The sequence below is a fragment of the Bufo gargarizans genome, unplaced genomic scaffold (genome assembly GCF_014858855.1).
Source record: "Bufo gargarizans isolate SCDJY-AF-19 unplaced genomic scaffold, ASM1485885v1 original_scaffold_1081_pilon, whole genome shotgun sequence".
Lineage (NCBI taxonomy): Eukaryota > Metazoa > Chordata > Amphibia > Anura > Bufonidae > Bufo > Bufo gargarizans.
Window position 1 is genome coordinate 158836 of NW_025334227.1, and position 144179 is coordinate 303014.

A 144179-nucleotide genomic window follows, 5' to 3' on the forward strand; every position below is an offset into this window, starting at 1 on the left:
TATCTGAAACACTAATTAAGTAGCCTCTGTGCTCTAAGACATAAAGAAGATTTCACCTATAAGAATTATACCCACCAATCACGTCCCAACATATACTTACCAAAGGTTTGAGGTCCTACAGAGGAAAGATGTCTTCCGGATCTATCTGATATACTATCAGCCCATATAGCCCTGATGAGATCATGAAGACCATTCTCCGAAAGAGAAGTAAAGAGGACACCTAATGAGTAACACAGCAGCCTGATCATTCAAATTTGGCCCTCACTATCAATTTCTTTTCTAGTTTCCCCTAGTTAATTGTAATAGGTTTGCTTTACAGCCACTTATCTATTTTCTACTCTTTATTATTAATATCTATTATTTTAATATTTAGTTTCATTTCCCCCTGTTTATAATAATCGTATCATACAGTCTTTATTGTATCAATTCTTTTTCTCGTCTCCATACTTCAGAGAAAACTTTGCCTCCCTGAGGGCTTTTTTGGCAGCGCAGCTTGTGAATTCTACAATAAGCATAGCAGAAACTTTGCTCACAAGAGTGTAAATACACATAGTACAGCTCATGTATCGTACTGCGACCATTACAATATTACAATGCGTTTTCTGTCTGGTTCTGATCTCGGCTTGTCTTCTTACCACTCTCTATCTCTAGTTTGGCACTGCATTTTCTGTCTGGTTCTGATCTTGGCTTGTCTTCTGACCACTCTCTATCTCTCGTTTGGCACTGCGTTTTCTGTCTGGTTCTGATCTCGGCTTGTCTTCTTACCACTCTCTATCTCTAGTTTGGCACTGCATTTTCTGTCTGGTTCTGATCTTGGCTTGTCTTCTGACCACTCTCTATCTCTCGTTTGGCACTGCGTTTTCTGTCTGGTTCTGATCTCGGCTTGTCTTCTTACCACTCTCTATCTCTAGTTTGGTACTGCATTTTCTGTCTGGTTTTCATCTCGGCTTGTCTTCTGACCACTCTCTCTCTCTATTTTTATGCAGTTAACAAAATGTTGTTCTTAAAGGTAAGGTTGAGTGAATCAAAGTCAAACAAATTGACTTTGATCTGAATTTCAGTGAAAATTTGATTTGCTGCAGTCTTCCCTAAGCCTAAAGGCCCTCCATACATATTAGTGCATTGTCAGTTGAAGATACTGAGAATGGTGGGTTCAGGTGACACTGTAATGTGTATGGGGAGGTCCAACATCATCTGTCGGGGGAGAGAAGGATCTGGAGAAATTAATATTTTCGGACAATTCTTTGTTCTTCGGGGAGATGAGCTGCCACTAGAAGTGTTCTGCACCAGTTTTCCCATAAAACACTCATAAACATTTGGCCAAGCCAAACACGTATATATATGGATGGGGATGTTGTAAGGGCCAAGCGGAACGTGTATGTGTATGGAGGAGTTATCAGTAGAATATATAGCGAATATTCAAAAAAAAACGAATATAGAGCAATTTAGCTAATATAGTGCTATAATCTTCTTTGTCTAATAGTTGTAATTATTTACTCATCTGAAGTTCAGATTGGAAAAAAATTACAACTATTAAAAAAAAGATTATAGCACTATATTAGCTAAATTGTTCTACATTCATTTTTTTTTTAAATATTCGCTATATTACTATATATTATTGTTTTAGAATAGTACGAATATTCTAAAAAACAAATATATTTGTTTTTTAGAATAGTCTTTTTTTTTTTAAATCTGTACAGTTGTTCCACTTTGGCATACTCCTCCCCGACAAGTGTCCCCATGGGCACGCCTGGGGGTTAGAATATACCATTGGATCTGAGTTTTCACAATCTCATTGATTCTCATTATGAAAATTCGCCTTACGAAAATTTGCAATCAACACTACTCCTAAAGTCAAAGATATTGCAGCCTTCTCATTGGCCCACAAGCTAGAAGCAGGGAGGGATCATGTGTACTGATTAAAAAAAAATCTTGAATATTCGAAATTATGAATATATATCACTATATTCTAAATATTCACGAATTCTCAAAGTGGCAATATTCACGATAAAAAATTTCCGTTTGAATATTCATGATCAACACTACTTGTGAATAAGTGGAGTTAAAAAAGCGGAGTTTTAGACTAGGGCTTGATGTTCCTTGTGTGTTTGCTTGATTCTAGCATGTTCTCCAATTACAGCAGACATGGGTCTAAATTAAAATTCTTATTTACTGTTTTCTTTCTTTACTTTTCATCCCCATTTAAACATGTGCTCCATGGACAACGCTACTAAGTGTGTGTCTTGTGCAATGTATGCAGAGTCATTCGAGGGTGAATACACTAGATGCAAGCATGTTGCATATTTGTAAGCCCAGATCTTGACTGCTGGAGGAGCTTTTAAACTAGGACCTGGGGGGAGGGAGGGGGGTCATATACTAATAAGGGGGTAGATAGTGTAGTAGTTAGTAAGGTTAGTGAGGAAAGTAGGGAGGTGCCTGGGCAGAATTGTACACCGATGAAAAATAGAACTGCTGGTAACATGGACCTGTTACATACCAACAATATCAACCAAGGGAGGTCATTATCACCTACTGACTCCAATTAGGATAAAGGAATCAACACCTCTGACCCCATGCTGGGTATAATTACCAGATGTTGATTCAGTTACATATTTATTTCCAGAGAATTCTTGTACAGTCACTCAGAATTGAGAAAGCTCGTTGGAAGAATGAGTGAAACGTTTTCAAGATAACTACAATAAGTCCAGTTGCCATAATTAATGTGAGGCACCCAGCTCATTGGGATTGAGTTCATAGAGTAAAAATTACACTGTTGATTCAAACTAAAAATCTCTGCCAAACTCTGCAGTCAAATCCACTTGGGGTATATGCAGGTTTCATTGTGGATTCGGTGAAGAAAATCTGCAGCTTGCCTTGAATCCACAGTATTGTTGCATATTTTGTTTCAACATTTCAGATCTTGCAGATGAAATTCTGAGACAAATGCGTACTAGACGGGTGCTGAATGAAACTGGAGGTGACTGCTTCGGATGGAGGTGCAACAGAAGGCCTCCGTCTTATGTAGGGGTGTTTAAAGTGGCCAACTGTCCTACTGCTCAGTCTGCCCTAGGCCTAAAGGTGGCCATACACACTCGGCTGAACATGTAAGTGTATTTAATGGGGAGAGCGGAGAAAGCCACTGCCAGACACTTCTGGCGGCAACGCATCTCCCGGAAAAACAAAAGGACCAGGTGATCAGATCCATATTTGCAGGTTCCGCCAAAATACACAATTGAATATGGAGGCCTTAAGCCCCTGTTTGATACGTCGTGCAAATAAATAAGATGTATGATCAGTAGATGACTTTGTCATAGGTGGGTAGCAGTGTGGTCACGTGGTTCTTAACCTCCCTGGCGGTCTGATTATGTCAGTAATTTTGTACCCAATTTTCAATGGGGCAGGAATGGATGCGGACAGCACACAGTGTGCTATCCGCATCTGTATTTCCGGAGCGCGGCCCTGAACGTCCGCAAGAAAATAGAACATGTCCTATTCTTGTCCACAGCTGCGGACAAGAATAGGACTTTTCTATGTAAGTGCCGGCCATGTGCGGCGTCGGTGTTTTGCGGTCCGAGTGTGATTTGGGGTTACCGCTTCTGGCAGTGAAAGTTAACCCCGATCCACACTCGGGATTACCGCCAGGGAGGTTAAGGCACAAAAAGGCTAAAAAGTTCAGCTAAATACAATACAATGTTGATCCACAGGAAGGTAAAACGGCCGATTGTCTCTTTGAGGAAAATACATTTCTGTGCTGACTACTGATATAGTTGTACATAATAAGTAGATTTAACCTGTCATCATTCTGGTGGTGTAGTAATGTATATAAAGGCAAAAACTATGTTCTCCACTACGTGCATCAATTTTGCTGATTTATACAATTGTGTTTTTTTTTGTTTTTTTTTCTTCTTGATGGTCACATTTGGAGATGATTTTATCTATTGGAGCCGATGTTCTGATAGACGTCGGTTGAAGTGTCAGACATTCTTTGGGAAGCCTTGGCTTGTAGTTTAGCCTTGGAGTTTACTACAGCATAGACAACATCCTAAAAAAGAAAGAAAAGAAAGTAATTACTCAGACGAGCCTGGCGGAGATCTCTGGGAATAAATCTACAAGCGGAAAGGGACAAATTTCTCATTCCCTATGCCATGTTTTTCGCCTTAAAAAGTCACAGAAATCTGGTTTTGTGACTTTTCGTGGTGTTTTTTATGCTGCCCCCGACAGTTTCTGTATAGGGGGCATAGCAAAGTTACAATGTTAGCAAGGCCATCGGCCCGACACGTCATTATTTACGCCAGAAACGACGAATGATGAAATGATAACTGAAATCTGAACTAGCTACAGACTGGCATAGATTTCAGTTTGGAGCCTGGACTGCTGGAGGAGGTATTTAATTTTTGATAAGGCCTACTCCGGCAGCACCGAACCAAAGTGTCTCACTAATTGTGGAGAACTGTGTTCTTTAGTGGAAATGTATGTGCCTCACTGCTTTTTGCACCACAGCTTCCACCATAGTAGGGAATAGTACCTTTTTCTGGGCAATGAGCTCAACTTCCGTTCAGCAGTGAATGTAGCTCTCCATAATTAACATCTCTTGATGCTGCTTTTTCTTTAAAAATCCATAGATTTTATCGGAATCATGTATTCATAACATGTCTTTCCAAGTCCTAGGGATTTTAAATGTACGTGACCGATCACCACCACATCATGTTGTCATCCAAATGTGCCGGAATTCTGGAGCACATGCCTTGCCCTACATTTATTAAAGGTGTTGCTCGGGGTTTTTATATTGATGGCCTATTTTCAGATTATACCATCAATATCAGATTGGCAGGGACACAGCACCTATCACACCAACTGTTTTGTTCTAGCTCTGGCACCAGAAGTAGGTGCACATCGCTGTCCTAGGCCATCAATATCAAAATGCTGGACAACACCTTCAGGTGTTTTACAAACTTTTTTCACCTCGCTCGACAAAGGGATGGGACTTAGCAGCAAAACATGTGACTTAGTGGAAATAAAGATGTGACGATGTATACCACCATTTTGTGGCACATTAAGCTAAGCATTCGTTAGTGTAAAGTCAGATAAAAGTGTCTAATAGCCCACTAAATGTATCGTAAGCCTCAGAGACTGTGATGAATTTGGCGCATCTTTAGACTGTTATATTGGATAGGATTTGGAAAATGTACTTGCTGTCACAAGAGGAAGCTCCAGATCTTACTCTATACTACTTTTATTATAGTTTTTTTGTGACCCTTCAATCAAAAGTGAAAATTTAACTTTACATGATCCATGGAGGGCAATAAAAGGGAGAGCATGACTCGGACTTCCTAAGGAATGTTATGAGACTTTGGCGACTATTTTGCAAAGTGTTTTTGGGGGTGGACGTTTATTGTAAAATCTGTTGAATCCGAAATATACATCAGGTTCATTCACTTGTACTTACAGATCCATTGTTTTCTGGAACATCATCTAAAAATGAACAATAAAAGAAACTTTATAAGAGCTATTTCTGTTAATAAAAACTTGGAAATATTCATCCAACATAGGAGTACATACATGTTCCTTCACATGTCTACTCTAAGGCTTCATGGCCATGGCTGTATTTCTGCCCTCAAACAACTTATCCACAAAATACCTATACCTTCATGTGCATTTCGTATTTTTCTCACTCCCGTCAATGGAAAGGGTTATTCTTGTCGATGATGTGGACAAGACTAGGATATATTCTATCATTTGTGGAATGACCACACAGATCTTCAAAAAATACAGATATGTGCATGACCCCATAGAAATGAATACCAAAAATGTGGATAGCACACGGATGAAAAATTAAATCAAGAGCATGAAACCTTAACTTTTCTTGAATTTTGTTAAGGAATCTATTATCTAACGATATAAAATTAGCACAATCTTGCAAAAATTTTACACCTAAGGGGACATTTCGCATAACTGTAAGTGTTGTGCTCCCACATCCGTGTGGCCGCTCCATAAAATATAGGTCATGCCCTATACGTTGCCGCAGCATGCGGACCACGTACCAGATTAAAGTCATCCACTGTACAATGAGCAGATTAGGAGCATGTTAACCTAGACAACAACAATAATAGGATACATACAAAATGAGAATGGGGACTGTTGGAGAAATGTTTTAATGGCTGGTGATTAGTGTAGGCTTTTCCTGCTGTGACTCTACATAAGAAGCAGCCAAATGACGGGGATCAGACATTTATGGAAATTATCGATAAATATCCAAAATACTTTTCATGGGAAAACCTTTTAACAAAGTCTAGAAAGTCTCTGAATTATTGTACACGATACAGTTAAATCCTCAGTTACTTACTCTGTGGCCCCCTAGTCATGGCAAGGTTTGTATAAGTAATTTTATCTGCATCAGAGTATTCATTATCTGCATCAGAGTATTCGTCAGCGTCTGAAAAAGAAACGGCTCAATGAGTAGGAACATGGATCTGAAGTAATAATTGATGAATGGGTCATCCAGCCCATGTCCAACCTAAGCTGAAATTTATCCATAAAGAACTTTTCTGGATGAGTTTTTTAGGTGGAAATGTTTGCATCAACAAGTCTTCCCAAGTTGGATGCACCTTGGTCTGTTTCTCCATGTTGAACATTATCAAGATATTGAAAAAAGAGATGGGCCAAAAGCATGGAATTAGAGGTGAGCGAATCGAGTAGACCCAAAATGCAACCCGACTGTTATTCGGTTGGGTAGAACTTTTTGAGAAAGAAAGAGAGAATTTCTAGGCATTTAAAGTTCTTTTTCGATTCTCGTATTTCCTGGCAGATTTGGACAAATCGGATCGTAACAAATTTTATAACGTGCTCATCTCTGGATAAAATATATTGAAATAGTAAAAGATTCTATAGTCACTGTAGCGGATTGTATTTAGCCTGGCCTGTTTGGATCATGTAGGACGACATTCGGTTGATTGTATGGCTATGTATTGTAAACTGTAATGTTTACTGTGTTGGATGCATTGCTTTTCTGTGCCTCCTCCCCTCCCCCTTTATTTTTCCTGTCCCATTCTTTTCCCAGCAGGGTGTGGTCTCAGGGACACTGGGAGACCAGTAATCTAGCTGTTCTGTCCCTCCTCCATCTCCCATCAGCCCTTGCTATTGTCTGTCCCCACCCTTCCTTGTACCATGGTCATCTATGTGCCCCATTGTATGTAAATAAGGCTGTTGGGGGGTTTAAAGTGTGTGCCATGTCCAAATAAAGTTAGTTCTGCTCCTGATGCTGTGTGTCGTCCAGTCATTGGGATTGCTGTTGGGATATTATTGGACTATTTTGCCTGCTGGAATTACTACTCTATGGATTTATGATACTTGTTCCTGAGCCTCACTGGGATCTTAGGTGGAGATTGGCTGTGGAATATCAGCTCTCCGCTACATTGGTTGGCAGCGCTGGGATCCAGACTCACAGAGGAACAAGGATTAATGGAGATTGATTACTCCACTTTAAAACGATCCACACTTAAAGATCTTCTGGAAGCAAGAGGTATTTCAGCCAGCAACAAAACAAAGGCAACACTTATCTCTGAAATAATGGCAGAAATCCGAACAGAGGATGATTCGGTCACTGCACAGAGGGACGAGACAGACGGAACAGAGCAAGCAGAGTTCCAAAGGCAGCTCTTATTCAGATTGTCATTTTATGGGGAGAACCCACCAGTGGAAATTATCTCCAAGACAATGACAGAGGTTCAAGCATTTATAACGCGGCAAAGGAGACCACAAACACCAAGCCCAGCAGTGTCTATGGTGCAAGAGGGTAAGCCAAAAATTCCATACCAGGCATTTAAAATGTATGTAGAAGCGGAGGAAGATATAGATGCATTCCTCCAAGACTTTGAAAGACTATGCACGTTACATAAAATACATATGGAAGATTGGGTACCCATCTTAGCAGGACGGTTAACTGGGAGGGCAGCTGAAGCCTACCGTACGATACCAGATACGGAAATTAGGAATTACAGCCGTGTCAAAGAGGTTATCCTGGCCCGATATGCTATGACACCAGAGGCATACCGGAGACGGTTCAGGGAATTGGAAAAAGCTGAAAAAGACTCGCATGCAGAATGGGCTTGCCGTTTACAAAGGGCAGCCCTCGGATGGGTACAGGCGAACCAGGCACGGTCCATGGAGGACCTATTACAAATGCTGCTACTAGAACAGTTCTATGATGGGATACCCGCAGACCTGCAGGAATGGGTGAGAGACCGTAACCCCACGTCTATCACAGAAGCAGCTAAAAAGGCTGATGACTATTTGGATACCCGCAGGCAGCACAAGCTTGTGGGTGTTAAACCAGCTGTGCGACCTCTAGGGGGAAACCAATTTTCAGCTAGCACCAACACACCACTGAGACCGCTACCCCAACCAGCTCCTACAGCGGCTCAACCGAGGTTTCGCCCACCCTCCTCTGTGCAATGCCACCAGTGCCAGAGGTGGGGACACTACAAGCGGGAATGCCCGGAGCTTAGAGACCGATCCACCTGGATTCGACCAGGACCACCACCACCACCGAGAGCAGCAGCACACCACTATCAGGAGGAGACACCCCCCGCTTATGGCTCTGCAGTTCCAGTCACCACTATAGAACAGTGGGAAGTACTCCACGAAGCCAACCCACTACAAGCACAGGCGGATAATCGGCAGCACCACAGGCAAACAGTATACCTGGAGGGGAAACCTTTGCAGGGACTCAGAGATTCGGGAGCAACCATAACCTTGGTCCAAAGCCACTTGGTCGCGGACAAAGCTAAAACCAATAAGACTGTGGCTGTCAGGGTTGCTGGGGGAGCCGTATATCGGCTGAATACAGCAAGGGTTCATTTGCATTGGGGTGCGGGGTCAGGGACTGTGGAGGTGGGGTTGATGCCCCAATTACCCGCAGAGGTGATACTGGGAAATGACCTGGGAAAGCTCACATCTGCATTTGAGGCACAAACCACAACCACTGAGGAAGCACATCCAGTGGTCACCAGGCAACAGGCCCGCACCCAGGACTACAACACACTGCCGGAGGTCCAGGTAAGACAACCTTCCCCTTCCCTAGACTGTGTCCCTTGGGCCCCTCCTGATGAATTTTTGCGGCAGAGGTGATCACTGACCCTACTCTACAGGTATATAGAGACAAAGTCACCTCTGACCAACCGTTATGAGACAGCTAGTTGTACCACAGAGGTACCGAGCCGAACTGCTCCGGATAGCGCACGATATTCCGTTATCCGGACATTTGGGGGTCAGTCGTACTAGATATCGGCTGACCCAAAGTTTCTTTTGGCCAGGAATTAGCCAGGGAGTACGCAAATATTGCAGCACCTGTGATACGTACCAGAGGGTAGGGAAGAGGGGGGACCGGCGGAAAGCAAAGTTACACCCGCTACCTATAATTGAGGAACCGTTCCATAGAATAGCCGTAGATATAGTAGGTCCCCTCCGGAAACCTACCCCCTCTGGCAAGAGGTATATTTTGACGGTGGTGGATTACGCCACTCGCTACCCAGAGGCCGTAGCCTTGACAAACATCAACGCAGAAACCGTGGCAGAGGCCCTGATGCAGATTTTCTCCCGGATGGGATTACCCAGGGAGATCATCTCGGATCAGGGTACTCAATTCACTGCAGAGGTCACCCAGCACCTCTGGAAATTTTGCAAAATCAGACCTATAATCAGTGCCCCCTACCATCCTCAGACCAACGGGCTCTGCGAGCGGTTCAATGGCACCTTAAAACAAATGCTCCGAACCTTTGCTGAGACCCACCGAGACTGGGAACGATTCCTGCCTCACCTCCTCTTTGCTTACCGGGAGGTGCCGCAGGAATCCACAGGATTCTCCCCATTCGAATTGTTGTTCGGGAGGAGAGTAAGGGGACCGCTGGACTTAATTAGGGAGCATTGGGAGGGAGACAGGAGCGCAGACGGCACCCCCATTGTACCATATGTGTTGGCGCTCCGAGATCGCTTGGAAGCTCTAACCAAGACGGTAAAGGAAAACCTCCAGGCGGCTCAGACGCGCCAGCGCACATGGTACGATTGGGGCGCCAGGGACCGTAGCTTCCAGGTTGGGCAGAAAGTTTTAATTTTGAAACCTGTTCGACATGATAAGTTACAGGCCGCCTGGCAAGGCCCTTATAAAGTAGTGGAACAGAGATGTGACACCACTTATATAATTGGCCCCTGCGCAGGGACCGGAGGGCGACGAATGCTCCATGTGAACATGATGAAGCCCTACCAGGAACGCTCAGAAGAGGTGACCGCTATTTGTGCACCCAGCTCTGAAGAGTTTGACAGTCTTCCCCTGCCGGATCTACTGGGGGACGGTCAGCTGTCTGGGGATTTAGGAGAAGTTGTACTGGGGGACCGGCTGAGCCCACAGGAACGTACCGAGGTACAACAGCTGCTAAGAGAGAAGCAGGAGACCTTCTCCAATGTGCCTGGGTACACTCCTCTGGCCACTCACAGAGTAGAAACCCCAGGGCAACTACCCATGCGCCAGACCCCGTACCGCATCCCTGAAGCGGTGCGAGAGAATATGCATAAGGAGATCGACGAGATGCTCCAGCTGGGGGTGATTGAGCCCTCAGACAGCCCATGGGCATCTCCGGTAGTCCTCGTACCAAAGCGGGACGGTACAACCCGCTTCTGCGTAGACTATCGGAGGTTGAATGAAAAGACTGTATCAGACGCTTATCCGATGCCCAGGATAGATGAACTGCTAGACCGGATGGCCAGAGGCCAATACCTCACTACTATTGATCTGTGTAAGGGGTACTGGCAGATACCCCTGGCTCCGGACGCCATCCCTAAGTCAGCCTTTGTCACCCCATTCGGCCTATACCACTTTAAGGTTATGCCATTTGGGATTAAAAACGCTCCGGCTACGTTCCAGCGGATGGTGGACCGACTTCTAGATGGGTTCCAGGACTACACCTGTGCCTACCTCGACGATATTGCAATTTTTAGCAATACCTGGCAGGAGCACTTAACCCATATAGGAGCGGTTCTAGACAGGATTAGGGAGGCCGGTTTGACGTTGAAACCGGCCAAATGCAGTATAGGAATGGCCGAGGTGCAGTACCTGGGCCATCGAGTGGGTTGTGGGAAACAGAAGCCAGAACCAGCCAAAGTAGAGGCTGTAGCCCAATGGCCTACCCCTAGGACTAAGACTCAGGTGTTGGCATTTCTAGGGACCGCAGGATATTACAGAAAGTTTGTCCCCAATTATAGCGCCCTGGCCAAACCCCTTACTGACCTGACCCGTAAGAACCTTCCCCGCCAAGTAACCTGGACCCCGGAGTGTGAGCAGGCCTTCCAACATCTGAAAAATGCACTTATTAATGCCCCTGTCTTGGCAGCTCCCAATCCAACTAAACGTTTTCTTGTTCACACAGACGCTTCTATGTTTGGATTGGGGGCAGTGCTGAGCCAAGTTGGGGCCGATGGTGGAGAACACCCCGTGGCTTACATCAGTCGCAAACTGTTACCCAGAGAAGTAAGCTACGCCGCCATCGAGAAGGAATGCCTGGCTGTGGTGTGGGCCCTAAAGAAGTTACAGCCGTATTTATATAGACAGGCTTTTTCCCTGCTCACGGATCACAATCCGTTAGTATGGCTGAACCGGGTGGCTGGGGACAATGCCAGGCTGCTGCGCTGGAGTTTGGCGCTGCAGCCTTTTGACTTTAATATTCAGTACCGCCCGGGCAAACAAAATGGAAACGCTGACGGGTTGTCGAGACAAACTGATTTGGAGAAATGATCCGTGAGCACCCCGGACATCCCCAAGCCGATCCGTGCTGGATCAGACTGTGTATGCCGGCTTGTGGGCAAGGGGGAGCAGTGTAGCGGATTGTATTTAGCCTGGCCTGTTTGGATCATGTAGGACGACATTCGGTTGATTGTATGGCTATGTATTGTAAACTGTAATGTTTACTGTGTTGGATGCATTGCTTTTCTGTGCCTCCTCCCCTCCCCCTTTATTTTTCCTGTCCCATTCTTTTCCCAGCAGGGTGTGGTCTCAGGGACACTGGGAGACCAGTAATCTAGCTGTTCTGTCCCTCCTCCATCTCCCATCAGCCCTTGCTATTGTCTGTCCCCACCCTTCCTTGTACCATGGTCATCTATGTGCCCCATTGTATGTAAATAAGGCTGTTGGAGGGTTTAAAGTGTGTGCCATGTCCAAATAAAGTTAGTTCTGCTCCTGATGCTGTGTGTCGTCCAGTCATTGGGATTGCTGTTGGGATATTATTGGACTATTTTGCCTGCTGGAATTACTACTCTATGGATTTATGATACTTGTTCCTGAGCCTCACTGGGATCTTAGGTGGAGATTGGCTGTGGAATATCAGCTCTCCGCTACAGTCACCGGTTCACCCCTCCTCCTTTCAAGCACTGCTGCTCTGGTCCTCCCTAGCCAGGTTTTGTATACATCAAGGTAGTGTTGATGTGCCTGTATACCCCACAGGCCTCAGTGGTGTACAGCATGGGACCACTCAGGCCAGTGATTGGCTGCAGTAGACAAATGGGGTATACTGGGATGTCATTGTTGCAACCATGTAAATAAAGCCTGACAGGACTGGAGCGGCAGCGCTGGAGGATTAAACTGGTAAGTATACAATCTTTATTTTTAACACATTCTCTGCCCTTCACCCATTCTTTTATTATATCGTATCGTACAGCCTATTTGATACCCATATATTTTTTGGGCTGCAATATAAAAATATCAAGTAGTGTTAGGTATTTTTGGATGCAGTGCAGCTAATGACAAGTCATTATGTCACTAAAGGATGTGTGTTCAAGGACTCTACGTCTGAGAGGTAGTCAACTAAGCTACAAAGTCTATGGACTTAGCTTTAGTATATTGAATAGCTTCTAATAATAATTACCTGTTGGTGGCTGAGGGTTATTGTTGGATGATCGGCGTTTATTGTATACAAACACAAAGATAGAGATGATGACGATGAGTAGGAGCAGCCCCAAACTTACAGATAGTATGATCATTAGAGAAGAGTGATATGACACTATGGAGAGACACAATCCATCATTAGATAATACTTAATTGACCAGAACAGGATGATGGACGCTGCTCACCTTCTATCTGAACTTCCTTGCTCCTCTTCTTTACACTGCCGTTTGATGCTTGTATCTCACATGTATATGTCCCAGAATTTTCCACCTTCATGAAATTAGCCTCATACCTATTAGAAGAGTTGAACCCTTGAATGTTTTCCCCGTCTCTGTAGAAGGCATACTGCAGTTCTGTAGTCTGCCTATGTTCAGTAAGTTTTGTGTCACAAGTTAGAATCATGTTCTCCCCCTGGTTGACCAACTCTGGAGATACTTTCAGTACTGGAGGAGAGAAGAGCTCTAGAGAAGAATAAAATATTACAAAAACAGATGTGAACAAATCACAATGGAGAGGGGAAGTTGAGGATACTGAAGGCATGTGGTGTATTTTACTCTACTTCTATGTTGTGGAGAGCTGCTGTAATGGGGAGGGGGCTGGTTGGATAATATATACTGTTTCCATATTGTTAGAAGATGGATTTAAGGGCTATGGAGGCGAAGCTAGTATTGGTGGAGTTGGCTTGAAAAGAATATATATTATAATTTATTAATTTTCATATAAATGTAGAAAATTTAGAAATATTAATCATACCTATATTTTATGTTCTATAAATCTAAGGTCCTTATTTATCAAAATCAGTGACAAGCAGGGTGCTCTAGGGGTGATAATCAGTTCTCATGTCTCCTGTGACTTACTCTAGGTGTCTTCATGCTGCTCCAAGCCTTGTTACAATGCTTGAAACTGTGCTGCACATGCTCAGTGATGAAGACTAAAGGAGAAAGGTCAAAACCGCTCATGCCTGCAGTAATCTCAGAACTGCTAGACAGTACAGGAAGATGGCAATAATGGGGTTATCTGGGAATAAAGAGCTTTTCACAGGTGCCCGCACTCTGCCTCTGCTATGGGAAAAAAACATAACTACTTTCTGAAGCTTTGGTCTTGCTTGCCGGCTCAAGTGTCCATCTTCCAGTTCGTTGCTCATTTAATTCATCCCCAGGATGGGCATTATCAACTGCTTAGGTCCAACCAATAACTGGTTTCAGCTGTGATGTGTCTCTTGTAGACACGTCACCACTGAATCCAGTTATTAGCTGCAGCGGAGCAGATGATAATGCCCGTCTTGGGGTTGAATTAAACAAGCAACGGACTGGAAGATAGACATGTGAGCCGGCATGCAAGACCAGAGCTTCGGGAAGTAGGTATGAATCTTTCCATAGTGGAGGCAGACTGCGGGCACCTGTGAAAAGTTATTTAGTCCCAGACAACTCTTTTATGGCAGCACTTAATATAGCAGCTCCACATTTTACATGTTTAACAATAATATAATTCATATAGCGCCAACATATTCTACAGCGCTTTACAACCAGGTGGTTCGTATAAAAAACAGTCATAAATAACAGACCAACAAACAAGTCTGCAATTAAAACAAGAGGAGTGACGGTCCTGGTAGCAAGAGCTCACAATCTAGGAGGAGATAGGGGTGACACACCAGTTAAATACTTACGTTAGTCCAGCCATCCTTACAAAATAGGGGAGTAAATATAGGGCTGCATGAGCCAGTCACCAGCAGATATTTGTACTGCTTTGGAGTGAATGTTGTATGGTGGATAGTTTTTCATGATGGATCAAGTTGTGAAGAATGATGATGGGGGTTGAATGGAGAAGAGCTATATTAGGGGATGTGATAGGCCACCCTAAAAAGATGTGTTTTATGAGGCGACTAAAACTATGGATGTTATGGATTAACCTAATTTCTTGGGGCAGGGCATTCCGGAGAACTGGTGCAGCTCTCGAGAAGTCTTGGAGACAGGAGTGAGAGGTTCCGATTATGGTGGATGTTGAGCTGAACGGAGAGCATGGGTAGGATGATAGATATAAATGAAGGATGAGATATAGGGGGTGTAGCACTGTAGAGATATTGTGGGTGAGAATAAGCTGTTCTATTCTGAATGGTCAACCAGAGGAATGTCTGAAACATGGCGGAGGCATCGGAGTAGCGGTTAGATACAGTTAAGGAGTTGATTTTTACTAATGTACAATTGTTGGTCTTAAAATATTAATTACCTACCTTCTACCCATACGTTGTACCTATCACTTGTCTTCATGGTAGTGTTGATTGTGTTTTTTACTTCGCAGGTATAATTCCCAGAATCCTCCTGCTGAGCAAACTGAACTTCATATTTGTTAGATGAATTAAATCCTCGAACCTCCCGTCCATCTCTGTAGAAAGCGAACTTCACTTCTGTAGGCTTTATATGTATAGTCGTGTCACATGTCAGGGTCATGGCATCTCCTTCAGCTGTTAGATTTTTGGTCACCGTTATATTTGGATATGAGAATTGCTCTAAAATGAATGATTATAGATAGGAATAGATTTTATTTCGAGCGATATTGCATTTTCCCCAAAACTATTTTCATACATGGTGTCTATACTCACCTTCTATCTGGATTGGTTCCTCTGCACTTCTCTTCCTCACTCTTCCATCTGTGGTTTGCACTTCACATAAATATTTCCCAGAATGCTCCAGTTGTACCATGGAGACTTCATAGATGTCCTTGTCACCAGATCCCCGAATAACTCGTCCTTCTCTATAGAAAGTAAATAGTAGCCGAGTGTTCTGTCTAGAAGGATGGAGACTTGTCTCACATTTTAGGGTCATGTTTTCCTTCTTAAAAACTGGGCGTGGGGTCACTTTTATGGTCGGAGTCTTGAACAACTCTAAAAGAAGAATAAAATGACAATATATTACTGGGACGATTTGCATTGGTTGTTTTGATGGAAGGCAGAACATTTTGGTTACCGTAGTTTTCATTTGCACCATTTTAGGGTACATAGGACGTTTTGTTCACGTTTTATATAGTTTTTGGATGGAGGGAGGAACAAAAGCCACCAAATCTGGGATTGTTATTACAATATTCTTAAAGCCATATCCCGGGACACATTGTCCATGAGGTAAGATGAACCTCTTTCCTTAGGAGATGCATGAGTTTTTACGTGCCAGTTCAGGTACTGACTATGGTTGGGACTGGTAAGTACTGTACTGAATTGAAAAATGAGCCCAGGCATAGTGCAGTCTGTGAAATCCTGATTTGATGGCAAAGAGACGTGGAAGTGGGAGAGACAAGCAGGAGATGTGGGCAGCACAGAAAGTGTGTGACAGTACTAAGGGGCTTTACATGCTCTGTCCACAATCCATAATTCCTGCTTGGCTCCTCTCTCTTTCTCCTTATGCTCCAGACTGCATATTAAGTTGTCCATACATTCGAGATAGTGATCAGCAGCACCAACTAAACTGGCCAACCAGGGAGTCCGTTTTTTCTAAAAACGGACTCCCTGGTACTTGAGTGCAATGGCAAGTGATAGGCTGAATCCAGCCAAATGATGCCATCTACATGCAGTTTTGGCCAATGAGCGGCTGAAGTTTTCCAGCATTGCAGATTTCATCGTCTCAGACAAGAGTCTGCCGTCAGCCATCACAAACAATCGTTAGCGCTAATTGAACACCCGTCTTCAAGACTTTTCTCGAGCTGCACCTACTCTCTGGAATGCTCTGCCCCGGAATATCAGGTCAATTCCCAACTCCCCTACCTTCAAACGTGTCTTAAAAACAGATCTTTTCAGCCAGGCTTATCAAGCTTTCTGAAATGACTCTTTCCCGAGTAAACCCCTCCCCCACCAACTCCTCAGGCCTGGTTGTGATCTACATCTGCTTTCAGTACAAAAATGGCTTGACTACTACATATCGCAATCAACTACCTTATGTGTCACTCCCACTTTATCATAGATTGTAAGCTCTTGCGAGCAAGGCCCTGACTCCTAGTGTTGTGTATTAACCAGTTATGTTGTGATGTATTTTGTTTCCTACATGAACCCTCCGAATTTGGAAAGCGCTGCAGAATATGGTGGTGCTATATAAATGAAGAATATTATTATTGGATAGAAAAGTCATCACAAATGTGGCTAATCTGATCTCAACCTCACACAGCAGTGAATCGTCAGGATACATGTTACTCCAATTGTATTGTGCACATCCTGCCTGGATTTACCTTCTACAGATACAGAAGCTTCAGCTGCATGTAGAGACGATGAACGATAAAAGACTTCTTTTGTACATTTGTATTTCCCGGCACTTGTCCTGTCTACATTACTAATATGAAATTCCTCATCATCGCTCCCGTCTGTAATGACTTTGTTCTCTTTGTAAAATCTTGTCTGTTTTCCTCCATATCCAGGATAGTGGTGACATCGTAACTTCATCTTATCTCCTTCATAAACATATAGAGGGGTCTGCAGGATGAGCCATTCTGTAATACATAATGAGATAAGACAAGGGAACGTGTATGATCTCTTATCAGTCCTGTTACCTGCTGTGTATAAGACGAGGGGACGTGTATGATCTCTTCTCAGTCCTGTTACCTGCTGTGTATAAGACGAGGGGATGTGTATGATCTCTTATCAGTCCTGTTACCTGTTGTGTATAAGACGAGGAGACGTGTATGATCTCTTCTCAGTCCTGTTACCTGCTGTGTATAAGACGAGGGGACGTGTGTGACCGCTTATCAGTCCTGTTACCTGCTGTGTATAAGACGAGGGGACGTGTATGATCTCTTATCAGTCCTGTTACCTGCTGTGTATAAGACGAGGGGACGTGTATGACCTCTTATCAGTCCTGTTACCTGCTGTGTATAAGACGAGGGGACATGTATGACCTCTTATCAGTCCTGTTACCTGCTGTGTATAATACGAGGGGACGTGTATGATCTCTTATCAGTCCTGTTACCTGCTGTGTATAAGACGAGGGGACGTGTATGATCTCTTATCAGTCCTGTTACCTGCTGTGTATAAGACGAGGGGACATGTATGATCTCTTATCAGCCTTTTACCTGCTGTGTATAAGACAAGGAGACGTGTATGACCTCTTCTCAGTCCTGTTACCTGCTGTGTATAAGACGAGGGGACGTGTATGATCTCTTATCAGTCCTGTTACCTGATGTGTATAAGACGAGGGGACGTGTATGATCTCTTATCAGTCCTGTTACCTGCTGTGTATAAGACAAGGAGACGTGTATGATCTCTTATCAGTCCTGTTACCTGTTGTGTATAAGACGAGGAGACGTGTATGATCTCTTATCAGTCCTGTTACCTGCTGTGTATAAGACAAGGAGACGTGTATGACCTCTTCTCAGTCCTGTTACCTGATGTGTATAAGACGAGGGGACGTGTATGACCTCTTATCAGTCCTGTTACCTGCTGTGTATAAGACGAGGGGACGTGTATGATCTCTTATCAGTCCTGTTACCTGCTGTGTATAAGACGAGGGGACGTGTATGATCTCTTATCAGTCCTGTTACCTGCTGTGTATAAGACGAGGAGACGTGTATGATCTCTTATCAGTCCTGTTACCTGCTGTGTATAAGACGAGGGGACGTGTATGACCTCTTATCAGTCCTGTTACCTGCTGTGTATAAGACGAGGGGACGTGTATGAGCTCTTATCAGTCCTGTTACCTGCTGTGTATAAGACGAGGGGACGTGTATGAGCTCTTATCAGTCCTGTTACCTGCTGTGTATAAGACGAGGGGTCGTGTATGATCTCTTATCAGTCCTGTTACCTGCTGTGTATAAGACGAGGAGACGTGTATGATCTCATATCAGTCCTGTTACCTGCTGTGTATAAGACGAGGGGACGTGTATGACCTCTTATCAGTCCTGTTACCTGCTGTGTATAAGACGAGGGGACGTGTATGATCTCTTCTCAGTCCTGTTACCTGCTGTGTATAAGACGAGGGGACGTGTATGATCTCTTATCAGTCCTGTTACCTGCTGTGTATAAGACGAGGGGACGTGTATGATCTCTTATCAGTCCTGTTACCTGCTGTGTATAAGACGAGGGGACGTGTATGATCTCTTATCAGTCCTGTTACCTGCTGTGTATAAGACGAGGGGACGTGTATGACCTCTTATCAGTCCTGTTACCTGCTGTGTATAAGACGAGGGGACATGTATGATCTCTTATCAGTCCTGTTACCTGCTGTGTATAAGACGAGGGGACGTGTATGATCTCTTATCAGTCCTGTTACCTGCTGTGTATAAGACGAGGAGACGTGTATGATCTCTTATCAGTCCTGTTATCTGCTGTGTACAAGACAAGGGGACGTGTATGACCTCTTATCAGTCCTGTTACCTGCTGTGTATAAGACGAGGGGACGTGTATGATCTTTTTTCAGTCCTGTTACCTGCTGTGTATAAGACGAGGGGACGTGTGTGATCTCTTATCAGTCCTGTTACCTGCTGTGTATAAGATGAGGGGACGTGTATGATCTCTTATCAGTCCTGTTACCTGCTGTGTATAAGACGAGGGACGTGTATGACCTCTTATCAGTCCTGTTACCTGCTGTGTATAAGACGAGGGGACGTGTATGATCTCTTATCAGTCCTGTTACCTGCTGTGTATAAGACGAGGGGACGTGTATGATCTCTTATCAGTCCTGTTACCTGCTGTGTATAAGACGAGGGGACGTGTATGATCTCTTATCAGTCCTGTTACCTGCTGTGTATAAGACGAGGGGACGTGTATGACCTCTTATCAGTCCTGTTACCTGCTGTGTATGTTAGTGAACTGGTAGAATTACTCACTATTACTAACATCCAGTCTAGCGGGGTCGCTTATTTCTCCAGTACTGGTCTGACATCCGTAATTTCCACTGTGTGATGTTCCAGCATTTTGTATTGTATAGGATTTTCCACTGTGCACTTGCACATGGTCTTTGTACCATTTATACTTCAGATCTTCTCCTCTAGTAGCCTCCACATCACAGGTCATTGTTATAGACTCCGTTTTGAATATCTTCTTGTAGTTTGGAGTGAAGGTCACCACAGGTCTGATGGAGGCTCCTATAAGACATCATGTATTACACTGAGGAATTGTAGACAGTCTATGAGAGAACGCCACCCAAAACTTACAAATTAAGGGGGAGATTTATCATTTATCATTTAGTTTGTGCCAGAAACTGTGTGTTTGCAACTTTGTGTAGCATGACTTTTGAAAAAACAGACGCAAGTAGTGGTTTTTATGCCACCCTCACCACTTTTCAGAATGGGTGTGGCCAGCAGTCATGTCAAATTTATCTTAAAGGGGTTGTCCGAGTTATGAAAAAAATTATATAACACTGTAAATCTGATGGGCAGCAATATATAACTGATCTAAGCAAGTTTTAGGCAAAAAAATAATAAATTATATTTCCTCATTTCCCTGGTTGTCTTCTGCCCTTTGTTTACCTGCAATAACAACAGTGTCTGCCCCCTCCCCGCTCTGCAAAGGGAATGAATACAAGTGATGCCCTAAGTGACATGTTTGCCTGCTTTGATACTCAGCAGCATGTTGTATGTGTAGGACTACAAGTCCCAGCTGTACAATGACACTGCTGATACACACATGATTTTCTCCCTACCTGTTCTTGTGCAATGCTCTGCAGAACTCCTCTAGTCTGTCAGCTCCTATGCCCAGCATTTGTTTCCTTACTGCCTGCAGCTACTTTAGCCCTGATTCTGTGCTCCTGAAGGGGTTAAAGTTTTTTCTGAAGAATCCAGGTAGAGAGCAGACAGCAGCCGGCAGTGCTGGGGGGCGTGGCCAGCACAGTGACCTCTCCTGTACAGACACATATCTGCTCTCTCAGGCTTGTGCACAAAACATCATCAGAGCAGGGAGAGAAGCTGACATCACAGGTCAAAGTGGAGGAGAATCTGCAGCATGTCAATTTACACAGCGGATGTCTCTTGCAGATTTTACCCTTCTCAATGGAGAGGGTGACATCTGCTAGCTTTTCCACAGAAAAAAACACATGTAGTATGTGTGCTTTTGTTAAGTTTTTCATTTTTCACTTTTTGCTGCAAAATCACAGCAGATTTTTCTGCTGGATTTACTGTCCCATGTGACCCTCGCTAAAATCGGATTTGGCTTAGGGCCTCTCCTAAGGACTCATTCACATGACCGTTGTTTTAATCCCAGCCGCATTTTTTGTGGCTCAGATGCGTAGCCATTCACTTAAATGGATGTGCTGACTGCATCCGTTGATTCGTTCCGTGGCCCCACCAAAAAAATAGAACATGCCTTATTCTTGTCCATTTTGTGGATAAGAATAGTCATTTCTATCATGTGCCGGCCATTCCATTCCGCAAATTGTGGAACGCACACGGCCGGCATCCGTGTTTTGCGGATCCACAATTTGTGGACTGCAAAACACAGTTTGGTTGTGTGCATAAGCACTGAGGGCGTTGACCTAGCACTGCCTTGGTTTTCACCCTTTAAATCCTATACAGTGATTTGGATTTCGCTGTAGGGCGGCTGCCAGGCTCCTACATCCTGAAATTGTCTAAGGCTGGTTTCACACGGGCGTTGCGGGAAAAAGTGCGGGTGCGTTGCGGGAACATGCGGGTTTTTTCCGCGCGAGTGCAAAACATTGTAATGCGTTTTGCACACGCGTGAGAAAAATCGGCATGTTTGGGATCGGTGTTCTGTAGATCGTATTATTTTCCCTTATAACATGGTTATAAGGGAAAATAATAGCATTTTTAATACAGAATGCATAGTACAATAGCGCTGGAGGGGTTAAAAAAATACAAAATAATTTAACCGGCTTCTCTTCTGTCTTCTTCTTTGCTGTGTACAGGAAAAGGACCTGTGGTGACGTCACTCCGGTCATCACATGATCTTTTACCATGGTGATGGATCATGTGATGGACCATGTGATGAGCGCAGTGACGTCACCACAGGTCCTTTTCCTGTGCACAGTAAAGAAGAAGACAGAAGAGAAGCCGGCTGCGCGATCAAGTGGATTAAGGTGAGTTAAATTTTTTATTTATTTTTTTAACCCCTCCAGCGCTATTGTACTATGCGTTCTGTATTCAGAATGCTATTATTTTCCCTTATAATCGTGTTATAAGGGAAAATAATAATGATCGGGTCCCCACCCCGATCGTCTCCTAGCAACTGTGCGTAAAAATCGCACCGCATCCGCACTTGCTTGCGGATGCTTGCGATTTTCACGCAGCCCCATTCACTTCTGTGATAAACGCACAATATAGAGCATGCTGCGATTTTAACGCAACGCACAAGTGATGCGTGAAAATCACCGCTCATGTGCACAGCCCCATAGAAATGAATGGGTCCGGATTCAGTGCGGGTGCAATGCGTTCACCTCACACATTGCAGCCGCACGTAAAACTCGCCTGTGTGAAAGGGGCCTAAGTGTAGTGAAAAGATGACCCACGGGGATCAGAGACGAGGGGTCAGTGACAGGCTTGGTGGAGTGAATGCAATACAGTAAATGATCCGAGGTCAGGCAGTCCGTGAAGAGTTTATACAGATGTCAGGCACAGGTCAGGTCAGGCAGCAGAGGGTCAAAGTACAGTATACAGGCATAGGTCGGTATACTGGTGGACAACAGGTTACAGCCCACCTAACAGGAACTTAGCAAGCTAAAGAACCTAATTACTCTGGCACCTTCTCACAAGGGAATCCCAGGACTGCAAGCCATTTCTCTTGAAGATTAGGGTTCGTGCTTACTGGCCCTTTAAAAGCCATAGGGAGTGTGCACGTCCTACAGCCACAGGAGGAGATGCCATGCCGGCAAGTTGGCTGCAGCTTGCAAGGAGCAACAGAGTGGATCTGGCAGCTGGGGTGAGTGGGACAGTGGTGGTTCGCTGCTGCTGTAACACTAGGCTTTTCAGTGGAGGTTTCCTCTACTTTACTGGAACAAGGATCCTGTATACATCTGCATTGGAATACATACACCAGGCTGGTCCACGTCATGGTAGATTACCTGTATGATAATGTGCATGTGGAATACACCTCCAGGTGTGAATTTACACAGTGCGTTGTGTGATACGTTGACATCACTGTTCTCCATATATAAGGATGGAAGATAAAAGCTGGTGACTTACCTTCTTGTATGAGAACCAACCCTATAAAACAGAAGAGAAATAGAGGTAACAGATATAATGTAGTCCTGGAACATATTTCTTTATTGGGGGTTATTACAGCTTAGGATCCACATTAGTAGAAATACAGAAAAATAAATCATAAACGGGTCGTTAGACACAACGACATAATCGTACATCAGAGGAAGAGTGTGTCGGCCAAGAAAAAACACTAAGGGCTGTTTCACACGAGCTGATGCCGTGGGTGACATCCTCTCCGTGAATGACAGCCAAGACCCGATGTGGACAGCAGAGACACGGAGCAGTAACATGACTGATAATGCTTCGTGCCTCTCTGTGATCTCTTTACTACCAAATCACAGTAAGATAAAGTTGTCACCGTGATTTCGTAGTAAAGAGGTCACAGAGAGGCACGGAGCATTATCAGTCATGTTACTGCTCCGTGCTTCTGCTGTCCGCATCGGGTCTTGGCTGTCATTCACGGAGCGGATGTCACGCACGGCATCCGTTCGTGTGAAACAGCCCTAAGGGGTCTTTCACATGAGCGGATGCCGTGCTGGTAATCCGCTGCGTGAAAGAGAGCCAAGCCCTGCTCCGGACAGCAGAGACACGGAGCAGTAACATGACTGATAATGCTCCGTGCCTCTCTGTTACCTTTTTACTACAAAATCACGGTGACAACTTTATCTCACTGTGATTTTGTAAGAAAAAGGTCACAGAGAGGCACGGAGCATTATCAAACATGTTACTGCTCCGTGTCTCTGCTGTCCGGAGCGGGGCTTGGCTCTCTTTCACGCAGCGGATTACCCGCACGGCATCCGCTCATGTGAAAGAGCCCTAACTGCTGAAAAGGCTTCTGTTCCAGTGTTGCGGCTCCCATCAGTGCCATTTTAGTTCATTGCTGAAAAGGCTTCTGTTCCAGTGTTGCGGCTCCCATCAGTGCCATTTTAGTTCATTCCAAACTAGAAGTGATAAGGTCATGTGACCACTGCAGCCAATCACTGGCCTCAGCAGCCATATGTGCAATACCCGCATGTCACTGCTAGTGACCTATAGGTGATGTTACACAGAGATACTGTGGAGGAACAAAAGAACTCACGGGCCTGGTGTTTTGGGATTTGCACCTCTATCCTGTTATTCCCATTATCAGAATCACTGGGGACATCCCTATGACAGTTCTGGTAAAACTGCCCCATGTTGTCTCCTTCAGGTCACCATAACTAAATAATGTTATCATTCATTCATATAGTCATTATTTACAGCAGTTCTTGAAAGTTTCTGAACCCTTCAGAATTGTCCATATTTCTTCATAAATTTGACCTAAAACTACATCAGATTTTTACATAAGTCCTAAAAGTAAATAAAGATAACCAAATAAAAAATTTGTAAAAAATATTAGACCTGCACATTTATTTATTGAGGAAAACTATCCAATATCGCATATCTGTGAGTGACAAATGTATGTGAACCTTTAGGCCTCTTTCACACAAACGATACGGATACCAACCATCAGTGAAAAACACATTACATCCGGATGCAATGCGTTTTTCACTGAAGCCCCATTCACTTCTATGGGGCCAGGAAAAAAATACAGAATATAGAACCTGCTGCTTTTTTCACGCAAAGCAGAACTGATGCACGAAAAAGAAAACGCTCATGTACACAGACCCATTGAAATGAATGGGTCAGGTTTCAGTGCGGGTGCGATGCGTTCAAGTCACGCATCGCACTCTTGTGGAAAACTCGCTCGTGTGAAAGGGGCTGTCACGGGGTTCCGAAGGTGCACTCGGTCTCCCCTTAGCCGCAGACCTGCTGCTTAGCTTCAGGAGCGAGGATGTGTGTTTGACCTCGTTCCCGGGGCGGCTTTGCTAGCTGGGAGGTCCCCTGCTCCTAAGTCTGCCTTGAGCGCCGAGCTGATCACTCGGTGCTCGACTGGTTGGTCTGTCGGTCATGTGACGCTGGCCACGTCACATGACCCCCCACTCCCCACTATAAATACAGGCAGCCTGGTTGCCACAGCTTGCCTGTTAATTTAGGTTCCACCTGTGATTTTGTCTTTCCTGGCGTACTTACCTCCTGCTGAATTCCTGACGATCCTCTGCCTGCTCCTTGTGTACTTTGCTGCTCTCCCGGTATTCTGACCCCGGCCTCCTCCTGACGATCCTCTGCTGACTCCTTTGGTACTTCACGACTCTCCTGGTATTTATGACCCTGGGTTCTCCTGACTATTCTCTGCTTGCTCCATTTGTACTTTGTAGCTTTCCTGGTATTGACTCGTCCGTTCACGTTCTGTTGTTTGTCTGTCTGTCATCCCTGCACCTAGTTCAAGCTAGGGATTGCCGTCCAGTTGTCCCCTGTCATAAAACTTGTGAGGCAAGTAGGCAGGGCCAGGGGTAAGGGTGGAGCGCAGTGGTCACTTCCCTCCCCCCTGTGTGTGTGTGTATGCGACCGTTACAGATTAACAGGCCTAATAACCACTGTATAATGAATCCTCTGGTGACCCTGACTGACCATGTCTCTAATCTGACGCAGATGGTGCAGGAGTTAGGGGAAAGACTCAGTTCTTTTGAGTTAGGGCAAGGTTCTTCCACTTCTCAGGCCTCCACTCAGCATTTTGAGCTCCAGATTAAGCTCCCAGTACCCTTTTCTGGAGACCCGAAGAAGTTTCTCTCTTTTAAGGAGAGTTGCAAACTTTACTTCCGTTTGCGCCGCCGTGTCCTCTGGCCCCGAGAGTCAACGCATGGGCATTATCATTTCCCGACTACAGGGAGATCCCCAGGACTGGGGGTTCTCTTTTCCTGCTGGCGCCAGTTGTTTATCTTCTGTGGAGGGTTCTTTCAGGCCCTGGGTACCCTCTATGATGAACCAGACAGGGCTCTGTTTTTTACTCGTTTTGATTTTTCCATTACGTTCAGGCCGGGAAGTAAAAATGTGAAGGCGGATGCATTATCTCGGAGCTTCCATGCTTTTTAACCTACTGAGGTACCACCGGAATCCATCCTACCAGCAAAAATCTTCATAGCAGCTCTAACCCAGAATATCTTGGCTCGCATTAGGTCTGAACAACATCTGGCACTGGTATCCACCCCAACAGATAAGTTGTTTGTTCCCGTACAATTTCGTCTCCAGCTGTTGGGTGAGTGTCACGATTCTGCCTTTTGTGGACATCCGGGTGTTGAGGGCACTAAGGATCTGGTTTCTAGATCTTATTGGTGGCCCACTCTAACTAGGGATGTCAAGTCCTACGTGTCAGCCTGTGAGGTTTGTGCCAGGTCCAAGACACCTAGGACTCGCCCTGCTGGTAACCTACGACTCCTACCCATTCCCGGTAGACCCTGGTCCCATATCTCGATGGACTTTATAACGGACCTACCGCCGGCGGAGGGTAAGACTGTAGTTTGGGTAGTGGTCGATAGGTTTAGCAAGATGGTCCATTTCATTCCCCTGGCTAAACTCCCGAATGCCAAAACCCTGGCATCTATTTTTGTGAAAGAAATTGTTCGATTGCATGGTATCCCGGAAAATATTGTTTCTGACAGGGGTGTGCAGTTTGTGTCCAAATTCTGGAGGGCCTTCTGTCAAAGATGTCAAATTTCATTGTCTTTTTCTTCTGCCTACCATCCTGAGAGTAATGGGCAGACTGAACGCCTTAATCAGTCTGTGGAACAATTCTTGAGGTTGTATGTTGCTGATGACCAGCAATTATGGGTGAAATTTCTTCCATTGGCTGAAATTGCTTTGAATAACCTTGTCAATTCTTCTGCTGGGGTTTCACCTTTCTTTTGTAACCATGGTTTCCATCCCCGTTTTCATTCTGGGTCACCAGTCTCCTCCTCTAACCCTGAGGCGGATAGGCTATCCTCTAAACTGTGCACAGTTTGGGCCCGGGTTCAATCGAACTTAGAAAAGGCTCAAGGTTCTCAGAAACTCAAGGCTGATAGGAGACGTTCAAGGGGGGTGAATTTTCAGATTGGGGATAAGGTATGGTTGTCCTCCAAGAATCTCTCTCTTAAGGTAGATTCTAAAAAGTTTGCTCCTCGTTTTATTGGACCATATAAGATCACGGAGGTGATTAACCCGGTATCATTTAGGTTGGAGCTGCCCGAGTCATTCCACATTCATATTGTGTTCCATAAATCCCTACTTAAAAAATATTTTGAACCGGTAGTACCATCGAAAGCCTCGCCTCTGCCGGTTCTTGTTAATGCTGTCGAGTATGTGGTGTCTAAAATAGTGGATGTCAGGAAGGTGCGTAATTCCTTGCAGTACCTGATTCACTGGAAGGGGTATGGACCTGAAGAGAGATCTTGGGTACCTGCCAGGGAGGTTCATGCTCCTAGACTTGTTCGAAAATTTCATTTAGAACACCCTGAAAGGCCATCGCCTGAAGTCTTGGGTCTGGTGGCCCCTCGTAAAAGGGGGGGTACTGTCATGGGGTTCCGAAGGGCTCCTGGGGCTGGTATGGCCCCCCATGCGGCAATTTGGGGAGTCAGTCATTCCCTACAGCAGCCTCTGTCCCTTTGATTGATCGGTAGCTGCCACAGCTATGATTATATAGAGACCCTGCCTGAAGTCTATGAGAGAAGCAATCTGATATATAATCTTACCTGTACAAAAGATGTGAAAAATAAGAAAAAAAAATTAAAGTTAAAAATTCTAATCAACCACTTTCCCCAAAAGTAAAATAATTAGGAATGAGCGAACTTCATATTTTGAAGTTCATGTTGGGGTGTATGCTGAATTGCGTTATGGATTGCTTTAGAGGCATTCCGTTATTAATTCCGTCATAATAGAAGTCTATGGCCTGCATAACGGAAACCGGATGGATCCGTTATGCAGCCCATAGACTTCTATTATGACGGAATGAATAACGGAATGCCTCCAAAGGCCTTCCGTTATGCATTCTGTCATGGAATTGCGTTATGGTCCGTGGTAACGGAATCCATAGCGCAATTCAGCATATACCCCAACCCGAACTTAAAAATATGAAGTTCGCTCATCCCTAAAAATAATAATAAACAATAAAAATAAACATTATAAGCATTTCTGCATCCCAAAATGCCCATACTACTAAAATATAAACTTATTTGTTCAATATAGTAAACCATGTAGTGGAAAAAAACTCAAACTGGCTGATTTGCAGTTTTTTGTCGCTTTACCTCCCCAAAAATTTAATTTAAACTGTTGATCTAAAAAAGTTAAGGGGTGAGAATATTGCGATACAAAGAAAAAAAAAAGATTTTCTCCAAAGTTTTATTTTTTTAAGTACTAAACTGCAAGAAAAACTATATAAATGTGGTACTGTTATAATTGTACTGACCCAGACAATGAAGGTAACAGGTCAGTTTTACCAAACACAGAACAATGTAAAAACACGACCAATAAAACTGTGGAGGAATTGCGTTTTTTTTTTTTTCCATTTCCATCCCAGTTGGATTTTTTTTTTCCTGGTATCCACTACAACATATGCAATATCAAAAGATGTCATTAGAAAGTACTACGTGTCTTGCAAATAACAAGCCCTCATACGGCTATGTGAAAGGAAAAAAACCTCCCCAGGAGTGGTGGACCAACAAGGAGTCCACCATCAGGAGGACACTGAATAATATTGTTGCACATAGCAGGATTGCAAAGCAAAAGCCGCTGATCTCTAAAAAGAACTTTGCTGCTCATCTACAGTTTGCTAATGAAGATCTAGACAAGCCAGAAGGCCATTGCATCAATGTTTTGTGGATGGCCGAGACCAAACTAGAACTGTTTGGTTTAAATGAGAAGCGTTATGTTTGGAGAAAGGAAAACACTGCATTCCAGCATAAAATCTTCATCCCATCTGTGAGAAACGGTGGTGGTAGTATCATGGTTTGGGCTTGTTTTGCTGCATCTGGGTCAGGACAGCTTGTCATCTTTGATGGAACAATGAATTCACGATCATTCCAGCAAATTATAAAGGAAAATATCAGAAACCCTGTCCATGAGCTGCATCTCAAGAGAACATGGGTCATGCAGCAAGACAACGACCCTGAGCAGATAAGTAGCTGTACCACAGAATGGTCAAAGAATAAATAAATAATAAAAAAATGTGGTAGAAGGACCTGAAGCAAGCAGTTCATGGGAGGAAACCCACCAACAAAACAGAGGAGAAGCTGTTTTGCACGGACGAATAGGTTAAAATTCCAAGCCGATGTGCAGGGCTAATCAACAATTGCCGTAAATGATAAGAGGCAGTGATTTCTGTACACGGGAGTCACACCAGATACAGTAACTTGTAGTGATGGAGGTATTTATATGACATTATACACAGTACACAGCTGTATACAGAGGACATATGATGGGAGATGAGGTGTAGCCGGTACCTTGTAGTGATGGAGGTATTTATATGACATTATACTCAGTACACAGCTGTATACAGAGGACATATGATGGGAGATGGGGTGTAGCCGGTACCTTGTAGTGATGGAGGTATTTATATGACATTATACTCAGTACACAGCTGTATACAGAGGACATATGATGGGAGATGGGGTGTAGCCGGTAACTTGTAGTGATGGAGGTATTTATATGACATTATACTCAGTACACAGCTGTATACAGAGGAAATGTGATGGGACATGGGATGTAGCCAGTAACTTGTAGTGATGGAGCTCTTCATGTGACATTATTGCACCCCCTCTTACTGTTCACCATCAGACAGGGATTAAAATACTGTATACATCTGTATATAGAGGAGATGGGATGTTTATGATGGGAGATGGCCGGTTAGTTATGGCTGGTATGTATATTACATTATTACACCCCCTATTACTGTTCACCATCAGACAGCGACTGAAAGACATAAAGATCATTGTACTTACAGAGGAATAACACGGACGTCTCTGGGGACATGATGGATGGACGGAGACAATGCTCTCGAGTGTAAAAGGAGAAGTTGTCTTCTGTCAATGTCTCGATGCCAATTACAAAAAGGAAGGAAGGCGAATGGTGACATGTGTCTAAAACAGTTCAGCAAACCCTACTGAGTATGTGGCTTTGAAGCAGATGGATGGTCACTGCACCTCTGCTAATGAAGTTGTATTAGTAGAAAAGGCTTCAATTTTCTGCTAATAAATTGGACCTCCACTGATTGGCATAGGGTTGTCTTCTTCTACGAATCACGTTTTCTGCTTAATGAAACGGATGAACACTGGGGTGTCATGTGAGAAACATCAGAGAACAAACCCCCTGCAGCCATTGCTGGAGGAACACAATCTGGTGGTGGCAAAGTTATGGTTTAAGGAATGTTTTTTTTTTTTACATTCTCTGGGCCAACTCATTCATGTGGAAGTCACTCTCAACTGATCTGGGTATGAACCCAGACCTGCAGATCACGTAAATTCATACATATTGATTTCTTTCCTTGGAGCAGATGGGATTTTCCAGTGTGATTTGTCACAAGGCTAGAACTGTCCGACATTAGTTTGAAGAGCATGACCAAAACTTCCAAGTAGTACCCTGGCCCCCTAATTCACCGGACTTAAATGTAATTGAGTATCTGCGGACCACGATTATTGTGTCTGCTCAGTGAACCCTCCCCTATGCACCTTCCAGCCACTGTGGGATGCACTGCAGTCAGCATGGCTCCAGATACCTGTGACAACCTACCAAGTTTTTATTGAGTCACTACCAAACTGGCTAGCTGTTTTCTGTGCTGCACACGCCAGTTAATCTGGATCTTGGCTATGGATCCCAGCAGACTCTGGCAGCATGCTACATCACACAATTTTGCTGCAAAGGACAGAACTGGAAGTTATCGCTGTGGAGCTCCCCGATGTCTCTGTTGCCAGCCCATTCTACACCTGCTCACTAAATTCAAGTCAAATACCATCAACCAGAAATTTCTGATTAAACACTTTGGATCAAAATGTGGATTACAATATGTAGGCCGTACAACCCAGGACCTTCATGACAGGCTCAGTCAACATCTTCACAATATAAAGACGAAATATCTGAAACACTAATTAAGTAGCCTCTGTGCTCTAAGACATAAAGAAGATTTCTCCTATAAGAATTATACCCACCAATCACGTCCCAACATATACTTACCATAGGTTTGAGGTCCTACAGAGGAAATATGTCTTCTGGATCTATCTGACATACTATCAGCCCATATAGCCCTGATGAGATCATGAAGACCATTCTCCGAAAGAGAATTAAAGAGGACACCTTATGAATAACACAGCAGCCTGATCATTCAAATGTGGCCCTTACTATCAATTTCTTTTCTAGTTTCCCCCTAGTTAAGTGTAATAGGTTTGCTTAACAGCCATTTAGTTTCATTTCCCCCTGTTTATACTAATCGTATCATACAGTCTTTATTGTATCAATTCTTTTTCTCGTCTCCATATTTCAGAGAAAGCTTTGCCTCCCTGAGGCCTTTTTTGGCAGCGCAGCTTGTGAATTCTACAATAAGTATAGCAGAAACTTTGCTCACAAAAGTGTAAATACACATAGTACAGCTCATGTATCGTACTGCGACCATTACAATATTACAATGCGTTTTCTGTCTGGTTCTGATCTCGGCTTGTCTTCTGACCACACTGTAATACTATCTCTTGTTTGGCACTGCATTTTCTGTCTGGTTCTGATCTCGGCTTGTCTTCTGACCACACTCTAATACTATCTCTTGTTTGGCACTGCATTTTCTGTCTGGTTCTGAACTTGGCTTGTCTTCTGACCACTCTCTGTCTCTTGGTTGGCACTGCATTTTCTGTCTGGTTCTGATCTCGGCTTGTTTTCTGACCACTCTCTATCTCTCGTCTGCTACTGCATTTTCTGTCTGGTTTCCATCTCGGCTTGTCTTCTGACCACTCTCTCTATTTATTTTTATGCAGTTAACAAAATGTTGTTCTTAAAGGTAAGGTTGAGTGAATCAAAGTCAAACAAATTGACTTTGATCTGAATTTCAGTGAAAATTTGATTTGCTGCAGTCTTCCCTAAGCCTAAAGCCCCTCCATACACATTAGTGCATTGTCAGTTGAAGATACTGAGAATGGTGGGTTCAGGTGACACTGTAATGTGTATGGGGAGGTCCAACATCATCTGTCAGGGGAGAGAAGGATCTGGAGAACATAATATTTTCAGACAATTCTTTGTTCTTTGGGGAGATGAGCTGCCACTAGAAGTGTTCTGCACCAGCTTTCTCTTGTTTTCCCATAAAACACTCATAAACATTTGGCCAAGCCAAACACGTATATGTATAGGGATGTTGTAAGGGCCAAGCAGAACGTGTATGTGTATGGAGGAGTTATCAGGGAGTAGGAAGAGAGTGATATTGACCTAGCAATTATCAATGTGTATGATCAGTTTAAAAAGGTTATACCATGATTGATGTTAAAAATGAAAAACAGATACCATGTGGTACATGACAATCTCTAACAAAGCTAGAACCAGCCCTGTACCTCACATGGATCCCGAGATCTCCCCAGACATTGCTCCATTTGTTTTACTAGATTTATTTTAAGCTGGCAGTTCGGGAGGAGTGTATTTTCTCAGGTTGTGAGTCCTTTTTACTGCAGCTCTCTCCCTATCACAGCTCAGGGGATGCGTCCTTTCTGTTATAGCTCTTTCCCTGTAATTGCCACAGCTTCTAACATAAGATACAGCTGGTGACAGTTGACGATTTATACTGAGCACGTGCGACCACTTCTGTGAAGTGGACAAGAAAACAGCAAGTGGTGTTATACAGACACATTTTACTGAATAGGAGTATATCATGCTTAAGGACATGCCATACTAAGTTCAAAATGCATGGACCTGGTTTTTAATCATTGTACCAGATGTTTTTAAGGGTCTTCCAATAAAGAAGTGAACTTTTTACAGAGTGGTAGAGATTTTTAGTTTTGAATTTGTTCATTGTTCCAGATCAGGACCTCATCTCCTAGCACCTGTTATTTGGACATCCAACAGAGAAAAGGCGGTGCGCATAATCAGTTTTCTTCTGTGTATATTACGTTTTATCGAATAACACAGTGGCTATAGTTTGTGTACTTGCGGTGGGGTTGGCAGTAACAGACTCTCAGACTTCGGGGGTTAAAAATGCAAACAATATTTATTTTTCCTCATAAACATTATAGGCATCCAGCAGAATACAGGGCGTCCAAGTTAGCCATCCCTTGGAGTGAAGCCAAAGCACAAAATGCATCACAAGCACCAATGAAAACACCTGCCCATCTAGGCGCTAACTATACAGTGAACGTCTCTTTTATCGCCTGTGCCTTTAACATGTCAGGAGGAAGAGGCTTTGCACAGCCACATGGTCAAATAGCCAACATGTTCTGAACGTAACTGAGGCTTTGAGGCCTCTAGTTATTAATTGCACTGCTGGACTCATTCTGAGATTGCTCTTGCTGAGCTTGCTGCACTAAGTGGGCTTGTGAATAGTGATGAGCGGCAGGGGTCATATTCGAATTCGCGAATATTTCATAGAATATTCGTTATATTCTACATTTTTTACTCGAAAAATCGGCAAGGTAATGATCGCGTAATATGCGAGAATTTGCGAATATTTAGAATATAGTGATATATATTCGTAATTTCGAATATTCGAGATTTTTTTTAATCAGTACACATGATCCCTCCCTGCTTCTAGCTTGTGGGCCAATGAGAAGGCTGCAATATCTTTGACTTTAGGAGTAGTGTTAATTGCGCATTTTCGTAATGAGAATCAATGAGATTGTGAAAACTCAGATCCGATGGTATATTCTAACCCCCAGGCATTCCCATGGTGACGGGGACGCTTGTTGGGGAGGAGTATGCCAAAGTGGAACAACTGTACAGATTTTTTTTAAAAAAAGACGACCATTCTAAAAAATGAATATATTTGTTTTTTAGAATATTCGTAATATTCTAAAACAAGAATATATAGCGAATATTCAAAAAAAAAACGAATATAGAGCAATTTAGCTAATATAGTGCTATAATCTTCTTTGTCTAATAGTTGTAATTTTTTACTCATCTAAAGTTTAGATTGGAAAAAAATTACAACTATTAAAAAAAAGATTATAGCACTATATTAGCTAAATTGTTCTACATTCATTTTTTTTAAAATATTCGCTATATTGCTATATATTATTGTTTTAGAATAGTACGAATATTCTAAAAAAATAATATATTCGTTTTTTAGAATAGTCGTCTTTTTTTTTAAATCTGTACAGTTGTTCCACTTTGGCATACTCCTCCCCGACAAGCGTCCCCATGGGCACGCCTGGGGGTTAGAATATACCATTGGATCTGAGTTTTCACAATCTCATTGATTCTCATTACGAAAATTCGCATTACGAAAAAGTCAAAGATATTGCAGCCTTCTCATTGGCCCACAAGCTAGAAGCAGGGAGGGATCATGTGTACTGATTAAAAAAAAATCTCGAATATTCTAAATTACGAATATATATCACTATATTCTAAATATTCACGAATTCTTGAAGTGCCAATATTCGCGATAAAAATTTGCCATTCGAATATTCGTGATCAACACTACTTGTGAATAAGTGGAGTTAAAGAAGCTGAGTTTTAGACAGGGAGCAAGTAACTAGGGCTTGATGTTCCTTGTGTGTTTGCTTGATTCTAGCATGTTCTCCAATTACAGCAGACATGGGTCTAAATTAAAATCCTTATTTACTGTTTTCTTTCTTTACTTTTCATCCCCTTTTAAACATGTGCTCCATGGACAACGCTACTAAGTGTGTGTCTTGTGCAGTGTATGCAGAGCCATTCGAGGGTGAATACATTTGCACTAGATGCAAGCATGTTGCATATTTGTAAGCCCAGATCTTGACTGCTGGAGGAGCTTTTAAACTAGGACCTGGGGGGAGGGAGGGGGGTCATATACTAATAAGGGGGTAGATAGTGTAGTAGTTAGTGGGGTTAGTGAGGAAAGTAGGGAGGTGCCTGGGCAGAATTGTACACCGATGAAAAATAGAACTGCTGGTAACATGGACCTGTTACATACCAACAATATCAACCAAGGGAGGTCATTATCACCTACTGACTCCAATTAGGATAAAGGAATCAACACCTCTGACCCCATGCTGGGTATAATAACCCCTGACCCCATGCTGGGTATAATTACCAGATGTTGATTCAGTTACATATTTATTCCCAGAGAATTCTTGTACAGTCACTCAGAATTGAGAAAGCTCGTTGGAAGAACGAGTGAAACGTTTTCAAGAAATCTACAGTACGTCCAGTTGCCTTGATTTATTCTTTACAGATATACCATGACCTGGATAAATGAGAACCTTCACAGACAATATCAACCAAGGTTTCCCCCAAAAAATCACAGGCAATCACTTTACGGGTTATAGTAATTTAAAATTTATTTACACAAATGCCAAAAGTACTTTGGTACTACAGGAACACATAGATGTAGTTGGTGTGGCTGAGACATGATTGGACTCTTCACATGACTGGGCTGTTAATATTAGATAGAAACGCAACTGTATAACCAAATAGAGCAGGCGGCACAGGCTGGTACAGTGGTCATAATGGGAGATTTTAACTTCCCAGACATTCACTGGGGTCATAGTTCTGCCTCAACTGCAAAGGGGAGAAGATTCCTCAACTTGCTGCAGGACCACTTTATGGGCCAGTTTATAGAAGCTCCCACTAGGGGCAATGCTACGTTGGATCTGGTAATTTCTAATGATGCAGAGCTTGTTGGAAATATTACTGTTCGAGAAACACTAGGTAATAGTGATCACAATATAATTATATCCCCCTGAACTATAAGAAGCAAACTCTGGCTGGTAAAGCAAAAACTGTGAATTTTAAAAAGGCCAATTTCCCCGGGTTGAGGGCAGCATTTCAGGGTATAGACTGGGAGAAGCTACTGTCACATAATAATAAGGATAAATGGGAGAGCTCTATATCCACATTGAGTAATTGCACTACAAAATTTATTCTTGTAGGTAACAAGTATAAAATTAAACCTCCCATGGCTTACAGCTACTGTGAAAAGAGCTATAAATGACAAAAAAAGGGCATTTAAAAACATTCAAATCTGAGGGGTCAGCTGTAGACTTTTAAGTTTATAATAAAATATGTAAAAGGAGATAATCTGCAAAAATAGAACACAAACAGCAGTTGGCGAAATAGCAAAACAAATCCCAAAAATGTTTGGGGTGGTGACTGAAGAGAAGGAAAAACCGGAGTTACTAAATGTTTTTTTTAGCTCTGTATATATAAAAGAAGAGAAAGGAGCCGATATCGGTGGTGCAGGGGCTGTTAGTACATCCAGTGATATACTCAATTGGCTAACTGTAGATATGGTCTAAGATAAATTAAATAAGGTAAATGTGAACAAGGCTCCGGGTCCAGATGGATTACACCTAAGAGTTCTTAAAGAGCTCAGTTCAGTCATTGATGTGCCCCTGTTTAAAATTTTTAAAGATTCTCTAGGTACTGGTACAGTGCCAAGTGATTGGCACAAGGCAAATGTGGTGCCCATATTCAAAAAGTATCTAGGTCCTCCACACGTAATTATAGACCAGTTAGTTTAACTTCTGTTGTGGGAAAAATGTTTGAAGGACTCTTAAGGGACTATTTACAGAACTATGTGACTGTTAATAATATAATAAGTGATAACCAGCAGAAGTTGTCAGACTAACCTGATTTGTTTTTATGAGGAGGTGCGTAGAAGCCTGGACAGAGGGGCGGCTGTGGATGTAGTGTTTCTGGATTTTGCAAAGGCTTTTGATCCTGTCCCTTATAGATGATTAATAGGTAAAGTAAGGTCTATAGGCTTGGAAAGTATAGTTTGTAATTGGATTGAAAACTGGCTAAAGGACCGTGTGCAGAGAGTTGTGGTCAATGATTCCTATTCAGAATGGTCCCAGGTTATAAGTGGTGTACCCCAAGGTTCAGTGCTGGGTCCTCTATTATTTACCGTAATTTATTTATTAATGATATTGAGGACAGGATTATTAGCCCCATTTCTAGTTTTGCAGATGACACTAAGCTGTGTAGTACTGTGCAGTCCATGGAAGATGTCCACAAACTACAAGCTGACTTGGACACTCTGAGTGATTGGGCATCAACTTGGCAAATGAGGTTCAATGTGGATAAATGTAAATGTATGCATCTTGGCAGTAATAATCTCTGTGCTTCATATGTCCTAGGTGATGTAGCACTGGGGGCGTCGCCTATGGAGAAGGATTTGGGTGTAGATCGTAGATTAAATTACAGCATACAATGTCAATCAGATGCTTATAAGGCTACCAGGATATTGTCATGCATTAAACGTGGCATTGACTCACAGGGCAGGGATGTAATATTACCACTTTACAAAGTGTTAGTGCGGCCTCACCTGGAATATGCAGTTCAGTTCTGGGCACAAGTCCATAGAAAGGATGCCCTGGAGCTGGGAAAAGTACAGAGGAGAGCGACTAAACTGATAAGGGACATGGAGGGTCTTAGTTATGAAGAAAGATTAAAAGAATTACATTCATTTAGTCTTGAGAAGAGACGTTTAAGGGGGGACATGATTAACCTATACAAATATATATATAGGCCATACAAAAAATATGGTGAAAAACTGTTCCATGTAAAATGCCCTCTGACTGTAAAAGAAAAAGTTCTGTCTCTAGAAGTGTCAAAGCTTCTTTACTGTAAGAACTGTGAATCTGTGAAATAGACTTCTCAGGATGTGGTCACAGCAGAAACAGGGGACAGTTTAAAAAAAGGTTATAATGAATTTTTAAAAGTAAATGACATTTATGCTTATGAAAATGTTTCGAAATCTGAGTCTCACTTCCTTCTGGGATTCGCCTCCCCACCTGTCCCTTGGTTGAACTTGATGGACTTAAGTCTTTTTTCAACTTTATTAACTATGTAACTATATAGTGATCTTAGTAGCCACACCTAGGATCTCCTTACTCTAGGGGGAGTAGGCTAGCTGGAGTAAGGGTGTAAAATGGTAGGTCCCACTGCCAAACCTACCTATAAGAAAAATAATCCAGCCCACAGCAAAGTATGAACAAAACAGCTCCAGCAAATTACACTTTGCTAATACAAATGCAGCTTTGTGGATTCTTTGTATCTTACCCAGCTGAGGACTGTGGGTGAAGTATACACCCCCTCCAGCACTTTTCCACACACCTTTGTTACACTATACAAAATTTTTAACTACGTACAATTGCAAAGGTGCTAGTTTGAAAAATGTTGAATATTTTTGTACCCCTCAATTGTTCTTGTTTTAGACATATTGTACAAATAGATACTACATGGGATCAGGAGATCACATTGCCATTAGGCTATTTGTTTCGTAGTTGCGTTGTTTGTAAAGATGAAAATCATTGGAGGTCCAGAGGAAGGTAAAGCAAGTTTTCAAAAATGTTTGCATGATTTGTACAATCATAACTGTGAAGGAACAGGTCTTTTGGGCTTCCGTAATGTCTTTTTCAGCCTATTTATTTAGCTGCCCAGCTAGATGCATTTCTCTCAAAAGCCGGGGGCTTCTCTCTTCTGTGGAATCTGCCTGCACTGTACTGCTGTAATGTCCTTTCCCTTGTTTTCAGCTCTGATAGTTCTGTGATAGCGATCACACAGAAAAGCAAGAGGCTCCTGTGACCTTCAGAAGAAGTGTAGAAGCTGTTCTTTTATCAGGCTCAGGATCTCAGCTAGCTCTGACATGCCCCCATTTCCTCTCTGCTATCTTCTGTGTCTCTATTACCAGTAACGGATGTTGCCTGACAGCAGGCAGCACACTGCAAATTAAGTAGAAGCAATACCCCTAGCGGCCATGACGCTACAGATTTTCTCAGGAGGATGCAGGCAGATTTTTTAAATGTCATTTAGAAATTTGCCACTAACACCATTCTCTATTAACCTCTTCCCGACACCTGACCACGGCTTCTAAACGCGATGAAAACGGGAAGCTTGCGCTTCTGGTTATGCTCCGGCTCCCCCGTGCGGAGATCGGAGGAGCCAGAGCTTGTGTGCAGCAGCCCCTGTCATGGTTTATGACACGAGGCTGCTGCACAGTTTTTCCTATTGAGCCCTTGCCTGTAATAGGGCTGCATAGGAAAGTAGTAAAATCATCGTAGACTCCAATGCAAGTGCATGATAATGGCAATCAAATGGTTGATTGTTATAGTTCCCTATGGGAACTATAAAAAATAAAAAAATAAATAAATTAAAGTTTTTTTAGTTTAACCCCCCTTTCCCCAAAATGAGAAAAAAGGTAAAAAAATAAAAAATACATATCATGGGTATCGCTGCGTGCGTAAATGCCCGTACTATTAAAATATAAAAGTATTACTACAATACGGAAAAAGGCTAAATGAAAAAAAATGGTCAAAATGGACGATTTTTTTCATTTCTTGGTCGCTTCTCCTCCCACAATTTTTTTTATAAAAAGTGATCAAAAAACCATACATGGTATCGAAGAAAAGTATCAATAAAGTTATAGGGGTCAGAATATGACAGCAAAAAAAAAAACAACAATTTTTCCAAGTGTTTTATTTTTATTTTCAGCATCAAAATGCAAGGAAAAGTATACATGTGTGATATCGCCGGATTCGTACTGACCTAGAGAATGAAGATCACAAGTTAGTTTTACTGAATAATGAGCGCCATAAAAAAAATAAACGTTTAACTGTGGCAACATTGCATTTGTTTTCCAATTCCACCACCGTTGGAATTTTTTCTCACTACGTTCTATGCAATATTAAATGGTGGCGTTGGAAAATACAACTTGTTATGCAAAAGATAAGCCCTCAAATGACTATGTAAATGGAAAAATAAAAAAGGTATGGCTCTAAGAATGCGGGGAGCGAAAAACTAAGTAAAAAAATCCTTTGGGGTCGAAAGAGTTAAATGAAATGAAATTCTTTAAGGAAAATCTCTGTATTGAGCACTGGTCTTGTTATACCAAATAATTAGATCGAACCAAGACATCTTTCATGTAATTAGCCATTTATATAAGGGAAAAGCTGTCCTTGTCGTGTGCCATATTAAGAGCTTGCAGATGTCTTAGCAGAACATTTCAGATGATCTAAGATGATTTTGGAGAGGATTTCATGTGTAGTAGTCGATGTTCTGATAGATGTCATCTGAAGTGTCAGGCATTTCTTGAGAGAACTTGACTTGTTGTTTAGCCTTGGAGTTTTTTACAACATAGACTGCATCCTGCAGCAAAAGGAAAAGACGTTTATTAGATAGGCGAGAGGTCCATGACAATAAAACTGCAGGCAGGGGTGGACTGGCCATAGATCCTACAGGGAAATTTCCTGGTGTGATGCCCAGGGGCCCACCCAAGTCCTTATGGCTGCCAGCCAGGTACATAAAGATCTGATACTCAGCAGTAATTAATGTAGAAGCATCAGGCACTTATGTACCCACCCAGCAGCCATAGGTGCCCTCCTTAACTCAACTGTATTGCCATCCTAAGGACAATGATACAGTTTCATACCAAGGCAGTATTTTTTGCTGCATTGTGGTATTTAGTTCTGCTGTGGCAGTATTTGGTTCTGCACAAGTTGGCAGGGCCAAACCATGTAGGCAGGGACAACAGAAGTAGGCAGTACTTCTGTTGTCCCTGCCTACATGGTTTGGCCCTGCCAACTTGTGTTGACCCACCTTCTGTCAAGTTGGACCTGTCTACAACATGGGGCCACTTTTAGGTTTTTCTAGGGACAGTTCCCAGTCCGCCCCTGACCTCAGTTATGAGGTCTCTCATTAGTGGTGGAGACCTATGTTGTTTTGTGTAATTTAATGTACATCAATAAAAATTCAACACAAACAGCAGATGGGAGGTCCACTTGTAATTTTTTGATGGCAGGCGGTGCAGGTCCTCAGTCTACAGCAATGTCTTATGAGGGTTTAATGCATTCCAGTGCTTTTCTACTCTGAAAACGACATTTTGATATTGATAGGTTACCAATATGAGATTCGGGGGGTCCGACTCCCAACATTCCCGAGGATCAGCTGTTCGAGAAAGCCATGGAGCCGACTAGAGCTCCCATAAGTCCTGCAGCCCCCCCTTATACTGTAGCTTCCATTGGATAGTGGATGTGCTTCATATTTCAGCTTAGCCATAATTACATGAATGGGACTGAGCCGTACCCAGGCCAAGTGACCAATAAACATGACGTCACGTGGCCTACGAAGAGGCTGCGGCACGTAATATGCCTTTTCAGAGAGCAGATCATTGGTGATCCAGGGTGTTTGACCCCTGCCAATCTAATATTTGATGACCTAGCCTGAGGATAGGCCATCAAGTTCCAATTCCAGGACAACTCCTTTAACAGCTCTGGTTCTTAGAGCATGTTCCTGCTCCACAGCGGGGGCTAGAGAAACCTGCAATCCTGGCTGCCAACACTTTGATCATCACAGTCCGTGACCACGGCATGATCAAAGGGAACTTACTTTGGTTGTAGACTGTGGGACCTACAAAGGACGCCATGGCTACCTGTTCAGTAATCCTGCTGTTATTGCACATAGCGTTGCTCTAAGAGCTGCCTGTGTCATAGAGACACAGCATTGTGTGCTAGCATACAGGAGTAGGCTAATACATTATACTGTACAGTTAAAATAAGATTGTAAAGTAGTAATCATTTAACAAGAATAAAAAATAGTATTAGAAAGTATAGTAAATCTTTTTTTTTTTAGCATAAAGTACAGTTTAGAGCATAAAGTACAGATATATAACAAAAAACCGACGCACTTTAGGTATTCGTATAATGCTTATAACCTGAAAAATTATTTTAACATGACATTCAGTAACAAACATGAATATTATAAAAAAAAAAGCAGACAAAAAGTGAATAATGGTTCAGTCGTGCGTAGTACTTACAGATCCATTGTCTTTTGAAACAGAACCTAGAAAACCAACAATAAAAATAACTTTTTAATATTTTTTTATGGTATAAAGATAGGCCTGGACAACTGGGACATAGTCATACATCGGAGTTCGGATGTTTCTTCAGACATGAGGCAGATGTCTCCGCTTCGTCAGGGGCACCTGTGGACTTTTTTAATGTATGTGAATATGATTGTATTGCAATTGTGTAACTGATATGGGGAATTTTGCTATGTTATATGTGTATCGAGGTTGTGGTAACGCCTACATTACCTTGAAAAAGGAGCAATCTAGATGAGTCCACAGGTGCACCTGACGAAGCGGAGGCGAAACCCGGGTCGGGCGTTTGATGGGAGGACGTGCACATTTTATATGATTGTTGTTTTATGGATCTTGTGAGTAGAATAAATCCTTGTATTTAAACTCAGTTGACAGTACTTCACTAGGTCGGCCCATTTCTTCTGTTCTCTAGGAGATTAGAGCACCGGCTTTTGTGATAATCCACACAGGATACTGAGGAATAACATCGCAAAGACACTCCTTTTTACTCCTAAATGTGAACTTATACCTGTTCCGAGCAGCGCGGTTTTCTCTTTTTGCATGGTTTTAAGTGAATTGTGAAAGGTGCCCACCTCACAACAAAGACCGCAGAGCAATTAGTGAACATTGATTAAGGACTGCAATTTTGTTGATACTTTGAGATACTTTTGCTAACTTTTAAACCCCTGAACCTATTCAAGTGAATTTTGGATAGGTTTGTCCCCAAGTTATACTGGTTAAATTGATGTAAGTTATATGTATGGACAATGTAAACTCACAAAGCTGTAACAATTTATAATAAGTGTAACTTTTTAGCTTGGGAGATAGTTGAGTGGATAGACAGAGGGGAGGAATATGCTGGGTGTGTTTCTATTGTCCCATTGTGCCATTGTGTGTTTAAATGGTGATGTCTGTCATGTTGTCTCCACATGTGTATTGGCGATTTCCCTTTGTCCTGAGAGATAATTGGATTGCTCCTCGGTTGTCTCCAGGACAGAGAGGAGGAAACCATGATGCATTGTGGGGATGTGTTGTATCTGTCCTGTGTCGCAGTCTTCCTTCTGGTCCCCTAGGGGCGTGTCAACCAGATGGGGACCTGCATAAATACGGGTGGGTAGCCCTCAATAAAGAGTTGCTGTTTTTACATTCAACATAGAGCCTCGTCTCATGTGTGTGGGGATTGCTATACGTGTATACTCTCCTGGCTATTACTAGTAGCTCTTGTAAGAGCTGTTCCTGTTTCCTGTGGTGGTATCGGTGTCGAGCGGAGTGCTTGGAGTCCCCGGGAGGCACTGGGAGCATCCATTAACGGAGGTACCCGGTCGGGGTGCTAGGAGATCCGTTACAATAGTCTCCTCCACTGGCGAGAAGGCGATTGCCGGGAAGGAATGCTTCCCTCCCGACAATCGCCTGCATAATCTGCGGGGTCTAATACAGCCTTCAGTTCAGCAAGGAGGTCCGTGAGAAGAGCTATTGTCTGGGGTGCAGTTGTTTCTGGATGATTACACATTTAGGGAATTAATATATCCAAAATTTTAACCTCAAGCAATATTTCAACAAATTGGATGGTGGAGGCATATATAAAGAATTGGTGAAAATACTACGCTTACTTTGTGGACTATTAGTCTTGTCAAGTTTCGTAGTAGTAACTCGAGATACAGCGGTGTATTTACTGTCATCAGCTGAAAAAGAAATGGCTCAATAAGTTTCAACTTAGAAAATAATAATTAATAGTTAATACATTCCATCTCTAAGCCTAAGCTAGCCGTAGGCCATAGACAAAATGTGTCCCATTGGGAACTATTCTGGATGATCTTTAGATGAAATCTTTGCTTGAACACACGTTCCCACATACGATTCGATGCATCACTGACCTCTCTTGGACTCCTAAACCATTATCAACGCCATTAAAATTAACATGAACACTTTTTGGATGCATATGTTGTTGGTACAATGGAAACCTGCTGTCCCGAGCACCATGTCACTTACCCCTTAGCTTACCCGCTGGTCATCGACTATCCTCTCACAGTGGGTCTGGCCGTCGGAGTCCCATGTTCCAACTTTGGCCTGCCTTCTGCCAGCGTAGGCCTCTCCACCCTGTCTCTAGGATGCCCACACACAATTCCTTTGGCTCTTAAATGGCCAGCACATGCACTGTAATCCTTCCCCCCCACCTGTAGCTGGTCACCCCTGAGTATTGTAGGTGCCTTCCTCTATAGTTTGCTAGTCCCTGTGTAAGGTATGCAGTTTCTTTTGTCTGCTTATGTGCTGACCTCTATCTAATTCCTGATTCTGACCCTCTGCTGACTGACCTGACGTGTGGTTAATTACCGTATTGACCCTTTGCTGCCTGCCCTGACCTTGGACTTGTTTCACGGATCTGCAAGAACTCTGCCTATCTTGACCTCGGCCTGTTTCTGACTATGAGTTTTGCCTAATCCCCTTGGTGCCCAGTCAGTCAGCTGTCAGCTATGCCAGGGCTACTCCAGAACATAGCGGCCTAGTGGCTCTCCTAAACAAAATTCCAGATCCCTGTATAGGAGTTAAAGGGTGAGTACTAGGGGATTGTCAGGAGAACACCCTTAGGGCTCATGCTCTTGAACATGTAATGACCATGCCCATATTGCAGCCCAACACACAGCGGGTCCGCTATATACGAGCACCAGCCATGTGCACACATGTGTTTCACAGTTGAAGTCCCATTCACTTGAACGGGTCTGCAATCCAGAAAATATGGTGTAGAGGCAAAGAGCGGAAGGCCACAGAAGTACTACGGAGTGCTTCCGTGGCATTTCGCTCCGTGCCTCCCCACCTCAAAAAAATAGAACATGCTCTATTTTTTTTGCCGTGTGAATGGATCACGGACCCACTAAAGTTTAATGGGTCTGCATCCATCAGCGCCGGCCACATGAATGGTGGGGTCCCCAATGCATGAGGCCTTAGGTATAGCCCAAGGTCAAACCAGTTGGTTGGCATCGTGCTTCCACAGCCACTGATCATTAAAGTTGTTCAGTATTTTCTGGATGCACTACCGCTCATTAATATTTGTTATTTCACTTGAGGTTGTGCATTCAGGTTTAGGAGAAACATGTACCGTGTATTGTGATCCTCTTCTGTTTTAAAAAAGGCTATTGAAACTGCTTAAGATTATGTGGATAACCCACAATGACAAAACTGGCGTGTAGGTGACCAGCCAGGTGCACGCCATCTGATTCTCCATTCTGTGTTTTTTTACAGTACATCTAAGGGTCAATTCACTCTTCCGTAAGTGTTTTGAGAACCCGCAAAACACGGACACCGGCAATGTGCATTCCTCAATTTGCGGACCGCACATCGCCGGCACTATGATAGAAAATGCCTAATCTTGTCCGCAATTTTTTTGTGGAAGTGGAAGCACGGATGCGGAAGCGCGGATCCGCAAATGCAGATGTGGACAGCGCATTCCGGCCCCGTTGAAAATGAATGGGTCTGCACCCATTCCGCAAAATTGCGGAACGGTTGCCGACGTGTAAATGGACCCAAAGAGATCAACTAAACTCCAAAGTTTTATGAGCTTACTGTAACTTTAGTATAACGAATAGCTTCTAATAATAATTACCTGTTGGTGGCCGAGGGTTATTGTTGGATGATCGGCGTTTATTGTATACATACACAAAGATAGAGATGATGACGATGAGTAGGAACAGCCCCAAACTTACAGATAGTATGATCATAGAGTGATATGACACTATGGAGAGACACAATCCATCATTAGATAATACTCGGGTTGACACGAGTGACCAGAACAGGATGACACTGCTCACCTTCTATCTGAACTTCCTTACTCCTCTTCTTTACACTGCCATTTGATGCTTGTATCTCACATGTATATGTCCCAGAATTTTCCTCCTTTATGAATTTAGCCTCATATATATTAGAAGAGTTGAACCCTTGAATGTCTTCCCCGTCTCTGTAGAAGGCGTACTGCAGTTCTGTAGTCTGCCTATGTTCACTAAGTTTTGTGTCACAAGTTAGAATCATGTTCTCCCCCTCGTTGACCAACTCTGGAGATACTTTCAGTACTGGAGGGGAGAAGAGCTCTAGAGAAGAATAAAAAATAAATAATAAAGAAAAATGGAGGGAAGGTGTCGAGGATGATGGTGAGTTTTACTTGATGTGAATATCAAGGAGGACTCCCTGTGGTGGTGGGGTGGTCCTTTTTGGATGACATAATTTCCTGTTTCCATTTTGTTAAAAAACAATACATTTTAAAAGGGTATTCCAATCTCAGACATTGATAGCATATGACTAGGATATGCCACCAATGTCAGATAGGTGTGAGTCCCACCTCTCGGAACAACTCCTTTGTCCAAAATGGGCCCCTTGAAATAAAGGAGAGTGCATTGTGCATGCATGGTCGCCCCTCAATTGAACACTATGGAGCTAGTAGAAATAGCTGAGCCAACGCTTGGCTATTTCCAGTAGTCCCATAGCGGTGAATGGAGAGGTGACTGTGCATGTACGATGCGCTAACCTTCACTGCTATAGGAGTTCCGAAAATAGCTAAGTGGCCTCACTCGGCTATTTTCTGAACTCCATAGCAGTCAATGGAGAGTATGCAGCACATCTGCGGCATGTTCTCCTTCACTTCAGCAGCAGTATTCTGATATAGGTGTGGTCCCACCTCAGTAAATATAGTTGGGACATAAACCAGTTGTGTGACCCCCTTCGTGACAAATTTTAACCCTACGAACAAATACACTTTTTCCTCTTCTGTGTTTCAGCAGTCTTAACTTTTTTTTCAGCAATGTTGCATAAGACCTTGAAGTTTGTGGGAGTTGTGGTTTTTAGCAACCATTTTGCGTTGCATACAATGTACAGGTTTTTTTAAATTAATTTTTTTGGGAGGAAGAGCGAGCAAATGAAAAAAATAAAGCAATTTGACAATTTTTTTACATGTTTATGCAGTTTAGCACTCTGTGTCAATAAGATGCTAACTTTATTGTAAAGGTCATTATGAAGATATGAAATTTATATCCGTCACTTTTTTTTACAAAATAACTTTTTGTTTTGTTTCATCGCTTTTCAAAAGCAATACCTTTTTTTATTATTATTATTCCATCAACAGAGTTCAGTGAGAACTTTTGTGCTGGACTAATTCTTATTGGAATCTTTCAGGGATACACATCTGAGTTTTTAATCACTTCTTACTCTTTTTTTTTGGGGGGGGGGGGGGGCAAGGGGGACCAAAATGGAAGCTAATTGTTCTTCTTCTTTTATTTTTTTATGGTGCTTCCTACCATGCAAGATAAAGGAGTTGTTGTTATGTAGTATGAGTCATTACAAAAATGGCAAGGTTAATTATGTGTAGTTTTTTTTTTTTTACTCTTTTATATTTTTTCAAAAATAAAAGCGTGTAAGGGAAAAATGGGTTTCTAATTAAAACTATTTAAAAAAATGTTGCTAGATGTTATGTGAGGTCTTTTCTATTCACATTTTCTTTTTAGCCCCACTAGGGGATTTAGCCGTGCAATCCTTTGGCCGCTTCAGTATTCCTGCAATACTTCTCTACTGTTATGTGTTCTGTCTGTCAGTGTATGGCTAACTAATGACTATTAGGTCCTGCCTAACGCAGAGTCTTATTAGGCTCCGATACATGGCAAACAATGGGTGCCATTGGTAAGCTTATGGCTGCCACATCCGCACCTTGCCATCCTATGTTTGTATTGCAGGGGTGCTGATGGGCTGACAGAGGGAGCTGCCTGTAAAACCCCTTAGATGCTACTGTCAGTATAGACGTCTGCAGCTAAGAAGCTAAATGGCCAGGATTGTGGTTAACTCTGATCCCAGCAGTTATAGAAGGGAGACGTTGCAGGAGAAGAGGTTGCTATTAATTAGCATCAAACTCAGATCCCTGAGCTTGAGAAAAGCATTAAAAGGATCCAACAATGAATTAAAATGGCCACCAACGACCTGTCCTAGAATGTGAGTAGGTCTGGGTTCCACCAGTTGCAGAGCTGTCTAGAGGTCTGAGGGGTCGGGGCCTCCTTACACATTACGCTCTGGCACTTGCATATGCTGTCAGGTTGTTTGGTCAAGATGACATATCATAGGCAGGATCACATCATTACCATCTATTGTAGATTAGTGTAGTGATCCCCCCTTCCCACTACCCTAGACAGCTCTGCAAGTGATGACACCCGGAGCTGCTCACATTCTAGGACAGGATGCAGGCGGCCATTTTAAACTATTCCCAGAGAACTCCTTTAATGACCTGTTTCTTTTGCCTAAGCATCGCTTGGGATAATAGGTAGGCAGTTACCACAGGACTGGTCACTATATTTGGCTTCTGAGATATTATTTGGCATTATTTTTATCTATTTTTACATTTTGGTTGTAGACCCTCCAGATTATTTCTATGGTGAATACCACTGGACCGTCAGGAATTTTGCATTATTATCAAGGGAGCACAGTACATTAGACCTGCGATGCTATGCGACGCTATGATACAATTAGTTCAGGTCAAGGAAGTCGCGGTCAGTCCAGAAGATGCGGCCAACACATGTGAATCCGTCCCAAAACATTTGTTATCAGTCCTGCCATTACTCATGCCCCTCACCATCATATTGTACAACACCCAAGGAGGATCCCCAGGGTATGTCTAGTATACTCAGTTATATGCCACCCTAAACCACCATTAATTATGGTATAAATCTCCTAAGTATTCTGAACCAGTAGGGATGATGGCATTAACTGCACTTATACGCTAGAACACTAGTGATACTGACATTAACTTCACTAATACACCAGACCACCAGTGATCCTGACATTAACCAACCAATACAGTAGACCACCAGTGATCCTGACATTAACCAAACCGATACAGTAGACCACCAGTGATCCTGACATTAACTTCACTGATACAGTAGACCACCAGTGATCCTGACATTAACTTCACCGATACAGTAGACCACCAGTGATCCTGACATTAACTTCACCGATACAGTAGACCACCAGTGATCCTGACATTAACTTCACCGATACAGTAGACCACCAGTGATCCTGACATTAATAACACTGATACATTAGATTATCAGTGATGCTGACATTAACCATTTTACTAGACTAGTAACCTTAAATCTGCGAGGATAATCTTATTTCCATCTCATACTACCAGCACATTTCACTATTTATTATTCATCTGCCACCAGCTGTCAGAACACCACGTGCTAGGTTTTCGTGGCTGTCAATATTCTGTTTGTTTAGCAATTGTAAAGCTCTTGCATGTGTTGTCCACTTCCCATGGCACCTGTGCTCACCTAGGTTAAATGTATGAGTGCATCTTAAATGCAGAAGCCTAGAATTTTGTCATATTAAAGCGCCCATAAATTATTTTTGGGGCCATGATGCCAGTTACATGTAGTGCTCTATAGTGACTAGAAATCAGTCGCACCCATCCTTTTAGATCAGATGATGAACAGCTTTGAAATGATCATTTCATCTTCCTTAGAACTCATGCATTTTACGATGAAGGATAAGAAAGTAGTCCTTATGTGGTCTCTGATGTATCATGACCTTATAGAGTATTTACAACATCTCGTTCTTGTGTTACATCAACAGTTTCCGAGGCGAGACCTCATGGGTGGTTCCATACTGAATAGTGTGAAGTTTTGATTTATTTTACATGTGGAATGCTTACCTTTTACCAATATGTTAGACCAATTACTGATCTTCCTTGTAGGGTGTGTTAAGGATTTTACTTCGCAGGTATAATTCCCAGAATGCTCCAGGTGAGCAGTCTGAACTTCATACTTATTAGATGAATCAAAATCCCCTACCATCTGTCCATCTCTGTAGAAAGCAAACTGCACTTCTGTAGGCTTTGTGTGTGGATGAAGAGTTGTGTGACAGGTCAGGGTCAAGACATCTCCTTCAAAAAATTCATTGGTCACTTTTATATTTGGATGTGAGAATAGCTCTAAATATGAAAGAGATGGAAAATACATTATATAGAGTGATTTTACACTTACAACAACACTGAATTCATTCATGGTCCAGAAAAGGGAAGAAGATATCAGATAATAGAACCGGTATTCATACTCGCCCTCTATCTGGATTAGTTCCTCTGCACTTTTCTTCCTCACTCTTCCATCTGTGGTTTGCACTTCACATGAATATTTCCCAGAATGCTCCAGCTGTACCATGGAGACATCATAGATGTCCTTGTCACCAAATCCCTGAACAATTCGTCCTTCTCTGTAGAAAGCAAATAGTATCTGTGTGTTTTGTCTGGGAGGATGGAGACTTGTCTCACATTTTAGGGTCATGTTATTCTTCTTAAAAACGGGATGTGGGGTCACTTTTATGGTCGGAGTTGTGAACAGCTCTAGAAAAAGAACTAAGTGTTAACTCTATAATATTAGGGTGATTTGCACTGGTAGACTACATTTCATAGACACAAGTAGCATTTTGACATTACAGCAACATTGGAGAATGTAGAGAAGACTATGCATTTCATCCGGGTACAAAACATTTCTCAAAAATTGTCCCAAAAAATTCAAATTCGGGCTGTCCTAAATCACAATCCGATTTTACTGATACATGTGAAATAGAGAAGACGGAAAGAACTTAAGGTACAGCCACACAATCAGGTTTTCTGGTGCAGTTTTGGAAGCCAAAATCATGAGCAGATTAAAACAAAAAAATTGAAAAGTAGTATCTGTTATTTATGCTCCCCCCCCCCCCCCCTTATGATCCACTCCTGATTTTGGCTTTCAAAAATGCACTAAGAAACCTGACCATGTTGCTATACCCTAAGCGTGAGATCGGCAGGGGAGCGACTCCCGGGACCCTCACCAATCTGCTGTACAACGACGCCACAGCACTCCATGAATGCTTATGCCTCTTCCTAGGCCCTGTGACCCCACTTTCATCTGTCACGTGATTTAGGCGCAGCTCAGTCCAGTTTAAGTGAATGGGGCTGAGCTGCAATACCAAGCACAGCCACTATTGAACAGTCAGCACTGTACTTGGCAAGGCTGCAGCACTCCCAAAACTCTAGCAAGCATTACAGTGATTGGTGAGGGTGCCAGGATTCAGACCCCTGCAAATCTGAAATTGATGACTTAGCCTGATGATTAGCCATCAATTTGAAAATCTTGGATAGCCCCTTTAATGGCCATGCAAGATTATTTGGCAAATGACAGTCATTAACAAACTTCAAGGAGTTGTCGCTTTCTGTGCAGCACGGCTGCTTTTGGCTCCATTGGGGTGTGTATTTTAAATATGCCGCATGTCAGTATACCCTTGGGAAACTGTACTTTCCACGGAATTTACCTTTTAAAATGCAAAAACTAGAAAATGTTAGGAGATCCGCTGCAGACTCACTACATGTGGACACATCCTAACTCTTGACCGTCTGCCACCCTACTTGTGCTCTCCACAGTGCTGCACCTCCATACATCTCTTCCCTCATTTCCATCTACGACCCTACTCGTGCTCTCCACAGTGTTGCACCTCTATACATCTCCTCCCTCATTAACATCTACCACCCTACTTGTGCTCTCCACAGTGCTGCTCCTCCATACATCTCCTCCCTCATTTCCATCTACGACCCTACTTGTGCTCTCCACAGTGCTGCTCCTCCATACATCTCTTCCCTCATTTCCATCTACGACCCTACTTGTGCTCTCCACAGTGCTGCTCCTCCATACATCTCTTCCCTCATTTCCATCTACGACCCTACTTGTGCTCTCCACAGTGCTGCACCTCTATACATCTCCTCTCTCATTTCCATCTACCACCCTACTCGTGCTCTCCACAGTGCTGCTCCTCCATACATCTGCTCCAGATCTCTGTCTACCACCCTACTTCTGCTCTCCACAGTGCTGCACCTCTATACATCTCCTCTCTCATTACCATCTGTAACATCCCAGAGTTATGTTACCCAACTCTTTTTCCCCGCTACCACATGTTAAGTGTATGTGTATTGTCCGTCTGTATAATCTATGTCATTATATTTATTTTCTAGGCCTGTTACATGTATTATACTGTAATTTCCATGTACACCAGCAGGTGGCAGCGATATGTAGCAGATCCTTAGACAGTTTAGTGTTCCTAAGCTGGAATAGTACATTCCAGTTTAGTTCCCCCTCTGTGAGCAGAAGTGGGCCGGTCCCATGTCCTGTCTCATGGGGAGGAGAAGGAAGTTCAGGGTGTGTACCAGCCACCCCAGCTAGGGGAATGTCGTGTTAGTAGGAGCTCCCAGTTCTAAGGATCCAAAACCAGGATCTTGTCTCGGTTGAGGCTAAAGATCAACATTCCCAGCCTGAGCCATCAGCCTCAGCTGGTTGACAAGCAAGCAGCACCTCCAGTCCTCCAGGAAGAGCATTCCCTGTGAGTATAGCTGTGAGTACTAATCCAGAGACCAGGAGAAGCCAAATTCCTCCTCAGCTTGTCAGACCCACACCAAGCAGAAGATAGACAGAGCAGAAGACAGATTCCTGCCATATCCTCCAGGCATATTATAAGAAGCAGAAGAGATATTGATCCCTGCCACATATTGCCAATACCTGCTGGGACTTAAAAGACTATTGCTGTATCTCGTATGGATTTATGCTGCAACCAGTAAAGACAAGTTGAATTATACTTCAACTCTGGATCTCATTCATTCCTCAATTACTCCTACTAGCAACACTCAATTTATTGCAAGTGAGCCAGGATCCAGGAGTCCAGCCGTACCAAGGTAGGAGACACTGTTGACACTATACCTACTGATACACAGAGCCATTACCCCCACTCTGGCATGCCTCACCTGGTATGTGAGTTGCAACACCTGCAATTGGCGCCACGAACAAAGAACTGTTAACTATATCTACACCTGACCCAGTCAGAGCTTATTATTGCGCCAGTGTGCATTAGTCCCATCCGGCTTACTGCACATCTACCACCTTACTCGTTCTCTCCACAGTGCTGCACCTCCATACATCTCCTCCCTCATTACCATCTACCACCCTACTCGTGCTCTCCACAGTGCTGCACCTCCATACATCTCCTTCCTCATTTCCATCTACCACCCTACTTGTGCTCTCCACGGTGCTGCTCCTCCATACATCTCCTCCTGATCTGTCTACCATCCTACTTGTGCTCTCCACAGTGCTGCACCTCCATACATCTCCTCCCTCATTTCCATCTACCACCCTACTCGTGCTCTCCACAGTGCTGCACCTCCATACATCTTCCTCATTTCCATCTACCACCCTACTCGTGCTCTCCACAGTGCTGCACCTCCATACATCTCCTCCCTCATTACCATCTACCACCCTACTCGTGCTCTCCACAGTGCTGCACCTCCATACATCTCCTCCCTCATTTCCATCTACCACCCTACTCGTGCTCTCCACGGTGCTGCTCCTCCATACATCTCCTCCTGATCTTTGTCTACCACCCTACTCGTGCTATCCACAGTGCTGCATCTCCATACATCTCCTCCCTCATTAACATCTACCACCCTACTCGTGCTCTCCACAGTGCTGCACCTCCATACATCTCCTCCTGATCTTTGTCTACCACCCTACTCGTGCTATCCACAGTGCTGCATCTCCATACATCTCCTCCCTCATTAACATCTACCACCCTATTTGTGCTCTCCGTTCTGCCAGTGATCTAAGATTAAAATCCACCATAATCCGTACCTCTCACTCCGGTCTATAAGACTTTTCTCGAGTTGCACCTACTCTCTGGAATGCTCTGTCCTGGAATATCAGGTCAATTCCCAACTTCCCTACCTTCAAACGTGCCATAAAAACGCATCTTTTTAGCCAGGCTTATCAAGCTTTCTAAAATGACTGTTTACCGAAGAAACCCCTTCCCCACCACCTCCTGAGGCTTGGATGTGATCTATACCACTGTTTTCAGTACAAGACTGGCTTGACTACTACATATCACAATCAACTACCTTATGTGTCACTCCCATAGATTGTAAGCTCTTGCGAGCAAAGCCCTGACTCCTAGTGCTGTGTATTAGGCTACTTTCACACTGCCGTTTTGGCTTTCCATTTGTGAGATCCGTTCAGGGCTCTCACAAGCAGTCCAAAACGGATCAGTTTTGCCCTAATGCATTATAAATGGATGAGGATCCCTTCAGAATGCATCAGTTTGGCTCCGTTCCGTCTCCATTCCGCTTTGGAGGCGGACACCAAAACGCTACTTGCAGCATTTTGGTGTCCGTCTGACGAAACTGAGCCAAATGGATCCGTCCTGACACACAATGTAAGTCAATAGGGACGGATACGTCACTGACACAATATGGCACAATAGAAAACGTTTTGGTTATGTTAAAGATAATACAAACGGATCCGTTCTGAACGGATGAATGCGGTTGTATTATCTGAACGAATGCGTTTGTGCAGATCCATGACGGATCCGCACCAAACGCGAGTGTGAAAGTAGCCTTAGCCAGTTATGTTGTGATGTATTTTGTTTCCTACATGAACCCTCTGAATTTGGAAAGCGCTGCAGAATATGGTGGTGCTATATAAATAAAGATTATTATTATTATTGGATAGAAAAGTCACCACAAATGTGGCTAATCTGATCTCAACCTGACACAGTAGTGAATCGTCAGGATACATGTTACTCCAATTATATTGTGCACATCCTGCCTGGATTTACCTTCTACAGATACAGAAGCTTCAGCTGCATATGCAGACGATGAACGATAAAAGACTTCTTTTGTACATTTGTATTTCCCGGCACTTGTCCTGTCTACATTACTAATATGAAATTCCTCATCATCGCTCCCGTCTGTAATGACTTTGTCCTCCTTGTAAAATCTTGAATGTTTTCCTCCATATCCAGGATAGTGGTGACATCGTAACGTCATCTCATCTCCTTCATAGACATATAGAGGGGTCTGCAGGATGAGCCAATCTGTAATACACAATGAGATAAGACAAGGGGACGTGTATGATCTCTTATCAGTCCTGTTACCTGCTGTGTATAAGACGAGGGGATGTGTATGATCTCTTATCAGTCCTGTTACCTGCTGTGTATAAGACGAGGGGACGTGTATGATCTCTTATCAGTCCTGTTACCTGCTGTGTATAAGACGAGGGGACGTGTATGATCTCTTATCAGTCCTGTTACCTGCTGTGTATAAGACGAGGGGATGTGTATGATCTCTTATCAGTCCTGTTACCTGCTGTGTATAAGACGAGGGGACATGTATGATCTCTTATCAGTCCTGTTACCTGCTGTGTATAAGACGAGGGGACGTGTATGATCTCTTATCAGTCCTGTTACCTGCTGTGTATAAGACGAGGGGACGTGTATGACCTCTTATCAGTCCTGTTACCTGCTGTGTCTAAGACGAGGGGACATGTATGATCTCTTATCAGTCCTGTTACCTGCTGTGTATAAGACGAGGGGATGTGTATGATCTCTTATCAGTCCTGTTACCTGCTGTGTATAAGACGAGGGGACGTGTATGATCTCTTATCAGTCCTGTTACCTGCTGTGTATAAGACGAGGGGATGTGTATGACCTCTTATCAGTCCTGTTACCTGCTGTGTATAAGACGAGGGGATGTGTATGATCTCTTATCAGTCCTGTTACCTGCTGTGTATAAGACGAGGGGACGTGTATGATCTCTTATCAGTCCTGTTACCTGCTGTGTATAAGACGAGGGGACGTGTATGATCTCTTATCAGTCCTGTTACCTGCTGTGTATAAGACGAGGGGACGTGTATGACCTCTTATCAGTCCTGTTACCTGCTGTGTATAAGACGAGGGGATGTGTATGATCTCTTATCAGTCCTGTTACCTGCTGTGTATAAGACGAGGGGACATGTATGATCTCTTATCAGTCCTGTTACCTGCTGTGTATAAGACGAGGAGACGTGTATGATCTCTTATCAGTCCTGTTACCTGCTGTGTATAAGACGAGGGGATGTGTATGATCTCTTATCAGTCCTGTTACCTGCTGTGTATAAGACGAGGGGACATGTATGATCTCTTATCAGTCCTGTTACCTGCTGTGTATAAGACGAGGGGACGTGTATGATCTCTTATCAGTCCTGTTACCTGCTGTGTATAAGACGAGGGGACGTGTGTGACCTCTTATCAGTCCTGTTACCTGCTGTGTATAAGACGAGGAGACGTGTATGATCTCTTATCAGTCCTGTTACCTGCTGTGTATAAGACGAGGGGACGTGTATGATCTCTTATCAGTCCTGTTACCTGCTGTGTATAAGACGAGGGGACATGTATGATCTCTTATCAGTCCTGTTACCTGCTGTGTATAAGACGAGGGGACATGTATGATCTCTTCTCAGTCCTGTTACCTGCTGTGTATAAGACGAGGGGACGTGTATGATCTCTTATCAGTCCTGTTACCTGCTGTGTATAAGACGAGGGGACATGTATGACCTCTTATCAGTCCTGTTACCTGCTGTGTGGGCAGCAATCCCAGGAGGGGGAAAGTAGTTGTGATAGTGGCAAAGATGAAGGTGGTATCTTTTTTGGCGGCAGTCCATAATGGAAAATGGAAGTGAAGTCAATGGCCAAGCCCATTAGGATACAATACATAAAGTCTCTCTTTGCTGAATAGATGATGGGAGTTGCAGTACATATAGCAGCAATAGGCACAGTTCTGAGGTATATTCCAGAGTAAGCTTTTCCCAATAACTGTGTATAGGCAGTGAAAATACTAGGAATCCTCCCACAGCCTCGCTATATAGTTCAACCTTCCCAAATAACCACAGGTGTGCAATTTTCATTAACACTTTCTGCAATGCCCAGTCTGCCTGGTACAGATACTAGGGTAGTGGGCTCCAGAGTCAATTAAGGCCCCTTTCACACGGGCGAGTATTCCGCGCAGATGCGATGTGTGAGTTGAACGCTTTGCACCCGCACTGAATCCCAACCCATTCATTTCTATGGGGCTGTTCACATGAGCGGTGATTTTCACGCATCACTTGTGCGTTGCGTGAAAATTGCAGCATGCTCTATAGGGTTGCGTGAAAATCGCAAGCATCAGCAAGAAAGTGTGGATGCGGTGCGATTTTCACGCACGGTTGCTAGGAGACGATAGGGATGGAGACCCGATCAGTATTATTTTCCCTTATAACATGGTTATAAGGGAAAATAATAGCATTCTGAATACAGAATACATAGTAAAATAGCGCTGGAGGGGTTAAAAAAATAAATAAATAATAAAACTTACCTTAATCCACTTGATCGCGCAGCCGGCATCTCTTCTGTCTTCTTTCTTTGCTTTGTGCAGGAAAAGGACCTGTGGTGACGTCACTCCGGTCATCACATGGTCCGTCACATTTTACCATGGTGATGGATCATGTGATAGACCATGTGATGACCGGAGTGACGTCACCACAGGTCCTTTTCCTGTACACAGCAAAGAAAGAAGACAGAAGAGATGCCGGCTGCGCGATCAAGTGGATTAAGGTGAGTTTAATTTTATTTTATTTTTTTAACCCCTCCAGCGCTATTTTACTTTGCATTCTGTATTCAGAATGCTATTATTTTCCCTTATAACCATGTTCCCTTATACCCAGCACCTGTTCAGTAGGTTTTTTGTTTCATCTTTCAGTCTCGGGATGAAGGTTCCCTGGACTAGGTCTAGCTTTTAGCAGCTCACACTAACGTGCCCTTTCTCTAGGCCGGCTCAGCAAGGGGGTGGAACCAGCCCATCACCCGGGCAATTGCACCAAGATTGCCAGTTTTAACTAATTACTGCCCATAGACAACCATTGCTGAAAACTAGTGCATAAGGAAATTGGTACATTAACAATAAATCACAACATTTAACAGAATTACTCACTATCACTAACATCCAGTCTAGCGGGGTCGCTTATTTCTCCAGTACTGGTCTGACATCCGTAATTTCCACTGTGTGATGTTCCAGCATTTTGTATTGTATAGGATTTTCCACTGTGCACTTGCACATGGTCTTTGTACCATATATACTTCAGATCTTCTCCTCTAGTAGCCTCCACATCACAGGTCATTGTTATAGACTCCGTTGTGAATATCTTCTTGTAGTTTGGAGTGAAGGTCACCACAGGTCTGATGGAGGCTCCTATAAGACATCATGTATTACACTGAGGAATTGTAGACAGTCTTTTCCGAGAACCAATCAGGAGCCAATCAGGGCAATCTCTCCCCCGTTCCTCCTCCCAGTGTCATGTGATCATCCTTCTTTTTACTCTCTCCTGGTATTTCCCTGCCAATTCTCAAAGTAAAATGGCTCTACGCGTAGTTTTATGTGGTTTGTCTGAAGGAAATCAGGAAAACTTTGGATTCAGTTTGCTACTAAGTTTTTGAGAAATTCAGAACCAATCATTTTAGTTCAGAATAGCTTCGCTCATCCTTACCCCGTACATATTAGAATATTGTCAGCCAGCCCCCAAGTTTTTTCTGGTTGGCGTTTGTTAAAGGTGTTTTCTGGGATTTTCATATTGATGTCTTCTCCTGATTACCAGGTTGGTGAGGGTCTGACTCCTGGCACCCTGGTAAGCTGTATTAAGAGGTCGTGGAGCTGAGCTGCAATACCGGGCACAGCATCTATGTAATGAAAGGCACTGTACTTCAAGGAGGACGCGGCCCTCACCGGAGCTGTGGTGATCGCCGTAGCTTTCTCAAACAGCTGATCGGTGGAGGTGTCGGGTGTCAGGCCACAACCAATCTCATATTGATGACCTATTTTGAGGGTGAGCCATCAATATGAAAATCCCACAGAAATCCTTGAAGGGAGAACTCGACCGAAAGCCAGAAAATGGAAAAGTAAGCTTTTCAGTGAAGGTTTCCTCAACTTTATTGAAATAATAAGTCAATGTACATCTTTAATGTAATAGCTACACCAGGCTGGCCCATGTAATGGTAATTACCTGTATGTTAATCCATGTAAAATGCCACAATGGTGAGAACATGGACTAAACCTCCAAGTATGAACTTACACAGCACATTGTGTGATACAAGTGACCTCACGGTTCTCCATATATAAGGTTCTATTATAGAGAATAAAGCATGAAAGGATGAAGCTTACCTTCTTGTAGGAGAACCAACCCTGTAAAACAGAAGAGAAGTAGCATTATCAGGCATATAGTCCTGGTTCATTGGAGGTTGTTGCTACTACTGTTGCGCGAATTGAAGTTCACAAAGTGGACTTCGATCCGAATTTCAGGGAAAATTAGATTTGCCGCAAAGCCAAATTTCCTTGTGCTTCGTGGTAACAAATCAAATTTCCCTAAAATGGCGTAAAAACTCACATCGTTCTTTTGTGTGCGAAGACTCTGCCGATTCCTTCTTGATTGAAGATCGAGTGCGAAATCTTGTGCGCGGTGAAGTATGATGTCACCTCGCCGGCCAGTATGATGTCATCACACGCACTGCGTGAGGTTTTGCGCTGGATCGGATCTTCAATTAAGATGGCCACAGCGGACTCTTCTTGAGCAAATGGATAAGGTGAGTATTTAAATTCTTATTCATCTCAGATGCCGCGATCAGCTATGAACATGGCATCTGAGGGGTTCAATGACTGGGGAGCAGCAGTGTGAAATTCGGTGAAGCAGCCGAATCGAAGTTTTGAGAACTTTGCTCACCTGTAGTTGTTACCCCTAGTGTAAATGCATAACTAGTATAAGTGTAACCCAACAGGAGGTATAAGACCAGCACAATGTCCCCTCACAGATGCTTCTGTAGGTGTAGCTGTTCGTGCTTGGAAATCTGGAGTCGGTTAAACCAAGGTCCACACCAACTATCAGCAATCTCTCCACACCTGCACCCAAAGGAGATATTAACTACTGTACCTTTTTGTTGGCCACTTAAATGAATATTCAGAAACAAATTAGCTTTTTAGCTGGTAAATAAAAGTTAACAATATACCTAGAAAGAAAGGGTACAACTACACAGGCAATACTCCTTCCCCTACTGTCAATCTGCAGCATTTTTGGAAACAAATATAGGGGTTGATCTCCTGCTGATCAGTTCAATCTTAACTACAGTCCAGCTGAGGGAGTTGGGCTGAACATTCATTATGTCCTACTGAAGATTGGGGGGAGGTTCCTGCTGCAGCCAGTTATCTTACAATCAGACAGAGCACAGTGGGGAGGATCCATTTAGTGGGAACAAGGTTTGATACTTATTGCCTTTATTCTGCAGTTTGTGGCCTGGCGCAGCTCAGTTAAAAACTTTGTGGAGGTGACTACCTCTTGTTTTATAAGGATTGCAGCTCCTTCCCGATCGAAACCCAGAGGTTCCATGGATAAGCTATGTAGAGAAGATTCACCTGGTACACCAGGGAGCTGTCCACATATCGATGCACATGAAAATGTTTTATTTAAAACAAAGTACTAAAATGACAGGTTTGTATGACACTTTTCAGAGACAATCTGCTTCTTTCTTCAGATACAACCATCAAAATAGACTACAAGCAATTAACAAGGAAACTTATTGGATTTTTCCTTTCAGTTCCCTAGTTCCTGATGGTCTGAATGGAACTATAGAAAGAATCATATAGTAGTTATTTACAGCAAATATTGTATTTATGATTTTTTTGTGAATGATATGTTTTCTGATTCTTTTTGTAATTTAGGGCTCATGCACACGACAGTATTTTGCGTTCAGTATACTGGACGTTTTTTGAGCTCAGTATACGGAACATATACTGAACCATTCATTTCAATGGTTCAGCAAAAAATACTGAAGTGTCTCAGTGTGCATTCCGTTTCAGTATTTCAGTATTTCCGTGCCGTGAAAAGATAGAACATGTCCTATACTTGTCCGCAAATCACGGTGCTTGGCTCCATTCAAGTCAATGGGTCCGCAAAAAAAACGGAACACATACGGAAATGCATCCGTATGTCTTCCGTTTCCGTTCCGTTTTTTCCTGAACCATCTATTGAAAATGTTATGCCCAGCCCAATTTTTTCTATGTAATTACTGTATACTGTATATGGCATACGGAAAAACGGAACGGAAAAACGGAAAGGAAACGGAAACACAACGGAAACAAAAAAACGGAACAACGGATCCGTAAAAAACGGACCGCAAAACACTGAAAAAGCAATACTGTCGTGTGCATGAGGCCTTAGATGTAAATCTTGTTGAAGGCTTGTGTTTGTGCGCTCTGTGGTCAGTGCTGATCCCCATCCTTCATCCCGGTGCGCTGAGGCCTTTAGCTTCCAAAACACATGAGAACCTCCACCCTCAAAGGCCCCATTTTAGAAACTACACCCCAAAGAATGTGATCCATTCTATATGAATTATAGGTGTTTACATAGATTTTATTATTTCATAATTTGGCCATGAAAATGAACCCCTTTCCAGCATTGCATGTCAGATCTTTAAAGATTGTGCCCACTCGAGCAGACACCATAGTCCCCGGGTGCGTACTGTTCTGTACAGCAGACTCCCAGACCTAATGTCTGTCGTAACCACAACATCTGAGGTGTCTTTCCCTGGGAATGCTGCACTCCCGGGGTCTGAACAGCTTCCCAGTAGCAAGATCAAAGCAGCCACTTGTTTGCTTGTGGTAGCCTCAAGCCTGCTAGAGGCTCCCATGCCTGCCACTGCAATGTTCCTATGGAACATAGCAAATTTCCCTTAGACGGCAATGGTATGATTGAATGTGCAAGTCCCCTAGGGGGACTTAAAAAGAGTGAAAAAAAAGTAAAAAAAAAAAAACGTTTTTTAAAATATATGTAAAAAAATATATCTAAAAATGCAAAATACCCCTTTTCCCCATATTAAAAGTAAATAATAAAAAAAATAAGGTTCATAGGCATTACCGCATCCCAAAATACCCGTACTCCTTAAATATGCGTATTTATCCCATGCAGTAAGTGCAGTAAGAAAAAAAATCTAAATAACTGATTTGCCTTTTTTTGTCAATTCATCTGCTTAAATTTTTTTTTTTTAATTGATCTAAAAGTCATACACACACAGTACAGCTCACCATTTGGAATTTTTCTAGCTTCCCACTACACTGTAAGTAGTATTAGCGGTGCCATTACAAAGTGCAGCTTTTCCTACAGAAAACAAGCCTTCATATGGCTATATAACCTCAAAAATGTAAGAATTATGGCTCCAGGAAGGCAGGGAATGAAAAACAAAAATGCAAAAACAGAAAATCGCCTGGTTGGGAAGTGGTTAAAGGCTACATTTTCTTATAATATGTGGTTGTAATTGCCTTGGTGAAACAATACTTATTTGTTCATGCAAGTGCACATGTAATAAACCAGTGACTTTTTGACCAGGGTGGCCTCTCCTCAGGATCAGTGGGGTCTGACACTTTCAACACTCCCCTTCCAATAGTTTTTTTCTTTTCAGTTAATTTGCTTCACATATTAGGAGAGGATACTAGTAAATCCATATATTCATTAATATACAGTACAGACCAAAAGTTTGGACACACCTTCTCATTCAAAGAGTTTTCTTTATGAAAATTGTAGATTCACACTGAAGGCATCAAAACTATGAATTAACACATGTGGAATTATATACTTAACAAAAATGTGTGAAACAACTGAAAATATGTCATATTCTAGGTACTTCAAAGTAGCCACCTTTTGCTTTGATTACTGCTTTGCACACTCTTGGCATTCTCTTGATGAGCTTCAAGAGGTAGTCACCTGAAATGGTCTTAACTTCACAGGTGTGCCCTGTCAGGTTTAATAAGTGGGATTTCTTGCCTTATAAATGGGGTAGGGACCATCAGTTGCGTTGTGGAGAAGTCAGGTGGATACACAGCTGAAAGTCCTACTGAATAGACTGTTAGAATTTGTATTATGGCAAGAAAAAAGCAGCGTAAAGAAAAACGAGTGGCCATCATTACTTTAAGAAATGAAGGTCAGTCAGTCCGCAAAATTGGGAAAACTTTGAAAGTGTCCCCAAGTGCAGTCACAAAAACGATTAAGCACTACAAAGAAACTGGCTCACATGCGGACCGCCCCAGGAAAGGAAGACCAAGAGTCACCTCTGCTGCGGAGGATAAGTTCATCCGAGTCACCAGCCTCAGAAATCGCAGGTTAACAGCAGCTCAGATTAGAGACCAGGTCAATGCCACACAGAGTTCTAGCAGCAGACACATCTCTAGAACAACTGTTAAGAGGAGACTGTGTGAATCAGGCCTTCATGGCAGAATATCTGCTAGGAAACCACTGCTAAGGACAGGCAACAAGCAGAAGAGACTTGTTTGAGCTAAAGAACACAAGGAATGGACATTAGACCAGTGGAAATCTGTGCTTTGGTCTGATGAGTCCAAATTTGAGATATTTGGTTCCAACCATTATGTCTTTGTGTGATGCAGAAAAGGTGAACGGATGGACTCTACATGCCTGGTTCCCACCGTGAAGCATGGAGGAGGAGGTGTGATGGTGTGGGGGTGCTTTGCTGGTGACACTGTTGGGGATTTATTCAAAATTGAAGGCATACTGGACCAGCATGGCTACCACAGCATCTTGCAGCGGCATGCTATTCCATCCGTTTTGCATTTAGTTGGACCATCAGTTATTTTTCAACAGGACAATGACCCCAAACACACCTCCAGGCTGTGTAAGGGCTATTTGACCATGAAGGAGAGTGATGGGGTGCTGCGCCAGATGACCTGGCCTCCACAGTCACCGGACCTGAACCCAATCGAGATGGTTTGGGGTGAGCTGGATCGCAGAGTGAAGGCAAAAGGGCCAACAAGTGCTAAGCAACTCTGGGAACTCCTTCAAGACTGTTGGAAGACCATTTCAGGTGACTACCTCTTGAAGCTCATCAAGAGAATGCCAAGAGTGTGTAAAGCAGTAATCAAAGCAAAAGGTGGCTACTTTGAAGAACCTAGAATATGACATATTTTCAGTTGTTTCACACTTTTTTGTTATGTATATAATGTGTTAATTCATAGTTTTGATGCCTTCAGTGTGAATCTACAATTTTCATAGTCATGAAAATAAAGAAAACTCTTTGAATGAGAAACTTTTGGTCTGTACTGTATACATAAACACATTCTTCAATCCTAGTGTTGAGCGAATCGGAGTTCACGAAGTGGACTTCGATCCAAATTTCATGAAAAATTTGATTTGCCGCAAAGCTGAATTTCCTCGTGCTTCATGATAATGAATTGATTTTCCCTGAAATGGCAGTAAAACGTTTTAAAAGATCATACTTGCCTCATCCATTTAAGCACAAAGAGGTCACTGCGGCCATTTTGCTTGAAGATCCCATGCAAAATCTTGTGCGTGGTGACGTATGTCGTGATGACATCATCAAGCGTTGCTCAAGATTTTGCGCTGGATCTTCAAGTAAGATGGCCGCGGATGCCTCTTAGCAATCAAATGGATGAGGTAAGTACAATTATTATTTTTTTTGCAAACACAAAAATGCTTTAATATGGACTTCAGATGCTGCGATTAACGATGAACGCGGCATCTGAGGGGGTTCAATGACGGGAGGCGGTGCAATCGCCGTTCCCTGTCATTGCACCCGCTATTTACAAAGAAATGCACTCCGTGACAAAGTAATTCTTCACGACAAAATGTTTTTGTACAATTCGGCAAAGCAGCTAAATCGAATTTTAGAGAACTTCTCTCATCTCTACACTTTCTCTTCCAGAATTTTTTAGAGAAAAAAGAAAAGGAGCCTCCCCTTTTTTCTATATCCATATACTGTATATCCTATGCCTTGGTGCCTCGCCGATCAGCTTTTGCCTTGTAGCGCTGGGCGCCAGGACTACACAATGAACGTTGCTGGTATCCGGAGCACTCCTACCACTGAATAGAATGGGAACGGTGCTGCAGTTACTAGCTCTGTCCACTACACAATGGACGGAGTTGAGCAGCTGTGGCGCTGGAGATACGATTAAAAACAGCGAGGGTGAGGGATATCGAATCCCCACTAATCTGATACTAAAGGCTTGAAGATAAGGCATCAATATCAAAATCCTGGAAATCCATTTAAACGGGTTGCCTGAGTATTTATTATTATTATTATTATTATTTATTATTAAAACGCCATTCATTCCATAGCGCTGTACATATGATAAGCGGTGCACATACATAATACAGAAAATTGCACTAATCAAAAACAAGACGAGTTACAGACTGGTATAGAAGGAGAGAGGGCCTTGCCCGTGAGGGCTTACAATCTACATGGTATGGAAGAAGGACACAGTAGGTGCGGGTTAAGTTGGTCATGGCGGTATAGAGGCAGCAGGGTCACTGGTTGTAGGCTTGGCTGAAGAGGTGGGTTTTCAGGTTTCTTTTGAAGGATTCCACTGTAGGTGAGAGTCTGATATGTTGGGGTATCGAGTTCCAGAGTATGGGGGATGCACGGGAGAAATCTTGGAGTCGATTGTGGGAAGAGGTGATAAGAGGAGAGGAGAGAAGGAGGTCTTGTGAGGATCGGAGAGTGCGTGTGGGGATGTATCGGGACAGTAGCTCAGAGATGTAGGGAGGGGACATGTTATGGACGGCCTTGTATGTATTTGTTAGTACTTTGAAGTGAATTCGTTGGGCAATGGGGAGCCAGTGAAGGGATTGGCAGAGGGGAGAGGCAGAGGAGTAATAGGGTGAGAGGTGGATTAGTCGGGCAGCAGAGTTGAGGACAGATTGGAGGGGTGCGAGAGTGCTAGATGGAAGGCCACAGAGGAGAGTGTTGCAGTAGTCTAGGCGGGAGATGATGAGGGCATGTACAAGCATTTTCACAGGATCAAAGTTAAGGAAAGCACGTATGCGGGAGATGTTTTTGAGTTGGAGGCGGCAGGTGGTGGAAAGGGCTTGGATGTGCGGTCGGAAGATAGGCCATCAATTTAAGATGGTCAGGGGTCCAATTCCTAGTACCTCTGCCGACAATCTGTTTGTAAAGGCTGCACCACTCCATAAGTGCTTAGGCCTCTTCCTAGGCCAGTGACATCACGTTCATTGGTCAGATGACCTAGTTGCAACTCAGTCCTATGCAATAGACAGTGCTGTGCTTGGTAATTTTTAAGTAAGTTGCAGTTAGTAGGGGTAACTTTATTGGGTTCAATTAATAACCCATCACTGCATTAGTCAAAATGAATCCACTACCTGCAGCTTTTGACTCTCTGTAGTTGCCTATTGATTTACCATCATTAGTGTAGCTGCCCTTGTATTATAGGGAACTACGCGATAGCAATTTCCTCATATACTTCACTTATCAGAACTGTGATGTTATATTGAGATACTGTAGAGGGAGATGAGAATGTATGGGCCTGATGTTCTGGGATTTGTTCCTCATCTTACCCCATTGTGATATTTCCTATTATCGGAAGGTCTAGGGATGTTCATGACTGGTTTCATGAGGCTACAACTGCCCCATATGGTCTACTCCCATTCACTAGAACAAAGTGATCAGTGTCTTCTATCATTTACATTCAGAATAGTAATAGTAACAGTAAGTATACAACTTTCCATAAACCAATGAGATACCATTTTAAGGATGAGCGAATTGATTTTACCGGTTTAGAATTTGTCCCAAAATGTTTGATTTCTAACGAACCTAAGCTTTTATAATTTGTTGAGAGAGAATTAATTAAAAATTGGTAGAATTTGATTGATTTGATCATCTCTAGTATGTATATTTATACGTATCTTCTTGAGATATTTATGGAATAAAGACATGTAAGCTAGTCTCCTTTCCAAAAGAAAACTGAGTGTATCATACCAGGAACCCTGCTTTTTTGGGTAACTACCTTTTAACAAAGCTGAGCAAAGAAAATTAGCTTGGCTTCCTGAGAGGCCTTGGTTTGGGTAGTATTTCTCCTTATGGAGGACACCATGTATACATAAGGAGTATCATAAGCCAGTCACCGCTCCTCTGGATTTCTGGGAAAAATGTATGGGGTACACTTTCTCCTTATGGAGGACACCATGTATACATGAGGAGTATCGCAAGCCAGTCACCACTCCTCTAGATTTCTGGGAAAAAATATATGTACATTAATACATCTTCCATCAGCTAAGCTTAGAAAAGCAAATTTAAATATATTTTCCAGAAACCCAGAGAAGTGTTGCCTGGCCTACAATATTCTGCACATGTACTCCGCATGCTAGGCGCTGTCCGTAATGAGAAAGAGTACCCCCAGACAACGGATAAATATTGGCCAGAAACTCAAATTGTGATACATGTGCAGTATTTTACTTCTACAAGAATAAATGATAAAGTTTATTATAAATCTAGTAATTATAATTTTTATATTTCAATTGCATATCTTGAAATAATAAACCATTATAGAATGATATATAATAATAATAATAAATTTCAAAATATGTGAAAATTAAATACTGGTACGTTCCTGCATAGTCTAACATACTGGTAAAGAATTGTATACGTCCCTCAAATTGAAAACTAACACTGCCTGAATAGAATGTTAAAATTAAAATAATAAACCTTTATTGTACAGTTAAATTTAAAATTGGAATCAGACATTAAAGCTGGCGGACGCGTGGACAGTGCGTCCGTCACAGCGCCGATATGCTGTTAGCCTGCGCGCCACCCTGTGCGGGCATTTAATGTTATACGCTCAACCGATCTGATACTTACCTTCTCCTGATGAAGTGCGGGTTTACTACCGCACAGAAACACGTTGAGCAGGAGGGAGGCAGCAGGGGCCGGTATACAGGGTTGTGGTTGTGAGAAGTGTATAGGTTGATACAAACCTCTACAACTCCTGTAACTGGCTCCAATAGGCAGTGATCAGTAGCACAGTGTCAGTGTCACGTGCTAGCAGACAATGTGTACTGTGTTTAAAAGATACAATATAGTAACACTGCAGCGAGTGCGCGCTGACACCGTGTTATTTAATTTTAGGGTATAGTGAGGCAATTTATCTATTAGGTATTTATTTCCTGATAGTAAACAGTTACTGTGATATAACAGTGCCCCCCCCCCCACCAGTTGGGGGACACCCTAGCCGGAGTCGCTATTTCTAAGAGTGTCGGATTCCAATTTTACATTTAACTGTACAATAAAGAATTATTATTATTATAATGTTAATGTTCTGTTCAGGCAGTGTTAGTATGTTCCTACATAGGCCGGCTTTTCTTCTTTTATTCCTATAAGGTGTAGTTACTGTGTTTGCGTATCTTTTGCTTATTATTTCATCTCCATTGTGAAGCCAGGCTGTCCATGAACGAGGACATGTATTTCTGTCCATCAGACACAGGGACAGGACTTGTGAAGTTTATCAGAGCCTGAAATGAGCCATGCACTTGTAAGCCGGAGAAGATCAGGACAAGAATCAGCCTCTACCAATGGAACATACTGACTAATACCACCGTGAGAGAGTGGCCAAGAGTGATACCATTCCCAGCAATATGTGGTCGTGATAAATATAGCTATGTCCTCCATAACTTCAGTTTTAAAAAGCTGAAACCAGATCTTACAAGCCCAATATATGTGACTAGTACATAGTAATGGAGTTATAGGGTGAGTGTGCGCCTCTGACATTATGCACTGTGCACAGTGATATATATGATGGGACATAGGCTGCAGCTAGTAACTTGCAGTTATGGCCTCTATTTATATGACATTATTGCACCCCCTCTTGCTGCTCACCATCAGATGGGGACTGAAATACATGAAGATCTTGGTACTTACAGAGTAAGAACACGGACGTCTCTGGGGACATGATGGATGGACGGAGTCGATGCTGTCGAGTGTAAAAGGAGAAGTTGATTTTTGTCAGTATCTTCTTGTAAGGAAGTAAGGGGAGTATCTACATCGTTCCCGTAGAAGTGAAAGAAGCGGTGCACCGACATGCACACTATGGTTCTATTCAGAATTGAAGCTTGTCCCCCTATTCTCAGGTCGATGTGGAGTCCTAATGGTTGGATCACCTGCAATTCCATATTTATTCTGTGTATAGGTAATAAATACATTTTGTGGGTTAACGCCTTTAATAAACCACAGTAAATTATAGTATTAAGCAGTAAAGCAGTTCGTTTATATGCATTCAGCAATATAGTTAGTGAACCTAAATAGATAGGTAGATAGTCTAACACCTATTTGGTCTAGTTTAACACCTGTTAGTTGGCATACTTGGGGTGCATTTACACGACTGTACGTATTTTGAGGTCCGCAAAATAAGGATCCGCAAAAAAACAGATAACGTCCCTGTTGCATCTGCTTTTTTGCGGATACATTGTAACAATGCCTCTTCTTTTCCGCAAAGCGGACGGTAAAAATGCGAATCGGATCAATAGGGATTATGTGTTTTTAATAAAAAGTTTTATATGTTTTCTTGCAGACTACTACAACGCGACCATGAATATAAGATGTTTTCCATTGTAATATTCGCAGGGGTACCATTTATATACCTACATTTTGATACTATTTTGATATGATGTCATTTCCTGTTTGAATTGATTGGTAGTGTCATGTGACTAGACCTATAAATACCATGTGCCATCAGTTGTTAATGTGCAGTTGAGGATGGCTGGACGGGCCGAAACGCGTCCTTTTATATGGATCAATAAAGCATTGAGAAATCAACACGTCTGCTGGGATTAGTTTGATTTTGGAATTGGGAGAGATCCCTTCCCGTGCAAGCGATTTCATCAGCCAAGAGAGGTGAGCTGTCTCTCCTTTTTGATTGAAGCACAGCTATCTCAGAGCTGTCCTCAGCATGAACCCTTCTTGTGCCCGGGAGGAGGCTGGCAGTGTTCCCTGTAAGCTGTGCGGCCGCACAGCTTCCTTTATGCCTCCGCTCAGGACCTCTGCAGGCCTGCTCACCGCCGCAGCCCGGACTTCAGGTGTATGCAATTGCGGATTATAATAGGGGCGTTTGGATCGGCAGCCCCCGGCCCCAAACGCCCATGTGCCATTACATAATATTTTCACATTCTTACATGTATACCAGCGATAAAAACAGCCGGGCCCAGAGTGGAAGAAAGAGTGGAAAGGAAGTGAGGGGGAGGGGCTTACGTCACTGCACAGCTCCTCCAATCAGGTGGCAGATAAGTTCCCGCCGTACCAGCCCCTCTCTTCTTCAGCTTCAATGGAATATTTGTCCCAGCGCCAGTTTTTTCTTCACCTCGTTGCGTTCTGGGCGCCTGTGAAGAAGAGGCAGCGCAGAGCAGCAGTGACAGCCAGAGAATTGTGTGCCCGGCGGCCGCTGCCATGTTGGGCAGAGCCAAAGCTGTAAACAGAGCACCTCTTCAAATACTGACAGTGGGATTAAGGGTCCATTCACACGTCCGTAGCAATAAACCCGGCCGACACCCCCATAGAACTGCCTATTCCTGTCTGCAATTGCGGACAAGAATAGGACATGTTCTAATTTTTTCCGGAGCCGCGGGCCGGATGTTTGGGGCCGCGCTTCAGAAATGCGGATGCGTACAACAGAGTGTGTGCTGTCTGCATCCATTCCTGCCCCATAGAGAATGAATGGGTCCGCACCCGTTCCGGATAATTGCGGAACGGGTGCGGACACATTCTACGGACGTGTGAATGGACCCTATTCTACACCGTCGCTACATTACTATTCTGTCTCGGAGTGAGACAGCCAGGCCAGCCCCCACTTATATTCTTATAGGAGAACAGCAGCGCAGGAAAAGAGGAGGGGACGGCATGTTCTTAGTCCGAGCCCCCGGCCAAAGTGTGGAAGTGGCGTCCGAGATCCCCAAGGGCCAAACCAAGTAATTGTAAGTTTATATGTGGAATATGTTTGTTATACACATATAGCCTACACTGTGCCACACAATATACAGTATACCGCCACACTGTGCCACACAATATACAGTATACCTCTACACTGTGCCCCACAATATACAGTATACCTCTACACTGTGCCCCACAATATACAGTATACCTCTACACTGTGCCCCACAATATACAGTATACCTCTACACTGTGCCCCACAATATACAGTATACCGCTACACTGTGCCCCACAATATACAGTATACCTCTACACTGTGCCCCACAATATACAGTATACCGCTACACTGTGCCACACAGTATACCTCTACACTGTGCCCCACAATATACAGTATACCGCTACACTGTGCCACACAATATACAGTATACCTCTACACTGTGCCACACAATATACAGTATACCGCTACACTGTGCCCCACAATATACAGTATACCTCTACACTGTGCCCCACAATATACAGTATACCTCTACACTGTGCCCCACAATATACAGTATACCTCTACACTGTGCCCCACAATATACAGTATACCTCTACACTGTGCCCCACAATATACAGTATACCTATACACTGTGCCACACAATATACAGTATAACTCTACACTGTGCCACACAATATACAGTATACCGCTACACTGTGCCCCACAATATACAGTATACCTCTACACTGTGCCCCACAATATACAGTATACCTCTACACTGTGCCACACAATATACAGTATACTGCTACACTGTGCCACACAATATACAGTATACTGCTACACTGTGCCACACAATATACAGTATACTGCTACACTGTGCCACACAATATACAGTATACCTCTACACTGTGCCCCACAATATACAGTATACCTCTACACTGTGCCCCACAATATACAGTATACCTATACACTGTGCCACACAATATACAGTATAACTCTACACTGTGCCACACAATATACAGTATACCGCTACACTGTGCCCCACAATATACAGTATACCTCTACACTGTGCCCCACAATATACAGTATACCTCTACACTGTGCCCCACAATATACAGTATACCTCTACACTGTGCCCCACAATATACAGTATACCTATACACTGTGCCACACAATATACAGTATAACTCTACACTGTGCCACACAATATACAGTATACCGCTACACGGTGCCCCACAATATACAGTATACCTCTACACTGTGCCACACAATATACAGTATACCTCTACACTGTGCCACACAATATACAGTATACCGCTACACTGTGCCACACAATATACCGCTACACTGTGCCACATAATATACAGTATACCTATACACTGTGCCACACAATATACAGTATAACTTAATGATTTTCCTATTTCATGATGTAAAGTCATAGTTTTATTAAAGACACGGAGGCGAGTATTGCTTTCTCCTTCTTTACTGAACCACCAATAGCAGCAAAGAGAAAAAATTAACATACAGGGAACCATAGCAACCAATGTCCCTCCCCTATGGCCCCTATAATAGGCCGCTCCTCCTATGGCTCTTCCTCTTTCTTTGGGATCCTGGTGCCAAAATCCCGAACCATCCAACGAACTCTGAACCTCAACCGGAACGAAGAACTCCACACTGTACGAAGCAGGAACCAGCAGTCGCCAACCTGGTCAACCACCGAAGAACTTTAAACTGGAACATGGCATACCAGCCCCGAAGAAACTTCAACCTGAAAAAGAGAACAGACCATGGGCCCAGGTGAAACCGGCACGTCAGGACAAGAGCATCTGAAAACCATCTGTCCAAACAGACCCGATAGGGGTTGAAAGACCAACGGCAATAAAGTGCATAAAACAAACACTACAATGGCAATGAAATAACCAACAGGACAATAAATACAATTGCACTAATAAATAACAGGACAATAAACACTGCAAAGACATAATCATAAGCGAGCCCTGAAAGAAAACAACCCACCAAAAGACCCAAGGGAGGGAATCCAGGGTGGGCAATACTCGCCTCCGTGTCTTTAATAAAACTATGACTTTACGTCATGAAATAGGAAAATCATTAAGTTTTACATCAAGACACGGAGGCTCATATTGCAAGTTCAAAGCCGGTCAATAATTGAAGCAAACAAATTAGCCGGAGGACGAAAATAGAACTCCCTGAACGTGGTAACATTAGACCAGTCGGCCAGGCGCATCACGTCCTCCAATCTGGCCCCCGAAACCGCCAGGGCGGTGGCAGAGGCCCCCCGCGCGGAATGGGCTGTGAAGACAGAAGTGTCAACACCCGCCAACGACATAACCCATTTAAGCCAACGTGCTAACGTAGGGCTAGCCACCGGCCCAAACGGATGCCGAATAGACACAAACAGCTGTGGCCTGGAAGGAGACCTGTGTGCCAGAGTCCTGGACTCTTACTCCCGAAGGCACGCCACGGGGCATAAGATCGGAGACGTAGGAAAACTAGGGTAGGACACGAACCGGATGCTAGTCTTGGTGCGACGCGAGATGTTAAAGGTAACCCCCTCCGGGGTAAACGAACGCGCGTCGTAATCAAGGGCCCTCACTTCCGATACTCTCTTACATGAAATGAGGCAAAACAACGCCAACAATTTAGCGGACAATTGCCTAATAGAAAGAGCAGAATTCTCGGGCCAAGAGGCTAAAAAGCCCAAAACCAGGGAGACATCCCAAGTAGTGGAAAAACGAGGCCGAGGGGGACGAGACAACCGAGCCCCCCGAAGGAGGCGAGACACAGAAGGATGTTGACCAGCCGCGACACCCGCCCAGCCCTCGTGGGTAGAAGAAATAGCGGACCTAAAAAGGTTAATGGTCCGATAAGCCTTCCCCGCCTCAAAGAGAGAGGTGAGGAAAAGCAGCAGGTCAGCTACAGGTGCCGAAACGGGATCCAAGTCCCGCTCCACGCACCAATTAGCCCAAGTTCTCCAGGCTGCCCGGTAAGACTTTCGGGTGCCGGGAGCCCACGCGCTGTCCAATAGTCGTCGAGTCGCAGCCGAAATTCCCTCGAAAGATCCAGGTGTCCGGAGATCCGGCACGCCAGCAGCCGCAGGGATCCGTCGAGGAGGAGGGGATGGTGTAGACCCTGAGGGTTGCGTAGGAGATCCAACCGGCTCGGGAGAAGAACAGGAACCTCCACCAGAATCTTCAACAATGAGGGGAACCAAACCTGGGATCCCCAGAACGGGACCACCAGAACCAGATCCGCCCGATGGCGGAGAACCTGCAGGAGAGTCCTCGGGATCATTGAGAACGGAGGAAACGCGTACAGGCGAGACACCGACCAGTCCTGGAGGAAAGCATCCATCGCCATCGCTTCCGGGTCCGAACGCCAGCTGAAGAACCGGGTTAGCTGCCTGTTGAGCCGAGAGGCGAAGAGATCGACGGACATTGGACCCCATAAATCCGAAATCGCCGCGAACACCAGCGGATCCAACTGCCAATCGCTGCCGTCCGACAGGTAGCGAGAGTTCCAATCTGCCTGAACGTTGCTCAAGCCCGGCAAATACTCCGCCTGCACCATGATGTCCCTGGACAGGCAGAACGACCAAAAATCTTTGGCCAAACGCGCCAAAGTGGCCGAGCGAGTACCCCCCAGACGGTTGACATACCGGACCGCCGACACGTTGTCCATCCGCAGCCGGATACACGCGTTGGCGATCCCGTTGGAGAAACTCTTCACAGCGAAGGACCCCGCCAAGAGTTCCAACGCATTGATGTGCAGGAGGGATTCCTCCGCCGACCAGGGACCCCCAGTGGAGACCCCGTTGCAATGGGCCCCCCAGCCCTGGAGGCTCGCGTCCGATTCGATCGTCAACTCCGGCAGGGATCCAAAGATCGCTCTCCCGTTCCACGCTTCCAGGTTGGCTATCCACCAACTCAATTCCTCCCGGGCTTCCGAGTCCAGAACCACCGCGTCCGCAAAGGAGGCACCGGTCCGAAGATGGGCGATCTTCAGTCGCTGGAGCGCCCAGTAATGCAGCGGGGCCGGGAACACCGCCTGAATGGAAGAGGCCAACAGGCCGATAATGCGGGCCAGGTGACGCAACGAGAGATGGGGAGCGAGGAGAGCATGTCTCAACTCCTTGCGGATCGCCCGCAACTTCGCCGTCGGCAGGCTGAGAGACTCCGAGAGTGAATCCACCGTGAATCCTAGGAACTCCATCCTCTGGGCCGGAGTAAGGCAGGATTTCCCTCGGTTGAGGAGGAACCCGAGACCCGAAAGCAGATCCGCCGCCCAGCGTAGATGTTCCAGCAATCCCGCTCTGGACTCGTGCATCAACAGGATGTCGTCCAGATAGACGATGAGACGCACAACCCGAGTCCTCAACCACGACACGACAGGACGCAGCAACTTGGTGAAACACCAGGGAGCTGAAGACAGCCCGAACGGCAGACAGGTGAACCTCCAGACCTCTCCCTGCCACCGGAACTGAAGCAGGTCTCTGGAACGAGCGGATACCGGGACCGTCAGGTAAGCATCCTTCAGGTCCAGTTTCACCATCCAGTCCCCAGGGATTAACAAGTCCCGAAGGAGATGGATCCCTTCCATCTTGAAATGACGGTAACGTACTATCGCATTCAACGAGCGAAGGTTGATGACCGGTCTCATCTGCCCGTCTTTCTTCTGCACAAGAAAGATATTGCTGATCACACCCACCGATGCCGGGGGCGCAGGTTCTATTGCCAACTTTTGCCTGAGGGACTGCAATTCCGCGTCCACTAACGCACGGTCCGCGCGCGATAGTGGAACGAGCGGAGGGGAAGGAATCAGATAGGGGGAGCCCGTGAGCTCTATGTGAAATCCCCTGACCGTGGCAAGCACCCATGGATCCGCGGTAATGAGGCTCCAAGCGTGGGAAAAAAGCAGGAGTCTGCCCCCTACACAAGGTACCATAGAATCCCCAATCAGGGGAGCACTTACCCAAGGGTCTGCGGTGACTCGGGTTGCCCCGGAAGGAGCGAGAACGCCATTGCTGTCCTCTCGTGGTGAAGAACGGAGACGCGTTGCGTTGTTCCTGGAACTGAGGACGATGTCCACCGGAACCTCTGGTCGCAACACGGGCCTGGAAATTTGCACGGCCGGACAGGCGGCCCCTACCACTGCCGGCCCGATGAGAGACCCGTCCCTGGAAGACCCTGCGCATAGAGGACTGGGCCTTGTCCAGCGCAGTAAAAGTGCCCACGAACCGGCTCATGTCCTTGATGAAGGACTCGCCGAAGAGGAGGCCCTGGGCATCCTTCCCTGCCTCAGTGAGCGCCAAATTGGCCAATTTGGGGTCAATCTTAAACAAGATCGCCTTGCGTCTCTCAATCGCCATGGCAGTATTGGCGTTTCCGGTCAGGCATATGGCCCTCTGTGCCCAGCCCCTCAATTCCACCGGGTCAATCGGTGTACCCTCAATTCTAGCCGCTTCGGCCAACTCTAAGATCCTAGTCAAGGGACCAAATACATCTAGAATCTTGTCCTGGCAGCTGCGGAGCGCTGAATCCAGGCCCTTTTTCGCGTTCCAACCCGTTTTGGACAAGAACTGCGACATCTTGGGGTCCACCAACGGGGTGTCACAGACCTTATTGGGGACCACTGGCCGGGGACACTCGGCCCTAAGCTTATTGCGCGACTCGCGGCTAAGCGAGTGACGCACCCAGTGCTCCAAATAGGCCCCCACATGAGGGGAGAAAAGCCATTCCGCCGACCGAGGGTGATGTAACGACTCGGGATCGAACATCGGTTCGCCCGAATCATCCAACACGGCCTCAGAACGGGCAGCGGTGGAAGTCGTCGCCGCTTCCTTGGCAGAGGAGGCCGCCGCAGCGGAGGTAGATGGGCCCTGAACTGGGGGGGTGAGAGCCTCCTCTGTGCCGTAATCGAAGTCCGCCATTGCCTCCTCGTCTGAAACTCGATCCGAGTCAGACAGGTCTGGTGATTGCGCTCTAGCGCATTTCCATGTCCGCGCCCTTTCTGCCTGGCGGGAAGAGGCCCTTTTCCGTGAACTAAGCACGGGTTCCGGGGTGGCAAGATGCGCACCAGTCAAAGTCCCCTGTAAAACAGGGGGATCAACAGAGGTAGGCTGCGGTGCGGCAATGGGGTCTTGTGAGGGAGCACTAGCGGGACGTGCGGACAGGGCCTGGGCAATAGTCTGCGATAACACCGACGACATGGAGCCCATGGCCGCCATAATTGCGTCAGACACTGAGCGCTGCAGAGCCAGCGCATGCGCATCAGTGTCAGTGGGGCTAAGTCCCTCAGGGGAGGAGGGGGGGCGACTGGAAGTAGGAGGTGGAGTAGGAGCAGACATATTGAAGCCAATGCCTAAATGGGGGCAGTGCTGGGACCAAACGCCTAAAGCAGAGGACAGGGCCGAGGTCACCTGAGACGCTGGGAGCAGGGAGCAGGAGCCGCCGACCGTGCCAGGAGCCGGAACGAGTGACCGGAAGCAAAAAGCCGTGGAAAGACCGCCCCCCAGAAGCCCGCGAAAAAGCGGCTGTAACTCACAAAGATGGCCGCCGAGATCTCGCGAGATCTCGCAGCCGGCGATTACAGAGGGTATCCAAGATGGCCGCCGAGATCTCGCGAGATCTTGCGGCCACCCCGAACGGAGGAGCGCCGGGAAATGGCGCCGCGAAAAAGAAGAGGGAGGACCCGCCCCCAAACACCCGGACAGCGCGACAAGCGCAGGTAAATAAGAGAGGGGTGGGAGACAACGGCCAGCAACGCAAGGCCGGAGCCCAGCAAGAGAATCGCCACAAAGGGAGTGGGGGGGGAGCCCAGAGGGCGCCGCCGAGTAACCCAAAAAGCGCAGGGATAAGCGCAGGAAAACAAACCCCCACCAGTAACGCCAAACTGCAGGGGGGAAAAGCGAGGGGAGCGCTGCACAGCAAACAGGGTTAGTCACCCGAGTAAGCAGCGCAAAAAACTAAAAAACAGACACCTAAAACACAGCTAAACACAGCAGAGAGTAAAAGGTGTACTTAGCTTGGCAGCAGCAAAGAAAGAGAAAGAGCCATAGGAGGAGCGGCCTATTATAGGGGCCATAGGGGAGGGACATTGGTTGCTATGGTTCCCTGTATGTTAATTTTTTCTCTTTGCTGCTATTGGTGGTTCAGTAAAGAAGGAGAAAGCAATATGAGCCTCCGTGTCTTGATGTAAAACTCTACACTGTGCCACACAATATACAGTATACCTCTACACTGTGCCCCACAATATACAGTATACCTCTACACTGTGCCCCACAATATACAGTATACCTCTACACTGTGCCCCACAATATACAGTATACCTCTACACTGTGCCCCACAATATACAGTATACCGCTACACTGTGCCACACAATATACAGTATACCTCTACACTGTGCCCCACAATATACAGTATACCGCTACACTGTGCCACACAGTATACCTCTACACTGTGCCCCACAATATACAGTATACCGCTACACTGTGCCACACAATATACAGTATACCTCTACACTGTGCCACACAATATACAGTATACCTCTACACTGTGCCACACAATATACAGTATACCTCTACACTGTGCCACACAATATACAGTATACCTCTACACTGTGCCCCACAATATACAGTATACCTCTACACTGTTAAGGGGTTATACTGTAGATTGTACAGCATGGCGCAGGGGTTATATTGTCCGGCATGGTGTAACCTCCATACCTTTGCCGTACAATATACAGTATAATCCCTGCACCATGCTGTACAATATACAGTATAATCCCTGCACCATGCTGTATAATATACATTATAATCCCTGCACCATGCCATTCAATGTACAGTATAATACCTACACTGTGGGGTTATTGTGTATATTGTACGGCATGGTGTAGGGATTATAATGTATACAGTATGAAACAAAGAAGGTAAAGCGGCTCTCACCCACCGTCCACCTGCCTTGAGCACGGATTGCAACCTCCGGACTTGATTGCTGTCAATATCCAAAGCCAAGAAAAATCCAGCTTCCAAGATGCAAAAGGTGGAATCTTTATTGTGCGATTAAACTCCAACACAGGACATCACAGGTTACAGTAACGCGTTTCAGACCACAAGTAAATCAGGGTCCTTCATCGTGACAAAAACCTTGTGTTCAAAACTCAGTTAAAAAGGCTAGCCCACACCTGACACCCCAATCATTGAGTCACATGACCTGATTACTCTGAATCAGAACATGTGTCAACCATAAGAAAAGGGGGGGGGGGGGATACACATGAAATACATGAGGACACATTAACAATGCATAAAAGGAATTAATGGCAGGCAAACATGAGGTTAATACTGTAATATGAGATCATGCCTCTTGTTCAGACCTTCAGGATAGCGCGTGGCGAGTAAAAACATCCTAAAAGCTTCTCTATTAAGCAGCTTTCTCCTCAGATCGCCACCTCTAGCTGGAATATAGACCCTTTCTATACCTTGGGCTCTCAAATGGGTCACTTCACCCCCCATGTACTACTGCGAAGTGTTCACTAACTGCGGATACGTTGCGATTTTTGTAATGGGGAATGTCTGATATATGTTTGCGGATTCGCGGCAGGTCACTAAGTAGATTGCATTTTTTGTGTTGCAATTCAAGTAACTATTGATACAGAATTTTTTGCCATTAGCCGTAGAATGAAAAGACTGGCTCACTGGAAAATGATCGCAACAAATGCACCTACCGTGCCCACACTTGTAGCTCCCCTTCGTTGAAAGCAAGGTCAGTGTTTCGTTGGCTTTTTCTTTATATAAACTGGGAGTGATGAGCCTGCCCAATGCGGGAGCTTTTCTTGCAGCACATCTAATGCCTCCCGCTATTATTTCTGACCACTTCTCATCAAAGCTGAGGACTGGTAGATGTTTTTTGATGATTTTGCATATTTCCTGATATTCACCACTGAAATACGATTTCGGTGTATGTGTGTCATTATCCCCGGATGATGAGTCCAGTGAGTCCAGATCAGTGGAACTAAAAGACACTCTTTCTCCTAGAGCGGGATCTCCTCGGTAGTGTTGAGCGCGAATATTCAAATAGCAATTTTTTTATCGAATATCGTGACTTCGAGATTTTATTTTTTTTTTTTTTGTTATATTTTTTTCTTTCCCACTTCCCTAAAGTTGTTCTTACCTGTCCTTTGGATTCCTGGCTTCCTGGCTGCTCCAGTCAGTGCCCGTTGCTGCTTCTGCCGACTTCCGTGCTCATGGAGCGTCCCCATCACCATGGGAACGTCTCTATATACTAGAATGTACTGTCGGATTTGAGAATGACGAATGTATTCGTCATATTCCACAAAACGAAGATAACAAAGTATTCTCCATTTTTGTTTTTAGCTACCTATTCATCAACTTCGCTAATTCTAGCAATCAAATAGGAAAGTTGACTATAGAGACAGCTAAGTTTAATTCGCTATGCGATTATATTACTTAGCTTTTTTTTAAAATAAATAGAATAATTATAATTAGTGTTGAGCGCGAATATTCGAATTGCGAATTTTTTTCTCGAATATCACAACTTCGAGATTTCGTGAATATTTAGAATATCGGTCTATATATTCGCAAAATCGAATATTCGTTTATTTTTTATATTTTTTTAATTGTTATATTTTTTTCTTTTCCACTTCCCTTAAGTTGTTTTTACCTGTCCTTTGGATTCCTGGCTTCCTGGCTGCTCCAGTCAGTGCCTGTTGTCGCTTCTGCCGACTTCCGTGCTCATGGAGCGGGACGCTCACAATGGGAACGTCTCCATATACTAGAAAGTACTGTCGGATTTGAGAATTACGTTGAAATCGCAATCCGATTAATTCAAGTTATAATAATCGAATTGCGATTTCAACTAAGTACTGCTATATTCCATATTCGATATTAACGAATACGGAATATAGCAGTACTAAGTTGAAATCGCAATTCGATTATTATAACTTGAATTAATCGGATTGCGATTTCAACTTAGTACTCGTTAATTCTAGTCTAATATGGAATATAGCAGTGCTAAGTTGAAATCGCAATTCGATTAATTCAAGTTATAATAATCGAATTGCGATTTCAACTTTTTACGTATAGTCTTAATATTGCTCTAACTTCGTCTTTTAAAATATTCGTAATATTCTAAAAGACGAAGTTAGAGCAATATTACGAATATTCTAAAAGACGAAGTTAGAGCAATATTACGAATATTCTAAAAGACGAAGTTAGAGCAATATTACGAAATTTCGTAAAATACACATAGATTGTAATTTAGCTAATATAGTGCTATAATCCCTACACTATTAAAAAAATTACTATAGCAGTATATTAGCTAAATTACAATCTATATGTGTATTTTAGTGATGAGCGGGAGGTGCCATATTCGATTTTGCGATATTTTGCCAAATCAAATATTTGTAATTATTCCAATTATCGCGAATAATATGCGATTTAATTAATCGCGTATTGCGATTTTTACTTTGATAGTATAAGGCAACGTCCCTATGACTAATTGACTATGGCTAGGCTAATATGTGTATTTTACTAAATTTCGTTATGTTGCTCTAACTTCGTCTTTTAGAATATTACGAATATTCTAAAAGACGAAGTTAGAGCAATATTATGAAATTTCGTAAAATGCACATATAGATTGTAATTTAGCTAATATGGTGCTATAATCCCTTTTTTTCTTTAACTTTTTTTGCCTCTTCTGAACTTAAGTTTTGTAAAATATGTACACTATTAAAAAAATTACTATAGCAGTATATTAGCTAAATTACAATTTATATGTGTATTGTACGAATATTCTTAATATTGCTCTAACTTCGTCTTTTAGAATATTCGTAATATTGCTCTAACTACGTCTTTTAGAATATTACGAATATTCTAAAAGACGAAGTTAGAGCAATATTAAGAATATACGTAAAAAGTTGAAATCGCAATTCGATTATTATAACGAATTAATCGAATTGCGATTTCAACTTAGCACTGCTATATTCCATATTAGACTAGAATTAACGAGTACTAAGTTGAAATCACAATTCTATTATTATAACTTGAATTAATCGGATTGCGATTTCAACGTAATTCTCAAATCCGACAGTACATTCTAGTATATGGAGACGTTCCCATGGTGATGGGGACGCTCCATGAGCACGGAAGTCGGCAGAAGCGGCAACGGGCACTGACTGGAGCAGCCAGGAATCCAAAGGACAGGTAAGAACAACTTAAGGGAAGTGGGAAAGAAAAAAATATAACAATAAAAAAAAAAAAAAAAAATATTCGAAATATTTGCAAAATCTCGAAGTTGCGATATTCGAGAAAAAAATTAGCAATTCGAATATTCGCGCTCAACACTAGTGTATTTCTAACTTCGTCTTTTAGAATATTCGTAATATTCTAAAAGACGAAGTTAGAGCAATATAACGAAATTTCGTAAAATACACATATTAGCCTAGCCATAGTCAATTATTCATAGGGACGTTGCCTTATAATATCAAAGTGAAAATCGCAATACGCGATTAATTAAATCGCATATTATTGGCGATAATTGGAATAATTACGAATATTCGATTTCAACGAATATAACACGAATATTCAATCGAATATTCGCGAATTTTCGCAAAATCGAATATGGCGCCTCCCGCTCATCACTAATTATAATACCTGATAATTATTATAATTATTCTATTTATTAAAAAAAAAGCTAAGTAATATAAGTGCATAGCGAATTAAACTTAGCTGTCTCTATAGTAAACATTCCTGTATGATTGCTAGAATTAGCGAAGTTGATGAATAGGTAGCTAAAACGAAGATGGAGAATACTTTGTTATCTTCGTTTTGTGGAATATGACGAATACATTCGTCATATTCGCTAATTCTACCAAGCCATTGAAGCCAACCATATAGTAAACCAGGTCCAAGTTGAAATCGCAATTCGATTAATTCAAGTTATAATAATCGAATTGCAATTTCAACTTGGACCTGGTTTATTATGGTTGGCTTCAATGGCTTGGTAGAATTAGCGAATATGACGAATAATTATGAATAATTACGAATATTTTATTTCGACGAATATAATACGAATATTCAATCAAATATTCGCGAAATCGAATATTGCACCTCCCGCTTATCACTACTCCTCAGGATTGATCGCGGAGTGGTTCAGAGTTTGGACCGCAAATCTTTGATCTTTCCTGATATGAATTGGAGATGGTCAGAAATAATAGAGGGAGGCATTAGATGTGCTGCAAAAAAAGCTCCCACATTGGGCAGTCTCATCAGTCCCAGTTTATATAAAGAAAAAGCCAATGTGACACCGACCTGGCTTTCAACGAAGGGGAGCTACAAGTGCGGGCACGGTGGGTGCATTTGTTGCGATAATTTTTCAGTGAGCCAGTCTTTTCATTCTACGGCTAAAGGCAAAAAATTCAGTATCAATAGTTACTTGAATTGCAACACAAAAAATGCAATCTACTTAGTGACCTGCCGCGAATCAGCAAACATATATCAGACATTCCCCATTACAAAAATCGCAACGTATCCGCAGTTAGTGAACACTTCGCAGTAGTACATGGGGGGTGAAGTGACCCATTTGAGAGCCCAAGGTATAGAAAGGGTCTATATTCCAGCTAGAGGTGGCGATCTGAGGAGAAAGCTGCTTAATAGAGAAGCTTTTTGGATGCTTTTACTCGCCACGCGCTATCCTGAGGGTCTGAACAAGAGGCATGATCTCATATTACAGTATTAACCTCATGTTTGCCTGCCATTAATTTATTTTATGCATTGTTAATGTGTATGGATTATAATGTATAATGTACAGCATGGTGTATGGATTATACTGTATATTGTACAGCATGATGCAGGGATTATACTGTATACTATACAGCATGGTATAGGGATTATACTGTATATTACACAGCATGGTGCAGGGATTATACTGTATATTACACAGCATGGTGTAGGGATTATACTGTATATTACACAGCATGGTGTAGGGATTATACTGTATATTACACAGCATGGTGTAGGGATTATACTGTTTATTACACAGCATGGTGTAGGGATTATACTGTTTATTACACAGCATGGTGCAGGGATTATACTGTAAGGTTTCGATCATCTGTAGACCAACGTGTATGTCCACCTTCAGAAGCAACTTCCTGATGAGACCTGCTGAAAGTACTAATGCACAGCTATTAACAATCCTTGGTGGTTAATGCAGCTGTTCGGCCAACTACAGCTCCATCATCGGCCTTAGTATATCCCATGTGTACATGGGTGAATGTGTTGCCAAAAAAACCTGCCGATTTTTAATGTCTAATACGGTAACATAGGTTATTAGTGTTTGTTTTTCAGGAGGTTGGTGGCATATTTACACAGGGCAGCGGTTGAGTGAAAAAAGTTCATACGAACTTTTGTTCCCAGTCATCGTCCCATATGAAAGGTCCCTTAATCTGTGGACTATTCAGTCTAAGAACCTCACAACTCTGCACGACAATGGGGACAGATCCTTCTTCTAGACTCTGAGCTTAGTGAATGTTCAGAATAATTCAAAATAGGCACAACAAGTAGAACTGGTCAGTAGTTCCCTTTTCTAGCGGGAGAGTCACTCCTTTTGTTAAGGTGTCATTTCCAGAGTGTGAAGTAGCCAGTCCTTAGTTCCCCTTTCTATAGAGTGAGAATCACACATTTGTGATAGCTGAGCTTCACTGACCGCAGCAGCCGAAAATATTTCTATCATGGGTCTAATGACCGGACTTAGTATGCAGCTTTTTTTTCTTTATGCACAAATGTGAAACCATATGTTCCAGTGTCCATTGTTGTTCACCATTATTGATTATTTGCCGAACTGTTTGAAAATACAATCGAGTCCCATTATTATGACCACCAGCGAATATCCAGAGTAACCTCCGTGTGCAGCACGGACAGCAGCTAGATGGGCCCGGAGTGACTCAATGAGGTCCTGGTAGGTTGTCACAGGTATCTGCATCCCACAGCAGGGCCCTTAAGGTCCTATATACAAAGAGGGTGGACCCTTGGGACTTCAGTCCGACGCTGGCAGTGATCACCCGTCTGCCTCGGAGCCCCACATGCAGTAGGATTCACTAAACCTTTTGTTTGACACATGTCTGGTAGCCCCCAGGTTTATTTTGGTGGTGGGCTGCTCCACTGTAGCATGTTGGTTCCCGCTCACGCACCTTCGTAGCCGTTCACCTCTCACATCAGTGGCACGTGGTGCTCCGCAGTTTACACAACACTCATTCACATCACTGCCATTTGTCCGTACACTTTTACCACAGCACCATGCGAACAGTTCAGAAACTGCACAGTCTCAGATATATTGTCACACTTGGCCCAAAAGCCAATAATCATCTGATAAATCGCCCCTTTTATCCATGAGAGAAATGAGGAATCAGAATGAGGCCAAATAAGTTACCTGTAAAAAAAAACACACATGCAAAAAAACAGTAACATAAATGCAAAATAACTTTCATCCTGCCACCCAGAGGCTTCCCCCTGACAGTCCTTGCTCTTCTCGTCCAGACTCTTGACTCTGCTCTCCTCCACCCAGGGTTGCCAACCAAAATCACAGACAACATTTTTTTTTATTGATACAAGTGGAAAGCCATAATGAATAATAAAGCTTATAATTCATACAAGTCTACAGCTAAAAATACTAATAAGAACTAATTCCTAGCATTTACTGTGGGCTGTGAGATGATGATAATTACCACCAAAATAATCTGAAGTACCACCAGCCTCAAAAAACTAATGGACACATCTATGTTTTTTCACGGACACAGGAAAAAAGTTGTCAATTTTTAGGGCTGTACAGACATTTCTGTACAGTTGGCAACCCTGCTGCCGCTCTGCCATCCAGATATAGTAATATGGTTGAGAAAATGGTTAGCGCTGCTGATTTACCGTTAATTGCCAGGCTGCACATAGACTTGTGACCTGAAACAGTGGCAGGATCAGGTGGAATTTAGCATTAGTGTTAATTAGTGTTAAAAAGGTAGTGGTAATCGTAATTGCCTGCAAAATCAGCAGCAGGACTGCAACTGGGCATCTATCCCAACCAGGGGCGTAGCTAAAGACTCATGGGCCCTGTTGCTAGTTTTCAGCTAGGGCCCCCCTTCCCATACTTTGTGGCAAGGGTGCACCTAACCTTTCTGCTGCCTGAAGTAAATATTTAAACGCTCCCCCTCATGACAAATTCTCAGCCTAAACATTTTCTCCAGTCCTACTGTTAAAAGGGTTGTCCAATTTTTACTATTGAAGACCTAGCCTCAGGATAGGTCATCAATATCTGATCGGCTATTTGAAGAGAAGATAGCGCTCATATGAGAGCCGCTCTCTCTGCTCTGTTTACCTGCTCGCCATAGAAATTACAGTGGTGAGCAGGTGTAATTACAAGTATGGCGTCCCCAGTGGCGACTCTAGGAACAATATATAGGGGGGCACATACAGGTCCTTCTAAAAAAATTAGCATATTGTGATAAAGTTCATTATTTTCTGTAATGTACTGATAAACATTAGACTTTCATATATTTTAGATTCATTACACACCAACTTTTATTCTTTTAATATTGATGATTTTGGCATACAGCTCATGAAAACCCAAAATTCCTATCTCAAAAAATTAGCATATCATGAAAAGGTTCTCTAAACGAGCTATTAACCTAATCATCTGAATCAACTAATTAACTCAACACCTGCAAAAGATTCCTGAGGCTTTTAAAAACTCCCAGCCTGGTTCATTACTCCAAACCGCAATCATGGGTAAGACTGCCGACCTGACTGCTGTCCAGAAGGCCATCATTGACACCCTCAAGCAAGAGGGTAAGACACAGAAAGACATTTCTGAACGAATAGGCTGTTCCCAGGGTGCTGTATCAAGGCACCTCAGTGGGAAGTCTGTGGGAAGGAAAAAGTGTGGCAGAAAACGCTGCACAACGAGAAGAGGTGACCGGACCCTGAGGAAGATTGTGGAGAAGGACCGATTCCAGACCTTGGGGGACCTGCGGAAGCAGTGGACTGAGTCTGGAGTAGAAACATCCAGAGCCACCGTGTACAGGCGTGTGCAGGAAATGGGCTACAGGTGCCGCATTCCCCAGGTCAAGCCACTTTTGAACCAGAAACAGCGGCAGAAGCGCCTGACCTGGGCTACAGAGAAGCAGCACTGGACTGTTGCTCAGTGGTCCAAAGTACTTTTTTCGGATGAAAGCAAATTTTGCATGTCATTCGGAAATCAAGGTGCCAGAGTCTGGAGGAAGACTGGGGAGAGGGAAATGCCAAAATGCCTGAAGTCCAGTGTCAAGTACCCACAGTCAGTGATGGTCTGGGGTGCCATGTCAGCTGCTGGTGTTGGTCCACTGTGTTTTATCAAGGGCAGGGTCAATGCAGCTAGCTATCAGGAGATTTTGGAGCACTTCATGCTTCCATCTGCTGAAAAGCTTTATGGAGATGAAGATGTCATTTTTCAGCACGACCTGGCACCTGCTCACAGTGCCAAAACCACTGGTAAATGGTTTACTGACCATGGTATTACTGTGCTCAATTGGCCTGCCAACTCTCCTGACCTGAACCCCATAGAGAATCTGTGGGATATTGGGAAGAGAAAGTTGAGAGACGCAAGACCCAACACTCTGGATGAGCTTACGGCCGCTATCGAAGCATCCTGGGCCTCCATAACACCTCAGCAGTGCCACAGCCTGATTGCCTCCATGCCACGCCGCATTGAAGCAGTCATTTCTGCAAAAGGATTCCCGACCAAGTATTGAGTGCATAACTGAACATCATTATTTGAAGGTTGACTTTTTTTGTATTAAAAACACTTTTCTTTTATTGGTCGGATGAAATATGCTAATTTTTTTAGATAGGAATTTGGGGTTTTCATGAGCTGTATGCCAAAATCATCAATATTAAAACAATAAAAGGCTTGAACTACTTCAGTTGGTGTGTAATGAATCTAAAATATATGAAAGTCTAATGTTTATCAGTACATTACAGAAAATAATGAACTTTATCACAATATGCTAATTTTTTTAGAAGGACCTGTACACTCACCTAAAGAATTATTAGGAGCACCATACTAATACGGTGTTGGACCCCCTTTTGCCTTCAGAACTGCCTTAATTCTACGTGGCATTGATTCAACAAGGTGCTGATAGCATTCTTTAGAAATGTTGGCCCATACTGATAGGTTAGCATCTTGCAGTTGATGGAGATTGAGGGATGCACATCCAGGGCACGAAGCTCCCGTTCCACCACATCCCAAAGATGCTCTATTGAGTTAAGATCTGGTGACTGTGGGGGCCATTTTAGTACAGTGAACTCATTGTCATGTTCAAGAAACCAATTTGAAATGATTGGAGCTTTGTGACATGGTGCATTATCCTGCTGGAAGTAGCCATCAGAGGATAGGTACATGGTGGTCATGAAGGGATGGACATGGTCAGAAACAATGCTCATGTAGCCCGTGGCATTTAAACGATGGCCAATTGGCACCAAGAGGCCTAAAGTGTGCCCAGAATACGTCCCCCACACCATTACACCACCACCACCAGCCTGCACAGTGGTAACAAGGCATGATGGATACATGTTCTCATTCTGTTTACGCCAAATTCGGACTCTACCATTTGAATGTCTCAACAGAAATCGAGACTCATCAGACCAGGCAACATTTTTTCCAGTCTTCAGCAGTCCAATTTTGGTGAGCTTGTGCAAATTGTAGCCACTTTTTCCTATTTGTAGTGGAGATGAGTGGTACCCGGTGGGGTCTTCTGCTGTTGTAGCCCACCTTTCTTTCCCATTCTGACTTTCAGTTTGGAGTTTAGGAGATTGTCTTGACCAGGACCACAACCCTACATGCATTGAAGCAACTGCCATGTGATTGGTTGACTAGATAATCGCATTAATGAGAAATAGAACAGGTGTTCCTAATAATTATTTAGGTGAGTGTAAGATACCACAGTGAAAAATCATTTTCACCACTTAATCATACTACTGAAAAAAACCAAACTAAGTACGGTATATAGAAATAAGATAACAAATCCGAGAGTATTGCGGTATGCAGGGATACCTTTTTATTGTACTAACCTAATACTTAGAAGAAAAAGAGTTTTCCTTTTTTCCTCTGTACTCTTGAGTATTCAGAAACAATCTATTCCTAAGGGTGGGTTCACATCTGCGTTATACCATTACATTATAGGCTCCGTTTCAAACAGAATATAACAGAATGGCCAGATGGAATGCAAAACGGAAGCCTTTAAGAGGCATTCCGTTTTGCTCTGTCCTAATAGAAGTTTATGAGAAAGCATAACGGATCCGTCTGGGGATGACACTTATAGGCGTCTCTGGAGGACACACTGTTATGGGGGATCTGTGGATGACACACTGTTATGGGGGATCTGTGGATGACACACTGTTATGGGGGATCTGTGGAGGACACACTGTTATGGGGGATCTGTGGAGGACACACTGTTATGGGGGATCTGTGGAGGACACACTGTTATGGGGGATCTGTGGAGGACACACTGTTATGGGGGATCTGTGGAGGACACACTGTTATGGGGGATCTGTGGAGGACACACTGTTATGGGGGATCTGTGGAGGACACACTGTTATGGGGGATCTGTGGAGGACACACTGTTATGGGGGATCTTTGGAGTACACACTGTTATGGGGGATCTGTGGATGACCCTGTTATGGGGGATCTGTGGATGACACACTGTTATGGGCATCAGTGGATGACCCTCAATCACAACCACGCTCAAACCCAACTGGTCAAGCTTGTTAAATGGCTCCCAAACACAATATGCACAATAACCCCCCCCCCCCCCTCCCCCAACACTTAATTAACCCCTTTTCGGACTAAAAAAAGTTCAAAGCATAGCACACAGTAATATGGCTGGGTGGGCTGGCAAGAGAGGGGTTAATAAGTGATGGATGGCCCTGTGTTTACTAGGCAAGCACCTGTTGTGACAGATGCAAAGCAATCTCCTTACTGTATCCCCCCCAGTCCTGTCAGACACAATGCAGTTAATAGCACCCCAACCCCGTCCCCTTCACAATGATAACGCACTCTACTCCGCAGGCCACCAGGCATCCTGCAAGCTGCAATCAGGCCCCTCCTCTCAATCCAAGAGCACATCATTGGGGGATCATCGAAGGAGATCTAGTGCCATGAGTGGGGGTCAGTGACAGTGTTAGGGCGGCAGCTCTGCACAGTACCCCCTCTGTATGAGCCAGTGCAGTCACTGTGCTGCTGACTCTGACGGTCATTATCACTGATCAGTTTTTCCCCTTCCCCTTAGGAAGCACTAAGCAGGAAACTAAACTGCCTGTGTGTTTCCCACTTTCCCACAGAGAGCAGCAATCGAGCAATCAGGAGCCAGGAACTGCCTTACCTCAGCACAGCTGACGCGCTGCGCTCCTAGTCCTGCTCTGTTCCTCCTAGTCCTGACTTCCATCCACTTCCCGCCGCACGAATCTGGGCGTGCAAATCTGCAGGCAGCGTGTGCATGTGATGATTCGGATCTGTGGTGGCTGGTCCATGGGGCCAGACTAGCGTTACATTTTAAAGGGGAAGGGCGGGGAATCAGCATTACATTTTAAAGGGGAAGGGCGGGGAATCAGCGGGGAATTGCCTTCCCTTGCCTCCCTGTAGCGACGCCTATGGGCGTCCCTATTCACTTCTGTGGGACAGCTCTGTCTAAGTGCATAATACAAAAAGAGCAGAGAAAGCAGCTCTCATATGAGCGCTGCTTTCTTTTCAAACAGCTAATCGGCAGGGTTGCTGTGTGTCTGACCTCCACCGATCATCAGTGGTAAAAAGTGGACAACCCCTTTAAAGACATACTTGGAAAACATTACGTACAACTTTACAAAACATACAGAGTACCAGAGATGTCTCCTCTGATGTAGATGTTCTCTGTCCTCATATTTTCCATTCAGACCAGACCACCATGATGATTTCTTTTAGCCGTCTCTTCTCCCTGCACAGTTTCACAAAAAGACATCTTATTTTTCTACTTTCCCATCATCCGCCTCACCTTCTGAACACCCCATCCTGCCACCCCCAATAGTGTGCCCGCTGTGCTTCACAATACTATACTACTGAAACAGTCCCTCTGAAAATACTAGTGCCACACAGATAGTGCCCCTTCAATAATTATTGGCACACAGTGCTCTAAAAATAACTGCACCCAGCAAATAGTGCCCCCAAAAATAATTTTACTAAGCTGATACTGTGCCAGGGTGCCCCAACAGTAATAGTGCTCCCCAAAGTCCCACCAATAGTAATAATTATCTGCCAGAGTGCATTGTGTTAACTGTGCCACTAATAGTAATAATATCCTTACAGTATTGTGCCCATACTAGTGATCATGTTCCCTGTAGTCCATCAGTACTAATACTTCTTCTTATAATGTGTGCCAGTAGAGAAATACCCCTTAATGTGTTCTGTACAACCACTACCCTCCTATAATGTGCATCAGTTCAAATACCCCCTGTAGGAAGATTCCTGGCCTCGGTGAGGTAAGAGCCGGTAATTTCATGTGTCAGCGGCAGCTAGTGCTGGCTGACATGGTTTTTCTATTTAGTGTGGCTGTAAAGCCGATCCAGGCCGGATCTTACTGGGAGCAGCCAAAGTGCAGGGTGGGTGGCTGTTCCCCACGTTCCAGGCCCGGTCTTTGTTTGGGCTATAAAACACAGGCAGCACTGTCAGGTGGTAAGAATGGACTCTTCTCTGACAGTGAAGCTGTCACGGATGGTGTAACAGAAAACAAGAAGTTACAAATAAGGATCCGACTGGCTTGATCCGAAACTAAGGAACAAAAGGGTGACCCCTATTAAATCCCTGAAGCTCTCCCTGTCTTCTCAGCCCATCCAAAGATCTCTATGATAGATAATTGCATGCCCTCGTGCCTCGACTGTATGACACCTGAACACCCTATAATAGTGAGGGTACACGACCACCGGCTCCCTACACTTAATACGGAGGGAGTCAGGGTCCTCTAGGATCAAGGCCACAGGAAAACACAAATAAATGAACAGACTTATCTGTAGAAGCATCAGTTGCAGCATGAGCACACTCCAGGAAGTTGTATAAACCGCAAGGTGAGGCAGTATGGGGAGGAGATATATAGGGAGGCAATCACTGCTAATAGATGACAGCTGGGAGAGGGAGGAGAGATGTCAAATCGAAAGCAAAACAAAAGAAGATCATGCAGGAGGTACTGAAGAACATCTATCAGAACTTCTCAAAGATCTGGTATTGACAATACCCCTCCCTCTACGAGTGGATTTCGGACACCCAGAGCCCACCTTCTCAGGGTGGGACCTATGGAATGCCCTGAGAAGACGAGTGGCCTTAATGTCCGCCACTGGAACCCACATCCTCTCCTCAGGACCATAACCCTCCCAATAAACAAGGTACTGAAGAGAACCGCGGACAATACGAGAGTCCACAATCCTAGAGACCTGAAATAAAAGATTACCATCAACCACAATCGGAGGAGGATGCAAAGAGGAGGGTACAGTGGGTTGGACATAAGGTTTTAATAGGGACTTGTGAAAAACATTATGGATCTTCCAAGTCTGAGGAAGATCAAGACGGTAGGCAACGGGATTGATGACGGACAAGATTTTGTAAGGCCCAATAAACTTAGGACCCAACTTCCAGGAGGGAACCTTCAATTTGATATTCTTAGTAGACAACCATACCAGATCATCAACATTCAGGTTCGGACCAGGCACACGTCTCTTATCCGCCACACGCTTATATCTCTCACTCATGCTCTTTAGATTATCCTGAATCTTTTGCCAAATAGATGACAAAGACGAGGAGAATCTCTCCTCATCAGGTAAACCAGAAGCCCCCTCTCCAGAGAATGTCCCAAACTGCGGATGAAACTCATATGCACCAAAAAATGGTGACTTATCAGAGGACTCCTGACGACATTTTTTTAAAGCAAACTCAGCAAGGGAGAGAAAAGAACTCTAATCCTCCTGATTCTCCGTCACAAAACAACGCAGATATGTCTCCAGATTCTGATTGACGCGCTCTGTCTGGCCATTCGACTGCGGGTGGAAAGCAGAAGAGAATGACAACCGAACCCCCAAGCGAGAACAGAAGACCTTCCAGAATCTGGAAACAAACTGTGTGCCCCTATCAGAGACTATGTCTGAAGGGATACCATGCAGTTTGACAATGTGATCAATAAATGCCTGCATTTTAGCATTGGGCAAGCCAGGAAAAGGAACAAAATGCGCCATCTTGCTAAAACGGTCCACCACCACCAGAATCACAGTCTTCCCCGAGGAACGAGGCAGGTCCGTAATGAAATCCATGGACAGATGTGTCCAAGGACGGGAAGGAATGGGTAACGGAAGGGGAGGACCCGATGGCCGTGAATGAGGGACTTTGGCACGAGCGCAGGTCTCACAGGCTGCCACAAAACACTCAACCAACTTACGAAGAGCCGGCCACCAGAATCTCCGAGCAATGAGTTCCACTGTGGCTCTACCCCCCGGTTGCCCAGCAAGGACAGTATTGTGGTGCCTCTACCTGGGCTGCCTGAACCTCTGCCTCCAATTCAGGATAAAGAGCAGACACAACCACCCCTTCAGCCAAAATGGGACCCGGGACTTTAAAGTTCCCCCCTCCCGGAAAACAACGTGACAGGGCATCCGCCTTCAAATTCTTAACCCCAGGGCGGAACGTGACAACAAAATTAAACCTTGAAAAGAACAAAGACCATCTGGCCTGTCTCGGGTTCAGACGCTTGGCTGACTCCAAGTAGGCCAGATTCTTATGGTCGGTAAACACGGTAATAGGGTGTCTGGCTCCCTCTAGCCAATGGCGCCATTCCTCAAAAGCTAACTTGATGGCCAACAACTCCCTATCACCCACATCGTAATTTCTCTCTGTGGAGGAGAGTTTCTTTGAGAAAAAGGCACACGGTCGCCATTTGGCAGGAGAGGGACCCTGAGACAAGACCGCACCCACACCCACCTCAGAAGCGTCCACCTCAACTATGAAAGGCAGAGAAATATCAGGTTGTACCAAGATGGGAGCAAAACTCTCCTTGTTACTAGAAAAGGCCCTACGCGCCTCTACCGACCAGGAGGAAAAATCTACCCCCTTTCTAGTCATATCAGTGAGTGGTTTAACAACAGAGGAATAATTCAAAATTAACTTCCTGTAATAATTGGCAAAACCCAAAAAGCGCATCAGCGCCTTCTGATTCTCAGGAAGCTCCCACTCTAGCACAGCGCGGACCTTCTCAGGGTCCATGCGAAAACCCAAAGCGGAGAGAAGAAATCCCAGAAATTGAATTTCTGGAACCGCAAACACACATTTTTCCAGTTTAGCGTACAACTTATTCTCCCGCAGAATGAGCAAGACCTGACGTAGGTGGTCCTTATGAGTTTTGAAATCAGGAGAAAAAATCTAAATGTCATCTAGATACACTAGTACAAATTTCCCCATTAAATGATATAAAATGCTGTTCACAAAATGCTGAAAGACGGCTGGAGCATTCATCAAACCAAAAGGCATAACCAAATTCTCAAAATGGCCCTCAGGGGTATTGAAGGCCGTCTTCATCTCCTCCTCTGACCCTGACCAGGTTGTATGCTCCTCTTAAATCCAACTTGGAAAAAACTTTAGCCCCAACAATCTGGTTAAACAGGTCCGGGATCAGAGGAAGCGGATAAGGGTCACGAATTGTGATACTGTTCAGCTCCCTGAAATCCAGACATGGACTTAAAGAACCATCTTTTTTCTTAACAAAGAAAAAACCAGCGGCAACAGGTGACTTCGAGGGTTTTATGTGTCCCTTTCTTAGGCTATCAGAGATTTAAGCATGCATAGTGACCCTTTCAGGTTGGGAGAGATTGTATAAACGAGATTTAGGCAGCTTGGTGCCTGGGATGAGATTAATAGGGCAATTGTACTCCCTGTGAGGGGGCAACTCCTGAACACCACTCTCAGAAAACACATCCGAAAATTCAGAGAGAAAAGATGGTACAGTCTTAGTAGAAACCTCTGAAACAGATGTTGAGAGGCAATTCTCTCTGCAAAAGTCACTCCAACCATTTATTTGCCTCGCTTGCCAATCAATGGTGGGGTTATGTTTAGTGAGCCAGGGTAGCCCCAACACTAGAGGAGTAGGCAACCCGCTTAGGACGAAACATTACACATCCTCAACATGAGTATCACTCACAATCAATTGGATATTGTGAACTATGCCCTTTAACGATTTCTGAGAAAGTGGAGCGGAATCCATAGCAAAAAACAGGTATATCCTTGGTATATAAAGTGCATACTTGGAAACCATGTGTTATAGAAAATTGATTATCAATGAGATTGACAGCTGCTCCACTATCTACAAAAATCTCACAAAGAATGTTCTTGCTCTCTAGCGCCACCCTGGCAGGTAGGACAAAACGGGAACTACAAGCAAACAGAAAACCTTCAATTTCCACATCAACCTTGCAAATAGTAACAGATGGAACGTTTTTAGAGGATTTTTTTCTTTTTGTTTCTATATTACTCTAAAAAAACTGCCTGAATCTCCTAGAGGGACAAACATTTGCCAAATTATTTATACCTCCACAACAGAAACAAACCGTCCTCTGAGAGCTGAATCCTCTATTGTCAGAGGCAAGCAAACCCAGCTGCATGGGCTCCTGCTCAGAGGGGATTGAGAGAGACTGAGACCCCTGCGCACTGAATGAGACCGCCCCACTGTCCCTGGACTGAGTATGACAGGAAGGAGTGATCTCTCCTCTCTCTCTAAGACGCCTGTCAATACGAACGCCCCGAGACATGGCAGACTCCAAGGAGGTAGGTCTCTCATGAAAGGCAAATGCATCTTTCAATCCCTCTGAAAGACCATGGCAAAATTGACTTCGGAGTGCAGCATCATTCCAACCAGTATCAGCTGCCCATCTCTGAAATTCTGAACAGTATATCTCTGCGGACTGTTTACCCTGGCTTAAAAGACGCAATTTAGATTCAACCAGAGCAACACGATCCGGATCATCATATATCTTACCCAGGGCTACAAAAAATTAATCCGCTGATCAGAGGGGCTGTGCCCCCACCGGCAGCGAAAAGGCCCAAGACTAAGCGTTTTTCCTGAGCAGTGAGATGATGATCTCCACCCTCTTCTCCTCATCACCAGAGGAATGGGGAAGTAGGCGAAAATGGAGTTTGCAAGCCTCTTTAAAACTAACAAAATTCTCACTACCCCCAGAGAAGGTATCCGGAAGTGAGATCTTAGGCTCAGAACAAATTCCATGAACGCAAGCAGAACCGGTCACCTGAAACTGAGATACAGTTTTACGGAGCTCTGCGACCTCCAGTGAAAGACCCTGCATGCGGTCAATCAAGGCTGAAACCGGATCCATGCTTAGGACGGTTTTGGCGGTTTATAATGTCACGGATGGTGTAACAGAAAACAAGAAGTTACAAATAAGGATCCGACTGTCTTGATCCGAAACTAAGGAACAAAAGGGTGACCCCTATTAAAGCCCTGAAGCTCTCCCTGTCTTCTCAGCCCATGCAAAGATCTCTATGATAGATAATTGCATGCCCTCGTGCCTCGACTGTATGACACCTGAACACCCTATAATAGTGAGGGGACACGACCACCGGCTCCCTACACTTAATACGGAGGGAGTCAGGGTCACCTAGGATCAAGGCAACAGGAAAACACAAATAAATGAACAGACTTATCTGTAGAAGCATCAGTTGCAACTTGCAGCATGAGCACACTCCAGGAAGTTGTATAAACCGCAAGGTGAGGCAGTATGGGGAGGAGATATATAGGGAGGAAATCACTGCTAATTGATGACAGCTGGGAGAGGGAGGAGAGATGTCAAAACGAAAGCAAAACAAAAGAAGATCATGCAGGAGGTACTGAAGAATGTCTATCAGAACTTCTCAAAGATCTGGTGGTGACAGAAGCTCTGTAAGTCTCTGTGTTGGTACCTGGGAGTTTGGGCCTGCGTAAAGGCTTGCTACCTTGTTGGTGTGAGAGCAGGTGGTTTCTGCTATGTCCAAGGACTTCTGCATTGCTGCATGGTTTGAACAAACACCAGACTCAAGATGACTGTTTTCCTTGAAACTGACTTTTTATTTTGCTTATCCTTATGTGTAAATAAACACGGAACTGTTTAAGTTCAAAGCCTTTTTAGACCTCTGTATCAGACCCCAGTTTCAGACCTCAGATCAGACCTCCATGTCAGACTATATCAGACGTCAGACCCTTACCCTTCTTGCTCCGCAGCTCCTCTCCAGGTCCAGCATTCTCCCCTGTATTCTGAGCTGATGGTCTTCTTTGGGCCAGCACTGCACCTTCGACTGACTGCCTGCAGCCTCATAGTGTGCGCTGTATGTCCCGACGCTGTACGCAGTCAGGACAGTGCAGCGCAGACCTGAAGAAGAGCTAGCAGGGAGAGGTGAATACTGAGACCTCCTTACACCCGCGCCTCTTGCAGACTACTATTTGCTTTATAAGATGCACTACGTGGGGCAACTGTGACTGCTGCGACCCCTATAGCTATGCCACTGGTCCCAACTACCTTAGGTCTGTAGGCATTGCCTGTTTACTGTGGAACATAGCTGCTAACAGTTTTTGAATTTTTTTTTACTATTCAACAAGAAACTTGTAGATTTTATAAACTTTTGAACTTTTATTGGATTCTGTGAAAAAAAAAAAAAGTAAATTGAACAAAGCAGATTAGTTGGTACATGCAGTTAGGCACTGTGCAAGTGCAGATGGTACGGGACTATGTGCAATGAAGGCCAAGTTCAGTTAGTTGGTTAGTTATTTCCGTCAAAACCAGTAGTGAAGCCTACTCAGATATAAGGTATAATGGGAAGATTTGTACCTGTTCTCAGCTTCTGACCCACACCTGGTTTTGGCTCCCAATAACTAATGGAAATAATTGACTAAATAACTGAAGAGTGATCTTGGCCTAAGTAGTAAACCATAGTAGATGATTCACTATCAAAACATAACTACGTAGGACACAGGAGCAGAAAAACATTAACAAATGGATTGGGAGTGGAAAGTTATTGGGTGTTGGTGCCCTGGAAGCTATGGGGAGTGCAACCTCCAGAAGCACCATCAAGTCCCTTTAGATGAGCATCTGGAGATATTACAACTAGACACAATATACTGTATCTAGGGGGGATTTATTGATATGGTTTTCTAATGATGGATGGTCATTTCCTTTTCATTTAGTAAAGGTCATTAATATGAGGCCTCTTCCTAGCCAATGTGATGTCATATACATCGCTCACATGGCCTTGGTGAAGTTGAGTCCCAGTGATGTCATGTAAATCGGTCACATGGCCTTGGTGCAGCTCAGTCCTAGCTATCAAATGGGTGGCGTTCTGCTTGGTATATGTGAGGAGGCCGGGTGCCACATCTTCCTCAAACAGCTGATCACTGGGGGTGCTGGAATTCAGATCCCTGCTGATCTCATATTGATGATCTATCCTGAGTATAGGCAATCAATATGTAAATTACGGAGAGCCCCTTTAATGCTTAATTCCATATGTGTTCTTTTATCATTTTCATGTCTTCAAATAGACCTCCAAGTTGAGGTCTTCAGTGGTAAAGCTGCCATGTGGTTATTTGAAATTTATGTGCCCAATTTTTCTTTTTGAGTCATTTAGTTGGAATTTTATGATACACAGCACAGAGGTAGTATATTGTGTGGTCAGTCCAATCTGGAGAAGTAATACATGTGGTGGCTCCAGGTATATACATGGCGGTATGTCCTCAGTTGTAAGAGATAGATTGACAATGCTGTTGACTGATCTTGTTACCCACTCGTTCTGTATGTTGTAGAGCGGTCTGATTTTTCCATAGACCTCATCCATTTTATATGATAGAAGACAAATAGAGCAGCGGCTATTACCAAGCATGCAGATAATGTCAGGTGGACTATATTCTGCCGAGTGTACCCGATATTGTCTGTGGGGCCTGAAAAAAAATGTTCAGTGAGTTTATTTTCATAAAGAACACACAAAAGTCTACTACAAGTTATATACCAGAGAGGTACCCAACTAGATGATTGTGTAGTTTATTGCTTAATTCGTATAATTTTTTGGGAAGGCAGTAGGGTCCAAAAAAGCAACAATTATTTCCATTATTTTTGGTTTACTGTGTGGTATGAAGTAACAAGTTGAATGTTATTAACACTTTTAGGGGGAATATTTTTTTTGCATTTTACAATTCTTTATTTTACAGGTCTTTATTAAAATGTTTAAGATATTAAGATAACTTTCTGGAGTCCCGTCATTTGGAGATCTGATCTCTGATAATAAACATAACAAATGCCGCTGACGTGTCCATAGCCTTTAAAGGGGTTGTGCAGTGGTTTAATATTGATGACTTATCTTCAGGACAGATCATCAATATCAGATCGGTGGGGGTCCGACACACGGCACCCCCGCCGATCAGCTGTTTGAAGGAATAGCAGCGGTCCAGTAAGCACTGTACAGAGCAGTCATAATTACATCGGTACTGTGATTGCTAGCCTCCATGAAGATTAATTGTTTGTTGGCAGCATATCCCTGTTTACATAGGGCAGTGCCCTACCGACAAATTAACATTTTACAGTCAATTATCAGGAATAAGCCATTGTACGAAGGTTTGTCCACATAACTGTCCCAGTCCTCATCTTGTAAAAGGTAGATGGATAGATGGGAAAGTGTACATGGATGTAGCAAACATTAACTTAACATTAAGATTTCATTCATACACAGCATTTTTTGGAAAAATGCCATTGCAGTTTTTCATGTAGTTTTTCTGAGCTAAAGCCAGAAATGTATCCAGCAGGAAGGAGAAGTTCAGAGAGCCCATGAGGACCCCAGAGGATGGGCATGGTAGTGGCCCTGATAAGATGTGTCTTGATGTACACCCTCAGGCCATTGCTCCCTGCAGTGGAAAGGTGATTTGAAGAATCAGGCGAGAAGTATAAATATAACTTGTGGTATACCCAGCAGTAGTATGTGCAAAGTGCAATTTCTGTACCCCAGATGATGGGACATGATGGTTGCTAAAATGGTACACCTCAGATGTGCTTTTTTGATGATAACTCTCTCTCACTTCTGGCTAGCAGCAATATGCTGGCACTTGTGGATATAAGTGTCTACTCTGTAATGCAGGCTTGGAGTTAGTCTGGCCTGGATGTAGTCTAGGTGGTGGGTGTCTGAACTGTATGCCTTCACCTGCAGCAGAGGCTGTAAAGCTGTAGTTGCTGTTAACATGCTGTAGCTTCTCAGATAGAAGTGGTTCTTCTAATCTCTTTGGAATAGTGGTCTGAACAAGGTCCCTTGGAGTAGGAGCTCAAGCATGTGCTTCCTTCCTCCACACTAACTAGATTAGGACTCCCCCTCCTGGCAGGAAATAGGATCAGCCCACTCCTACCAAGAAGGGAGGAACTGGGTGATTAAACCTGTCCCTGCCAACCATACCTCTCATGCTGGTGTACTGGGTGTAACAAGGCATAAATGCCTAACATGGCAAAGCAATTGCAGATACCCCCAGGTATGGGGTATTGTAGAAGTATGAGTATTTCCTTTATATTCCCCATTCCTTCTGAATCCAGTTCTAGCTTTGAGTAAAAAAACTGCAGCATTTTAAAAGAAAAAATACACTTTCCATATTAAATGCAGAACTGTAGTAAATCTTAACCTGACTTTTTCAAGGACTCTTGTTGTGGTGTAAAATTAACGTGTAATACATCTCTAGGGTTATGTTACACTTTCCTCAAAACTAAGGGGGTAATTTATCAACCTGGTGTAAAGTGGAACCCATAGCAACCAATCAGATTCCACCTTTCATTTTGGACAGCTAAATTCTTTCATGCTCCAGGTACTGGAAGAGGTCCTTCGAGAAACACTAGGTAATAGTGACCACAATATAATTATATTCCCCTAAACTATAAGAAGCAAACTCTGTCCGGCAGAGCAAAGACACTGAATTTAAAAAAGGCAAATTTCCCTGGGTTGAGGGCAGCATTTCAGGGCATAGACTGGGAGCAGCTACTGTCACATAATAATACTGAGGATAAATGGGAGAGCTTTAAATCCACATTGAGTAATTGCACAAAATGTTTTATTCCTTTAGGTAACAAGTATAAACAGCTAAAATTAAACCCCCTATGGCTTACAGCTACTGTAAAAAGACACAAAAAATGGCATTTAAAAAATACAAATCTGAGGGGTCAGCTGTAGCCTTTGAGGTTTACATAGGGCTTAATAAAATCTGTAAAAAGGAGATAAAATTTGGAAAAATACAAAGCAAACAGCAGGTGGCAAAAGAGAGCAAAACAAATCCCAAAAAAATCAATGGAGAGGTGACTGTGCATGTACGATGCGCTAACCTTCACTGCTATAGGAGTTCCGAAAATAGCTAAGTGGCCTCACTCGGTTATTTTCTCCCCATTCATAGCAGTGAATGGGGAGCTTGCAGCACATGTGCGGCATGTTCTCCTTCACTTCAGCAGCAGTATTCTGATATAGGTGTGGTCCCACCTCTGGTCTTAAAGAGGACCTTTCACCTGGAAAAACATTGTGAACTAAGTATCCTGACATATACAGCGGTGCCCAGGGATCTCACTGCACTTACTATTATCCCTGGGCGCCGCTCCGTTCTCCCGCTATGTCCTCCGGTATCTTCGCTCAGTAGGTTATAGTGGGCGGAGACTGTCCTTGTTCTGCTGGGCGTTTCCTCCTCCTAGGCTGTAGCGCTGGCCAATCGCAGCGCAGAGCTCACAGCCTGGGAGAAAAAAAGACAAGGGCAGACTCCTCCTACTATAATCAAGTCCCCTAAGTCTCCGCCTACTATAACCTACTTAGCGAAGATATCGGAGGACATCGCGGCGCCCAGGGATAATAGTAAGTGCAGTGAGATCCCTGGGCGCCGCTGTATATGTCAGGATACTTAGTTCACAATGTTTTTCCAGGTGAAAGGTCCTCTTTAAGTAAATATAGTTGGGACATAAACCAGTTGTGTGATCCCCTTCGTGACAAATTTTAACCTTACGGACAAATACACTTTTTCCTCTTCTGTGTTTCAGCAGTCTTAACTTTATTTTTTCAGCAATGTAGCATAAGACCTTGAAGTTTGTGGGAGTTGTGGTTTTTAGGAACCATTTTGCGTGGCATACAATGTACAGGGTTTTTTTAATTTATTTTTTGGGGAGGAAGAGCGAGCAAATGAAAAAAATAAAGCAATTTGACAATTTTTTTTACACGTTTATGCAGTTTAGCACTCTGTGTCAATAATATGCTAACTTTATTGTAAAGGTCATTATGAAGATATGAAATTTATATCCGTCACTTTTTTTTACAAAATAACTTTGTTTTGTTTCATCGCTTTTCAAAAGCAATACCTTTTTTATTATTATTATTCCATCAACAGAGCTCAGTGAGAACATTTGTGCTGGACTAATTCTTATTGGAATCTTTCAGGGATACACATCTGAGTTTTTAATCACTTCTTATTCTTTTTTTTTGGGGAGGGGGGGGGGACCAAAATCTAATTGTTCTTCTTCTTTTTTTTTTTTTTATGGTGCTTCCTACCATGCAAGATAAAGGAGTTGTTGTTATGTAGTATGAGTCTTTACAAAAAGGCAAGGTTAATTATGTGTAGTTTTTTTTTTACTCTTTTATTTTTTCAAAAATAAAAGCGTGTAACAGAAAAATGGGTTTCTAATTAAAACTATTTTAAAAAATGTTGCTAGATTTTATGTGAGGTCTTTTCTATTCACATTTTTTTTAGCCCCACTAGGGGATTTAGCCGTGCAATCCTTTGGCCGCTTCAGTATTCCTGCAATACTTCTCTACTGTTATGTGTTATGTCTGTCAGTGTATGGCTAACTAATGACTATTAGGTCCTGCCTAACGCAGAGTCTTATTAGGCTCCGATACATGGCAAACAATGGGTGCCATTGGTAAGCTTTTGGCTGCCACATTCGCACTTCACCATCCTATGTTTGTATTGCAGGGGTGCTGATGGGCTGACAGAGGGAGCTGCCTGTAAAACCCCTTAGATGCTACTGTCAGTATAGACTTCTGCAGCTAAGAAGCTAAATGGCCAGGATTGTGGTTAACTCTGATCCCAGCAGTTATAGAAGGGAGACGTTGCAGGAGAAGAGGTTGCTATTAATTAGCATCAAACTCAGATCCCTGAGCTTGAGAAAAGCATTAAAAGGATCCACCAAGAATGATTTAAAATGGCCACCGACGTCCTGTCCTAGAATGTGAGTAGGTCTGGGTGCCACCAGTTGCAGAGCTGTCTAGAGGTGTGAGGGGTCGGGGCCTCCTTACACATTACGCTCTGGCACTTGCATATGCTGTCAGGTTGTTTGGTCAGGATGACATATCATAGGAAGGATCACATCATTACCATCTATTGTAGATTAGTGTAGTGATCCCCCCTTCCCACTACCCTAGACAGCTCTGCAAGTGATGACACCCGGAGCTATTTTTATGTTAGAATCCTTATGTGATACTTTCATGTTTTATGCTTACTTGCTATAAATTTTATTGTGGATACTAACCAACCATGTGTATGCTTGATATTGAGTGACCCCCTACCAGTCTTTTACTCCATGATCCTGACATTAACTTCACTGATACACTAGACCACCAGTGATCCTGACATTAACTTCACTGATACACCAGACCACCAGTGATCCTGACATTAACCAAACCGATACAGTAGACCAGGGTTCCCCAACTCCAGTCCTCAGGGCCCACTTGCCGGTCGGGATTTAGGAGTATCCCACAGAATGAATACCTGTGGTAAATCCTGATGCAGGGACGCTAATTATATCAGCTGCCCAATACCTCGGAAGTCCTAAAAACCTGACTGGTAGGTGGGCCCTGAGGACTGGAGTTGAGGACCACTGCAGTAGACCACCAGTGATTCTGACATTAATAACACTGATACATTAGATTATCAGTGATGCTGACATTAACCATTTTCCTAGACTAGTAACCTTAAACCTGCGAGGATGATCTTATTTCCATCTCATACTACCAGCACATTTCAGTATTTATTATTCATCTGCCACCAGCTGTCAGAACACCACGTGCTAGGTTTTCGTGGCTGTCAATATTCTGTTTGTTTAGCAATTGTAAAGCTCTTGCATGTGTTGTCCACTTCCCATGGCACCTGTGCTCACCTAGGTTAAATGTATGATTGCATCTTAAATGCAGAAGCCTAGAATTTTGTCACATTAAAGGGCCCATAAATTATTTTTGGGGCCATGATGCCAGTTACATGTAGTGCTCCATAGTGACTAGAAATCAGTCGCACCCGTCCTTTTAGATCAGATGATGAACAGCTTTACAACCTGCATCAAGTTTTTCGATCATTTCATCTTCCTTAGAACTCATGCATTTTATGATGAAGGAAAAGAAAGTAGTCCTTATGTGGTCTCTGATGTATCATTACTTTGTAGAGTAATTACAACATCTCGTTCTTGTGTTACATCAACAGTTTCCGAGGTGAGACCTCATGGGTGGTTCCATGGGTGAAGTTTTGATTTATTTTACATGTGGAATGCTTACCTTTTACCAATATGTTAGACCAATTACTGATCTTCCTTGTAGGGTGTGTTAAGGATTTTACTTTGCAAGTATAATTCCCAGAATGCTCCAGGTGAGAAGTCTGAACTTCATACTTATTAGATGAATTAAATTCCCGTACCATCTGTCCATCTCTGTAGAAAGCAAACTGCACTTCTGTAGGCTTTGTGTGTGGATGAAGAGTTGTGTGACAGGTCAGGGTCAAGGCATCTCCTTCGAAAAATTCTTTGGTCACTTTTATATTTGGATGTGAGAATAGCTCTAAATATGAAAGAGATGGAAAATACATTACATAGAGTGATTTTACACTTTCAACAACACTGAATTCATTCATGGTCCAGAAAAGGGAAGAAGATATCAGATAATAGAACCGGTATTCATACTCGCCCTCTATCTGGATTGGTTCCTCTGCACTTTTCTTCCTCACTCTTCCATCTGTGGTTTGCACTTCACATGAATATTTCCCAGAATGCTCCAGCTGTACCATGGAGACTTCATAGATGTCCTTGTCGCCAGATCCCTGAACAATTCGTCCTTCTCTGTAGAAAGCAAATAGTATCTGTGTGTTTTGTCTGGGAGGATGGAGACTTGTCTCACATTTTAGGGTCATGTTATTCTTCTTAAAAACGGGATGTGGGGTCACTTTTATGGTCGGAGTTGTGAACAGCTCTAGAAAAAAACTAAGTGTTAACAATATAATATTAGGGTGATTTGCACTGGTAGACTACATTTCATAGACACGAGTAACATTTTGACATTACAGCAACATTGGAGAATGTAGAGAAGACTATGCATTTCATCCGGGTACAAAACATTTCTTAAAAATTGTGCCAAAAAATTCTAATTCGGGCTGTCCTAAATCACAATCCGATTTTACTGATACATGTGAAATAGAGAAGACGGAAAGAACTTAAGGTACAGCCACACAATCAGGATTTCTGGTGCAGTTTTGGAAGCCAAAACCATGAGCAGATTAAAACAAAAAAATGGAGAAGTAGTATCTGTTATTTATGCTCCCCCCCCCCCCCCCCCTTATGATCCACTCCTGATTTTGGCTTCCAAAAATGCACCAAGAAACCTGACCATGTGGCTATACCCTAAGCGTGAGATCGGCAGGGGAGCGACTCCCGGGACCCTCACCAATTTGCTGTACAACGACTCCACAGCACTTCATGAATGCTTATGCCTCTTCCTAGGCCCTGTGACCCCACTTTCATCTGTCACGTGATTTAGGCACAGCTCAGTCCAGTTTAAGTGAATGGGGCTGAGCTGCAATACCAAGCACAGCCACTATTGAACAGTCAGCACTGTACTTGGCAAGGCTGCAGCACTCCCAAAACTCTAGCAAGCATTACATTGATTGGTGAGGGTGCCAGGATTCAGACCCCTGCAAATCTGAAATTGATGACTTAGCCTGATGATAAGCCATCAATTTGAAAATCTTGGATAGCCCCTTTAATGGCCATGCAAGATTATTTGGCAAATGATACAGTCATTAACAAACTTCAAGGAGTTGTCACTTTCTGTGCAGCACAGCATCTCTTCCCTCATTACCATCCACCACCCTACCTGAGCTCTCCACAATGCTGCACCTCCATACATCTCCTCCCTCATTAACGTCTACCACCCTACCTGTGCTCTCCAGTGCTGCACCTTCATCCATCTCTTCCCTCATTACCGTCTACCACCCTACTTGTGCTCTCCACAGTGCTGCACCTCCATACATCTCCTCCCTCATTTCCATCTACGACCCTACCTGAGCTCTCCACAGTGCTGCAACTCCATACATCTCCTCCCTCATTTCCATCTACCACCCTACTTGTGCTCTCCACAGTGCTGCACCTCCATACATCTCCTCCTGATCTGTCTACCACCCTACTCGTGCTCTCCACAGTGCTGCACCTCCATACATCTCCTCCTGATCTGTCTACCACCCTACTCGTGCTCTCCACAGTGCTGCTCCTTCATACATCTGCTCCTGATCTGTGTCTTCCACCCTACTCGTGCTCTCCACAGTGCTGCACCTCCATCTCCTCTCTCATTTCCATCTACCACCGTACTCATGCTCTCCACAGTGCTGCTCCTCCATACATCTCCTCCTGATCTCTGTCTACCACTCTTCTTGTGCTCTCCACAGTGCTTCACCTCCATATATCTCCTCCCTCATTTCCATCTACCACCCTACTCGTGCTCTCCACAGTGTTGCACCTCTATACATCTCCTCCCTCATTAACATCTACCACCCTACTCGTGCTCTCCATAGTGCTGCATCGCCATACATCTCCTCCCTCATTAACATCTACCACCCTACTCGTGCTCTCCACAGTGCTGCACCTCTATACATCTCCTCCCTCATTAACATCTACCACCCTACTCGTGCTCTCCACAGTGCTGCACCTCTATACATCTTCTCCCTCATTAACATCTACCACCCTACTCGTGCTCTCCACAGTGCTGCATCTCCATACATCTCCTCCCTCATTACCATCTACCACCCTATTTGTGCTCTCCGTTCTGCCAGTGATCTAAGATTAAAATCCACCATAATCCGTACCTCTCACTCCCGTCTATAAGACTTTTCTCGAGTTGCACCTACTCTCTGGAATGCTCTGTCCTGGAATATCAGGTCAATTTCCAACTTCCCTACCTTCAAACGTGCCATAAAAACACATCTTTTTAGCCAGGCTTATCAAGCTTTCTAAAATGACTGTTTCCCGAAGAAACCCCTTCCCCACCACCTCCTGAGGCTTGGATGTGATCTATACCACTGCTTTCAGTACAAGAATGGCTTGACTACTACATATCACAATCAACTACCTTATGTGTCACTCCCATAGATTGTAAGCTCTTGCGAGCAAGGCCGTGACTCCTAGTGCTGTTAGGCTACTTTCACACTGCCGTTTTGGCTTTCCATTTGTGAGATCCGTTCATGGCTCTCACAAGCAGTCCAAAACGGAACAGTTTTGCCCTAATGCATTATAAATGGATGAGGATCCCTTCAGAATGCTTCAGTTTGGCTCCGTTCCGTCTCCATTCCGCTTTGGAGGCGGACACCAAAACGCTGCTTGCAGTATTTTGGTGTCCGTCTGACGAAACTGAGCCAAACGGATCCGTCCTGACACACAATGTAAGTCAATAGGGACGGATACGTCACTGACACAATATGGCACAATAGAAAACGTTTTGGTTATGTTAAAGATAATACAAACGGATCCGTTCTGAACGGATGAATGCGGTTGTATTATCTGAGAGAATGCGTTTGTGCAGATCCATGACGGATCCGCACCAAACGCAAGTGTGAAAGTAGCCTTAGCCAGTTATGTTGTGATGTATTTGGTTTCCTACATGAACCCTCTGAATTTGCAAAGCGCTGCAGAATATGGTGGTGCTATATAAATAAAGATTATTATTATTATTATTATTGGATAGAAAAGTCACCACAAATGTGGCTAATCTGATCTCAACCTGATACAGCAGTGAATCGTCAGGATACATGTTACTCCAATTGTGTTGTGCACATCCTGCCTGGATTTACCTTCTACAGATACAGAAGCTTCAGCTCCATGTACAGACAATGAAATATAATAGACTTCTTTTGTACATTTGTATTTCCCGGCACTTGTCCTGTCTACATTACTAATATGAAATTCCTCATCATCGCTCCCGTCTGTAATGACTTTGTTCTCCTTGTAAAACGTTGTCTGTTTTCCTCCATATCCAGGATAGTGGTGACATCGTAACGTCATCTCATCTCCTTCATAGACATATAGAGGGGTCTGCAGGATGAGCCATTCTGTAATACATAATGAGATAAGACAAGGGAACGTGTGTGATCTCTTATCAGTCCTGTTACCTGCTGTGTATAAGACGAGGGGACGTGTATGACCTCTTATCAGTCCTGTTACCTGCTGTGTATAAGACGAGGGGACGTGTATGATCTCTTATCAGTCCTGTTACCTGCTGTGTATAAGACGAGGGGACGTGTATGATCTCTTATCAGTCCTGTTACCTGCTGTGTATAAGACGAGGGGACGTGTATGATCTCTTATCAGTCCTGTTACCTGCTGTGTATAAGACGAGGGGACGTGTATGATCTCTTATCAGTCCTGTTACCTGCTGTGTATAAGACGAGGAGACGTGTATGATCTCTTATCAGTCCTGTTACCTGCTGTGTATAAGACGAGGGGACGTGTATCAAATCTTATCAGTCCTGTTATCTGCTGTGTATAAGACGAGGGGACGTGTATGATCTCTTATCAGTCCTGTTACCTGCTGTGTATAAGACGAGGGGACGCGTATGATCTCTTATCAGTCCTGTTACCTGCTGTGTATAAGACGAGAGGACGTGTATGACCTCTTATCAGTCCTGTTACCTGCTGTGTATAAGACGAGGAGACGTGTATGACCTCTTATCAGTCCTGTTACCTGCTGTGTATAAGACGAGGGGACCTGTATGATCTCTTATCAGTCCTGTTACCTGCTGTGTATAAGACGAGAGGACGTGTGTGATCTCTTATCAGTCCTGTTACCTGCTGTGTATAAGACGAGGGGACGTGTATGATCTCTTATCAGTCCTGTTACCTGCTGTATATAAGACGAGGGGACGTGTATGATCTCTTATCAGTCCTGTTACCTGCTGTGTATAAGACGAGGGGACGTGTATGACCTCTTATCAGTCCTGTTACCTGCTGTGTATAAGACGAGGGGACGTGTATCATTTCTTATCAGTCCTGTTATCTGCTGTGTATAAGACGAGGGGACGTGTATGATCTCTTATCAGTCCTGTTACCTGCTGTGTATAAGACGAGGGGACGCGTATGATCTCTTATCAGTCCTGTTACCTGCTGTGTATAAGACGAGAGGACGTGTATGACCTCTTATCAGTCCTGTTACCTGCTGTGTATAAGACGAGGAGACGTGTATGACCTCTTATCAGTCCTGTTACCTGCTGTGTATAAGACGAGGGGACCTGTATGATCTCTTATCAGTCCTGTTACCTGCTGTGTATAAGACGAGAGGACGTGTGTGATCTCTTATCAGTCCTGTTACCTGCTGTGTATAAGACGAGGGGACGTGTATGATCTCTTATCAGTCCTGTTACCTGCTGTATATAAGACGAGGGGACGTGTATGATCTCTTATCAGTCCTGTTACCTGCTGTGTATAAGACGAGGGGACGTGTATGACCTCTTATCAGTCCTGTTACCTGCTGTGTATAAGACGAGGGGACGTGTATGACCTCTTATCAGTCCTGTTACCTGCTGTGTATAAGACGAGGGGACGTGTATGATCTCTTATCAGTCCTGTTACCTGCTGTGTATAAGACGAGGGGACGTGTATGATCTCTTATCAGTCCTGTTACCTGCTGTGTATAAGACGAGGGGACGTGTATGATCTCTTCTCAGTCCTGTTACCTGCTGTGTATAAGACGAGGGACATGTATGATCTCTTCTCAGTCCTGTTACCTGCTGTGTATAAGACGAGGAGACGTGTATGATCTCTTCTCAGTCCTGTTACCTGCTGTGTATAAGATGAGGAGACGTGTATGACCTCTTATCAGTCCTGTTACCTGCTGTGTATAAGACGAGGGGACGTGTATGATCTCTTATCAGTCCTGTTACCTGCTGTGTATAAGACGAGGGGACGTGTATGATCTCTTATCAGTCCTGTTACCTGCTGTGTATAAGACGAGGGGACGTGTATGATCTCTTATCAGTCCTGTTACCTGCTGTGTATAAGACGAGGGGACGTGTATGATCTCTTATCAGTCCTGTTACCTGCTGTGTATAAGACGAGGAGACGTGTATGATCTCTTATCAGTCCTGTTACCTGCTGTGTATAAGACGAGGGGACGTGTATCATTTCTTATCAGTCCTGTTATCTGCTGTGTATAAGACGAGGGGACGTGTATGATCTCTTATCAGTCCTGTTACCTGCTGTGTATAAGACGAGGGGACGTGTATGACCTCTTATCAGTCCTGTTACCTGCTGTGTATAAGACGAGGGGACGTGTATGATCTCTTATCAGTCCTGTTACCTGCTGTGTATAAGACGAGGAGACGTGTATGATCTCTTATCAGTCCTGTTACCTGCTATAAGACGAGGAGACGTGTATGATCTCTTATCAGTCCTGTTATCTGCTGTGTATAAGACTAGGGGACGTGTATGATCTCTTATCAGTCCTGTTACCTGCTATGTATAAGATGAGGGGACGTGTATGATCTCTTATCAGTCCTGTTACCTGCTGTGTGGGCAGCAATCCCAGGAGGGGGAAAGTAGTTGTGATAGTGGCAAAGATGAAGGTGGTATCATTTTTGGTGGCAGTCCATAGCGGAAAAAGGATGGTGAAGTCAATGACCAAGCACATTTGGATACAATACATAAAGTCTCTCTTTGCTGAATAGATGATGGGAGTTGCAGTACATATAGCAGCAATAGGCACAGTTCTGAGGTATATTCCAATAGGCAGTGAAAATACTATGAATCCTCCCACAGCCTCTCTTTATAGTTCAACCTTCCCAAATAACCACAGGTGTGCAATTTTCATTGACACTTTCTGCAATGCCCAGTCTGCCTGGTACAGATACTAGGGTAGTGGGCTCCAGAGTCAATTAACCCTTTCCACTTGCACTAAAGTGTATGATCTCTTATCAGTCCTGTTACCTGCTGTGTATAAGACGAGGAGACGTGTATGACCTCTTATCAGTCCTGTTACCTGCTGTGTATAAGACGAGGGGACGTGTATGATCTCTTATCAGTCCTGTTACCTGCCGTGTATAAGACGAGGGGACGTGTATGATCTCTTATCAGTCCTGTTACCTGCTGTGTATAAGACGAGGGGACGTGTATGACCTCTTATCAGTCCTGTTACCTGCTGTGTATAAGACGAGAGGACGTGTATGATCTCTTATCAGTCCTGTTACCTGCTGTGTATAAGACGAGGGGACGTGTATGACCTCTTATCAGTCCTGTTACCTGCTGTGTATAAGACGAGAGGACGTGTATGATCTCTTATCAGTCCTGTTACCTGCTGTGTATAAGACGAGGGGATGTGTATGACCTCTTATCAGTCCTGTTACCTGCTGTGTATAAGACGAGGGGACGTGTATGATCTCTTATCAGTCCTGTTACCTGCTGTGTATAAGACGAGGGGACGTGTATGATCTCTTATCAGTCCTGTTACCTGCTGTGTATAAGACGAGGGGACGTGTATCATTTCTTATCAGTCCTGTTATCTGCTGTGTATAAGACGAGGGGACGTGTATGATCTCTTATCAGTCCTGTTACCTGCTGTGTATAAGACGAGGGGATGTGTATGACCTCTTATCAGTCCTGTTACCTGCTGTGTATAAGACGAGGGGACGTGTATGATCTCTTATCAGTCCTGTTACCTGCTGTGTATAAGACGAGGAGACGTGTATGATCTCTTATCAGTCCTGTTACCTGCTGTGTATAAGACGAGAGGACGTGTATGACCTCTTATCAGTCCTGTTACCTGCTGTGTATAAGACGAGGGGACGTGTATGACCTCTTATCAGTCCTGTTACCTGCTGTGTATAAGACGAGGGGACGTGTATGACCTCTTATCAGTCCTGTTACCTGCTGTGTATAAGACGAGGGACGTGTATGATCTCTTATCAGTCCTGTTACCTGCTGTGTATAAGACGAGGGGACGTGTATGATCTCTTATCAGTCCTGTTACCTGCTGTGTATAAGACGAGGAGACGTGTATGATCTCTTATCAGTCCTGTTACCTGCTGTGTATAAGACGAGGGGACGTGTATGATCTCTTCTCAGTCCTGTTACCTGCTGTATATAAGACGAGAGGACGTGTATGATCTCTTATCAGTCCTGTTACCTGCTGTGTATAAGACGAGGAGACGTGTATGACCTCTTATCAGTCCTGTTACCTGCTGTGTATAAGACGAGGGGACGTGTGTGATCTCTTATCAGTCCTGTTACCTGCTGTGTATAAGACGAGGGGACGTGTATGACTTCTTATCAGTCCTGTTACCTGCTGTGTATAAGACGAGGGGACGTGTATGACCTCTTATCAGTCCTGTTACCTGCTGTGTATAAGACGAGGGGACGTGTATGACCTCTTATCAGTCCTGTTACCTGCTGTGTATAAGACGAGGGGACGTGTATGATCTCTTATCAGTCCTGTTACCTGCTGTGTATAAGACGAGGGGACGTGTATGATCTCTTATCAGTCCTGTTACCTGCTGTGTATAAGACGAGGGGACGTGTATGACCTCTTATCAGTCCTGTTACCTGCTGTGTATAAGACGAGAGGACGTGTATGATCTCTTATCAGTCCTGTTACCTGCTGTGTATAAGACGAGGGGACGTGTATGACCTCTTATCAGTCCTGTTACCTGCTGTGTATAAGACGACGGGACGTGTATGACCTCTTATCAGTCCTGTTACCTGCTGTGTATAAGACGAGGGGACGTGTATGATCTCTTATCAGTCCTGTTACCTGCTGTGTATAAGACGAGGGGACGTGTATGACCTCTTATCAGTCCTGTTACCTGCTGTGTATAAGACGACGGGACGTGTATGACCTCTTATCAGTCCTGTTACCTGCTGTGTATAAGACGAGGGGACGTGTATGATCTCTTATCAGTCCTGTTACCTGCTGTGTATAAGACGAGGAGACGTGTATGATCTCTTATCAGTCCTGTTACCTGCTGTGTATAAGACGAGGGGTCGTGTATGATCTCTTATCAGTCCTGTTACCTGCTGTGTATAAGACGAGGGGACATGTATGATCTCTTATCAGTCCTGTTACCTGCTGTGTATAAGACGAGGGACATGTATGATCTCTTCTCAGTCCTGTTACCTGCTGTGTATAAGACGAGGGGTCGTGTATGACCTCTTATCAGTCCTGTTACCTGCTGTGTATAAGACGAGGGGACGTGTATGATCTCTTATCAGTCCTGTTATCTGCTGTGTATAAGACGAGGAGACGTGTATGACCTCTTATCAGTCCTGTTACCTGCTGTGTATAAGACGAGGGGACGTGTATGATCTCTTATCAGTCCTGTTACCTGCTGTGTATAAGACGAGGGGACGTGTATGATCTCTTATCAGTCCTGTTACCTGCTGTGTATAAGACGAGGAGACGTGTATGACCTCTTATCAGTCCTGTTACCTGCTGTGTATAAGACGAGGGGACGTGTATGACCTCTTATCAGTCCTGTTACCTGCTGTGTATAAGACGAGGGGTCGTGTATGATCTCTTCTCAGTCCTGTTACCTGCTGTATATAAGACGAGAGGACGTGTATGACTTCTTATCAGTCCTGTTACCTGCTGTGTATAAGACGAGGAGACGTGTATGACCTCTTATCAGTCCTGTTACCTGCTGTGTATAAGACGAGGGGACGTGTATGACTTCTTATCAGTCCTGTTACCTGCTGTGTATAAGACGAGGGGACGTGTATGACCTCTTATCAGTCCTGTTACCTGCTGTGTATAAGACTAGGGGACGTGTATGATCTCTTATCAGTCCTGTTACCTGCTATGTATAAGATGAGGGGACGTGTATGATCTCTTATCAGTCCTGTTACCTGCTATGTATAAGATGAGGGGACGTGTATGATCTCTTATCAGTCCTGTTACCTGCTGTGTGGGCAGCAATCCCAGGAGGGGGAAAGTAGTTGTGATAGTGGCAAAGATGAAGGTGGTATCTTTTTTGGTGGCAGTCCATAGCGGAAAAAGGATGGTGAAGTCAATGACCAAGCACATTTGGATACAATACATAAAGTCTCTCTTTGCTGAATAGATGATGGGAGTTGCAGTACATATAGCAGCAATAGGCACAGTTCTGAGGTATATTCCAATAGGCAGTGAAAATACTATGAATCCTCCCACAGCCTCTCTTTATAGTTCAACCTTCCCAAATAACCACAGGTGTGCAATTTTCATTGACACTTTCTGCAATGCCCAGTCTGCCTGGTACAGATACTAGGGTAGTGGGCTCCAGAGTCAATTAACCCTTTCCACTTGCACTAAAGTGTTTTGCCATAAACAAGCGTTACCTTACTGTCTTTATCCAAGCACAGCCTTGAAAGTAGATCTAAACCATTCAAAATGTCAGTTCTCTTTCTCTCAGGGGAAGTCTCTCTGTTCAGTAGGTTTTTTGTTGCATCTTTCAGTCTCGGGATGAAGGTTCCCTGGACTAGGTCTAGCTTTTAGCAGCTCACACTAACGTGCCCTTTCTCTAGGCCTGCTCAGCAAGGGGGTGGAACCAGCCCATCACCCGGGCAATTGCACCAAGATTGCCAGTTTTAACTAATTACTGCCCATAGACAACCATTGCTGATAACTAGTGCATAAGGGAATTGGTACATTAACAATAAATCACAACATTCACTCTGTAGCAGTGATCTTCTGGGTCACTGCATGTACAGTACAGACCAAAAGTTTGGACACACCTTCTCATTCAAAGAGTTTTCTTTATTTTCATGCCTATGAAAATTGTAGATTCACACTGAAGGCATCAAAACTATGAATTATCACATGTGGAATTATATACATAACAAAAAAGTGTGAAACAACTGAAAATATGTCATATTCTAGGTTCTTCAAAGTAGCCACCTTTTGCTTAGATTACTGCTTTGCACACTCTTGGCATTCTCTTGATGAGCTTCAAGAGGTAGTCACCTGAAATGATCTTCCAACAGTCTTGAAGGAGTTCCCAGAGATGCTTAGCACTTGTTGGCCCTTTTGCCTTCACTCTGCGGTCCAGCTCACCCCAAACCATCTCGATTGGGTTCAGGTCCGGTGACTGTGGAGGCTAGGTCATCTGGCGCAGCACCCCATCACTCTCCTTCATGGTCAAATAGCCCTTACACAGCCTGGAGGTGTGTTTGGGGTCATTGTCCAGTTGAAAAATAAATGATGGTCCAACTAAACGCAAACCGGATGGAATAGCATGCCGCTGCAAGATGCTGTGGTAGCCATGCTGGTTCAGTATGCCTTCAATTTTAAATAAATCCCCAACAGTGTCACCAGCAAAGCACCCCCACACCATCACACCTCCTCCTCCATGCTTCACGGTGGGAACCAGGCATGTAGAGTCCATCCGTTCACCTTTTCTGCGTCGCACAAAGACACGGTGGTTGGAACCAAAGATCTCAAATTTTGACTCATCAGACCAAAGCACAGATTTCCACTGGTCTAATGTCCATTCCTTGTGTTCTTTAGCCCAAACAAGTCTCTTCTGCTTGTTGCCTGTCCTTAGTAGTGGTTTCCTAGCAGATATTCTACCATGAAGGCCTGATTCACACAGTCTCCTCTTAACAGTTGTTCTAGAGATGTGTCTGCTGCTAGAACTCTGTGTGGCATTGACCTGGTCTCTAATCTAAGCTGCTGTTAACCTGCGATTTCTGAGGCTGGTGGCTCGGATGAATTTATCCTCCGCAGCAGAGGTGACTCTTGGTCTTCCTTTCCTGGGGCGGTCCGCATGTGAGCCAGTTTCTTTGTAGTGCTTGATGGTTTTTGTGACTGCACTTGGGGACACTTTCAAAGTTTTCCCAATTTTTCGGACTGACTGACCTTCATTTCTTAAAGTAATGATGGCCACTCGTTTTTCTTTACTTAGCTGTTTTTTTCTTGCCATAATACAAATTCTAACAGTCTATTCAGTAGGACTATCAGCTGTGTATCCACCTGACTTCTCCACAATGCAACTGATGGTCTTAACCCCATTTATAAGGCAAGAAATCCCACTTATTAAACCTGACAGGGCACACCTGTGAAGTGAAGACCATTTCAGGTGACTACCTCTTGAAGCTCATTAAGAGAATGCCAAGAGTGTGCAAAGCAGTAATCAAAGCAAAAGGTGGCTACTTTGAAGAACCTAGAATATGACATATTTTTAGTTGCTTCACAATTTTTTGTTATGTATATAATTCCACGTGTGTTAATTCATAGTTTTGATGCCTTCAGTGTGAATATACAATTTTCATAGTCATGAAAATAAATAAAACTCTTTGAATGAGAAGGTGTGTCCAACCTTTTGGTCTGTACTGTATATTAGTGAACTGGTAGAATTACTCACCATTACTAACATCCAGTCTAGCGGGGTCGCTTATTTCTCCAGTACTGTTCTGACATCCGTAATTTCCACTGTGTGATGTTCCAGCATTTTGTATTGTATAGGATTTTCCACTGTGCACTTGCACATGGTCTTTGTACCATATATAATTCAGATCTTCTCCTCTAGTAGCCTCCACATCACAGGTCATTGTTATAGACTCCATTTTGAATATCTTCTTGTAGTTTGGAGTGAAGGTCACCACAGGTCTGATGGAGGCTCCTATAAGACATCATGTATTACACTGAGGAATTGTAGACAGTCTTTTCCGAGAACCAATCAGGTACCAATCAGGGCAATCTCTCCCCCTTTCTTCCTCCCAGTGTCATGTGATCATCCTTCCTTTTTCTCTCTCCTGGTATTTCCCTGCCAATTCTCAAAGTAAAATGGCTCTACGCGTAGTTTTATGTGGTTTGTCTGAAGGAAATCAGGAAAACATTGGATTCAGTTTGCAACTAAGTTTTTGAGAAATTCGGAACCAATCATTTTAGTTCAGAATCGATTCCCTCATCCTTACCCCATACATATTAGAATATTGTCAGCCAGCCCCCAAGTTTTTACTGCTTGGTGTTTGTTAAAGGCGTTTTCTGGGATTTTCATATTGATGTCTTCTCCTGATTACCAGGTTGGTGAGGGTCTGACCCCTGGCACCCTGGTAAGCTCTATTATAAGGTCGTGGAGCTGAGCTGCAATACCGGGCACAGCCTCTATGTAATGAAAGGCACTGTACTTCAAGGAGGACGCGGCACTCACCGGAGCTGTGGTGATCGCCGTAGCTTCCTCAAACAGCTGATCGGTGGAGGTGTCGGGTGTCAGGCCACAGCCAATCTCATATTGATGACGTATCTTGAGGGTAAGCGATCAATATAAAAATCCCACAGAAACCCTTGAAGGGAGAACTCGACCGAAAGCCAGAAAACGGAGAAGTAAGCTTTTCAGTGAAGGTTTCCTCAACTTTATTGAAATAATAAGTCTATGTACATCTTTAATGTAATAGCTACACCAGGACCTGTATGTTAATCCTTGTAAAATACCACAATGGTGAGAACATGGACTAAACCTCCAAGTATGAACTTACACAGCACATTGTGTGATACAAGTGACCTCACGGTTCTCCATATATAAGGTTCTATTATAGAGAATAAAACATGAAAGGATGAAGCTTACCTTCTTGTAGGAGAACCAACCCTGTAAAACAGAAGAGAAGTAGCATTATCAGGCATATAGTCCTGGTTCATTGGAGGTTGTTGCTACTAGTGTTGAGCGAATCGAAGATTTGCCGCAAAGCCAAATTCCTTGTGCTTCGTGGTAACAAATCAAATTTCCCTAAAATGGCGGTAAAAAAAATAATTATACTCACCTCATCCATTTGCGTGCGAAAACTTTGCCGAGGCCATCTTGATTGAAGATCCAGCGCAAAATCTTGTGCGTGGTGAAGTATGATGTCACCTCGCCGGCCAGCGTGATGACATCATCACACACACCGCGTGAGATTTTGCGCTGGATCGGATCTTCAATTAAGATGGCCACAGCGGACTCTTCTTGAGCAAATGGATAAGGTGAGTATTTAAATTCTTCATCATTTCAGATGCTGCGATCAGCTATGAACATGGCATCTGATGGGTTCAATGACTGGGGAGCAGCAGTGTGAAATTCGGCGAAGCAGCCGAATCAAAGTTTTGAGAACTTTGCTCACCTGTAGTTGCTACCCTTAGTGTAAATGCATAACTAGTATTAGTGTAACCCAACAGGAGGTATAAGACCAGCACAATGTCCACTCACAGATGCTTCTATAGGTGTAGCTGTTCGTGCTTGGAAATCTAGAGTCGGTTAAACCAAGGTCCACACCAACTATCAGCAATCTCTCCACACCTGCACCCAAAAGAGATATTAACTACTGTACCTTTTTGTTGGCCACTTAAATTAATATTCAGAAACAAATTAGCTTTTTAGCTGGTAAATAAAAGTTGAAGAAACACTATACCTAGAATTATCTAGGGTCTTCCCTGAAAGAGATGACATCTGGATGGGAGCATATGTTGTTCTAGAACCTGAATATATTTTTCTGCATTGATGGTGCCTTTCCAGACATGCAAGCTGCCCATGCCACACGCACTCATGCAACCCCATACCATCAGAGATGCAGGCTTCTGAACTGAGCGTTGATAACAACTTGGGTTGTCCTTGTCCTCTTTGGTTCGGATGACATGGCGTCCCAGATTTCCAAAAAGAACTTCGAATCGTGACTCGTCTGACCACAGAACAGTCTTCCATTTTGCCACACTCCATTTTAAATGACCCCTGGCCCAGTGAAAACGCCTGAGCTTGTGGATCTTGCTTAGAAATGGCTTCTTCTTTGCACTGTAGAGTTTCAGCTGGCAACGGCGGATGGCACGGTGGCTTGTGTTCACTGACAATGGTTTCTGGAAGTATTCCTGAGCCCATTCTGTGATTTCCTTTACAGTAGCATTCCTGTTTGTGGTGCAGTGTCGTTTAAGGGCCCGGAGATCACGGGCATCCAGTATGGTTTTACGGCCTTGATCCTTACGCACAGAGATTGTTCCAGATTCTCTGAATCTTCGGATGATGTTATGCACAGTTGATGATGATAGATGCAAAGTCTTTGCAATTTTTCGCTGGGTAACACCTTTCTGATATTGCTCCACTATCTTTCTGCGCAACATTGTGGGAATTGGTGATCCTCTACCCATCTTGGCTTCTGAGAGACACTGCCACTCTGAGAAGCTCTTTTTATACCCAATCATGTTGCCAATTGACCTAATTAGTGTTAATTGGTCTTCCAGCTCTTCGTTATGCTCAAATTTACTTTTTCCAGCCTCTTATTGCTACTTGTCCCAACTTTTTGGGGATTTGTTGACACCGTGAAAATTTAAATCAACGAATTTTTCCTTTAAAATGATACATTTACTCGGATTAAACGTTTGATCTGTCATCTACGTTCTATTACAAATAAAATATTGACATTTGCCATCTCCACATCATTGCGTTCAGTTTTTATTCACAATTTGTTTAGTGTCCCAACTTTTTGGGAATCCGGTTTGTAATTATAATTTTTATATTTCAATTGCATATCTTGAAATAATAAACCATTACAGAATGATATATAATAATAATAATAGTAATAATAAATTTCAAAATATGTGAACATTAAATACTGGTACGTTCCTGCATAGTTTAACATACTGGTAAAGAATTGTATACGTCCCTCAAATTGAAAACTAACACTGCCTAAATAGAACGTTAAAATAAAAAGAAATAAGCCTTTATTGTACAGTTAAATTTAAAATTGGAATCAGACATTAAAGCTGGCGGACGATACGGCCGTCACAGCGCCGATATGCTGCTAGCCTGCGCGCCACCCTGTGCGGGCATTTAATGTTATATGCTCAACCAATCTGATACTTACCTTCTCCTGATGAAGTGCGGGTTTACTACCGCACAGAAACACGTTGAGCAGGAGGGAGGCAGCAGGGGCCGGTATACAGGGTTGTGGTTGTGAGAAGCGTATAGGTTGATACAAACCTCTACAACTCCTGTAACTGGCTCCAATAGGCAGTGATCAGTAGCACAGTGTCAGTGTCACGTGCTAGCAGGCATTGTGTACTGTGTTTAAAAGCTACAATAACAATATAGTAACACTGCAGCTTGTGCGCGCTGACACCGTGTTATTTAATTTTAGGGTATAGTGAGGCAATTTATCTATTAGGTATTTATTTTCTGATAGTAAACAGTTACTGTGATATAACAGTGCCCCCTCCCCCCTCTACCAGTCGGGGGGACACCCTAGCCGGAGTCACTATTTCTAAGAGTGTCGGATTCCAATTTTAAATTTAACTGTACAATAAAGGATTATTATTATTATAATGTTAATGTTCTGTTCAGGCAGTGTTAGTATTGTCATGGACGGTGTACAGGAAACAAGACAAAGCAACATGCATATATGACTCACTGGATCCAAAGCTAAGGAACCAAGAGGGAGACCCCTGCACAAGACCTAGCACTTTCCCTGGCTGCTCAGCCTATGCAAAGATCCCAAAGGTGGATGGTTGCATATCCACGTACCTCGACTATATAACCCCTGAACACCCTACAATAGTGAGGGGGCACGACCACCGGCTCCCTACACCAGAAATGGAGGGAGTCAGGGTCACCTGGGATCCAGCAAACAGAAAATAACAGATAAATGTACAGCACTTAACTTTGTAGCAGACTGGGAAACAGGATCAGCATGCACACACACTCCAGGAAGAAGTATAAGCCGCCCAGTAATGCATTATGGGGAGGAATTTAAAGGGAAGCAATCAGTCCAACTACATGACAGCTGAGAGAGGCTAACGAGATGAGGAACTGGGACCACAACAAATAAAACTCAAGGAGGAGGTTCTGAAAGGCTTCTGTCAGAGCTTTTCAGCTGTCTGGTTGTGACAAGTATGTTCCTACATAGGCCAGCTTTTCTTCTTTTATTCCTATAAGGTGTAGTTACTGTGTTTGCGTATCTTTTGCTTATTATTTTATCTCCATTCTGAAGCCAGGCTGTCCATGAACGAGGACATGTATTTCTGTCCATCAGACACAGGGACAGGACTTGTGAAGTTTATCAGAGCCTGAAATGAGCCATGCACTTGTAAGCCGGACAAGATCAGGACAAGAATCAGCCTCTACCAATGGAACATACTGACTAATACCACCGTGAGAGAGTGGCCAAGAGTGATACCATTCCCAGCAATATGTGGTCGTGATAATTATAGCTATGTCCTCCATAACTTCAGTTTTAAAAAGCTGAAACCAGATCTTACAAGCCCAATATATTTGAATAGTACATAGTAATGGAGTTATAGGGTGAGTGTGCACATCTGACATTATGCACTGTGCACAGTGATATACAGTACAGACCAAAAGTTTGGACACACCTTCTCATTCAAAGAGTTTTCTTTATTTTCATGACTATGAAAATTGTAGATTCACACTGAAGGCATCAAAACTATGAATTAGCACATGTGGAATTATATGCATAACAAAAATGTGTGAAACAACTGAAAATATGTCATATTCTAGGTTCTTCAAAGTAGCCACCTTTTGCTTTGATTACTGCTTTGCACACTCTTGGCATTCTCTTGATGAGCTTCAAGAGGTAGTCACCTGAAATGGTTTTCACTTCACAGGTGTGCCCTGTCAGGTTTAATAAGTGGGATTTCTTGCCTTATAAATGGGGTTGGGACCATCAGTTGCGTTGTGGAGAAGTCAGGTGGATACACAGCTGATAGTCCTACTGAATAGACTGTTAGAATTTGTATTATGGCAAGAAAAAAGCAGCTAAGTAAAGAAAAACGAGTGGCCATCATTACTTTAAGAAATGAAGGTCAGTCAGTCAAAGAAACTGGCTCACATGCGGACCGCCCCAGGAAAGGAAGACCAAGAGTCACCTCTGCTGCGGAGAATAAGTTCCTCCGAGTCACCAGCCTCAGAAATCGCAGGTTAACAGCAGCTCAGATTAGAGACCAGATCAATGCCACACAGAGTTCTAGCAGCAGACACATCTCTGGAAAATAGTAGTGAGTTGTAGTGGCTCACTGCTTAGTAGTTTCAGGGTGGTGCTGCAAGCTCATATAGAGGGAATCACCCCACCCTCTGTTAAAAAGTGAATGTAACAATAGAAAAATGAGCGGGCACTCATACACTTGGCAACCAAATTGACATATGCAGAAAATATTTATTATTAAATCCCCATAAAATTCAAGTAATAAAAATAATAAAAACAGTGTATTATAGCAATGACATACAAAAACTACAATCACATAAACTATAGTAGATATAATAGTATAGTCGATATTGTATTGAATGATAAAATATATGATAATAAAATATTCGATACTAATCTATAGTCGATAAATTCACTGATATGAATCACACACCAAAAACTTCAAGTATTGTCCAGGTCTTATATATGCTGTTATTGTGAAGGGGGAGGTAATTCCTCTGTGACTCTATCCCAGATTGGGGAAATGAGTGTCACTTTAAATATTGTAGGTGTATTTCCCCTGGGAACGTAATGTATTCATAAAATGTCCACAGGAATCCTGATAATGTTGGAATAAAAGTCTCTTATGGCATTTCCTTTTAAAGTCGAGGTAAACTTTAAATCGGTATTTGGCTTACCGTCTGGTGTCGGCTGTCTCCCTGTTGCTTGAGTGGAGCTTTAAATGTCTGCCGGCTTATTTAATCGCTCCTTCCAGCAAGCTGGTTCAAATTTCGCGGGAGTTCCAAAGATCGCGGGAGTTGACACTCTGTTCCGCAATTTCCTTCGGTACAGCTTTTCGACGATAAAAGTAGTACTAGTTGTTCCTTTACTGTAAAAAATTTTGTAAAAATTCCAACATTATTCCAACTTTTTATTCCAACATTATCAGGATTCCTGTGGACATTTTATGAATACATTACGTTCCCAGGGGAAATACACCTACAATATTTAAAGTGACACTCATTTTCCCAATCTGGGATAGAGTCACAGAGGAATTACCTCCCCCTTCACAATAACAGCATATATAAGACCTGGACAATACTTGAAGTTTTTGGTGTGTGATTCATATCAGTGAATCTATCGAATATTTTATTATCATATATTTTATCATTCAATACAATATCGACTATACTATTATATCTACTATAGTTTATGTGATTGTAGTTTTTGTATGTCATTGCTATAATACACAGTTTTTATTATTTTTATTACTTGAATTTTATGGGGATTTAATAATAAATATTTTCTGCATATGTCAATTGGTTGCCAAGTGTATGAGTGCCCGCTCATTTTTCTATTGTTACATCTCTAGAACAACTGTTAAGAGGAGACTGTGTGAATCAGGCCTTCATGGTAGAATATCTGCTAGGAAACCACTGCTAAGGACAGGCAACAAGCAGAAGAGACTTGTTTGGGTTAAAGAACACAAGGAATGGACATTAGACCAGTGGAAATCTGTGCTTTGGTCTGATGAGTCCAAATTTCTGATCTTTGGTTCCAACCACCGTGTCTTTGTGCGACGCAGAAAAGGTGAACGGATGGACTCTACATGCCTGGTTCCCCCCGTGAAGCATGGAGGAGGAGGTGTGATGGTGTGGGGGGGCTTTGCTGATGACACTGTTGGGGATTTATTCAAAATTGAAGGCATACTGAACCAGCATGGCTACCACAGCATCTTGCAGCGGCATGCTATTCCATCGGGTTTGCGTTTAGTTGGACCATCATTTATTTTCAACAGGACAATGACCCCAAACACACCTCCAGGCTGTGTAAGGGCTATTTGACCATGAAGGAGAGTGATGGGGTGCTGCGCCAGATGACCTGGCCTCCACAGTCACCGGACCTGAACCCAATCGAGATGGTTTGGGGTGAGCTGGACCGCAGAGTGAAGGCAAAGGGGCCAACAAGTGCTAAGCATCTCTGGGAACTCCTTCAAGACTGTTGGAAGACCATTTCAGGTGACTACCTCTTGAAGCTCATCAAGAGAATGCCAAGAGTGTGCAAAGCAGTAATCAAAGCAAAAGGTGGCTACTTTGAAGAACCTAGAATATGACATATTTTCAGTTGTTTCACACTTGTTTGTTATGTATATAATTCCACATGTGTTAATTCATAGTCTTGATGCCTTCAGTGTGAATCTACAATTTTCATAGTCATGAAAATAAAGAAAACTCTTTGAATGAGAAGGTGTGTCCAAACTTTTGGTCTGTACTGTATATGATGGGACATAGGCTGCAGCTAGTAACTTGCAGTTATGGCCTCTATTTATATGACATTATTGCACCCCCTCTTGCTGCTCACCATCAGATGGGGACTGAAATACATGAAGATCTTGGTACTTACAGAGTAAGAACACGGACGTCTCTGGGGACATGATGGATGGACGGAGACGATGCTGTCGAGTGTGAAAGGAGAAGTTGATTTTTGTCAGTATCTTCTTGTAAGGAAGTAAGGGGAGTATCTACATCGTTCCCGTAGAAGTGAAAGAAGCGGTGCACCGACATGCACACTATGGTTCTATTCAGAATTGAAGCTTGCCCCCCCTATTCTCAGGTCGATGTGGGGTCCTAATGGTTGGACCACCTGCAATTCCATATTTATTCTGTGTATAGGTAATAAATACATTTTGTGGGTTAACGCCTTTAATAAACCCCAGTAAGTTATAGTATTAAGCAGTAAAGCAGTTCGTTTATATGCATTCAGCAATATAGTTAGTGAAGCTAAATAGATAGGTAGATAGTCTAACACCTGTTAGTTGGCATACTTGGGGTGCATTTACACGACTGTATGTATTTTGAGGTCCGCAAAATGAGGATCCGCAAAAAAACAGATAACGTCCCTGTTGCATCCGTTTTTTTGCGGATACATTGTAACAATGCCTATTCTTTTCCGCAAAACGGACGGTAAAAATGCGAATCGGCACAATAGGGATTATGAAGTGATGTGTTTTAAAAAAAAAGTTTTATATGTTTTCTTGCAGACTACTGCAACGCGACCATGAATACAAGATGTTTTCCATTGTAATATTCGCAGGGGTACCATTTATATACCTACATTTTGATACTATTTTGATATGATGTCATTTCCTGTTTGAATTGATTGGTAGTGTCATGTGACTAGACCTATAAATACCATGTGCCATCAGTTGTTAATGTGCAGTTGAGGAAGGCTGGACGGGCCGAAACGCGTCCTTTTATATGGATCAATAAAGCATTGAGAAATCAACACGTCTGCTGGGATTTGTTTGATTTTGGAATTGGGAGCGATCCCTTCCCGTGCAAGCGATTTCATCAGCCAAGAGAGGTGAGCTGTCTCTCCTTTTTGATTGAAGCACAGCTATCTCAGAGCTGTCCTCAGCATGAACCCTTCTTGTGCCCGGGAGGAGGCTGGCAGTGTTCCCTGTAAGCTGCGTGGGCGTGCGGCCGCACAGCTTCCTTTATGCCTCCGCTCAGGACCTCTGCAGGCCCGCTCACCGCCGCAGCCCGGACTTCAGGTGTATGCAGTTGCGGATTATAATAGGGGCGTTTGGATTGGCAGCCCCAGGCCCCAAATGCCCATGTGCCATTACATAATATTTTCACATTCTTACATGTATACCAGCGATAAAAACAGCCGGGCCCAGAGTGGAAGGAAGAGGGGAAAGGAAGTGAGGGGGAGGGGCTTATCTCACTGCACAGCTCCTCCAATCAGGTGGCAGCTAAGTTCCCGCCGTACCGGCCCCTCTCTTCTTCAGCTTCAATGGAATATTTGTCCCAGCGCCATATGTTCTATTTTTTTACGGAGCCGCAGACCGGAAATGCGGATGCGGACAACACATTGTGTGCTGTCCGCATCCATTCCTACCCCATAGAGAATGAATGGATCTGCACATTCTACGGATGTGTGAATGGACCCTATTCTACACTGTCGCTACATTACTATTCTGTCTCGGAGTGAGACAGCCAGGCCGGCCCCCACTTATATTCTTATAGGAGAACAGCAGCGCGGGAAAAGAGGAGGGGACGGCATGTTCTTAGACCGAGCCCCCGGCCAAAGTGTGGAAGTGGTGTCCGAGATCCCCAAGGGCCAAACCAAGTAATTGTAAGTTTATATGTGGAATATGTTTATGTTATACACATATAGCAAACACTGTGCCAGACAATATACAGTATACCGCTACACTGTGCCACACAATATACAGTATACCTCTACACTGTGCCAGACAATATACAGTATACCGCTACACTGTGTAGGGGTTATACTGTATATTGTACAGCATGGCGCAGGGGTTATATTCTCCGGCATGGTGTAACCTCCATACCTTTGCCGTACAATATACAGTATAATCCCTGCACCATGCTGTATAATATACATTATAATCCCTGCACCATGCTGTATAATATACAGTATAATCCCTGCACCATGCTGTATAATATACAGTATAATCCCTGCACCATGCTGTATAATATACAGTATAATCCCTGCACCATGCTTTACAATATACATTATAATCCATACACCATGCCATTCAAGGTATAGTATAACACCTACACTGTGGGTTTATTGTGTATATTGTACGGCATGGTGTAGGGATTATAATGTATACAGTATGAAACAAAGAAGGTAAAGCAGCTCTCACCCACCGTCCACCTGCCTTGAGCACGGATTGCAACCTCCGGACTTGATTGCTGTCAATATCCAAAGCCAAGAAAAATCCAGCTTCCAAGATGCAAAAGGTGGAATCTTTATTGTGCGATTAAACTCCAACACAGGACATCACAGGTTACAGTAACGCGTTTCAGACCACAAGTAAATCAGGGTCCTTCATCATGACAAGAACCTTGTGTTCAAAACTCAGTTAAAAAGGCTAGCCCACACCTGACACCCCAATCATTGAGTCACATGACCTGATTACTCTGAATCAGAACATGTGTCAACCATAAGAAAAAGGGGGGGGGGGGGGAATACACATGAAATACATGAGGACACATTAACAATGCATAAAAGGAATTAATGGCAGGCAAACATGAGGTTAATACTGTAATATGAGATCATGCCTCTTGTTCAGACCCTCAGGATAGCGCGTGGCGAGGAAAAACATCCAAAAAGCTTCTCTATTAAGCAGCTTTCTCCTCAGATCGCCACCTCTAGCTGGAATATAGACCCTTTCTATACCTTGGGCTCTCAAATGGTTCACTTCACCCCCCATGTACTACTGCAAAGTGTTCACTAACTGCGGATACGTTGCGATTTTTGTATCGGGGAATGTCTGATATATGTTTGCGGATTCGCGGCAGGTCACTAAGTAGATTGCAGTTTTTGTGTTGCAATTCAAGTAACTCATGATACAGAATTTTTTGCCATTAGCCGTAGAATGAAAAGACTGGCTCACTGGAAAATGATCGCAACAAATGCACCTCTCGTGCCCGCACTATTTCTGACCAAGTGCGGGCACGGTAGGTGCATTTGTTGCGATCATTTTCAAGTGAGCCAGTCTTTTCATTCTACGGCTAATGGCACAAAATTCAGTATCAATAGTTACTTGAATTGCAACACAAAAAATGCAATCTACTTAGTGACCTGCCGCGAATCCGCAAATACTGTATATTACACAGCATGGTGTAGGGATTATACTGTATATTGTACTGCATGGTGTATGGATTATAATGTATATTACACAGCATGGTGTAGGGATTATACTGTATATTGTACAGCATGGTGCAGGGATTATACTGTATATTACACAGCATGGTGTAGGGATTATACTGTATATTGTACAGCATGGTGTAGGGATTATACTGTATATTACACAGCATGGTGTAGGGATTATACTGTATATTACACAGCATGGTGTAGGGATTATACTGTATATTGTACAGCATGGTGTAGGGATTATACTGTATATTACACAGCATGGTGTAGGGATTATAATGTATATTATACAGCATGGTGCAGGGATTATACTGTATATTGTACAGCATGGTGTAGGGATTATACTGTATATTACACAGCATGGTGTAGGGATTATACTGTATATTACACAGCATGGTGTAGGGATTATACTGTATATTGTACAGCATGCTGCAGGGATTATACTGTATATTACACAGCATGGTGTAGGGATTATACTGTATATTACACAGCATGGTGTAGGGATTATACTGTATATTGTACAGCATGGTGTAGGGATTATACTGTATATTACACAGCATGGTGTAGGGATTATACTGTATATTGTACAGCATGCTGCAGGGATTATACTGTATATTACACAGCATGGTGTAGGGATTATACTGTATATTGTACAGCATGGTGTAGGGATTATACTGTATATTACACAGCATGGTGTAGGGATTATACTGTATATTGTACAGCATGCTGCAAGGATTATACTGTATATTACACAGCATGGTGTAGGGATTATACTGTATATTACACAGCATGGTGCAGGGATTATACTGTATATTGTACAGCATGGTGTAGGGATTATACTGTATATTACACAGCATGGTGTAGGGATTATACTGTATATTACACAGCATGGTGTAGGGATTATACTGTATATTGTACAGCATGGTGTATTAACGATGCAGTGATCCCTCAGGTTACAATATTAGTTGGTTCCAGGACAACCATTGTATGTTGAAACCATTGAAACTTGAGTAATCGGTTCCAAAGCCACAAAATGTCATCCAAAATAAAATAAAATAACGATTTAAGAAGAATAAGCAGATAACTAAGACAGATAAAACAAGTCCTTACATATAACAGTCAGGAATAGCTGATAAGTAGCAACTAATACACTATTTTACCAGAGAAGTGGCCTGGATTGGTTGGATCTGAGTCTGGGACATTGTATGTTGAGTCTGGTTTCAACTTACGATGGGTCAGAAATCACCATTGTATGTTGAAAATATTGTATCCTGAGGCCATTGTATCTTGAGGGATCACTGTACTATATATTGTATGGCGTTGTGCAGGAATTATAATGTATTCTGTACAGCATGGTGTAGGGATTATACTGTATATTACACAGCATGGTGTAGGGATTATACTGTATATTAACTATATACAAACTTTTGTTCCCAGTCATCGTCCCATGTGAAAGGTCCCTTAATCTGTGGACTATTCAGTCTAAGAACCTCACAACTCTGCACGACAATGGGGACAGATCCTTCTTCTAGACTCTGAGCTTAGTGAATGTTCAGAATGATTCAAAATAGGCACAACAAGTAGAACTGGTCAGTAGTTCCCTTTTCTAGCGGGAGAGTCACTCCTTTTGTTAAGGTGTCATTTCCAGAGTGTGAAGTAGCCAGTCCTTAGTTCCCCTTTCTATAGAGTGAGAATCACACATTTGTGATAGCTGAGCTTCACTGACCGCAGCAGCCGAAAATATTTATATCATGGGTCTAATGACCGGACTTAGTATGCAGCTTTTTTTCTTTATGCACAAATGTGAAACCATATGTTCCAGTGTCCATTGTTGTTCACCATTATTATTTGCCGCACTGTTTGAAAATACAATCGAGTCCCATTATTATGACCACCAGCGAATATCCAGAGTAACCTCCGTGTGCAGCACGGACAGCAGCTGGACAGGCCCGGAGTGACTCAATGAGGTCCTGGTAGGTTGTCACAGGTATCTGCATCCCACAGCAGGGCCCTTAAGGTCCTATATACAAAGAGGGTGGACCCTTGGGACTTCAGTCCGACGCTGGCAGTGATCACCCGTCTGCCTCGGAGCCCCACATGCAGTAGGATTCACTAAACCTTTTGTTTGACACATGTCTGGTAGCCCCCAGGTTTATTTTGGTGGTGGGCTGCTCCACTGTAGCATGTTGGTTCCCGCTCACGCACCTTCGTAGCAGTTCACCTCTCACATCAGTGGCACGTGGTGCTCCGCAGTTTACACAACACTCATTCACATCACTGCCATTTGTCCGTACACTTTTACCACAGCACCATGCGAACAGTTCAGAAACTGCACAGTCTCAGATATATTGTCACACTTGGCCCAAAAGCCAATAATCATCTGATAAATCGCCCCTTTTATCCATGAGAGAAATGAGGAATCAGAATGAAGCCAAATAAGTTACCTGTAAAAAAAAACACACATACAAAAAAACTGTAACATAAATGCAAAATAACTTTCATCCTGCCACCCAGAGGCTTCCCCCTGACAGTCCTTGCTCTTCTCGTCCAGACTCTTGACTCTGCTCTCCTCCACCCAGGGTTGCCAACCAAAATCACAGACAACATTTTTTTTTATTGATACAAGTGGAAAACCATAATGAATAATAAAGCTTATAATTCATACAAGTCTACAGCTAAAAATACTAATAATAACTCATTACTAGCATTTACTGTGGGCTGTAAACCCCAAAATAATCTGAAGTACCACCAGCCTCAAAAAACTCATGGACACCTCTATGTTTTTTCACGGACACAGGAAAAAAGTTGTCAATTTTTAGGGCTGTACAGACATTTCTGTACAGTTGGCAACCCTGCTGCCGCTCTGCCATCCAGATACAGTAATACAGTAATATGGTTGAGAAAATGGTTAGCGCTGCTGATTTACCGTTAATTGCCAGGCTGCACATAGACTTGTGACCTGAAACAGTGGCAGGATCAGGTGGAATTTAGCGTTAGTGTTAATTAGTGTTAAAAAGGCAGTGGTAATCGCAATTGCCTGCAAAATCAGCAGCAGGACTGCAACTGGGCATCTATCCCAACCAGGGGCGTAGCTAAAGACTCATGGGCCCTGTTGCTAGTTTTCAGCTTGGGCCCCCCTTCCCATACTTTGTTGAGAGGGTGCACCTAGCCTTTCTGCTGCCTGAAGTAAATATTTAAACGCTCCCCCTCATGACAAATTCTCAGCCTAAACATTTTATCCAGTCCTACTGTTAAAAGGGTTGTCCACTTTTTTCTATTGAAGACCTAGCCTCAGGATAGGTCATCAATATCTGATCGGCTATTTGAAGAGAAGATAGCGCTTATATGAGAGCCGCTCTCTCTGCTCTGTTTACCTTCTCGCCACAGAAATTACAGTGATGAGCAGGTGTAATTACAAGTATGGCGTCCCCAGTGGCGACTCTAGGAACAATATATAGGGGGGCACATGCACTCACCTAAAGAATTATTAGGAACACCATACTAATACGGTGTTGGACCCCCTTTTGCCTTCAGAACTGCCTTAATTCTACGTGGCATTGATTCAACAAGGTGCTGATAGCATTCTTTAGAAATGTTGGCCCATATTGATAGGATAGCATCTTGCAGTTGATGGAGATTTGAGGGATGCACATCCAGGGCACGAAGCTCCCGTTCCACCACATCCCAAAGATGCCCTATTGGGTTGAGATCTGTTGACTGTGGGGGCCATTTTAGTGCAGTGAACTCATTGTCATGTTCAAGAAACCAATTTGAAATGATTCGAGCTTTGTGACATGGTGCATTATCCTGCTGGAAGTAGCCATCAGAGGATGGGTACATAGTGGTCATGAAGGGATGGACATGGTCAGAAACAATGCTCAGGTAGCCCGTGGCATTTAAACGACGGCCAATTGGCACTAAGGGGCCTAAAGTGTGCCCAGAAAACATCCCCCACACCATTACACCACCACCACCAGCCTGCACAGTGGTAACAAGGCATGATGGATACATGTTCTCATTCTGTTTACGCCAAATTCGGACTCTACCATTTGAATGTCTCAACAGAAATCGAGACTCATCAGACCAGGCAACATTTTTCCAGTCTTCAACAGTCCAATTTTGGTGAGCTCGTGCAAATTGTAGCCTCTTTTTCCTATTTGTAGTGGAGATGAGTGGTACCCGGTGGGGTCTTCTGCTGTTGTAGCCCACCTTTCTTTCCCATTCTGACATCCAGTTTGGAGTTCAGGAGATTGTCTTGACCAGGACCACAACCCTACATGCATTGAAGCAACTGCCATGTGATTGGTTGACTAGATAATCGCATTAATGAGAAATAGAACAGATGTTCCTAATAATTCTTTAGGTGAGTGTAAGATACCACAGTGAAAAATTATTTTCACCACTTAATCATACTACTGAAAATAAACAAAATAAGTACGGTATATAGAAATTAGATAACAAATCCGAGAGTATTGCGGTATGCAGGGATACCTTTTTATTGTACTAACCTAATACTTAGAAGGCAAAGAGTTTTCCTTTTTTCCTCTGTACTCTTGAGTATTCAGAAACAATCTATTCCTAAGGGTGGGTTCACATCTGCGTTATACCATTACATTATAGGCTCAGTTTCAAACAGAATATAACAGAATGGCCAGATGGAATGCAAAACGGAAGCCTTTAAGAGGCATTCAGTTTTTCTCTGTCCTAATAGAAGTTTATGAGAAAGCATAACGGATCCGTCTGGGTCCCGTTATGCAAGATAGAAAACAAAGTCCTGTCATCTGTGGATGACACTTATGGGCGTCTCTGGAGGACACACTGTTATGGAGGATCTGTGGAGGACACACTGTTTTGGGGGATCTTTGGATGACCCTGTTATGGGGGACCTGTGGAGGACACACTGTTATGGGGGATCTGTGGAGGACACACTGTTATGGGGGATCTGTGGAGGACACACTATTATGGGGGATCTGTGGAGGACACACTGTTATGGGGGATCTGTGGAGGACACACTGTTATGGGGGATCTGTGGAGGACACACTGTTATGGGGGATCTGTGGAGGACACACTGTTATGGGGGATCTGTGGAAGACACACTGTTATGGGGGATCTGTGGAGGACACACTGTTATGGGGGATCTGTGGAGGACACACTGTTTTGGGGGATCTTTGGATGACCCTGTTATGGGGGATCTGTGGAGGACACACTGTTATGGGGGATCTGTGGATGACACACTGTTATGGGCATCAGTGGATGACCCTCAACCACAACCACGCTCAAACCCAATTGGTCAAACTTGTTAAATGGCTCCCAAACACAATATGCACAATAACCCCCCCCCCAACACCTAATTAACCCCTTCACGGACTAAAAAAAGTTCAAAGCATAGCACACAGTAATATGGCTGGGTGGGCTGGAAAGAGAGGGGTTGATAAGTGATGGATGGCCCTGTGTTTACTAGGCAAGCACCTGTTGTGACATGTGCAAAGCGATCTCCTTACTGTATTCCCCCCCCCCCAGTCCTGTCAGACACAATGCAATTAATAGCACCCCCACCCCGTCCCCTTCACAATGATAATGCACTCTACTCCGCAGGCCACCAGGCATCCTGCAAGCTGCAATCAGGCCCCTCCTCTCAATCCAAGAGCACATCATTGGGGGATCATCGAAGGAGATCTAGTGCCATGAGTGGGGGTCAGTGACAGTGTTAGGGGGGGGGGCAGCTCTGCACAGTACCCCCTCTGTATGAGCCAGTGCAGTCACTGTGCTGCTGACTCTGACTGTCATTATCACTGATCAGTTTTTCCCCTTCCCCTTAGGAAGCACTAAGCAGGAAACTAAACTGCCTGTGTGTTTCCCACTTTCCCACAGAGAGCAGCAATCGAGCAGTCAGGAGCCGCCTTACCTCAGCACAGCTGACGCGCTGCGCTCCTAGTCCTGCTCTGTTCCTCCTAGTCCTGGCTTCCATCCACTTCCCGCCGCACGAATCTGGGCGCGCAAATCTGCAGGCAGCGTGTGCATGTGATGATTCGGATCTGTGGTGGCTGGTCCATGGGGCCAGACTAGCGTTACATTTTAAAGGGGAAGGGCGGGGAATCAGCGGGGGGGGGGGGGGGGGGGGCAATTGCCTTCCCTTGCATCCCTGTAGCGATGCCTATGGGTGTCCCTATTCACTTCTGTGGGACAGCTCTGTCTAAGTGCATAATACAAACAGAGCAGAGAAAGCAGCTCTCATATGAGCACTGCTTTCTCTTCAAACAGCTAATCGGCAGGGTTTCTCTTACCTCCACCGATCATCAGTGGTAAAAAGTGGACAACCCCTTTAAAGACATACTTGGAAAACATTACATACAACTCTACAAAACATACAGAGTACCAGAGAGGTCTCCTCTGATGTAGATGTTCTCTGTCCTGATATTTTCCATTCAGACCAGACCACCATGATGATTTCTTTTAGCCGTCTCTTCTCCCTGCACAGTTTCACAAAAAGACATCTTATTTTTCTACTTTCCCATCATCCTCCTCACCTTCTGAACACCCCATCCTGCCACCCCCAATAGTGTGCCCGCTGTGCTTCACAATACTATACTACTGAAACAGTCCCTCTGAAAATACTAGTGCCACACAGATAGTGCCCCTTCAATAATTATTGACACACAGTGCTCTAAAAATAACTGCACCCAGCAAATAGTGCCCCCAAAAATAATTTTACTAAGCTGATACTGTGCCAGGGTGCCCCCACAGTAATAGTGCTCCCTAAAGTCCCACCAATAGTAATAATTATCTGCCAGAGTGCATCGTGTTAACTGTGCCACTAATACTGTAGTATTAATGTCCTTATTGTGCCCATACTAGTGATCATGTTCCCTGTAGTCCATCAGTACTAATACTTCTTCTTTTAATGTGTGCCAGTAGAAAAATACCCCTTAATGTGTTCTGTACAACAACTACCCTCTTATAATGTGCATCAGTGCAAATACCCCCTGTAGGAAGATTTCTGGCCTCGGTGAGGTAAGAGCCGGTAATTTCATGTGTCAGCGGCAGCTAGTGCTGGCTGACATGGTTTTTCTATTTAGTGTGGCTGTAAAGCCGATCCATGCCGGATCTTACTGGGAGCAGCCAAAGTGCAGGGTGGGTGGCTGTTCCCCACGTTCCAGGCCGGGTCTTTGTTTGGGCTATAAAACACAGGCAGCACTGTCAGGTGGTAAGAATTGACTCTTCTTTGACAGTGAAGCTGTCACGGATGGTGTAACAGAAAACAAGAAGTTACAAATAAGGATCCGACTGGCTTGATCCAAAACTAAGGAACAAAAGGGTGACCCCTATTAAAGTCCTGAAGCTCTCCCTGTCTTCTCAGCACATGCAAAGATCTCTATGATAGATAATTGCATGCCCTCATGCCTCGACTGTATGACACCTGAACACCCTATAATAGTGAGGGGACACGACCACCGGCTCCCTACACTTAATACGGAGGGAGTCAGGATCACCTAGGATCAAGGCAACAGGAAAACACAAATAAATGAACAGACTTATCTGTAGAAGTATCAGTTGCAGCTTGCAGCATGAGCACACTCCAGGAAGTTGTATAAACCGCAAGGTGAGGCAGTATGGGGAGGTGATATATAGGAAGGCAATCATTGCTAATAGATGACAACTGGGAGAGGGAGGAGAGATGTCAAAACGAAAGCAAAACAAAAGAAGATCATGCAGGAGGTACTGAAGAACGTCTATCAGAACTTCTCAAAAATCTGGTGGTGACAGTACCCCTCCCTCTATGAGTGGACTCTGGACACTCAAAGCCCACCTTCTCAGGATGGGACCTATGGAATGCCCTGAGAAGACGAGTGGCCTTAATATCTACCACTGGAACCCACATCCTCTCCTCAGGACCATAACCCTCCCAATGAACGAGGTACTGAAGAGAACCGCGGACAATACGAGAGTCCACAATCCTAGAGACCTGAAATTCAAGATTACCATCAACCACAATCAGAGGAGGAGGCAAAGAGGAGGGTACAGTGGGTTGGACATAAGGTTTTAATAGGGACTTGTGAAAAACATTATGGATCTTCCAAGTCTGAGGAAGATCAAGACGGTAGGCAACGGGATTGATGACGGACAAGATTTTGTAAACTTAGGACCCAACTTCCAGGAGCGAACCTTCAATTTGATATTCTTAGTAGACAACCATACCAGATCACGAACATTCAGGTCAGGACCAGGCACACGTCTCTTATCCGCCACACGCTTATTTCTCTCACTCATGCTCTTTAGATTATCCTGAATCTTTTGCCAAATAGATGACAAAGACGAGGAGAATCTCTCCTCATCAGGTAAACCAGAAGCCCCCTCTCCAGAGAATGTCCCAAACTGCGGATGAAACCCATATGCACCAAAAAATGGTGACTTATCAGAGGACTCCTGACGATGGTTATTTAAAGCAAACTCAGCAAGGAAGAGAAAAGAACACCAATCCTCCTGATTTTCCGCCACAAAACAACGCAGATATGTCTCCAGATTCTCATTGACGCGCTCTGTCTGGCCATTCGACTGCGGGTGGAAAGCAGAAGAGAATGACAACCGAACCCCCAAGCGAGAACAGAAGGCCTTCCAGAATCTGGAAACAAACTGCGTGCCCCTATCAGAGACTATGTCTGAAGGGATACCATGCAGTTTGACAATGTGATCAATAAATGCCTGCATTGGGCAAGCCAGGAAAAGGAACAAAATGCCCCATTTTGCTAAAACGGTTCACCACCTCCAGAATCACAGTCTTCCCCGAGGAACGAGGCAGGTCCGTAATGAAATCCATGGACAGATGTGTCCAAGGACAGGAAGGAATGGGTAACGGAAGGAGAGGACCCGATGGCCGTGAATGAGGGACTTTGGCACAAGCGCAGGTTTCGCAGGCTGCCACAAAACCCTCAACCGACTTACGAAGAGCCGGCCACCAGAATCTCCGAGCAATGAGTTCCACTGTGGCTCTACCCCCCGGGTGCCCAGCAAGGACAGTATCGTGGTGTTCCTTAAAAACCTTGTGTCGTAAAGCGAGAGGCACAAACAACCTCCCAGGAGGACAAAGATCAGGAGCCTCTGCCTGGGCTGCCTGAACCTCTGCCTCCAATTCAGGATAAAGAGCAGACACAACCACCCCTTCAGCCAAAATGGGACCCGGGTCTTCAAAGTTCCCCCCTCCCGGAAAACAACGTGACAGGGCATCTGCCTTCACATTCTTAACCCCAGGGAGGAACGTGACAACAAAATTAAACCTTGAAAAGAACAAAGACCATCTGGCCTGTCTCGGGTTCAGACGCTTGGCTGACTCCAAGTAGGCCAGATTCTTATGGTCGGTAAACACGGTAATAGGGTGTCTGGCTCCCTCTAGCCAATGGCGCCATTCCTCAAAAGCTAACTTGATGGCCAACAACTCCCTATCACCCACATCGTAATTTCTCTCTGCAGAGGAGAGTTTCTTTCAGAAAAAGGCACACGGTCGCCATTTGGCAGGAGAGGGACCCTGAGACAAGACCGCACCCACACCCACCTCAGAAGCGTCCACCTCAACTATGAAAGGCAGAGAAATATGAGGTTGTACCAAGATGGGAGCAGAAGCAAAACTCTCCTTGATACTAGAAAAGGCCCTACGCGCCTCTACCGACCATGAGGAAAAATCTATCCCCTTTCTAGTCATATCAGTGAGTGGTTTAACAACAGAGGAATAATTCAAAATTAACTTCCTGTAATAATTGGCAAAACCCAAAAAGCGCATCAGCGCCTTCTGATTCTCAGGAAGCTCCCACTCAAGCACAGCGCGGACCTTCTCGGGGTCCATGCGAAAACCAGAAGCGGAGAGAAGAAACCCCAGAAATTGAATTTCTGGAACCGCAAACACACATTTTTCCAGTTTAGCGTACAATTTATTCTCCCGCAGAATGAGCAAGACCTGACGTAGGTGGTCCTTATGAGTTTTGAAATCAGGAAAAAAAAATCTAAATGTCATCTAGATACACTAGTACAAATTTCCCCATTAAATTATAAAAAGTGCTGTTCACAAAATGCTGAAAGACGGCTGGAGCATTCATCAAACCAAAAGGCATATCCAAATTCTCAAAATGGCCCTCAGGGGTAATGAAGGCCGTCTTCCATTCGTCTCCTCCTCTGACCCTGACCAGGTTGTATGCCCCTCTTAAATCCAACTTGGAAAAAACTTGTTGTGATACTGTTCAGCTCCCTGAAATCCAGACATGGTCTTAAAGAACCATATTTTTTCTTAACAAAGAAAAAACAGCGGCAACAGGTGACTTCGAGGGTCGTATGTGTCCCTTTCTCAGGCTCTCAGAGATATAAGCACGCATAGCGACCTTTTCAGGTTGGGAGTGATTGTATAAACGAGATTTAGGCAGCTTGGTGCCTGGGATGAGATTAATTGGGCAATCGTACTCCCTGTGAGGGGGCAGCTCCTGAACACCACTCTCAGAAAACACATCCGAAAATTCAGAGAGAAAAGATGGTACAGTCTTAGTAGAAACCTCTGAAACAGATGTCGAGAGGCAATTCTCTCTGCAAAAGTCACTCCAACCATTTATTTGCCTCGCTTGCCAATCAATGGTGGGGTTATGTTTAGTGAGCCAGGGTAGCCCCAACACTAGAGGAGTAGGCAACCCACTTAGGACGAAACATGACACATCCTCAACATGAGTATCACTCACAATCAAACGGATATTGTGAACTATGCCCTTTAACGATTTCTGAGAAAGTGGAGCGGAATCAATAGCAAAAACAGGTATATCCTTTCCCAAAGTGCATACCTGGAAACCATGTGTTATAGCAAATTGATTATCAATGAGATTGACAGCTGCTCCACTATCTACAAAAATCTCACAAAAAATGTTCTTGCTCTCTAGTGCCACCCTGGCAGGTAAGACAAAACGGGAACTACAAGCAAACGGAAAACCTTCAATTTCCGCATCAACCTTGCCAATAGTAACAGATGGAACGTTTTTAGAGGATTTTTTTCTAGCAATAATATCATTTGTGAAACAAAAAAAATCATGTTTTAGTGTCTCCATCTTCTGAGACCCATAGTTTTTTTCAGTTTTTGGGCGATTATCTTAGTTAGGGTCTAATTTTTTGCGAGATCAGATGACTGTTTGATTGGCACTATTTTGGGGGGCATATGACTTTTGGATAGCTTGCTATTACACTTTTTGTGACGTAAGGTGACAAAAAATGGTTTAATTAGCACAGTTTTTATTTTACATTTTTTACGGTGTTCACCTGAGAAGTTAGGTCATGTGATATTTTTATAGAGCCTGGTTGATACGGATGCGGCGATACCTAATATGTATACTTTTTTTTTATTTATGTAAGTTTTACACAATAACAGCTTTTTTAAAACAAACAAAATGATGTTTTAGTGTCTCCATATTCTGAGCCATAGTTTTTTTTATTTTTTGTGCCATTGTCTCATTGTCTTTTGGTGGGCAGATGCCTTTTTGATCGCTTGCTGTTGTACTTTTTGTGATGTAAGGTGACAAAAAAATTGTTTATTTAGCACAGTTTTAATTTTTACGGTGTTCATCTGAGGGGTTAGGTCATGTGATATGTTTATAGAGCTGGTCGACCTAACCCCTCAGATGAACACCATGCCATCGGGTCCCCCCTACAGCCGCATGGCGACCCGATGGCACCGCCGCCTGCCGGATAAGGTACAACCGCAAACCGCAGGTCTGACCCCCCCGGCGTTGTGACAGGATGCCCACTGAATGATTTAAGCAGACATCCTGTTCTGATTAACCACCGCCGCGCCGCAATGAAATTTTAAAGTTAGGACGTACCGGTACGCCCTAGGTCCTTAAGGACTCGGCAAACATGGCGTACCGGTACGTCCTATGTCCTTAAGGGGTTAAAACTTGTGGTCAGGGCCACGGTTCACCGAGTTAACTTATCGACACATACAAACCCCTGGAGTACTCAAACGGTCTGACATGTGCCATCATGACCGCCTCGTTGAGAGTATACCTGAAAGAGGGCAAAGATACAGCATGATATCCAGAAAACTTTATTAACAAATCACAAAACCAAATTCTGAAAAGCATATAAAATCTCTCGTTCAGGATTGGGAATATATCGATGAAAACAAGATGAGCGCCACCGGCCTAATTTACGTATTATGTGAGCGGGTACTTTGTTTTCGCTAGCCGCCAAAGCTGCGCCTATTCTAAAGGAATGCCCGGCTATGGAGGCTGGTTCAATGCCTAACCTGGTGGCCAATAGATGCACATGGAACACAAACTGAGACGTGGACAGCGGTACTGAGGGAAACGGTAATAATGGACTATCTGGACTAGGGTCTGGCAGAGAAGTGGTTAACTGATGTACCACCTGAACTGGACACCAGCGGTGGGTCGTACGGAAATATCTGACGTGCGTAGGTGGACCGACATGAGAAGTTTTGGTGACAGATAAAACCAGATTGTACCCTTCAGAGTCAGGAACTAGCTGTTTGACAGTGGGGAAATAACTGCTGAGTGTTGTGCATGTGAACTCCCCTGGTCTAAGGAAACCATAAAACGCTAGGTAAATGGACGCTTTAATAACCAGACTATGAAGTACTCCAAAGGGGTTCTTATCCAGCAAGTCAGACATCTGTCTGAAAACTTCTCTTGAAATCGGTAACCTAAGACAGTTATCACTAACACGGCTATTTCGTAACGCGGCTTTAATCACATGCACAGAGAACAATGAACCCCTTTTGGGATGCGAGACAGAAGAAAAATGCTGAACACCCGCTAGGTAAGATCTGACGGTACTATGACTCAGATGTACCTCCGTGTGGCATTGACCAATGAACGCGAGAATATGATTAATGAAAGGCATATTGCCCTAGGGATGTATATGCTGAAACTTAAGAAACAATTGCCACCCAGTTTTATAAGCTCTAATGGTATTGGGTGAAAGGGATTTAGCTATTAACTGGCGGGCAGTGTCCAGGTGTCTATTCAAACCAGCGTTAATTCCGAATGTGGAGGGCTCGGTGTTGGCCCAACATCTGCTTTGGTCATGACCTGTGAAAAAAGGTAGAAATTAGCCCTGGACAAGGCGTCAGCTGCAGTATTAGTCGAATCGCATATGTAGGAGCAGCTGAAATAGAAATCAAACTGTAGAGAAAGCCTAACCATTGCGTATCAAAAATAGCTGCAAAACCATTACTAGTAGCTGCTACAAAGACTACCAATGAACTCCTTGAAGTCACCAAAATGAACATGGAGATACCGTTCCACTGATCCAAAAAATGTTGCCACATCAGGAGGTCCGCCTCAGCTTCTCTGTCCAAATAGACCGCACTGTCCTGACAAGGGGCTGTCGCTAAGAGGGCTAACAACCGTGCAATAAATGATCTACCTTGCGGAATTACACACATGGCAAAATTCAACATACCTAACAACGATTGTAACTCAACCTTACAAGTTACCTTACTGATGGTAAATTTGTGTATAACTTCCCTAATCCTAGATAACTTCTCGTCGGGCAGTCTAGCCGCCATGCTTTGCGTATCTAACGTAATACCCAAAAAAGTAAGGACCGAGGATGGTCCCTCAATCTTGTTTGGGGCTACTGGAACACCCAACTGAGCAAAGCAAGCTAACAGTTTTTGCAAGTTACTTGAGTGACCCCCTGGTAGTTCGATCAAGAGAAAGTCGTCCAAATAATGGATGACATCCTGGCAAAGACATGTATGCTCTAAGATCCAATGCAATGCTTTTGCCAGTTGATCAAACAACCAAGGACTACTCCGGGAACCGAAGGTGAGTTTGGTGGCGAAGTAATAGCTATTTCTCCATTTAATCCCATGCCATTGCCAAAGTTTGGGTTTGATTGGGAGTAATTTGAAAGCGTCCGAAACATCAGCTTTAGACAACGCTGTACCTGGATCCTAACTGTAAAATGATTGTGATTGCTTGATCGATGGACGCATACTTCATACTGACCTCCTCGGCAGGAATAAGGGAGTTGAGTTTAGGGATATGAGAGCCATGTGGAGCGGATAAATCATATATCATCCTTTCTTTTTTGCTTAATTTCCCTGTTACCACCCCTATCGGGCTAACTCTCCATCGATCAAACTGAGAAACTGAAAAGGGGCCTATTACGAAGCCTTTGTCTAACTCAATTTGTAAAAGTCTGTCTATTGAAGACGGACTTTTACCAGCGGACTCTACGTTTTTACACTTAAAAGTAAGTTCTGGTAGGGCCACCAGTCTGGTGTGAAACCCTGAACTAAGACCACAAACAAGAAAATCAACAAAACATGGATCTGGATGTTTCAGTAAAAGCGACTGCAAGGAATCAACATTAATAACACTCATGTAATTTTTACCTGCCTTTAATGTACAAGTCACTTTGGGATGCGCTCTGAAACAGTTAAGACAAATATGCAGGAGCCGACGTTGATCATAATTACAATTTGCAAAATTGTAATTATTGCAAATTTGCGATCTACCAAGATACTTGACTGGACGACCAAGCTTGTCTACTAAAATTACATTTCTACTGCTATCTGATGAACCAGCTAACGGAGTAGTCGTACTAAGTGAGCATGGGTAGCTACATAGTGAGGCCACTCTGATGAATGGAATATAGATTGGCATGACGAGCGGGGAGGAGCTTTAAGTCCTGCAAAATGCGGGCAGGAGCTTTAAGTCCTGCAAAAGACGATAAAGTTCCGCCTTTGTGCAGTAGCCGGGAAAGTAATACTCCTCCTAGTTAATTCTGATATGAGTCTTGGGATAGTCCAGTTCCGTAGTGAAGGAACACTGCCAGATTCCGACATCCTAGAACCATTTTCTTCCACAGAAGCATCCACAATGTCAGACCCGTGAGACATAATAGTTGTAGAACACAATATGTGTTTAATGGTATCTGGGAACGGTGACTGACTGATACCATCACCGTACCTCTGTGACCAAACAAAACACACCCAGACTGAAACGTAATGTGAACCAGACATCTAGAAGCTCTGAAAAAGACCCGTGATCAGTAAAAGTTTATAACTAGAAGGCTTACCAATGTCGTCTGAAAAGAGACTCTGAGAAATCAAAAACAGACCAACCGAGAAAACCTGCCCATATTAAAACATATATTTCCTTACCATGAAGAACATACTGAAACATACGAGATTGTGCATGAGCCTAATGAACGTATGAAATAATATATTTATCGAAAGCACATTGATCCCTGCCGAGCTAGAAGCCAGACATTTTAAGGAAGAATAAAACGTATAAATAAACCCCACCTCTCTCCTACCCCCCCACAGTACAAGTAAGTCATGCGGCTCTGGTACATTATAGGCCTAAAAAAATTGTGCACCTGAAATTCCCCAGCAAAGCCAGCGCAGCCTGGGGCCCCCAGAGATGACCCAGGCTCATAAGCTGTACTCTGAGTTACCTTCATTCCTCTGCAGCTGACCTCCCCCCCCCCTTCCTAATTTTTGACACGGAGTCTCGCTGACTCCTGCACCCTAACGTGCCGGTCACGTGGGAAGCCGAACGAGACTTCCAGACCAGCCGCTCCGGTGCAGTGATTCCCCACTTTACCATAGGAGCCGACACTGCCGGCCAGACTAGTGGAACGAGGGATGTTGCACACCGGCTACTTACCTCGAAGGCTGCTCACCGCTGAACGCGCACCACACCGCTACTCACAAGCACGTGACCGGAAGTACAGAGACGAACAGGCAAACGCTCGAAACGAAGCGCTGTCCCCCCATGGTAAGATGCCGGTTTATAAGGGCAATAGGCCCCTCCCACAAATACAGGCCAACATATTGGCCTTAAAACTAGTAGAAAAGGCTTCAATTTTCTGCTAATGAATTGGACCCCCACTAATTAGCAAAGGGTTGTCTTCTTTGATGAATCACGTTTTCTGCTTCATGAAACGGGTGGACACTGGGGTGTCCTGTGAGAAACATCAGAGAACAAACCCCCTGCAGCCATTGCTGGAGGAACACAATCTGGTGGTGGCAACGTTATGGTTTAAGGATTTTTTTTTTTACATTCTCTGGGCCCACTTATCCATGTGAAAGGCACTCTCAACTGATCTGGTTATAAACCCAGACCTGCAGATCACGTAAATCCATACATATTGATTTCTTTCCTTGGAACAGATGGGATTTTCCAGTGTGATTTGTCGCAAGGCTAGAACTATCTGACATTAGTTTGAAGAGCATGACCAAGGCTTCCAAGTAAATCCTCCCCTATGCACCTTCCAGCCACTGTGGGATGCACTGCAGTCAACGTGGCTCCAGATACCTGTGACAACCTACCAGGTCTTTATTGAGTCACTCCAAACTGGCTAGCTGTTTTCTGTGCTGCACACGGCAGTTAATCTGGATTGTAGCTTGTGGTCATAATAATGTGACTCGACTGTGTATAACCTGTAATATTATTACACTCCAGAAATAGATCCAGGCCCCTCTGGAACTCTTTTAATGAACTCACCATCACCACCTCCTCAGGCAGAGAGTTCCATAGTCTCACTGCTCTTACCGTAAAGAATCCTCTTCTATGTTTGTGTAGAAACCTTCTTTCCTCCAGATGCAGAGGATGTCCCCTCGTCACAGTCCTGGGGGTAAATAGATAGATAGATAAGATGTGAGTGATCTCTGTACTGAACTTTAATATATTTTTACAATATTATTATCTCTCCCTTCAGTCGTCTTTTTCCTAAACTCAATAGTCCTAATTTTGGTAGTCTTTCTGGGTCCTGTAGT

General features: G+C 43.7%; 2 protein-coding genes across 2 annotated transcripts; both read right to left on the reverse strand.

Moving 5' to 3' along the window:
* Positions 1 to 2589: 2589 nt before the first annotated feature.
* On the reverse strand, positions 2590 to 68549 carry LOC122922951 (Fc receptor-like protein 5). Its single transcript, XM_044273727.1, has 15 exons — positions 68502 to 68549; positions 58942 to 58962; positions 57718 to 57975; positions 54552 to 54809; positions 49984 to 50265; positions 49579 to 49857; positions 45704 to 45979; positions 17138 to 17395; positions 15528 to 15809; positions 15159 to 15434; positions 13114 to 13389; positions 12909 to 13043; positions 6344 to 6433; positions 5447 to 5472; positions 2590 to 4042 (listed from the first exon to the last, which is right to left on the reverse strand). The coding sequence occupies exons 1-15, from the start codon at positions 68530 to 68532 to the stop codon at positions 3932 to 3934; spliced, it is 2859 nt and encodes a 952-aa protein (XP_044129662.1). The 5' UTR covers positions 68533 to 68549; the 3' UTR covers positions 2590 to 3931.
* Positions 68550 to 98350: 29801 nt separating this feature from the next.
* On the reverse strand, positions 98351 to 124220 carry LOC122922952 (high affinity immunoglobulin gamma Fc receptor I-like). The gene is made up of 7 exons (XM_044273729.1): positions 124118 to 124220; positions 117403 to 117423; positions 116200 to 116457; positions 107668 to 107925; positions 104520 to 104801; positions 104115 to 104393; positions 98351 to 98511 (listed from the first exon to the last, which is right to left on the reverse strand). Exons 1-7 carry the CDS (start codon positions 124146 to 124148, stop codon positions 98351 to 98353), a joined length of 1290 nt encoding a protein of 429 aa, XP_044129664.1. The 5' UTR covers positions 124149 to 124220.
* Positions 124221 to 144179: the final 19959 nt, after the last annotated feature.

Coding starts and splice junctions, on each gene's coding strand:
- LOC122922952 (XM_044273729.1), bottom strand. CDS start 124,148: ATGTCCCCAGAGACGTCCGTGTTCTTACTCT. Junction 104,802..107,667: donor AGCTTCTGTATCTGTAGAAG/GTAAATCCAGGC, acceptor GTTTTTTTCTAG/AGCTGTTCACAACTCCGACC. Junction 98,512..104,114: donor GTCTAACATATTGGTAAAAG/GTAAGCATTCCA, acceptor ATTTTTTTTCAG/GCCCCACAGACAATATCGGG.
- LOC122922951 (XM_044273727.1), bottom strand. CDS start 68,532: ATGTCCCCAGAGACGTCCGTGTTCTTACTCT. Junction 49,858..49,983: donor GGAACTAATCCAGATAGAGG/GCGAGTATGAAT, acceptor TTTCATATTTAG/AGCTATTCTCACATCCAAAT. Junction 6,434..12,908: donor TAACCCTCAGCCACCAACAG/GTAATTATTATT, acceptor TTTCTTTTTCAG/ACGCTGACGAATACTCTGAT.